Here is a 144179-nt window from a genome sequence, read left to right as displayed (position 1 = left end):
TACGGGAGGTCCGCGGTTCAAACCCCGGGCCTCCTTGACCCGTGTGGAGCTGGCCATGCGCAGTGCTGATGCGCGCAAGGAGTGCCGTGCCACGCAAGGGTGTCCCCCGCGTGGGGGAGCCCCACGCGCAAGGAGTGCACCCGTGAGGAAAGCCGCCCAGCGTGAAAAGAAAGTGCAGCCTGCCCAGGAATGGCGCCGCCCACACTTCCCGTGCCGCTGACGACAACAGAAGCGTACAAAGAAACAAGACACAGCAAACAGACACCAAGAACAGACAACCAGGGGAGGGGGGGAAATTAAATAAATAAATAAATCTTTAAAAAAAAAAAAAAAAAAAAAAAAAAACACATGGCCTTAATCCATTACTGCAAGATCATGCAGAATTTTAAGGTTACTTATCTCGTTTATTATAACCTTTCAGATCCAGTTTCATTTACATTACTTTTGAAAACGTATATTCCAGTATACAAAGTGTATCAAGATCAAGAGCATTCATTTATTTGCAGTGATATTACTCATTACTCTTCCCCTATATTACTTTTGCATGGCAATAGGCTTGAATATGTTTCCTAGTTGTCGTTATATATGAACATTTTTCTTGAAATTCTGGACCTTAGTATGATTCAGGATAGCTTTCTCAACCTCACAAACCTGTCTCTCTCGCTGTTATTTCTCTGCAATGCTAAAACTGTGGAAGCTTGATTCTTTCTATTTTTCAATTTTTCAATAAGCTTTAGATTACATAAATGTTATATAAAAAATACAGGAGATTCCCATATGCCCCACCCCCTCACACACTTTCCCATGTGAACAATACCTTCCATTAGTGTGGTACATTTGTTACACCTGATGAACACATATGGAAGCATTGCTACTAACTGTGACCATAGTTACATTATAGTTTCAAGTTGCCCCACATATTTTTATATGTTCTCACAAAATAGATCATGGGCTTTATCTATCATTGCAGTATCATGCAGGACAGCTCCAGTGTCCCAAAAATGCACCCGTATTACTCCTGTTCTTACCTCTCCCCACCCGCAGAATCTCCAGTGGCCGCGGCGTTTATACCAATGATAAAAGTAATTCCTTTGCTGGAATAATAAGTCCAGTAAAATAATAAGTCTACTTTACTCCTTTGTTTAATCCCCAATACTGAAGATCTGGGGATGCTGATGCGCACTCTGTCGCTAATTCAGTGGGGCTTTAGATCCCATCGGACAGTTGGATGCTAAAACCTACAGGAGATTGCTTCCCTATTTCCTGCTTCCAAATTTCATCCGCTCTTAAGTATGGATCTTCACACTCCTTACCTCCATTCTCTATTTTGTTTTTCCATCTGATTATGGCCCCTTATTTAAACTCTTTTTTTCAAAGGCAACAACTACAATAAATCTAGACATGATCTTAATTTTCATTTATTTTTTACATGCATCTTCTCAATTTATTCAAACAAGAATTTAGAGTGACATTACATTTACCAGGTTCTCACCTTTAGCATATAGTTAATAGCTTGTGACTCTAGGGTAGTGTTCACAGAAAACGTTAAGACTTTTCTTTACATACTAACCCACATAAGGTTGTTTCATTATCCATTTTCAAAATTAAAATCAATGTCTTAATAAAAACAGATCACGTGTGTATGTTTCCTTTCTTTGTCTGTAAAATGAAGGGCTTTTTCTCATTAATTTTTTTTGCCGGGTATTCAAAATTAACCTGATGGTATGAGCTCTCAGGAAGGAATTTCACAGCCAGCTTGACTCTCAAAAGACAGCTATGCCTCCTTCAAAATGAGGCTGCTCTTTAGGAACATCAGGATCCCCATTAGACTTCAAGCAACCCCAAAGAGGCTCTCAAAAATGTCATGTCTTTACAAATTTTCATCAAATATTCTTCTGCATTCTGCAACTTTGGTTTGCATCTATATATGCTAGCCACCAACTTTCAAGTCCCAAGGGAAAAGACTGGACATTATCTTTACATGTGCATGTTTGCAGTATCAATTACCTTGAAAGGTGTTTTCAAGTACATGCCGTCAAATGCATTTTATTTCTTAATTTGGGCTTATGGATATTTATAAGTATTTTACTCTTATGATTATTAAATTTTAGTTTCTTATTGTATTTAAGTACTGTGATTTCATTGATTTTTGTCATTCATAGAGGCATCTGATTGATTTTACTTTTTAAATTTTTATTGCCTTTTTAAAAAAGATAAGTAGGTCACACAAAATATTATGTTAAAAAACATGAGGTTCCCCTTTACCCCAATCTTCAATCCCCCCACACACTTGTCCCACATCAACATCCCCTTTCATCAGTGAAGTACATTCACTGCATTTGGTGAGTACACCCTGGGGCACTGATACACCACATGGACCACAGTTTACCTTGTACTTCACACTCTCCCCCAGTCCACCCAGTGGGTTAAGGCAGGATATATGACGCCCTCCATCGGACCCTGCAATATCGTTCTGGACAACTCCAAGTCCCAAAAAGACCCCCTATCACACCTGTTCCTCCCTCTCGGAGCCCTCAGCCAACTTTCATGGCCAACAACTCCACATCAAAGATACTATTTCCTCCATTGCTACAGTCACAATAGTTCTATAGTAGAATGCCAGCAACTCCACTGCAATCCGTATTATATTCTTCCATCTTCTGGACCCTGGGAACGCAACATTGCACTCTACCTCTAAATAGAGAGGGGGCTTACATCCCACACGGTTGATGGATGGGATTCTCCTGCATGCAGTTGTAGAAACTCTCAGTTCCTGATGTGGTGGTTGAACATTTCCCCTCCCTGTTGGCTGACATGGGTAATAGGGTAAGACCAGGGTAAGTCTAATGAACTGGAAAGTAGGGGCTGCCACTCCACTGAGACTAAGGTTCCAGCTGGCACATGGACAGTCCAGAGATTCAAGTCTCCTGAGTATATACAAACCTGAATGCAAACCGGAAATATACTAAAAGTCATAGAAGAGGCATGTGTAGAAAGGTCACATCTCAATCCAACTCCATCACACTCAGGGGCACAAATTCCATAGTAGGTCCCACTGGCATGGCACTCAACTCCAGGGACACCTGCAATGACTGTGAGTCTCAGTAGGCCTCAGGAGTACCACTACCTGGGCTTGTATCTACTTTGACTGTCTCAGGAATCCTGCAGAGATGGGCATGAGACCCTCTGATGAACGCATAACTCATTCTGAAATCTCTTAGCCTTATAAACTCATTTGTCTTTACCATTTCCACCTTGTATTCAAGGTTTTTTTTCTGGTTGCATCAACAGCTGGTGATTGGCAGTAATACCTAGGCGCCAGGGAGGCTCATCCCCGGGAGTCGTGCCCCATGCTGGGGGAAAGGTTATGTATTTACATACTGAGCCTAACTTAGAGACTTTCCACATTTCAGCAACATGGAAGCTCTTAGGAGGTAACTCTTAGTCACCCTGCAGCTCTAGGCCTAGTTCAAATTTCAAGCACACAGGCTCAAAACCAGAGTCATCAGTATCAAGGGCCTATCGCTGGACCATCCTTCATCACTGGTCTTTACACCTACACTTGGGGGATTGTTGCTGTTCCATAGGGGAATGTGACAGAGTTACGTTGGCAAGGAACACAGCACTCCCTCAGTTTTCATGTGTAACTCAACCTACTATGACAATACCGAACAAATATCCAAACATTTTTATATAACCTATACACAAGCCCTGGAGAACTCCCTCCGAACCATGTGTCCACCATCAATGACACCCCACACGGGTGCTCCTCCCTTGTCATAGTTGAACCCCTCTGTGATCCAAAACTTCTTCAAAAAAGAAGACTAATATATTGCCAAATTCAATTACTAGGAAAATGAAATAGTACTGATAGGTTTTAAGATTAGAAATAGAATACACACTAATTCAGAAAAACTAAAATAAGTTCCACTATTAAAAATGAAAAATATTAAAGTTTTTTTTTACTTTTGCCTTTCATCACCGTAATATGTGTTGAACTGTATGTAGTGGCAAGGCAATCTCTTCCATTCCTCATTGTCTACATCCTCTCTTTTTAATTTTTAATTTTGTCTTCAAAGAAGTTTTATATCAAAGTAAAGTCACATATACAATATGGGGGACGCCTATATACCCAATATCAAACCCTTCTCCCCCTTCCCCAGCAATGACTTTTTATATGTGGATGCTATATTTGCCAAAGCTGATGTACAGATATTGAAACGTACCTACTAACCATGGTTCCATTTTGGTTTACATTATAGTTTATATTTTAGACTGTATACAGTTTAAAATCTTTAGTTTCATTATGCTTTACATTATGGATTACATTTTAGACTATATACTTTTACAAATTTTTGGTAAAATTTAACATGGCATTTGTCCATCATTTCATGATCTTGTTCAACACTTCCACTACCCCAGTTACCCCTCTTCCATCTATTCACCTCTTCTCTCCACCTCCCCTCAGGACCCACAGGGACAACCAAGCTTCACTCCTTGAAGAACCAGATTCCCAGATTCTTGCAACAATCCTGGCGGCTTGAGACACTAGACTGTCCTCCCCAATTGGGAGACACCAATGCTCTCAAGAGACATACTACCCTCTCTTTGAGAATATCAGGACGGCGATACAGCACCTTCCTGCTCATTGTATTGGTCTCCACCCAATGATATAACACTCTAGGACAAGATGAGCACTCACACACTCCCGAGCAGCCTGTCCCACGTGCACCCCGTGCCAGATGCCACCATCAGATTCCTTAAACAAGTAACACTTCCTTATTCTATTTTCTAAAGAGTTTTCTCAACATTATAGTTTCAACCATATACCTGATAATCTCCCATGTTCACCTTCTCCCCCAAAATACTCCCCCCAATTTCGTAGACCATCTGTCCTATCCTCCCAACCCTAGTCTACCTCTACCCTTCAGAGCCCCACCCAATATTACCCTATGACCCCATCTTATCCCTTCTGTGCACAACTACTTACTTTCATTCTATCATAGATTTCGCCCATGTAGATGTCAATTCACAACTGTCCTAGCTCCGCCAATTTCCTGTAAGCCGAACCTCCCATCTCTAACTCTCTGAGACAGCATGATGTGCTTAACTCATATCAGAGAGGTCATGTAGTATTTGTCCTTCAATGCCTGGCTTGCTTCTCTCAAAATAAGGTACACAAGATTCATCTATGTTATCTCACGTATTAGTTCTGTGTTCCTTCTTACAGCTGAGTAGTATTCCATTGTATGGATATATTCACATTTGGCATACACATTTTGTGAATTGTGCATATCACAGGGTCCAAGGACTCATCAGTAACTTTTGCACATACTATATGTCAACACTTTATTTTACAAATAACCTCTACAAAGAAAGAATTGATTTGATTTTGTGCACTGATATCTTAGATTTTTATGAACACAAAAATTCTGCAAGCCACATTATACTGTGATTCTCTTACTAAGCACCTTGAAAAAATGTATACTAGTAATATCTATGTGGATTGAAACCATGAAGATGTTGCTCTCCTACCAATGGGGCAACATTCTAAGATTTCAGAAATGCACATGCAGGCGTCCCTGTACCCTGGGGACATTCTGCTGCTCACTGAGGGAACTGTCAGTTGTGGAAGTCACTGAATCATGTTCACATCATCATCTATACTACCTGCTTGTAGCATCTCTCTTTTTTCTTTTTTTCTTCCTTTCTTTTTTAGTTAGGCCAGGAAAAAGAATTTATATATTGAGAAATAGGGGAAAGGACAGAGCTTGCGGAGAAATGGAGAGATGGATGGAAATAGTCACAAAAATTTGGTGTGAGCTCTTCTAGGCAGAGTAAATGAGTACTGGCTTGTATGACAGTTTTAAAATTATTAATTTTTCCTCCCCTTAGCAATGCTAATAGGAGGGGACGAAGCTGTTCTTGGTTACCCTACCAATAGTGGGGGCCAATGTTGAGTCTGCTCTGGAATATCCAGCACCTCCCCTCAGCCCAGGAAAGAGTCTCAACTGGAACCTCAAGGTCAAGGACTCCATGGGGTTTCATGGCCACGCTGACTGCTGGCCATGTTGTGGCTCATCTTCTCATTTCCCTATACTAAACAGCCTCAACTCCCCCCTCAGAGAGTTCATGTCATTACTCTTAAGGGCTGCTGAGGGGCAAAGGCCATTCTTCTGCAGTTAATTCCTGCTGCTTAGGGTGGCAGTACCTGCCTGACAGGGAATGAACCTACTTGGCAATTTTACTGTGTTTGAGGGAAGATGGGTCCAGCACCCTGGCGGGAACTGGATGAAATCCCCACATGACTAGTATAGCATTGATTACAAAAGAAATAACCTTAATTAGACTTTTGAAGATACATGGTCTGACTAAAAGGATAAACAAGATGGTGGTGAACAGACCCAAAAAGGGGGCCAGTCACGATGTCCTGGAACCCAAGAGTGGGAAAAGCCAGGGGCCTTCAGAGGCCACTCTCTCCCAAAGTTGATGGAAACAGCAATCTTCCTTGACTTCTTTATGCTCCTGGTCAACCCTAGGGGCAGACTGTGGTGAACCTGATGAGTGTGGGTATAAACGGCCAACCCAGGTTCCCACAGTAGTGGTTATGCTTAGGACAGCTAGGAGAGGTGTGAAGATAGGCACTGCCTTAGACATAAACTCACAAAGATAGTATACGCAACAACAAGATAAGCTTATCGCAAACAAAATAAAGGTGACACTTAAGAGAGCCATTTCTTTATCTTTTAGCCACATTCATTCACTCCTTATAAAATGAATTAACTTATCAAGATTTTGAACATGTTCAATACCATTCTGCATAAGATCTAGAAGAGAAATTATCATATTCATCAGGCGTATACGTACAGTACTTAATACTAATCAATGCACTAATCAATGCATAAGTTTCTCTTTGAACTGCAGTGAATACATCTCAGATCCAGTTTTGCAATACCATACATGGTCCCTCTCCACAGGAGCAGGTCATAACGCCAATTGTGGTTTAAGTTCGCCTCACGGTACTCTGGTAATTTTTGCTCTACTTGTTATGTCCTTCACACAGCCAGCATGCTGCAGCACACTTGATCCTAGAGACAGACTAGGAAGGTAAGGCTCCAGGGTTTCATCTGCCTTGTGCATAGAGGCCTTCAGCACTAAGAAACTGAACCAATCTGAAGGCAGTGTTCATTGTACAACTGGCCATATCAAGCCCTCGCCAGCTGCTCCAGGAGTCTGAAACCGCAACGTCCTCTCCATCCACCTCAGGAACGTAACCAGAGATGCGGTAGATCATTTTGAAGAGATCAGTGACCACCTCAGCCAACAACTCAAATGGAGAGGCAACATGCAGGGAATTTCAGCCAGGGTGGGATGCACAAGAGAGTTTAAATGAGATGGACTTCAGTATTGTTAATCTTTATATACTTTCTAAATACTTCAGAGGCAACATATAACATACTAAATGATATTACTTTTGACAAGATTATGTACATTAATGGGTATTATACTTGAGCACTACAGTAGAAAGTAGTTTCTCCAACATTTTGTGAAAACTAAGAGTTCCCAATACAATCAAGATTACCTTCCTTTACCACTACTTTTATTTTTAGATGTATTTTTATTTATTTCGCACATGTGGTAGGCAGACGCCATATCCATTGGGCCGAATCCCCTTCCCTTTACCAATACTTTAATATGCAGATTGACGTGGCCTCTCACAGGATTTCCTGTAATGAAGTTACTTTTTGTTATTAATATCGATTTACATTCTGAATTAATAATGGCTTCTTGGAATTAGCCATTTATATGCTTCAGTTTAGAAGATGCTTTTACAAACTCATAATGAAGCATAACCACATACACTGGATAATTTTCATTGAAATAATTCTATTTTTTGTTATTTTTTATTTTTTTGAAGATTTATTTATTTATTTAATTCCCCCTCTCCCCAGGTTGTCTGTTTTCTGTGTCCATTCACTGCGTCTTGTTTCTTTGTCCGCTTCTGTTCTCGTCAGCGGCACGGGAAGTGTGGGCGGTACCATTCCCAGGCAGGCTGCACTTTCTTTCGCGCTGGGCAGTTCTCCTTACGGGGTGCACTCCTTGCGCGTGGGGCTCCCCTACGCGGGGACACCCCTGCGTGGCAGGGCACTCCTTGCGTGCATCAGCACTGCGCATGGGCCAGCTCCACACGGGTCAAGGAGGCCCGGGGTTTGAACCGCAGACCTCCCATGTGGTAGACGGACGCCCTAACCACTGGGCCAAGTCCGTTTCCCTGAAATAATTTTATTAAATTACAATTAGGGAATGTTTTGCTAAGAAAAAGGCAGAAAGTCTAAATGCGATATAAAAACAGCTTTATTCAATTAAATGACTTTCAGGTTATATCAAATGATTATAATAACTGGGTAATCACAATAGAAAATAATTACTTAGAGGTATAGCAAAGAAACAAAGTATGTATAAACACTCACCAAACTGGGGGAAAATAACATCTGATCCTTCACAAGGCCGGGAAGTCCCTTTAGTGGCCAATCAGAGTCCCAGTTGGAAAAACAGTCCCAGGCAGACCAGCCCCGCCTGGGTGAGACTTGAACCAGAAGCCAAAACATGCCCCACTTTTATACGAGACCAAATCTATGATTTCAAGGTGATCATGCAACTTGTGATTTGTCAGCTCCACCTGGAACCACAACGTACAACTCCAGGGCAATGGCCAGTTCCCCTGAGGAGGGACACTGTGCCCCAAAAAGCCCTGTTCTATACTCGGCACTCTGAGCAGGAACATGAAGATATTCAGCTTTTAGTTTTACAGAGGATACAAACGGGAGGTGCAAACGCCACCTCTGATAACTTGTTCCTGTTAAACATTTGTTTTTTTGCTTACTAGGTATGGGGGTTGTCTGCATAACAGCATTACAACATTCTAAACGACAATGCACAAGTTAATCATTCGCAAGTCTAGGCTAAAACAGAAGACACTATTGATTAGAAAGCTTATGAATTCACAATTATTAATCATTTTCCTATAGTACATCAGGGGAGCAGATATGCCACAAGCAACTGGGCTCCCGCCTACCATATAGGAGGTCCCAGGCTTCATTTCCAGGGCCTCCTGATGAAGACCAGCTGGCCTGCGTATCACAGAGCTCTGTCAGCCGGTGCCAGGGAGAGCTGATGGCCTGAATGGGGCACAGCGGATGGCCCGCGCCACACAGAGCTGGCAGCCCATGCTGTGGGCAGCTGGCGCAGCAAGATGATGCAACAAAGTGAGATGAGGAGGAGAGACGGTGAGAGACGCAGCAGACGGGAGATGAGGCAGCTCATGACTGAGCGTGTCTTTCCCACACCCGAGGTCCAGGGATCAGTACCCAGTGACTCTTGAAGAAAAAAGAAGACACGAGAAGCACATACGAGAGCAAAAACAACAAAGTCTGGGAGGAATAAATAAATAAAACAACTCTTTTAAAAACATTACAATTAGTAACCACTGAAATTTACTTTGTTCCTTGAAGGGAGGGCAGATCTACATTTCCTTCTTTTAACATAGTTTCATTAAACATGAACTTACAACTTTCATCATCTTAAAGATTTAATAAATGTTAATTAATTTACTTGGTATTATATAAACATAAGGAGAGTATACCAAAGTTAAAGAAACTTGAAGCCATTATAGTTTATTCCAGCAATGTTCTTTTTCTTTCCTTGACAAGAGGCTTCTAACATTTTCTTTAATAAAATTGTAAAACTGCGAATCATCTTAACACCACACTGAATGCTAGGTTCTGGAATATATTACAATTCATTTAACTTGTTTTAATTATAATTTGGAAAAGATCTTTCCATAGCTTTCAAGGACATTCCTTTTACTTCATGAAATTTGTTACGAGGATTAATAACCACCCTTATTTTAATGTGTTAAAAGGTTTAAATTGGAAAACACAGGTCAAACCCATTCTTAATTCCCCAGCCTAGAAAACAGTTTTAATCTGCCACAAGAAGCCCCTCCTCAGAGCTCTTGGAAAGAAAGAGAAGGCCCTGGCAGTTGGGTAGATCAAAGGGCTCAGGAAAATCTTTCCCCTTCCCAATTCCCATATGCCCCTCTCTCTCCCCTTCCCACACTTGCCCACATTAATAACATCCCTCATTCGTGTGGTACATTTGTTACAATTGATGAACACATATAGCAAAACTGCCACTAAGTGTGGATTATACTTTATATTTTAAATTCTCATCTAGACAATTCTGTAAGTTATGAGAAGATCTATAATGGCGTGTATCACGCAAGGGAATGCCATGAAAATGCCCCCATATGATACCTCTTTTGCCTTCTCCTTCCTCTCAGAACTTTTGGTGGCCATTGCCAACACATAAATGATCGAACTTATTCCACCACCAGAATCACAATAAGTTTATGGTAGAATAGCAATAAACCTATGCTGGTGGAGCATTCATTCACCAAGCATGAGGATTCTGGGATGGTGATGCCAACTCTGACTCTAATTAAGAGGGGTTAGTTCCCATGGGGCAGATGGATGAGACTATCTTCTTGTAGTTGTAGACTCTCCCTGTTCCTTGGAATGGTAGTTGTCCATGATCATCTCCTTCTCAGTTGTCCTTGGTTCTAACACCTGGAAAGTAGGTGTTGCAACCTGTTGAGATTTAGGGCTCAACTGGGAAATGGAAAGCCCAGAAGTTTAAGTCTCTTGGAAATAAACCTATCAACTCTAGTCCGAACTACAGGTTCAAATAAAATTGGCACAACAGCCTTGTGTAGGGAAACCACAACTGAGTCCCACCTCTGTCACACTGGGGAGCAGAAATTCCAAAGGAGAAAGGAGGGCCCACTGGCAAGGAGTCAAACTCCTGAGTTGACTCCCTCCCTGTAGTGTGTGGATGTCTCCAGAGCCCTCAGGAGACCTGCTAATTGAGGCAATACTTACTGTGGGAGCCAATGAGATCCTGTTGAGACGTGCATAATCATAACCTCTAAAATGACCTCCAGGCTCACTTCGTTTTTTAATTTTTAAATATTTTTTAATTTTTAAAAATTTCTTACGTTTTTAATTTTTCTTTCTTTGATTTTTAATGCTACATTAAAAAAATATGAGGTCCCCATATAAACCACCCCCTTCTCCCGCCATAACAACAACCTCCTCCATCATGAGACATTCATTGCATTTGATGAATACATCTCTGAGCACCTCTGCACCTCATGGTCAGTGGTCCACACCATACCCCACACTCTCCCACAGTCCAACCAGTGGGCCATGGAAGGACATACAATCTCCGGTAACTGCCTGGCTATCACATGGTCAGTCCAGAGATTCAGGTCCCCTGGGTAAATATTAAACCCCAGCATGAACTACAGTTCTGGTAAAAGTAACAGGAGAGGCTTGTGGACAAAGGTCAAATCTGAGTCCAGCTCCATCTATCAGAAACACAAACTCCAAAGTAGGGCCAACTGACATGGCACTGAACTCCATCTGCCATGACCATAGAACCTGTGGGTCTCTGCAGCCCTCAGAAGAACCAATACCTGGGGTTGTATCTACTTTAGCTGTCTCTGGGACTCTGCTGAGGTGTGCGTAAGTGCGACCCGTCTGATGACCTCCCGGCTCTTTTCTGGAGACTCGTAGACATATAAACTCATTTGTCCTTTCCTTTTCCCCCATTTACTCAAGGTCACAATGCATTTTAACTCCTGATATTACATGTAGGCTGAGATCTTCTGCTGGTCTGTGTTGACCCTTTTATTCAAGGTCATTTTCTTATTTTTTTAATTATTTATCTTTTATTACATTCAGAAAATATGAGGTTCCCATATATCCCCCACCCCCTTCACCCCACTTCTCCCCCCATAGCAACAATCTCCTCCATCATCATGAGACATTCATTGCATTTGGTGGATACATCTATGAGCACCGCTGTACCTCATAGTCAGTGACCCACATCATAGCCCACACTCTCCCTCGCTCCATCCAGTGGGCCATGGGAGGACACACAATGTCCGGTAATTCTCCCTGCAGCACCACCCAGAACAAATCCAAGTCCCGAAAACTCCTCCACATCTCATCTATTCCTCCCATTCCCCACACCCAGGAGCCACCATGGCCACTTTCTCCACACCAATGCCACACATTCTTCGATTACTAATCACAATAGTTCATGAATAGAATATCAGTAAGTCCACTCTAATCCATATTCTATTCCTCCATCCTGTGGACCTTAGAATGGTTGTGTCCACTCCACCTCTATACCAAGAGGGGGCTTAGATTCCACATGGATGCTGGATGCAATCCTTCTGCTTTCTATTTTAGCCACTCTTGGTTCCATGGTGTGTGGTTGATTTCTTCAACTCCATGTTGGCTGACTGGGGTAAGTCCAATAAACCACAGTGTAGGAGCTGAAGTCTGTTGAGGCTCAGGGCCTGGCTATCATATGGTCAGTCCAGAGATTCAGATCCTCTCGGTATATATTAAACCCCAGCACCAACTACAGTTCTGGTAACCGTAACGGGAGAGGCTTGTGAAAAAAGATCACATCTGAGTCCAGCTCCATCACACAGAAATACAAACTCCAAAGAAGGGGCAACTGACACGGTGTTGAACTCCATCTGCCATGACCGTAGAACCTGTGGGTCTCTGTAGCCCTCAGAAGAACTGATACCTGGGATTGTATCTACTTTATCTGTCTCTGGGACTCTGCTGAGGTGTGCATAAGGGCGACCCCTCTGATAACCTCCCGGCTCTTTTTTGGAGACTCATAGCCATATAAACTCACTTGTCCTTTCCATTTCCCCCTTGATTCAGGTCAAAAAGTATTTTTAACTCCTGGTATTATATGTAGACTGAGATATTCTGCTGTTTTCGAGTTCAACCTTGTATTCAAAGTCATTTTCTAGTTACATCATCAGCTGGTAGTAGTCCCTCAGCACCAGGGAGGCTCATTCCCGGGAGTCATGTCCCACGCTGGGGGGAAGGGAACGCATTTACATGCTGAGTTTGGCTTCGAGACTGGCCATATTTGAGCAACACGGAGGTTCTCAGGAGGTAACTCCTAGGCACCCTGCAGCTCTAGGTCTTGTTCTTATTTTAGGTGCACAGGCTTACAAACACAGTCATTAGGATAAAGGGCTCATGGTTGGACCTTCCTTCTTTTTCGGTCTTTACCATTGCACCTCGGGGATTATTGCTCTTCCTTTAGGGACTGTGACAGAGCTCCCCTGGCTAGGAACTCAGCACTCCCTCAGTTGTTGTTTTTAATTGTAACCACTATCAAAATACCCAAACATTTGTATGGACCCTGGATATATGCCCTGGGGAGCACCCTGCCAACCATGTGTACCCTGTCAATAGCATCCCACACCAGTATTCCTCTCCTGCCATTGTTGAACCTCTCCGTGATGCAAAACTTCTTCAAAAATAAAGCCCAATATATTCCCAGGTTCCATTAATAGTAAAATGGAATATAGTGATGAGTTTAAAGGTTAGACATAGAATACAATTTTAAAAAGTTAATGTAAAAATAAATTGGGGTATCAAAAAATTTTAAAAAGCAAAAGCTTTGTTTTTGGTGTTTTCCCTTCCATCACTGAAACAAGTGTTGCCCTGTATGCAAGTTAGCAAGGCAACTTCTTCTGTCTTTTCCTCGGTGTCTACATCCTTTCTTTTTCTTTTTCTTTTCCTAATTATTGAGCTCATCTTAACAAAAGTTTTAGATCCCAGTAATTCATATATACAATATACAGTACCCCACATATCCAACATAAAAACCTTTTGCCTCCCAAAGCAATAATCTTTTTACATATTCATATTATATTTACTGAAACTGATGTACAGATATTGAGACAACAGCTTTCAAGCAAGGTAACATTTGGGTTTACATTGTGGTTTATATTTTAGACTATACAATTTTCTAAATTTTTAGTTATCTTATGTTTTACATTATGATTTACATTTTAGCTGATCAGCCACTATATGTTTTTCGTGTACTTTAACATGTCTTATATCTATCCTTGCATACTCTTGTGGAACACTTCTACTACCCACACAGTTACACTGATTCCATCTATTCAATACCTCTCTCCCCCTCCCCTTAGGGCCCACAGTGAAGGTCAATCTTCATTGCTTGAAGGGCCCTGTTCAGAGATACTTGCAATAGGGTTGAGGGCTTGACATGCTCAACTTGCCATAATGCATTGGGAGCCACCATTTCTCTCGAGAGATACAATTCCCTTTCTTTGAGAACATCAGTCCTTCCCAGGATGTGGGCATACTTTCACTGTCATTATATGCGTCTCTATCCAATGATATAACCCCCTATGGCAAAATGAGCACCCACACACTCCCTAGGAGCCTGTCCTGGGTCAGATTATCCCGTTTAGGCATCCTAAACAGGTAACCTTCCTTATTGTATTTTCAAAAAAGTTTCCGCAGCATTATACTCTCAGCCACATACCTGACAATCTCCTAAGTTCATATGTTCAACCACCCTCCCCGCAATTTCTTAGGCAATATTACCCATCCTCCCATCCCTAGCCCTCCTTAAGCCTGCAAAGCGCCACCCAAACATAACCCTATGCCCCCACGTTATCGCTTCCTTGTACAAATACCTCCAGCTTATCATAGATTTCACCCATGTACGTGTCAGCTTACATCCTTCCTCTGCCCCCCCAATTTCCTTTAACCTATCATCCAGTCTCTAGCTGTCTGAGGCAACTTGGTTTACTTATTTCATATCACTGAGGTCACGTAGCATTTGTCCTTCAATGCCAGGCTTGCTTCACTCAACATAAGGTTCTCAAGATTCATCCATGTTATCACATGTGTTTGTAGTGTATTCGTTCTTAAAGATGAGTAGTATTTCATTGTATGTCTATACCACACTTTATTTATCCATTCATCTGTTGACGGGCATTTGGGTTGATTCCAACTTCTGGCAATAGTGAACAATGCTGCTATGAACACTGGTGTGCATATATCGGTTTGTGTCCTTGTTTTCAGTTCTACTGGGTATATGCCCAGCAGTAAAACTGCTGGGTCATATGGTAAATCTATACCTAGTTTTTTGAGAAACCGCCAAACTGTCCTCCAGAATGGCTGGATCCTTCTGCATTCCCACCAGCAGTGGATGAGTGTCCCCATTCCTCCACATGCTCTCCAGCACTTGTAGTCTTCTGTTTTTTTCATAGCTGCCAATCTTATGGGAGTAAGACGGTATCACATTGTAATTCTCATTTGCATTTCACTAATAGCTAGTGCTTTTTAGCCATTTGTATATCTTCTCTGGAGAAGAGTCTCTTTTAAATCTTTTTCACATTTTTTAAATGGGTTGTATGTCTTTTTATTTTCGAGATATACTAGTTCTTTATATATGCACGTTATAAGACTCCTATCGGATATATGGTTACCAAATATTTTCTCCCATTGTGTAGGCTCTCTTTTCACTTTCTTGACAAACTCCTTTGAGATGCAGAAGGCTTCAATTTTGAGGAAGTCCCATTTATCTATTTGTTCTTTTGTTGCTTGTGCTTTTGGTGTGAAGTTCATGGAGCCATTTCCTATTACAAGGTCCTGAAGATGCTTCCCTACACTGCTTTCCTAGGTCTTCAGGGTCTTGACACTTATATTTAGGTCACTGACTCATCTTGAGTTGATCTTTCTATAAGGTGTGAGTTGGTAGTCCTCTTTCATTCTTTTGCATATGGAAATCCAGTTCTCCAGGCACCATTTGTTGAATATGCCATTCTCTTCCAGTTGAGAGGGTTTGGTAGATTTATCGAATATTATATGACTGTATAAATGAGGATCTATATTAGAACTCTCAATTCAGTTCCATTGGTCTGTGTGTCTCTCCTTGTGCTAATACCATGCTGTATTCACTACTGTAGCTTTGTAGTATGTTTTGAAGTCAGGTAGTGTGATTTCTCCAATTTTGCTTTTCTTTTTCAATATATCTTTGGCTATTTGGGGCCTCTTTCCTTTCCAAATAAATTTCACACCTAATTTTTCTAGTTCATTAAAGAATACTGTGTTGATTTTTATTGGGATTGCATTGCATGTGTAGATCAGTTTGGGTAGGATAGACATCTTAATAATATTTAGTCTTCCAATCCGTGAACAGGGAATATTCTTCCATTTATTTAGGTCTTCTTTGATTTCCTTGAACAATCTTGTGTCGTTCTCTGTTTATCAGGTTTTTCCATCTTTAGTTAAATTTATTCCTAGGTATTTGATTTTTTTATTGACTATTGTAAATGGTATTTATTTCTTGATTTCCTCTGGAGCTTTCTCATTATTGGTGTACAGAAATGCTACTGATGTTTTTGCATTGATCTTATAACCTGCGACTATACTAACCTCATGAGTTCTGGAAGCTTTGCTGTAGACCTCTCAGGGCTTTCTATGTACACGATCATGTGATCTGCAAATAATGAAATTTTGACTTCTTCCTTTCCAATTGGAAAATCTTTTATATCTGGTTCTTACCTCAGTGCTCGAGCAAGTACTTCTAAAATAATGTAAATAAAAGAGATGACAGTAGGCATCCTTGTCTTGTTCCTGATCTTAAAGGGACAGATTTTAGAATTTCACCATTGTAAACAAAGTTGACTGTGGGTTTTTCATAAATACTCTTTCTCATGTTCAGAAAATTTCCTTATATTCCAATCTTTTGCAGTGTTTTTATCAAGAAAGGGTGCTGTATTTTTGTCAAATGCTTTTTCTGCATCTATAGATATAATCGTGATTTTTTTTCCCCTTCAATATGTTTATATGGTGTATTATATTGACTGATTTCCTTACGTTGAACCATCCTTGCATACCGGGAATGAATCCCACTGGGTCATGGTGTATAATTCACTAAATGTGTTCTTGAATACGGTTAGCAAGTATTTTGTTGAGGATTTTTGTGACTAGGTTCATTAGAGAAATTGGTCTGCAATTTTCCTTTCTTGTAGTGTCTTTGTTTGCCTTTGGTAATCGGGTAAGGATGGCATCATAGAATGAGTTAGGTAATGTTCCTTCTCTTTCGATGTTTTGAAGGAGTTTCAGCAAGATTGGTGTTAGTTCTTTCCAGAATGTTTTGTAGAATTCACCTGTGAAGCCTTCTGGCCCTGGACTCTTCTTAGTTGGGAGGTTTTAAATGACTGATTCTATCTCTTTACTTGTGATTGGTTTGTTGAGATCATCAATTTCTTCTTTCAATAAAGGCTGCTTATGTGTTTCTAGGAATTTGTCCATTTCCTCTGAATTGTCATTTTTGTTGGAATAGAGTTTTTCAAAGTATCCTCTTAAGATAGTCTTTATTTCTGAGGGGGCCGGGTGATATCTCCTTTCTCATTTCTTATTTTGTGTATTTGCATCTTCCCCCTTTTTTTCTTTCTTAGTCTAGCTGAGGGTTTGTCAAGTTTATTGATCTTCTCAAAGAACCAGTCTTGGTTTTATCTTTTCAAGTGCTTTTTTATTTTCTATTTCATTTACTTCTCTTATTATCTCTGTTATTTCTTTCTTCTTCCTGTCAGGTTACTTTGCTGTTTTTTTACTAATTCCTCCAAGTGTGCAGTTAGTTCTTCAATTTTTGCTCTTTCTTCTTTTTTGATGTATGAATTTATGGCTATAAATTTCCCTCCCAGTACTGCTTTTGCTGCGTCCCATAAGTTTTGGAATGTTGTGTTATCATTTTCATTAGTTTCAAGGTAGTAATTTCTTTTGAGATTTCCTCTTTGACCCACTGTTTTTCAAAGAGTGTGCTGTTTAATTCCCATATCTTGGTGTGAAATCTGGGCCTCTGGCCCTTGAAGATTTCCAGCTTCGCTCCACTGTGATCAGAGATATTATTTTGTATGATTTTGATCTTTCTGAATTCACTGAGCCTTTCTTTGTGGCCTAGCATATGGTCTATCTTCGAGAATGATGCATGTGCACTTGAGAAGAATGTATATCCTGCTGTATTTCGGTGTAATGATCTATATATGTCTATTAGGTCCAGCTCCTCTAATATACTGTTCAAAGATTTTGTTTCTTCATTGATTCTCTTTGGAGATGTTCTGTCCAAAATTGATAGTGGTGTATTAAATACTCCCACTATAATTGTAGAGATACCTATTCTTTCACTTACTTTTTCCAGTGTTTGCCTCACGTATTTGGAGGCACCCTTCTTAGGAATGTAACTATTTATGATTGTTCATCCTTCTTGAAAGATTATCCCTTTCACTAATATGTAGTATGCATCTTTGTCTCTCAAAATTGTTTCACATTTCAAGCCTATTTTGTCTGATAATAATGTAGATACTCCTGCCTGTTTTTTTTTTTGTTTTTTGTTTTTGTTATTGTTTGCATGTAAGATTGTTTTCCAGCCATTCACTTTCAACCTCCTTGAATTCCTGGGTCTAAGATGTGTTTCTTGTAGACAGCACACAGGTGGGTCATATTTCCTTATCCAATCTTCCAGTCTGAATCCTTTGACAGGTGTGTTTAATCCATTTCCATTCAGTGTTATTACTTTGAAGGAATTATTTATGCTAGCCATAATTTGTTTGGACTTGTGTTTGTCATATATTGTTTATTTCCTTCTCTTTCTGTCTTTTTTGTTGCCCTTACACTCTCCTCCAGCTCTGCCTCTCCTGTTTTTTTCTTTCTTCCTGAAGTAGTCCCTTTAGTATTTCATGAAGGGCGGGGTTTTTATTGCCATACTCTTTTAATTTCTGTTTATCTGTGAATATTTTGAACTCACCATCATTTTTGAATGCCAGATTAGCTGAGTAGAGTATTCTTGGTTGGAAATTTTTTTCTTGTAGTACCTTGACTATATCAGACCACTGCCTTCTTGCCTCCATGGTTTAAGATGAGAAATCAGCACTTCATCTTACGAAGTCTCCCTTGTATGCAATGGTTCTCTTTTCTTTTCCTACTTTTAGCATTTTCTCCTTGTCATGAGCATTGGATAATTTGACAAGTATATGTCTTGGGCTCGGCCTGTTGGGATTTATGGTGTTTGGGGTGTGTTGTGCTTCCCGGACATGTCCATCCATCTCTCTCAGTAGTTTTGGGAAGTTTTCAGCCATTATTTCCTCCAACACCCCTTCCAGGCTCACTTTGAACTCTCTTACCATATAAACTCATTTGCATTTACCCTTTCCCCCTTTTCTTCAATGACTTTTTCCAGTTGAACTACTAGGTACTTGGTAGCAATCCCTTGTTACCAGGGAGCCTCATTCCCGGAAGTCATGTCCCATGCCAGGGTGAAGATAGTGCATTTCTATGCTGACATAGCTTAGAGGACACACTTGAGCAACAAGGAGGTTCTCAGGAGATATTCCTTAGGCAGCCCATAATACTAAGCTAAGCTTCAATTTCAAAAGTAAGGACTCCTAAGTATAGTCATCAATATCAAGGGTCCATCAATGGTCCATCCTCCTTCACTAGTCACTGCCCCTGTACTTGGGGGATTCTTGCTACTCATTAGGGAATGTGGCAGAGCTCCCCAGGATGGGAATTCTATATTAAATTGTTTATTGGGTGAATCTCCACACACCTTGACAATACCCCATGAACATTTCACCACATGCAAATGCCTTGTAAGTATGCCCCAGGTGAACTTCTTCCCATATATCCCCCAACACTGACATCCCACACCAATGATCCACCCCTTCCACAGCTGTAACCTGTCTGGGATCCAAAATTTCTTCAACACGAAGTCGACAAAATAACCAAATACATTTAATAAGAAAATGAAATAATCAAACTATTAAAACTAAGAAAATTTAAAAATTTTTAAATTTTGAAATAAAAAATTCAATTTAAAAAATTCCATTATGTCTTTCATCACTATAAGATCTACTGTCCTGTAAGCAAAGTGACATTTTTTTCAATATCCCCCGTTCTTTAATTTTTTTTTTTTAAAGAAGCTTTAGGTTATAATAAAGTCATGCAGAGAATACACGGCATTCCCATATTTCAACATCCTCCCCCTTTTCATGTTTCCCCTATTAATTATATTTTACATGTGGATGGTGAATTTGTTACAAATGAGGTAAAAATATTGAAGCATTTCTGCTAACAATGGTCAATGATTCACATTATGCTTTACAAGTTGGACCATGCACTTCTAAAAATTTTGATGAATTTTTACATATCCTGACCCATCACTGTAAGATAAAGTAGAAATATTCCAATGTCCCATGTTCCATCTATTCCATTCTTGCTCCCCCTTTCCTCAGGAGTCACGGCAACCACCAAGCTTCACTCCTTGAAGAACAAGATTCATAATTACTTATGGTAACATCGAAGGCTTGACATACTGGCCTATCCTCACCCGTTAGGCTCTGTCTTCTCTCTCTAAAGACTCCCACCCTTGTATTTAAGAACATAGCAGCACTCCCTAAGATGGGAGTCCATCACCTTCCCATTCACTGTGGGTCTCCATACACTGAAACAGCCCACTATGACAGGATGAGCATTCTCACACTCCCCACAAGCCTGCCAAGGTGCACCCGCTCCTGCATCGCCCCCTCATCAAACACCCTAAACCAGTACAACTCCACTGCTGCAAAGGCCAAAAGAACATCCCTAATGTTCTAGTTTCTACTGCAAAACCCCAGCGATCATCTACTCCCTCCCCCAAAACTGCCCCCAGTTCCATGGACAGTGCAAACCCCCACCCTACCGCCCTCACAGACCACCACCGCCCAACCCAATACCATCACTGCAACACTGTCACGTCCATCCAGCGCACAACTACACCCTTCTACCTTACCATAGATTTTGCCCATATGGACATTGGCTCACAGCCCTTTATGCCATTTCTGAGAGACACTTAAATTTGACACCCTTGTCTGATTCATTCAAAACTGGGAAAGGATTAAAATAAAGTGGATATTTTTTGACAAAACAGCTGTGTTTCATGGACAGGACACTGACCTTGGAGTTTCCACTCCCAGCTGTGAATCCACCTCTAAGTTATTATTTTCTGAGATCTCAGGGAAGATATTGCACTTTTTTAAAAAAAGATTTACTTATTTATTTATTTAAAAAACCCCTCTTTTTGACATGTTTTTGGCTACCTGTTCTCTGTTTCTATTTGCTGTGCATTTTTGCTATATTTGCTTGTCTCCCTTTGTTGTGTCGTCTTGCTATGTGAGCTCTCCGCGGTGTACAGACCGTCTATTTCTGTGATGGGCAGGCAAAACTCCCTTACCAAGGAGGCCCAGGACTTGAACCCAGGGCCTCCCATATGGCAGGTGGGAGCCCAACTGTTTTGAGCCACAGCCGCTTCCCCGAAAGGCACTTTTTTAAAAAATTGATTTATTGAAATACATCACCCACTCACAAACATACATAAACAATAAGTGTATACTAACAGTTGTGAAAGAAAGGAATAAACATATATAACATCAGACAGGACTCCCATGACTCACCTACCAACAACAACTTATATTCTTGTCAAACCTTTTAAACTAATGATTCAAGAGCTTTGTCAAAATATTACTATTAACCAAAGTGTTTTCCCCCAAGCCTCCCTATTATTATCTTCATGTCATATATATATGAACATACATAAACAATTTGGGCAACATGGAGGTTCTCAGAGGTAACTCTTAGGCACTCTGCAGTTCTATGCCCAGTAGAAATTTCATGCACAGAGGCTTATGATGACAGTCATCAGAATCGAGGGAGCATCACTGGGCAATCCTTCTTTACTAGTGTTTGCCCACCTAGGTCCTACAGTTATGACAGATGGCTCTGGAGTTCAGTGCCTTGCCAGTGGGCCCTACTCTGGACTTGTGCCCCTGAGTGTGATGGAGTTGGACTCAGATGTGATCTCTCTACATATACCTCTTCTGTCACTTTTACTGAACCTGAGGTTGGTGCTGGGATGGGTATATGCTCAGAAGACTTGAATTTCTGGGCTGTCCATGTGCCAGCTGGGCCCAGAGCCTTAGTAGAATTGCAATACCTACTCCTTGGTTCGTTGGACTTACCCAGGTTAATTAACAGGGAGGTGAGGATGGTCAAACACCACACCAGGGAATTGAGAAAGTCTTCAACTGCAAGCAGGAGAATCCCATCCATTGGTCATGGGGGATCTAAGCCCCATCTCGATTTATAGGTGGAATGGACATCGCCATCCCAGGGTTCTCAGCATGGAGGAACAAATTATGGAGGAATAAAATATGGAGTTATTGGTATTCTACTATAAAATTATTGTGACTCTAGCAATGGAAGAAACAATATCATTGATGTGGAGACAGTGGCCATGGGAATTGCTGAAGGCAGGAAGAGGGAAAAAGACGTGTGATATGGGGACATTTTCAGGACATGGAGGTGTCTTGAATGAAATTGCATGAACAGATGCAGGACATTATATATCCTGTCATAACCCAATGAATGGATGGAAAGACAGTGTAAACAATAATGTAAACGATAATCCATGCTGTGTAGCAGCGCTTGAACATATATTCATCAAATGCAATGAATATGACACACTGATGAAAGACGTTGTTATATTGGAGGAGTTGGGGGGTAGGTAGTGGGGTATACGGGAACCTCTTCTATTCTTTAATGTAACATTTTGTCTGATCTCTCAATCTTTAAAAAAAAGATACTAAGAAATAAAAATAACACCCACAACATAACAGAAAGAAAAACAACACAATTAAAAATGGGCAAAGGATATGAATAGGTAAGTCTCCGGAGGATATACCAATTACCAGCGAGGACATGAAAAGGTATTCAAAGACATTATTCATTAGGGAAATTCAAATGAAAACAACTTATATACTACGATAGCCAAAATAAAAACATGAAAGGAAAAGAATAAGTCCTAGAATGTGAATAAATAAGAGCGCTGATACATTGCTTGTTAACCAAGAGCTTCCATACCCTCTAGCCCCTTCCTTGTCCTAGTCAAGTCAAGTTCCCTGAGCAAGGTGACAGTGTCTTTGTCTCCCAGCTGCCTTGGAGGACATGTTAGAGGAGCTTCTGACTGACAGGGTAGATCAAGGGCCATATCTAATGCCAAGATAAAGTCACCTGTTTTTCTATAAAACGGATGTTCCTTTCTTGCGTTCACTCTTTTTCAAATGAGTACAGACATGAAAACACGACCATGTACACTACAGACGCCAGCTGCCATTTTGGGGGAGGAGACATATCGAAGAGGGAACTCCTAATAAAAGACACCTGATAAAAACAGGCAGCCTCAGCTTATAAGGTGTATGGTCGGGAGCCTTTTCCTCTAAAGCAATTTTTCCTCCTTGAACTAAGGCATTTGTAATTGCCACCAAATGGACAGGAACAGCTCATGCAGGTACCCGCTACAATTTTCTTCGGGTCTTTGCATTTACTGCTATTTCAAAACTCACCAAGATCTGAGCAAACACTCTACAGCATGACTCTCACAGAGTTTTATTTTTTCTAATTGCAGGGGGCTTCAAGAGCAAGCTAAGAGAGTACATATTATGGAATCACTCAGCTTTGAGGGGAAAAAGTAGATGATTTCAAAACCACGGTATTTGAGTTGCCTGGAATTGAATCCAATCCACCAAAATGGTTGCTTTGCATCAACTAGAAATTCCTAGAGAACATATGGCAAATGTATGGTCAGCATATGTGGATCCATGTGGTTGAAAAGATCTGGAAGATGTCAAAAGGACAACAGCAATGTTGGAAATTTAGGATAGGCACCACGGGACACTGTCGTTGAATTATTTTAAATAGAAATATAACATACGTACATAAACATATATCAACAATAAATGTATAATAGGGGAAGGGGACTTGGCCCAACGGACAGGGCATCCACCTACCACATGAGAGGTCCACAGTTCAAACCACGGGCCTCCCTGACCCGTGTGGACCTGGCCCATGTGCAGTGCTGATGCGCGCAAGGAGTGCCCTACCACGCAGGGGTGTCCCCGGCGTAGGGGAACCCCACGTGCAAGGAGTGTTCCCTGTAAGGAGAGCCGCCCAGCGCAAAAGAAAGTGCAGCCTAAGAATCGTGCAGCACACATGAACAAATACAAGAAAAAGAAACGCAGATTCCCGCTGCTGCTGCTAAGGATACAAGCCATCACAGAAGAACACACAGTGAATGGACACAGAGAGCAGACAACTGGGGTGGGGAGGGGAGAGAAATAAAAAGAAAAATGTATAACAGTTGCGAACTTAGGAAACAAACATACATAACATCAAATAAACATATATAACATCTCACCCTACCACCAATAACTAGCATTGTTTTTAAACCTTTTTGACTAATGATTAAAGAGCACTGTCAAAGTATTACTACTAAACAAAGTAGTTTTCCCCTAACCATCCGATTACTATCATCTTTATATTATTTATATATGAATATACATAAACAATGTATAGTAAAAGTTGTGAACCTACAAAGCAAACATGCATAACATCGTACAGGGGTACCATACATCAACCCTCCATCATGAGACGTTTGTTACAAAGTATGAAAGAACACTGTCAAAGATCTTACTACTAATCATAGTTCTTATCTTACATTTGGTGTGTTTTTCCTCCAACACACCCTAACATTATTTTTAAAATATGTATATATATTTTTAATAACAAAAGCTGTAACTTATAAGGCAATCATGCACATGCGCAAAACTGCCAAACAACACCCCTCCATCAACACACCACAATGTGGTGTGTCATTTGCTACAGATAAAATAATATCATCTGATTATTGCCATGTCCATAGTGTACATTTGGCTCACATTTTCTATACTGCCTCAGTATCAACACAGTACATCTTCTGCATAAAATCAAGAATATTATACTATTACTACTAATCACAATCCATAGGTGACTCCAGCTGTATTTTTCCCATGCTTCTCCACATTCCCAAGACCCTGCAGTAGTCATATACATTTGTTGGAGCTCACAAAGGACACTCGTGCATCTGTACCATCAACCACAATTCTCACCCACCTCTTGGTTTACTGTGCTATCCAGTTCCTAGATTATTCTCAAGCATTCTGTCAATTTGCATTTACATAATTGGACTACCATTTTCAGTCACATTCCAAATTATAAACTAGCTGTTACTCACTGTGTGTTACCATCGACTCTATACATTTCCACAATGTTACATTAAAGCGAATTAAAACTTCTACATACATCAAACTTCAGTACTCCACTCAGTCCTTCCCTTATCTCATTTAAGAATCCACCACCTACCACCAGGTCTTCAAGATATTTTCCTGTTTTGGGGAAGTGGAGCTTTCAATTCCAGCCTCGGAACAGCTCCTGAGATGGGTTGTGCCACCAGCGGAGGATGGGCACCGGCCTCCTGGGCGTGGAGCCTCTACTTACGAGTCTTCTCTGCAGATGGGCATCTCCTCCTTCCACTCCTTCAAAGACAACGCAGGACACTCTTCTGGCCTCCTGGAGCCTTCCAACAGGTGCTTCATCTCGTTCCAGAGAGCTCTGGGTGTTTGCTAACTGCCCTGTGGCAGGAGCTGACTCTAGGAGCTCCTTACTCTGCCACCATCTTCCTGTATAGTTGCCATTGAATTTTAATACCATTTCTACACTAATTATCACAAGTTAGGTTAGGTTGCCATTAACTACAAAACCAAGCACTCTAATTCACATTTCTTGCCTCCCACTGTCTTTGCTATTCTTCTTATACTAAGATAGATGGCTAAACCAGCAGCTCACACTGAACTTGTTAATCCACAAACTCCAAACACTCTACCCACCTGTCCAAGGCCAAAATATTCCAAGTAATTCATGGTTAAAATGCCAATGTGCTCGGAGATACTCTATGTCCTCCCAGCTCCCAAGGAATAAATGATGGTTGAGGTTCTCAATGACTAAGAAGATGAGGTGGCACCATCTAATGTTCAGGTGGGGATGCTATTCCATTCTACGATATAAATTTTACCTTTTTTACTTCTTTATCTTTCCAGTGATTTCTTATAAAGAGACATAATCATGTACCTGTATTTGAGATAAACAACTTTGTAGGAGAAGAAAGTGTCAAATCGGGTCCTATTCAAATTGACCCCTTTATAAAAAGGGATTCTCAAGAGGCAGCAGCAGATTATTAACTATATGGTAGGGGTCATTACCTCAGCAACACTTTTCCCTCCATCTATTAAGAATTCTGTAATTGCAAAGCAACATGGACTTGAGAGACGTATGTCCGGGCAAAGCCAAGCCTGGCCCTTCCACAGATGTCCTGATACTTCCTTATGGGGCCTTTGACTTAACCACCGTTTCCCACCTATTCTTCTAAAGCACCAAGAGAACACAGGACCTGAGCAAACACTACACAGCATGATCTGATACAGAGTTTTCATTTCTGTAATTGGGCATGACTCTAAAAGCAAGCAAAAACAGTGCATATTCTGGAATCACTCACTTTTGAGGAAAAATCTGTATAAGAAGATAAGAGACTGACTGCTGGCTTTGTCTGAAGAATCATTCTGGTTCCATATGCTAGAAGAAACAAGGATTGGGGTATGGTTAGAGAAACTGATATTCCAGGTAAAGAACTACCGTTCTTATAAGCATCAGTGGTCCCGTAAGCTGGCATGGATTCTGGGTACAGGGACTTGGAACTCTCTATGTGCAAGCCTGTGGGGGTGCTTGTGAATGTGGGGTCAAGGCAGGAGGTGTGAGTGAGAGGGGCAGTGGGGGACATATCCTGGGACACACTTCTAGCCTCCACTCTTCACCCAAATCCAAAATTCCAGGATTAGGAATGAAACTGAACTGGCTCCCATTTGAGAGAAAGTGCTGTCCAGCTGCCCCTCAGCACTGCCCAAGGCCTGGCAGGGTTTCTGGAGGACTTGGGGAAGGGGCGACTGACTGGCCTGTTTCACACCCTGGCTCTCCCCATCTGCTGACCTGCTCTCCTGGAATGAACCAGGCCCACCACAGCGTCTCTGGACCACAGGGCCCAGGGCTCCCTGCTCCTCTCAGCACCCACAGCTCCAGCCAGACAGGGCTGCCCTGTCCCCCAAGCTCTACTCATGCCCCTCCCTGACAACGTTCCTCAGGCCACTGCGGGTTTTCCTGCACTGGGCCACGTGGACACGCATAAATCTTTTCCCCCCTACCTCCCCCAGCTGTCAACACTGTTCCAGAACAAGTCTGATTCTAGAAATTATCCTGTACTAGGGTCAAATAAAGAGATTTGGGAAGTAAAAAGAGATGAAAAGAAAGAAGAGGAAATGTGGAATCAGAAGAAGAGAAGAAGGGAAACAAGTGCACATGGAATCCACAGCTTTCCTAGCTTTCTTTTTGGCATTTCAGGAAATTCAGGAATACTGAAGGGAACACAAGGGTAGCTGCAATTAATGTCTTATGTCACCATGCACGTGAAGTATAGAACTAGCTGATGAAAACAGACACAGGAAGTGAAAGGTGTCCTGAGAACTACACAGGGAACAGAGACCCCTTCCATACAAGCCCCTAGGGTGCTTGGTCATTCACCCAAAGGCTCCTCAATTTGGAGAAGAGGGCTTGTAGCTGTCTGTAGGGTCAACATGGACAGCTTCCTCCTCCATTCCTCTCTCTGCCTTCCCAGATTCCAGAACAAGTGTTTGCACTGCAGATCCTAGTACTGACAGCTACAAAGACCACGCATGAACTGAGGGTCTTAGCTGGAACCTCAGAAGATCTGTTGTTTGGAGACTGAAAGGAGGCATAAAACCAAAGAAATGGAGATGCCTCAGGACTCGACCCCTTATACCCTTTCTCTAATGAGCCAATTCTGTGAAAGTCGGGGTTTTAGTACAATAGATCTAAAGTGAGTTTTAGAAAAAGGCTTTACTTTTAATAGGTATTATATTAAACAATATTTTACCCCAACTAGTTTTTTTCTTAATATTGATCAATAAAACAAACACATATACAGATAAGCACCCTAAAGAGAGACAGAGTTCCCTGGATTATCTGAAGTCTGTCTTCCCGGTGGCTTCCACCAAGGACACTCCCTCTCTCATAGAACCCTCATTGAGTCATAGCTGAACAAGCAACTGTAAATTTAATACTTAGCATCTGTCCTCAGGCCAATGTCTTTCTAAACACTTCCTTTATTGAACTCTGCTCACTCACATGGAAGGGAACAACGGAACATTATGACCCATGACCCATGGACTAAATGTAATACTTGGACTTCCATGCCTTTTATACTTGCACATCAGTTTTCTTGGGTATAAAATTAATGACTCCATTTTCCTTTGACACGATGCACTGTTTTCAAAACGTTGATGATATTCTAATGTTCTTTCAATTATGCCACTTGGTTTTTTCTAAATGCACAAAGGATTTCTATTTTTCTTTAAAGCCCACCTATTTGACTAGAATATATATTGTCATTATAATCATTTTCATTCAGTGCTCTGTTTGAGAGCAGCAAGAGACAAGCAATGCATGTAAGACTAAACACAGATTTCTCATCAGAAACCATGCACGAAAGAACAGAGTGGAATGATGTATTTAAGACACTGTAAGAGAAAAACTTTGAAATTAGAATTTCACATCTGGCAAGACTGTATTTCAAAATTGAGGATGAGTATAGAATATTCACAGATAAACAGAAATTGAGAGAGTTTATAACGAAGAGACTAATTTTGCAGGAAATACTAAAGGGTGTGCTCCTGCTCGAAAAAACAAAAAGAGGAGAGAGAGGCTTGGAAGAGAGTCTACAAATGAAGATTGTAGCAGTAAAAGTAACTGAAGAGTATCAAAAGAGTGGTGAAAATAAAAGATGATAGAAAAAACCTCAATGTTTAGGCATGAACTTAACCAACATTGCAAAGCCCCTGTATACAGAAAACTACAACTCATTGTTAATTTTAAAAAGATCTAAATAATTGGAAGGACTTTCCATGATCGTAGACTGGAAAATTAATATTAAATGCCAGTTCTACTCTAATTGATACACAGGTTCAGTGCAATCTGATTAAAATTCCACCAGCATTTAAAAAAGAAAAGGAAAGCAGGATTATAAAATTTATTTGAAATGGGGAGGGGTCTTCAATAGCCAGACACATCATAAAAACGATAAGCGAACTTGGAGGACTCTCACTTCCATATGCACTCTCACTCTGGATTTTAACTCATATTCCCTACCTGCAGAGGTAAAAACAGCATGGTCCTGGCATACAGAAAGACACACAGACCAATGGAAACAACATGATGGTTTCAGAAACAGACCACCACATCTAGGGTCAAGAGATTTTGGACAAACCTGTCAAACACACCCAGCTCAGGCAGAACTGTCCATTCAACAAATCTACATGGGAGAACTGTAGAGCCGTAGACAAAAGAAAGAAAAAGGACCCTGTAGCACTTTGATATTATTCATACATTTCAAAAGAAATTTTGGATTATGTTTGTAAATTATCTTTTCCTCTGGGTATATGAGATTATACTGGATTCACAGGTTTACTTGATTCAGTAAACTTAACCTACTTGTGTCAGTAGGGCCTTGAGCACCAGCCCCAGGGTGGGTTGGGACTCTCCGATAAAAAGTATGGCAAGGACAGAATTGAGGGTTTTTGATGTTGGAGTTTTGATGCTGGAGTTTGATGCTGAAGTCTTAAGGTGGAGCCACAAGAAGGAAGCACAGAGAGGTAAGAGAAGCAAGCCCCAGGAAGGGAGGAACCCAGGAAGCCTGAACCCTTGCAGATGGCAGCAGCCATCTTGTTCCAACAAGCAAAAACAGACTTTGGTGAGGGAAGCACCTTATACGTCATGGCCTGGCATCTGTAACCTCCCACCCAACCAATTTCTGGTATTTTGCATCAGCACCCCCTTGGCTGACTAATACAGAATTTGTTCCCGAGGTGTGGGGAAGTTCTTTGGCAATTACCAAAATGCTGGAATGGTTTTAAAAAAGGGAAAGGGGTATTTTTTTAAGGAATTGTGAGATACTTGGAAGAAAAGACCTATAGTGCTTTGAAGAGACTGCTGATAGCAATACGGATGCTAAAGAGACTTTTGATGATGCCTTACAAGTAAGCGATGAAACTATCATTGGAAACTGGAGGAAAGGCGATCCATGTTTTAAAATTGCAGAGCACTTAGCAAGATTAACTCCTGGTATTTCATGGAAGGCAGAATTTGAAAATGGCAAGCCTGGGCATTTAGCTGAAGGAATTTCCAAATGAACCTGGAGAATGCAGCTTGGCGTCTGCTTTCAGCTTATAGCAAAATGCTAGATAAGAGAGATACGCTGAGGACTGAACTGTCAGGAATAAAGAAAACAGAAACGGATTCCAGAATTTCCAAGCTTCTGGAGATGAAGATCCCTGATGGAAGTGCCCCATTGGAGGACTTAACTAAACTAGGAACTAGTAAATCAAGATTGAAGATATATTTATCTAGGAAAGATTTGTGGGACGGCTTACTGTCTGAACGCGTGTACCCCTGCTTACTACATGCTAAACCAACAAAGTTTATGAAAGAGCTGTATGAACAAAAAAAACCTGTCAGCCTGTAATAAAAAGGACAGGGAAAGGAGAGATTGAAGGAGAAACAGCTTTAAGAGGAAAACCATGGAAGTTGAGATCTGGAATTAGGACATCACCTTGGGACAAGAGAGGAACCCCACTCATATGGACAGAGGGTGATTTTGCCAGCAGTTGAAGAGGGTGGATGTTCCTGACCGATGTTCTGGGAGAGTTTTGCTGCCCCATGGTACAGAGAGGGTGGAACACATTCCCCAAGGAATAGGGCAGTTAAAGTCAGCACCCCACAGGTCTGAGATGGGTGGACCCATCCCCCAAAGGTTAGGGAAGGCCAGGTCGTCAACTCACTACTCTGTGAGAGGGTTGAGCCTGTATGCCGAAGGTTAAGGAAGGCCAGGTGGTCAACTCATTGCTCTGAGAGAGCTGAGGTTGTATGCCATAGGTTAGGGAGAATGGTGTCTTCACATCACTCTACTAGGGGGGGGTTAAGACTCTAACCCAAATATTGGGTAAGGTGTGGCAATCACCCCAACACACTTGGAGGGAGACACCTAGACCTTGGTCAATGCCACGATGCTTCATGAGGGTAGAAACAAGAAAATAACCATTGGACAAGTCAGTGGTACGGGTGGTTCCACATATGGACCCAAGAAGAAGAAATCATCATCTGAAGAATAACTCGAAGACTGACACTGAATGGAGGATGCCCGGCAGCTTTACTGAAATGTAGAGGACCCATGACTCATGTTTCCCTCCCAATTTCTCCTGATTATAATGAAAATGTTTACCCTTTGTCTGTCCTTTTCTGTACCGGAAGTAGATGAATGGTTTTGTAAGTTTCACAGGTCTATAGAAAACTTTGCTCCAGCACAAACTGCATTTCTTTAAATTGATGGCCATGTGATTTAGTACTTGCACTGTAACTGACTTAAATTTTTTTTTTATTGGGGATGTCTTTTTGGAATTTCGAGGGTGCGGTGTAGCAGTTTGCAATTATTGATGAATTCCAAAAAGAAATATTGGATGGTGTTTGTAAACTGGTCTTTTCCTCTGGACATATGAGATTATACTGCACTCAGTATTCTTGAGTAGTTAATCAAGTAAATCTCTTATGTCACTTGGGCATTGAGTACCTGAACTTGGTGGGTGGGGATTGACAGATAAAAGGCATGGCAAAGGACAGAGTTGAGGGGTTTTGATGTTAGAGTTTTGATGATGGAACTTGATGCTGAAGCCTTATGCTGGAGGCCCAAGAAGTAAGCACACAGAGGTCAGAGAAGCAAGCCCCAATAAGGGAGGAACTCAGGAACCCTGAACCCTCACAGATGTCAGCAGCCGTCTTGATCCAACAACTGAAAACACACTTTTGTGAGGGAAGCAACTTATGCTTGATGCCCTGGTATCCGTAAACTCCTACCACAAATAAATACCCTTTATAGAAACCTAACTCTGGCAGTTTGAGATAATTGATGAATTCCAAAAAGAAATACTGGATTATGCTTCTAATCTGATCTGTATATGGGCGTGATTGAGTTATGATTAGGGCTTTGACTAGGCCACCTCATTAGGGCATTGATTCCCCACACCATGGTGGGTGGGGACTAACAGATAAAAGGCCAAACAAAGGACAGAGTTGGAGCTTTTGATGCGAGGGTTTCTGATGCTGGAGTTCGATGGTCAAGACATAAGCTGGAGCCCTGGAAAGTAAGCTCACAGAGGAAAGAGAAGTCAGCCCCAGGAAGAAAGGAACCTTGAACCCAGAGAAAAGCAAGCCCAAGGAATTAGGACCCAGGAAGCCAGAGCCCTAACGGACATCGGCAGACATTTGCTCCAAATAGACTTAGGTGAGGGAAGTAACTTAAAGCTTCATGGCCTCGTATCTGTAAGCTCCTACCCCAAATAAATACCCTTTATAAAAACCAACCAATTTCTGGCATTTTGCAGCAGCACCTCATTGGCTGACTAATACACCAACCCATTTCTGTTATTTTGCATCAGGACGCATTTGGGTGACTCATACAGACCCCTACCTCACACCTTGTACGAAAATTAACTCAAAATTGAACAAAAACCTAAACATATGAGCAAGAACCGGGAGGCGGACTTGGCCCAGTGGTTAGGGCATCCGTCTACCACATGGGAGGTCCGCGGTTCAAACCCTGGGCCTCCTTGACCTGTGTAGACCTAGCCCATGCGCAGTGCTGATGTGCGCAAGGAGTGCCGTGCCACGCATGGGTGTCCCCCACATAGGGGAGCCCCACACGCAAGGAGTGCGCCCCGTAAGGAGAGCCGCCCAGTGCCAAAGAAAGTGCAGCCTGCCTAAGAATGGCGCCACCCACACGGAGAAATGACACAACAAGATGACGCAGCAAAAAGAAACACAGATTCCCGTGCCGCTGACAACAGAAGCGGACAAAGAAGACGCAGCAAATAGACACAGAACAGACAACCGGGGTGGGGGAGAGAGGAGAGAAATAAATAAATAAATAAACCTTTAAAAAAAAATAGCAAGAACCATAAAGCTTCTAAAAGAAAATGTAGGAAAATATCTTCAAGACTTGTGGTGGGTTGTAGATTCTTAAAGGAGATAAGAGAAGGACTGAGATGGACTACTGATGTTTAATGTAGGTAGAAGTTTTAAGTAACCTTACTGTAAAAAGTGTGGAAATGTATAGAATTGATGGTAACACATTATAGTGAGTAACAGACGGTGTATGAACGGGAATATGGCTGAAAAGTGTACTCTAGGGATGTAAATGTCAGTTAACAGAAAGCTGGAGAATCATCTAGGAACTAAATAGCACAGTAAAACCAGAGGTGGATGAGAACTGTGGCTGACGGTACAGATGCAAGAGTGTCCTTTGTGATGGAGAGCAAATATACATCACTATTGCAGGGTGGTGGGAATGTGGAGAAGCATGGGAAAAATACAACTGGAGTGACCTATGGACTGTGGTTAATGATAATAATGTAATATTCACAATCAATGCCAAAGATGTACTGTGTTGATAATGTGGGAGGATGGAAAAGCGTGCCAACTGTAAGCTATGGCCTTGGTAATAACCTGATGATATTTTAACCTGTAACATATATGCTACCACGTTGTGGAGTGTTGATAGAGGGGTGTTGAATCAGAATTCTGCATATCTGCATGATTGTTTTCTAGGTTTATAACTACCGTCATAAAGATATATTTAAAAAATAAAAACAGCCCAATTGGAGGAAAAACAAACAAATGTAAGATAACGACTATAGTTGGTAGTAAGATTTTGATGATATTCTTTCATAATTTGTAACAAATGTTGCAAAACAATGCAAGGTATTGCAGGAGCATTGATGTATGGGACCCCTGTATGACTGTATGCATGTTTACATTATAAGTTCACACCTTTTACTATACACACTGTTTACCTATGTTCACGTATGAATCCTACAAAATAATACTACTATGGTGGGTTAGGGGAAAAATACACCAAAGGTAAGATGCTTTGGTTAGTAGTAATATTTTGAGGATACTCTTTAATGTTTAGTTAAAAATATTTCACAACCATGTAAGGCACTGCTGGGAGGGTGAGGTATGAGAGCCCTGGATGACGTTAAGTATGTTTGTTTTGTAAGTTCACAACTATTACTATAAATTTATAGTTTATGTATTTTTAGGTATGAGTGATATACTTCAATAAATGAACAAAAGTGAAAAGAAAATCCACAATTCAAAAGTTCCCTGGGGGCGATCAATAAGAAAATGGAGGTAAAACAGGCAAGCGTCAGTGAGATGGAAGTGAGATGAGTAAAATGATTTACTGAGGATCACGGGGGAAAAAAGATTGAACTAAAGTTAATGGAGCCTTACGGACATGTAGGAGAGTTAACATTCATACCAAATGCTCCTAAAAACAAACTAGCAAAACAAGTGAATAAACCAATTCACGGGAGTTAACTACATGACTCAGCGTGGGCAGTGCCAGCTTCTCACAATAAGGTCCCAGGATCAACGTCCACTCCTGCAACCACAAAAAGAAAAACGAAAAATTTACCTACGTCAGCGGAGACAAGACCGGCGATTGGGATCAAAAGAGGAGGAGGATGGGAAGCAGACTTGGCCCAGTGGTTAGGGCGTCCGTCTACCACATGGGAGGTCCGCTGTTCAAACCTCGGGCCTCCCTGACCCGTGCGGAGCTGGTCCATGCAGTGCTGATGCGCACAAGGAGTGCCCTGCCACGCAGGGATGACCCTGCGTAGGGGAGCCCCACACGCAAGGAGCGCGCCCCGTAAGGAGAGCCGCCCAGTGCCATGAAAGTGCAGCCTGCCCAGGAATGGCGCCGCACACCCAGAGAGCTGACACAACGAGATGACGCAACAAAGAGAAACACAGATTCCTGTGCCGCTGACAACAACAGAATTGGACGATGAAGAACACGCAGCAAATAGACACATAGAGCAGACAACGGTGGAGGGGGGGAGAAATAAATAAAATAAACTTTAAAAAAAAAAGAAGAAGAGGAGGAGGAGGAAGCAGGGAAGTCCTGAGGGGGAATTTACACAACAAAGAAATAGCCAGTGACAATAGCAGAAGAGAGTCACTGGCTAACCTCCAAGGGAGGGGGCATGGCAAGCAAACACATGAAAATGGGCAATTATTTAAACAGACATTTCTTCAAAGAAGATATACAAAGGGCCAATAAGCATATGAAAAGATGCTCAAGTCCATTAGCCATCAGGGAAAGGCACATCAAAAGCATGAGGACTTATGACTTCACACCCATTAAAAGGGCTATTATGTTAAAAATTGGAAAAGAGCAAGTGCTAATGAGGAAGCATGTAAATAGCAAACCTTATACATGGGTGGTAGGAATATAAAAATGCACCCAGTGTGGAAAACAGTTTGGCAGTAACTCGAAAAGTTAGACTTAGAATTAACATATGACCTGGCAATTCCACTTCTAGATATATTTCCAAAACAAATGAAGAGGCAGGGATTCAGACAAGTATTTGTATACCAATGGTCACCGCACAGTACACAAAAGGTAGAAGCAAATATCCACCAACAAGGGCTGCCAAGGCTGTAGCTGCGGGAGGGGTGAGCCTCGCTCTCTGGTAGAGGCGTGGGTGGCCGCGGCCTCTGGGCTGGGATGAACCGCGCTCCTGCTGGAGGCAGGACAGCCAAACCCGAGCTAAAGCCAGCACAGCGGTAGCAGCTGGACTGACCATTGCTGCTGCAGGATTTGCAGGCCGTTAGGTTTTGCAAGCCATGAAGCAAATGGAGCCTCAAGTAAAACGAGTTTTTCAAAGTCTCCCAACATCTGCCTTCAGTGGTGGCTATTACAGAGGTGGGTTTCAGCCCAAAACGACAAAACCAGAGGCAGCATTCATACTAGGTGGAAGCCCTACTGCCAATAAAGGAAAACTAAGGGATGCTCATAGACAAATTATGCTCTTACATCACCCAGGCAAGGGAGGATCTCCTTATTTAGCAGCCAAAATCGATGCAGCTAAAGATTTACTACAAGGTCAGGCTAAGAAATGAAGTAAATGTAGGATGAATTTTAAGTTCATATCAATTTATGCATATGATTACCAATTTTTATAATAAAATGCCTCTAAGCCGTAATTTGTAAGAAATGAGTTAGCACAAAGCCTTGTTATAATTGTTTAAACTTGAGAATTTAAAATCATACTATGCACTAGGATATTTGGAGGTTTTTAATGATAAATGTACTTAGACCATTTAAATAAAAATATTATTCATTACTCATTTAGCTAATAATTATCTAACTATGTGTACCAGGCATTCTACAAGGGAAGGTGAGCCACAGAGTTCTCAGACTAATGGCAGGCTGATAAACAGGTAATTAAAACACAGTGTGATGTTCTGATGGAATTCGCACAAACTCTTGTAGTGATTTTTACCTTGTTAGGAGAACACAGAAAACCACTTTGTAAAAGGCAACGGCCCAACTACTTGGAACCCTGTAGCTAAGTGACACAATCTTGATAGAAAAAATTAATCCAACTATGTATATGTAACAACGCACAATTCTTACACTAAAAACTGTAATAATAAGATACAAAGAAAAAAAAGCCAACCAACTGATGAACGGATAAACAAAATGTGGGAAATACATATGACAGAATATTATACAGCTGTAAGAAAGAAAAAAGTCCAGATGCATGTGACAGCATGGATGAACACTGAGGACATTATATTCAGTGAAATAAGCCAGACACAAAAGGAAAATCATCGTATGCTCTCATGGATAGTAACTAATGATAATAAGCAGACTCATACATTTAGACTCCAGACTAATTTACCAAGGGATAGAATGGGGGTAGAGAATGGAGAGCTCATGCTTAAATCGCACAGAATTTCTATTTCGGGTGACTGTAAATGTTTGGAAATAGACAGTGATGGTGGTAGCACACTACTGGGAATGTAGTTAACTGTGCAGAATTATGTTTATAAATGTGGTTGAGAGGAGTTTAAGGTAATATACGTTACAGAAGGAAAGTTAGAAGCCAAAACAGGATTGTTTAACTGAACGCTGTTGTGGATGATGGACTCGGTTAACAGTACAAATACAAGACTGTTCTTTCATGAATCATAGCAAATATATGACTCTATGACATGTTGTTAATAATAGGATGGTATATGGAAAATGAAACCCTCATGTAAACTATGGACTGTAGGTATCAGTAATATCTTATTTTCCTTCATCAGTCCTAACAAAGGTAGCACACCAATGCAAGGTATCAATGGAGGGATACATGAGAACATTGTGTTTTTCACATGACTTTACTATAAATATACAACCTCGCTAATTATTACAAAATTGCACAAATTTAAGAAAGCATTAGGCTAACTGAAAGAAACCAGACATAAAGTACTTCATATTCTATTATTTCATTACTATAAAATGTAAGGATAAATGAACTTATAGAGATGGAAATAGATTAGTTGTTAGTCAAGGCTGGGGAATAACAGAGGGATTGAGAGGTGACTGCTAAGAGCTATGGGGCTTTCCTTCCTGGAGTGAGAAAATGTTCTAAACTTGACTGTGGTGATGAATGCACAACTCTTTGAATATACTAAAAGTCATCGAGGACACTTTGTACAGATTGTCTGGTATGTGAATGTATCTCAAGAAAACTGCTCCTAAAACTTGGTACATACATCGTGGAGGTCCTTTTAGTTCAGTATAAGAACTCTGGATTTTACTGTAACCTGGGAACGTATGGGGTTCAGTAAAGAGTAACAAGGGACAACACCTGCCTTAGGCTTTCACAGGATCATGCTGACTACAAGAGAAGAATGGACCACAGAGGCAAGCAGGCCACAATGCAGACCAGGTAGGAGCTATCACAGTATTCCAGGTAAGAGACATGGTGGATTAGACAGAGCAGGAGCTGTGTAACAAATGGACCACACTAATGAAAGATGTTGTTCCTGAGGGAAAGTGTGCTAGCAGGAAGGGTGGGGTATACGGGAATCCCCTCTATTTCTGATGGAATATGTATGTCATCTAAAGCTACTTTATAAATAAAGAAAAAAAATTTTTTTTTATTTTGACATGGAAGCAGAAGAATCACTGGAGTCTCGGTCAGGCTAGGCAATAGAAATACTGAGGCATCATCAAACCTATTTCATATTTGAAAACATGGAGACGGAATCCTAAGGGAGAGTGCGCTGAATGATCCATAAAAAACAAAAATGACACATCAGTCTTCGACAAACTTTAAAATACCGATCTATAAAACATAAACTATAAAGGCAAACTACTGACCAGAAAAAATATTTGCAAACCTAACTAACACAAAGAAAGAACAGATATCTAGAAAATCTGGAGCTGATATATGGAACAGGTATCTAGAAAATCGGGAGGCTCACGCGGTAGAAAGCCTGTTTCCCATATGGGAGGTTCCAGCTGCAGCGCCGATACCCCTTAAGAAAAAAACAACAACAACAGAGAACTAGCAAAAAAACAAAAGAACAACTCAAGGGAGCCAATTTGGCTCAGGGGTTGAGGGCTGCCTTCCCACTTATGAGATCCCGAGTTCAATGCCTGGACATTGTTCTAGGAAATAAATAAAAACCCTCATATCTGGGATGTATTAAAAGAATTTCCAAAATTCAATCATAAAAACATTATTATTAGAAAGGGCAAAATATATGAACAAACATTTCACTACAGTAGATATATGGATGGGAAATAAGTACATGAGAGATGCGCAATATAATTGGCAATCAAGGAAATGAAAACTACACCATTATGAGGTATAACTACATGTAATTAAGACAAAAATAAAGTGACAACACCAAATGCTGGTTAGAAGGCAGAGAAGCTAGATCTCTCGTATATTGCTCGAAGGGATATAAAGTGGTATAGTCGCTCTGAAAACTAGTTAGCAATTCCTTCTAAAACTAAATATACACTTATCATACAGCCCGGAAAGGGCACTCCTGCACGTTAATCACAGAGAAATGAAAACTAAGCCCAACTAAAGCATGACTTTCTTCTTTGAAAGATTAATCAAACTGATAAACCTCTAGGCTAACCAAACATAAAATAGAGAAGATACAAATTACCATTACCAGGAAAGGAGGAGAGGTCATCCCTCCTGGTTCCACGGACATTAAAAGGATACTCAGGGAAGCAGACTTGGCCCAGTGGTTAGGGTGTCCGCCTACCACACGGGAGGTCCGTGGTTCAAACCCCGGGCCTCCTGACCCTGTGGAGCTGGCCCATGGGCAGCGCTGATGCGCACAAGGAGTGCCCTGCCACGCAGGGGTGTCTCCCGCAAAGGGGAGCACCACGCGCAAGGAGTGTGCCGTGACGAGAGCTGCCCAGGAGTGGCACCGCACACATGGAGAGCTAACGCAGCAAGAGCACACGACAAAAAAGAGACACAGACTCCCGGTGCTGCTGACAAGAATGCAAGTGGACACAGAAGAACACACAGCAAATGGACACACAGAGCAGACACCTGGGGGGTGGGGGAGAGGGGAGAGAAAAAAAAAAAGGATATTCGAACAAGACTACGAACATCCCTACATCCAATACTTTGATAACTTAGATGCAATGGCCCAAAACTCCTTCAGAGATACAAACTATCAAAACTAATACAAGAACAAATGTATAATCAGAATAGACCTATAGCCATTAAAATTCTGAATCGAAAATCAATGACATTTGAAAAAAGAAAGGACCAGGTTCAGATGATTCATACTATCCATCATTTAAGGATAAATGAAAATTCTCCACAATCGCTTTCAGAAAACAAAGGGAACATTTCCTAACTCACTCTAGGAGCCCAACATTACCCTAACGCTAAAACCACATAAAGATATTTTTAAAATGGAAAATTACACACCAATATGTCTCATGAACATAAAAACAAATTTTCTCCCATTCTCGGGGAATGTCCAGCTGACTAGAGGTTCCTGGAAGGAAAATTCACATAACAGGACATACCTATCTTTATTATTATCTATCTTTATTATTACTTTGTATTTGGTGGAAAAGAAACACATGCTCATATTAGTAAAAATCAAATGTTGAGACAAGTACACAACTAAAGGCAAGCCTCCCTCTCATCCAGCCCCTGCTCCTCAGTTCTACCCCCTCCCAGACACCACTTACCAATTCCTCTCATCTTTTTGCATGAACAGGCCAGTCAGGTATAAGCACATATATCTATGGTTCATTGGACATTCTATTTTTTGTGCATTTTAAAATTTTTACCCAAATAATTCAGTTATTCAGATATTAAGTCAACCGTCCTGAAGTAAATTTCTGTAACAGACCTAATAACGGGACAATATAACATAAAGTCACATCAGAATAGTCTTAGTGGAACGGGTGACATGAAAAGGGAGGACAACAGACATAACCCAGGACTGCCCTGGACAGGTGGGAACACACCACGTTAAGGTACAAATCAGGGCTCTGGAGTCCCCTCGGGTCCACAGCAGACACACGCACCACCTCCGGCTCCAGGCGCGGGGACGCTCAGTGGAGTAAAGGAGAGGGAGCTCAGATGAAGGGGGGCCCCCTCAGTGCACAGGACTCACACCTACCACAATCCTCCCAGGTGCAGAGCTCAAGGCGGCCTAGATCTGAGGAGCCACAGCCGTCGCCCAAGGCCTGGCGCTGAAGCCTGGACACCACCAACTGCCAAGGCCTGCAGCCCGGAGCTGAGCATCATGGGAGGAGGGGGCAGCTTCCAGGACCACCCACATGAGGCCCTCCCCAGACCCAGGGACAGCCAGGGCCGAGGGACTGCGATGGCCCTGCCCACCTCCTGGCTCAGGCACCCCAGGGGGCAGACGCTGGACCAGCTGCACCATTCCTCAGCCTGTGCCTTGTTTTTTATCTTTACCATTCTCCATTTAAGACTTTCAGTCCTTTCTACTTTTTTATCCTTCTCTTTAGACTTAAGCATTATCTTGTCACCTTACTTCGTGGAGATTACATTTCAATCTTGAACTCTTTTCCCATTGTCCTTATTTTCTTCTTCTCATTAATTTTTCAGGTTTTATTTAAACTTATGATGTACTGTCATATATTATTTCATTTTCTTAATGCCTTTCATCTTCTTTTCAGAAAATATATTTCAGTACATCATGTAGGTCATGATAAAGAGTTTTCATTCATTTGTGGTGGGATACTCTGCACTTTTCCTTCAGTACTTGAGAATAACATGAATTTTTTGTTGTTATTCGTACAATTTTTAAAAACTATGGACGATAGATTCAAAACAACTTTTCTAATGACAGATCTACTTTTCTTTCTAGATTTTTAACAGAATTTTTTAAAGGATGAAAGCTTTCTTCATTATATTTCTGCACTCTGTACTTCTACCACTCTTATAAACGGGTCCTCACTCTCATTACTTCTACTTCTACCTTATCGATTTTCTTTCTCCCACTGACTACTGAGTATTCCTCTTATATGCACTCCTCTCTTGAAGAGAAACATTAACACATTGCCAAATATAGTCATTTTCAAAACATATTTACACATTTTCAAAATTAATTATCTCTAAGTTATTTCAATGAGTTACACTGGATTTCATGTCTTATTTTTTATGTGTAAATGTACTGTTTCCCTACAATCATTAGATTTTAGTTTCTATTTATGTTATAATGAAATTTTTTGTCTTTATACTTTAAAATTCACTTCATCAACAACTACACACACTGACATGAGGTACCCCCTGATGTGAAGCATCTAAGAAGGACATAATGTTCTTTCTGTGGTAGTACTGACAAAGTGCATACTCTTAAATAAATAAATAAATAAAAACCTCAAAAAGAAAAGAAAGCAAATGAAAATGGTAGCTATTCTGGGCTCATCAAAGTATGCTGAGAAAAACTGAGATAAAATAGGGGGCTTCCTGCAAGCTGTAGGCTGGAGACCTAGCCTGGTCACAGCCTCAAAGGAGGATGTGGACATGATGAAAGACTTCCATTCAGGAACTGTCCTTCTTTGCAGAGTTTCCAGGAATGGATCTGTTTGCTTTCAGGGTTACAGGTTAGGCTGAGGGAGGCTTAAGGGAATCCATGTGAGTCTCTGTGGTGTGACTGTGAGACTATGTGTGAGCTTGTGGGGGTCTCTGTGTGCATTTCCCCGAGGTGAGATGGACTGCTCAGGCTCTGGTGCTCCAAGGGGCAGGGCCTTAATGTGAACCCAGGCGTGTGGCTCCAAAGCTCTGCACTACAGACCTGCAGGCATCACTCAGTCATGGGAACATCAGAAACCACGTAGGGAAGCAGATGTGCCTCAAGAGGTTCAGCTCCTGCCTACCATATGGGAGATTCTTGGTTTGGTTCCAGGAAGCTTGCATGAAAGGCAGGCTTGGGAAACCGACACAACAAGATGATGCGACAAGAGACACAAGAGGAAAAATGTAACGAGAGACACAAAAAAGCAGGGAGAAGACGTTCCCAGTGCCTCCTTAAGATGACAGCAAGCTGGTTCAGTGGGAAGCCACAGCAAGCTGACACAACGAGATGATGCAACAAGAGACATGAACGGAAAAACATAATGACAGAAACAACAACGACCAGAAACAGAGGTGGCTTAAGTGATTAGGCACCTCCCTCTCACATCAGAGGTCCCGAGTTCAGTTCCCAGTGCCTCCTAAAGAAATAAAAGCAGACACAGCAAGTGTATACAATGAGGGGATAGAGAGAAATAGAGCCATGAAAATAAGTCTTTAAAAAAACAACAAAAAGGAAACCAAAAAAACCACCACAAGAACAAAAAAAGAAACCACAAGGGAGTTCCTCCATCTGTGCATGTGCTTACAATTCCCTGAGTCTACAGAGAGACCAAACTGTCCACCTTTATAAGGAGGCCTTCAGATCGCAGGGCCTAGGGAAGCTAGCTGTGCAGACAACCTCACACTCCGGCATTAGTTCCTGACGTCCAAAACTAAAAGAAAGCCCACAAGACTCTGCGTTAGATCACAATCCTGGGAGTTGTGAGGAATCACAGAGAATGACCTGCCAACCTCCACGCTGACGTCACAGCCAGGAGCTCTGCCACAGCGCACAGGCATTGGGAAGGAAAGTTAGTGCACTGGATTACGGCGTTCCCACGGACCCCCTAGATTCTCAAATCTTGGACTCACACAGGAGGGTCTCTGATGAGTAAGAACTCAGATTCCACTTGTTTCTTAACCTGGTGTGCAAAACCTTGGTTGAAATGCAACTAGAGAGCAAGCTTAGAGGGAGTCAGCACTGACCCTCTGCATCCCTCCATAAGGACTGTCCTACTGCCAAGGGCCAAGAATTCAATGAACAAACACACATGGTGAAGAACAGGAAGACTGGACGGAAAAATACACAATAATTAACTGGTCATTTTTAAATGGTAAGATATCAATATTTTCATATCTATAATTATTATATTTACCAAAAAGATTAGTGAATGAATATGAAAGAATGGATTGCCAAGAATGGAACTGATTCCACCAAAAAAAGACTGCCTCCAATCAAGTAGAAATTCCATTAGTATATTTAGTAAATGAAGTGTCAGTTTATGCAGATCCACGGAGGTCAAATTCATTGGAGATGTCAAGAAGGCACCAGTGGGAAATGGACTTGGCCCAGTGCTTAGGGCCTACGCCTACCACATGGGAGGTCTGCGGTTCAAACCCGGGGCCTCCTTGACCTGAGCGGAGCTGGCCCATGTGCAGTGCTGAAGCCCACAAGGAATGCCGTGCCATGCAGGGGTGTCCCCCGTGTAGGGGAGCCCCACGCGCAAGGAGTGCGCCCTGTAATGGCAGCCACCCAGCGTGAAAGAAAGTACAACCTGCCCAGGATGGTGCCGCGCACATGGAGCGCTGACACAACAAGATGATGCAACAAAAAGAAACACAGATTCCTGTGGGGCTGACAACAACAGAAGCAGACAAAGAAGAACACACAGCAAAACAGACACAGAGGACAACTGGGGTGGGGGAGGGGAGGGGAGATAAATAAATGAATAAATAAATAAATAAACCTTTAAAAAAAAGAAGACACCAGTCACGAATTCCAAGAAGAGAGCAGAATACAAAGACATGGGACTCTCTCCTCCTCCAGAAAAGCAGCTGGAGGACAGGCTGAAACAGACTGGAAAAAGAGCTCTAGGCTTTGGGACAGCAGGTGAAGGCTGGACCCCACCCAGAACAGAGACGGACAAAGGAGGGGAATCGCGGCAGAAGAACTGTGACTGGAAAGCAGCAGCTACTGCTCCTGGCACCCTCCCTGACTCTAAGGACTTCACAATACTCAGGCCTCTCAGCCAACTTTAGACAAAGGGGTCTCCAGGGATCCACAGCCCCTGGAAAGCGGACGGAGAGGGACACCATCTAAGGCTGCACATTCTAACCCACACAGCTGGTGTGCTGTGTCCCCACCAGCCTTTCCAGGCCAGGTGGGACCCCTCAATCTCACTCTCTTATAGCCAGGACTGAGTGTGGAGGACTCGCCTCTGCAGCAAAGAGGAGAGAGAGGGACACAGCCTAAGGCTGAAAACTTTGAACCCACAAATTTGGTCTGCGGACTCCCAGGAGCTCTACCGGGCTGGGCAGTACCAGCTCATTGTTTGCCTTGGGAGCCTGCAAAGGACTAAGGAGATCTGACCCTCTCAATCTCCTACTCTACTAACCTGGAATGACTGTGGAGGACACAGAGGGGAGTGGAACCATTTCCTACCCAGGAAAAGAGAGGCGGTTGCTGGAGAAGTCTGACGAATTCTTTCTGAGAAAGTTTAAATTACAAGGCTCTTCATCTCCAGGCAAGAACCTCTACCACACTGTTCCAGTCTGTGTCACAGCAAAAACGCTCCAGCCAGGCACTGACCTGAAAGAGCTGCCAAAGAGTACCTTCCAGGAGCAGAACTAGGTAGAACACATGAGTAAATTAAAAATAAATAGCAGAGGCTTCTGCTAGCCTTTATGGCTTCCCTCCGAAGGCCCCAGGAAGCAAGTCTGCAACCCATTACTGGGCATAGCAGTTTGATATTACTGATGAATTCCAAAAAGAAATATTAGATTATGCTCATAAATTGGTCTTTTCCTCAGGGTATAGTACATTCTCTTGGATTCAGAGGTTTACAGGATTAAATGATGATCAAGGCTTTCATGGGGCCACATCAGCAGGACGTTGCATCCCTGCCCCTTGGTGGGTGGGACGCACAAAGAAAACAACATGACAAAAGAGATGGCTGGAGTTTTTGAGCTGGAGCCCAGGAAGTGAACACACAGGAGATCATCGCCAGAGGAACAGAGAGAGCTCTTTAGACACAGCTGAAGCCCAAGGGAGAGGACAGATATATTTGCCTGATACTCTACAGCTGACCTCGTAGAGAGAGGCAAAGCCTAGAGAGCTTTCTAGTCTAGAGCTGAACTTGTGGTGAACAGACAGGAGCTGGACGTGGAGAGAAATGAACCCCAGGAAGAGAGGAACCCAGAAAGCCTGAACCCTGGCACACATCGGCAGCCATCTTCCTCCAACTTGTGGCAACAGACTTTGGTGAGGGAAGTAACTTGCACTTCAGAGCGTGGTAAATAAGCTTCTACCCCAAATAAACACCTTGTATAAAGGCAACAGATTAATGATATTCTGCATCAGCACCCCTTTGGCTGACACTAGGTGCGGAGCCCTGTTTTGAGCAAAGAACAAGGACAAGACAAACCATCCAGGAGGAACACAGAATCAAAGAGCAGCAATAACACACAGCCTCCCACCACCAAAGCCCAACAAAAAGAAAGAAACTGAGCATCTGAGGAAACTGCATCCTAATCAGATGCCTAGCATCAGCAAAAATTTACAAGCCAGACTAAAAAAATGGCAGACATGACCCAGGAAAAGGAATATAACAAAGCCTCAAAAGAGACACAGGATTTGAGAAAACTAATTAATGAGATGCATACACACTTCCAAAATCAAATTGAAAGAAAAATGAAAGAAAAATATGGCTAAAGAAATGAATGAGATCAAGAAGATACTGAACAAGCACACAAAAAAATGTGAAACCCGAAATAGAAAAGTAACAGAGCTAATGGGAAGGAAAGACACGATAGACATACAGCAAACTCGAAATGAAAGAAGAAAGAATAAGTGATACCAAAGACAGAAGAGCTAAAATTACAGAGAGAAAAGACTGGGAAAAAATGAACATGGGTTCAGAGAGGTTGAATGACAACTCAAAAACCAACAACAAACATGTCATAAGATATCCAGAAGGAGAAGACAGGGGAAGGAGGGGGGGGGGGGGCTAGTATTTGAGGAAATACTAGTTGAAAATTTCCCAACTCCAGGGAAAGAAATTAACCTACATGTCTAAGAAGCCCACTGTATCCCAATCAGAATAAATCCAAATACACCTATTCCAAGACACATACTACTGAGAAAGTCAAACCTCAGAGATAAAGAGAAAATTCTGAGAGCAGTAAGAGAGAAGAGAACCATTACTTACAAGGGACACCCAGTAAGATTTAGTACAGATTCCTCATGAGAAACCATGGAGGCAAGCAGACAGCACTATGATAAAATTAGGAGACCGAAAGAGAAAAACTGCCAGCCGAGAATTCTGCATTCACCAAAATTGTCCTTCAAATACGAAGGCGGGTATATAATATTCACAAGCCAATACAAATAGAGTTCATAATAAAGAATCCATCTTGCAGGATATATTAAGGGAAGCCTTAGAACCTGAAAGAAAAAGGAGAGTGAAGCTTGGAGGAGAGAATAGGAGAATAGAAGGAGAACCAAAAAAGTAAAAAGACAGACCAAAATGTGATATGACATATGATAACCAAAGAAGAAAATGGAGGAAAGAACTAATGCATTTACAGTAATATCACTGAATATGAATAGATTAAACTGACCAATTAAGAAATACAGGCTGACAGGATGTATTTAAAAAAAGCATGAGTCAGTCGTATGCTGCGTACCAGAGACCCACCTTAGACCCACGGATACAAACTGCCTGAAAGTGAAAGGCTGGAAAAAGATACTCCATGCAAATAGCAACCAAAAACAAGCAGGCTTAGCTATACTAATATTGGAGAAAACAGACAGTAAGTGCAAAAAGTTAAGAGAGATACAGAAGGCCATTAAATATTAATAAAAGGGACAAGCAACCAGGAAAGTATAACAGACATAAATATCTATGCACCTAACCAAGGTCTCCCAAATACATGGAACAAACTCTGGGAAAATTGAACAGAGAAACAGGCATCTCTACAATAAACAAGTGGAGATTTTAAAACACCTCTCACAACATTAGACAGAACTAGACAGAAGACCAACAAGGAAAGAGAGACCTGAAACAATATGATCAATAAGTTAGACCTAACACACATATACAGAACACAGCATCCAAACTCAGTGCATTAGACATTCTTTGAACATACCCATGCATCCTTCTCAAGGACAGACCACATATCAGGGCACAATACAGCACTCAATAAATATAAACATAATCAATTTATACAAAGCATCTTCTCAGATCAGAAGGGAATCAAAATCACAATCAATGACAGAGAGAAAAAGTTAAATTCACAAATGCCTATATTAAAAAAGAAGAAAGAGCTAAAATCCAAGAATTAACTGAACAACAGAAGAAACAAGAAAAAGAAAAGCAAACCATCCTCAAAACAAGCAGGAGATAAGAAAGATTAGAATACAATTGAAGGAAATTGAGAAAGAAAAAAAAAAACAGTCAAAACCAAAAGCCAGTTATTTGAGATGGAGATCAGTAAAATTCACAAACCCCTACCAAGATTAACAACGAAAAAAAATCCTAATAAATACAATTGGAAATGAAAGAGGGGAAGTTATGACTGATCCCACAGTACTCGAAAGGATCATAAGAGGATATTCTGAAAAACCATATGCCAACAAACTAAACAACCTAGAGGAAATGAGCAAACGCCAAGAAAAGCACAACCAGCCTGCATTAACACTACAAGAAATACAAGAACTTACCAAACCAATCACATTGAAGGACACTGAAACTGTCTTTAAAAATTGCCCAACAATGGAAAAATCTAGGACCATGTCACTTCACAGGTGAATTCTACCAAACATTTTAAAAAGAATTATCACCAATCCTGTTTAAACTCTTCCAGAAAGTTGAAAAGGAGGGAAAATAACCCACCATTTTTTAGAAAGCCAACATCACTGTAATACCAAACCCAAATAAAGACACAGTAAACAAAAGAAATTACAGACCAATCTCTCTAATGACCATTGAAGCAAAAATTCTTACCAAAATATTTATAAATAGAATCCAGCACCATATCAAAAGTCCTATACATCACAATCAAGTGGGATTTATTCCTGGTGGGCATGCCTGGTTCAACATACGAACATCAATCGTTGTGATACACAACATTAATAAATGGAAGGAAAAAAAGACACATGATCATCTCAATCGAGGCAGAAAAGGCATTTGATTAAAACCAGTATCATTTCTTATAAAAACATTTCAAAACAGAAGAATAGAAGGATTATTCCTGAATGTGATAAAAACCACACATGAAAAACCCACACCTGACATCGCACCAACTGGGGAAAGGTTGAAAGCTTTCCCTCTAATACTGGGAACTAAACAAGGATGCCCACCAGCACCATTGTTATTCAGCATTGTAACAGAAGCTCTAGGTAGAGCAATTAGAGAAGAAAAAATAATTGAAGACGTATAAAGAAGAAAGAGGAAGTCACCTTATATTATATTTAGAAAATTCTGAAATGTCTACAACAAAGCTATTTGAGCTAATAAAAGAGTTCAGCACAATGGCAGGCAGCAGGATCAACACGGAGAAATTAGTAATATTTTTGTACACTAGTATTCCACATTCTGAGGAGAAAAAAAAGGGGAAAATTTCATTTACAATAGCAACAAAAACACTCAAATACCTAGCGATCAATTTAACAAAAGACATACAGGACCTATAGGGAGAACATTACAAAACAATGCTAAAAGAAATTTTAAAAGACCGAAACAATTGGAAAGATATTCCATGTTTGTGAACTGGAAGACGAAACACCATAAAGATGTGAATCCTACCCAAACTGATTTATAGATTCACTGCAAGACCAAGCAAAATTTCAACAGCCTACTTTAGAGAAACAGAAAAGACAATTACCAAACCACTTGGAAGGGAAGTGCATGTGAATAGCCAAAAGTATTCTAAAAAAGAACAACACGGAAGTAATTTCACTGCCTGACCTTGAAACATATTACAAAGCTATGCTGGACAAATTCGCATGATACTGCAATAAAAAGATACAGAGGGAGCGATGTGTGGGATAGAACTGCGAGTGCAGGAATTAACCGTCACCTCTATGGTCAAGTGGTTTTTGACAAGCCCTCCAAGCCTGTGTTAATGGGGAAAAAACAAGACTCTTCAGCAAATGCTGGTGGGAGAACAGGTTATCTATAACCAAAAGAATTAAAGACATCCCCTAGCTCACTCTCTATACAAGAATCAACTCAAGGGAAGCAGATTTGGCTCAACTGATGGAGCATCCACCTACCAGATGGGAGGCCCAGGGTTCAGACCCAGGCTCACCTGACCCATGTGGTGAGCTAGCCAACGCGAAGTGCTGATGCACGCAAAGAGTGCCGTGCCCTGCAGGGGTGTGCCCTCTGTAGGGAAACCCCGTGCCCAAGGAGCACGCCCCCACAAGGACTGCCGCCCTGTGCCCAGGTGTCCATCAGCCGGTGAACAGATAAACTGTGTTGTATTCACACGATGGAAGATCACGCAATGCTAAGAAGAAATAAAGTCATCAACCACAGGACAACGGGAATGCACCTGGAGGACAGGATGGTGAGTGAAGCACATCCCAGGCACCAGCCAATAGATATTCGTATTTTTTTCCCAGTTGTGGCTGTCAGGCACTTGCCCTGATTAAAAAACCGTGATGTATTGACATGACAGAACATTATATGGGCAGTAAAAAGAAATGATGTCATAAAGCATATGACACCGTGGATGAATCTACAGGACATTATATTGAGGGAAGCGAGCCAGACACAAAAGGACAAATACCATATGAGCAAGTTACCATGAACCAAATATATTGTGTAATATATTGTATCATTGAAAAAAAGTGTATATGTATGCAATATATTTTAGAAATGTATGATTTTATCCAACAGGGTTTTCTTTTTAAAATATTCTTTATATATTCAATTATTAAATGTAAAAAATGAAGTGAAAAATAAAGTGAGGTTATACTAAAGACTTGAGCATTGGAGACTTTAAACTTTGTTACTTAAGAAAAAGATGTAACAAACAAGAGAGTGTAATCAAACGTTATTTTTCAGCATAGTAAAACCAAGGGTGGAATATGAATATAGATAAAACTGCATATATGACGGTTTTCTTTGAAATTGAACAAATGTATGTTAACACTACGAAATGTTAATATGTTAATATCACTTATGCTATCTGAAAGAAACCTGACACAAACTACAACCTACTGCATGCTTCTATTTATAGAAAATGTAAATGAGTTTATAAAGATGAAGTTAACATTTGTGGTTATGTAGGGATGGGGAAGGACTGCTAAGGGGCGTGGTTTTTTCTTAAAGTACTAAAAATGTTCTAAAAATTTTTATGGTGATGAATGCACAACATAGTGATTATACTAAAAGTCACTGATTATAAACTTTGGATAGATTGTGTGGTATGTGAATATATCTCAATAAAATTCCTAAATACATAAATATAATTGTGCTTCTATTTCCAGCATGGAAATCCGTTAGAGTTTTGAAGAATTTTCTTATTACTTTATTTTTCTTCTTATTGAAATAATGAAAATATTCTGATGCTGACTGAGGTAACGAAAGCACATCAACGCGATTACACCAAATACCATGGGTTGTACACTTTGAATCAACTGTATGCTTTTCTTAAAATATCAATAAAACACTGATTTCCTAAAAACCTATACATGGATCAAGAAAATCATTAAAAAAAAAACAAAAAAAAAACGGGACTGCCAATCCTCATCCAAAGATTTCATTGCTAAGCTTTTCTTATAAAACGTTCCTGGATTTTCCCACTGAGAGCACACTGTATTCTTCCTCGTCACACTTAGGATCTGCTGAGCGACAGGGCACTAGGAGAACAGCGTGGTCATCTGCATGGAAGTGACAGGGCCCCAGCAGCCCTGCCTGGCTCCCCTTCCAGGAGGCAACCCTGTGAAAACCACCTTCAGAAGTGCAGGGGGAAGTGCAGGGGACAAGAGAAGGGGGTGGGCTGAGAAGGTCCAGCCATCTGTCCTGAGTGAGAGCAGCGGCTCCACAGCCCTGAGCTGCTTCCCTACAACGGGACCAACTCTTCTAAGAGGCCGAGAACAGTAAGCACAGAGGCGTCCTCTGCAGCCAGGCTCTTTTAAGGGCAGCTGGGTGACTGCTCTTGGCAGACAAAGCAGGGCGACAATGGTGTCCCCAAGGCACCCAGGTCACCCCCATGGCAAGGAGAGGCTCCTGGGGCTCCTGGAAATGCTCAGCACACCCCTGGGCTCGCTCAGCAGCCTCGGGCACATGGCCTGACCAGCAGGCGCCCTTTCCCAGGCTGTGCAGAGGGTCCTAGCAGGCACCCAAATGCAGTGGCCCACTGGCCAGCTGCCCTTCTCAGGCCCTAGCAAGCTATCACCTTAGCAAGAGGTATCGAACCGTTTCCACCCGGCATTACTCCAGGAAATCACACTTCTAAGAAAACCTGTCACCACTAACACAAGGAAAGAGTGTCCTGGGACCAAGGGGAGCTCTGAGGGAAACCAAGGCTGAGGCTGTCCTGGGCCGTCTGTGGGGGGGAAAGGATGGCGGGAAGCGGGAGAGGGACCCTGAAGGGGAGCAGGGACCTTGGGGGAGGAAGGAAACTTGGGGTATAGAAGAGACAGTAGGGGAGGAAGTGAGGGCCACGGGGGGACAGAAGAAACTGTGGGGAAAGGAAGAGTGGGCAACGGTGTGATCATAGGGGGGACTGGAGGGAGGAGAAGAGACTTTGGAGGGGCAGGGACGGAGGGGGAGGAGGAGGGACCATGGGGGGTACTGTGGGGGGTGAATGATGGGGGGAGAGACAAGTGGGGAAGTGACTTTGGGGGAGCAGGAGGAACCATGGGGACCGAGGAGGGACCCTGTGCGGGAGGGAGATTAGGGCAGGGAAAGGGACATGCTGAGGCTGGAAGGGCAGTGGGGGTCAGGAGGGACGGGCGGGGGGGGGGCATTAGGAAGGTTGGGGAGGGCAGGGGCCTTGCAGGGGGAGGGACCGAGGGAGCAGGAGAGACTGTGTGGGAGGAGGGGGGGGCTGGAGAAACCTGTGGGGGGGACGGCCAGAGCACAGGAGGGACCTAGAGGGGCAGGAGGGACTGTGAGGGGGCAGTAGGGACCATGAGGGGCAGGAGGGACCAAGGGGGGCAGGAGGGACCATGAGGGGAAGAACGCACCATGGTGGGGAAGACGGTCCGCCCTTCCCGTGAACCCCGGGACCCCTACTACGACACGGCCCCGCAGCCCAGGCCTGCCAGGTGGGCCGAGACACCGACTAAATCTGCCCAGCCCCGACTGCACCCTGTGACCCCACGAACTGCACCCCGAGCCCCCCCCACTGCACCCTGCGACACCTCCGACTGCACCCTGAGACACCCCCCCCATGCACCGCCGCTCCTCGCCCCCTTCTCCGCGCCCCCGGTGGTGCCCGCCGCCTGCCGCGCCCCGACGCCAAATCCATCCCAAACTTACCGCTACCCGAGGTGGGACATGGGCGGGGTCCCTGGGAGCGGGGCCGAGCGCTCCCGCAGCCCCCACGCCTGCCGACCACATGCCCTCCCGCCCTCGGGCTCCCGGGCGGCGCCCCCGGAACACCCAGCAGGGCCTCGTGCGCCCCACATGCCGCCAGCTCTTCTAGGGGCCTTCGGCCCGGGACGGGGCGGGGCTTGAGGGGCGGAGCGTCTGCGTTGGCGCCAGCGCTTGAGCCAATGAGCTTCCGTCCCGCTCCGGGATGCCACGCCCCTACGGGGGCCTGTCCTACCCTTGACGGACAGCCACAGGCACCCAATCACCTACTACCCGGCTTGATCCCCGCACACCTGTGCAAAAACCAAACACCTACACCAATAATGACCAATAGAAGGAGGAAATCAAGAAATAAACCGTCATTTGTAATAATAATATAAAAACATCACATACTTATGAATACATTTAAATAAAGATGTAAATGACGAACACAGAAAACTACACAACACTTTAATCAAAGAAGACGTAAATAAATGGAAAAATAGTCCCTGTCCATCAATACGAAGAATAAACGTCATTACGGTGTCTATACTGCCCGAAATAATCTACAGGTTGAATGCAATCCTAATAAAAATCAACACAGCATTTTTTACTGATTTGGAAATACTCCCTATGAGATGTATTTGGAAGGGCAAGGGACCCTGAACAGTCACAGACATATTGAAAAAGGAAAATGAAATCAAGGAAGAGCACTACCTGACGTTAAAACATATTACAAACCTACAGTGCTCAAAACTGCATTGTATTGTCACAAAGACAGACGTACTAACCAATGGAACTGGACTGAGAGTCGGGATATAGATCCTGACGTATAGAGTCACCTGATGTTCGACAGGGCACCAAGCCCAATCAACTGGGAGAGTATGGCCTCGGCAACAAATGGTCCTTGGAGAACTGCATATCCATATGCAAAGGAATGAGAGATGAACACCTGATATAAAAATCAACATGAGGTGCATCAAAGATCCAAATATAAAAGCCAAGACCATAAAGACCTTGGAAGATAACCTAAGGAAGGATCTACAGGACCTTGTGATAGGAAATGGCTTCATGAACTTCACACTCAAAGCAGGAACAGAAAAAGAAAAAATAGATGAAAGGGACCTCCTCAAAATTAAAACCTTTTGTACCTCAAAGAAGTTTCTCAAGAAAGTGACAAGGCAGCCTCCCTAATGCAAGGAAATATTTGGTAACCATATACCTGAGGGAGCCTAATATCCAGCATATGGAAAGGAATCCTTTTTCTCAAAATAAAGAGACAAACAACCCATTTAAAAAATGGGCAAGAGATTTGAACAGACATTTCTCCAAAGAAGAAATACAAATGGCTAAGAAGCACATGAAAAGATCCTCAACATCAATAATTAGAAGGGAAATGCAAATCAAATCTATAATGATGTACCATCTTACACCCATTACACTGGCTACTATTAAAAACGAAAGGATTTCAAGCGTTGGAGAGGATGTGGAGGAAGAGGAACCCTCATTCCCTGCTGGTGGGAATGTAGAATGGCCAGGCATTGTGGAGGACAGATTGGCACTTCCTCCAAAAACTAACTATAGGTCTGCCACATGACCCAGAAATTTCACTTCTGAGTATATACCCACAACTGAAAACAAGGATGCGAACAGAACTATGCACACCAATATGCATACTGGCATTATTCACTATTGCCAAACGGAATCACCCCAAATGCCCTTCGACAGATGAAGGGATACACAAAATGTGGTATACACATACAATGGAATGCTACTCAGCTGTAAGAAGGAATACAGTGTGAACACACGGGTAACAAGGATGAATATTGAGAACCTTCTGTTGAGTGAGCAAGTCACGAGTTTGCGGACAAACATTACGTGACCTCTCAGATATGAGGTAAGCAAATCGAGCCGACTCAGAGAGCTACAGTCTGGAAGACAGGCTTACAGGAAAGAGAAGGTTGTGAGTAAATACCCACACAGGCAAAATCTATGATAACGTGGAAATGAGTGTTTGCGCAGGGAAGGGATATGGTAGGGGTATAAGATTACCATTGGGTTGAGCAGTGCAAGCGTCACAGGTTCTAGGGTGGGAAGGATGGATCAGATGTCCATGGAACTCAGGGGAATGTTGGGGGAAGGAGCAGATGAACACTGGGGATTCACAGGTATGTGGTTGAAACTACAGTGTTGAGTAAACACTCTGGCAATACGACAAGGAAGGATTACTAGTTTAAGGGGCTGAATAAGAGGCATCTGGCATAGAATGCACCTGGAGCAGGCTTCTAGAGAGTGTGTGAGTGCTCATCATGTCACAGTGTGTTATATTGCTGAGTGGAGAGCCATACAATGAGTGGGAAGGGGTTGTACCCACTTCCTGGGAAGGCCTGATGTTCTCAAACAGAGGGGAGGGTGTCTCTCGAGAGCATGGGTGACAGACACCTAATGGGGGAGGACAGACTAGCGTGTCAAGCCCTCAGCATTGTTGCAAGTTATAGACGAATCTTGTCCTTCAAGTAGTGAAGCTTCGTTGTCACTGTGGTCTCCGAGGGGAGGGGAACAGGGGAATAGGATAGATGGAAGAGGGAAACTGGAGGGGGGAAATGGAAGTATTCTCCATGATCATGAAATTAAGGATACAGGTCATGTTAAATTTCACTAAAAACTTATAAACCTGTACGGTCTGAAATATAAACCAAAATGTAAACTACTGACCATGGTTGGTAGCCATGTTTCAATACTTATACATCAGTATAGCAAATGTAATGTCCACATGTAAAAAGATCATTGGTGGGGAAGGGGTAAAGGGAGGATGTTGGGGTATATGGGAGTCCCTTATGTTCTGTATGTGACTTTAATGCGACCTAAAACTTCTTTGAAGACATAAAGAAGAAAATAAAGAGGTAAGACCCTGAGGTAAAAATGGAAGAGATGGCCTTGACACTGTACAGTCAAGACAACACCTATTACAGTGATGAAAGGAAAAACGTCCAAAAAAATTTTTGTAGTATTTTTCCACTTTCAATACCCCAATTTTTTTAAGTTTTCTTACTTTTTTCTAAACTTATATGTATTTGCATTGTAATTCTTAAACCAATCAGTATTATTTCATTTTCCTCTTAACAAAATCTGGCAATATATTAGGCTTAATTTTTTAAGAAGTTTTGGATAGCAGAGGCAGTCAGCTATGGCAGGGGAGGAGCACTGGTGTGGGTGTCATTGATGGGGATGCATGGGAGGGAGTTCACATTGGCAAGCATATGACTTAGACATATTTGGATGTTCATTGGGTATTGTCCTAGTGGGGAGAGTTTCACACTACAACTGATGGAGGGCTGGGTTCCCATCTGGGGAACTCTGCCACATTCCCCATGGAACAGCAACAATCTCCCAAGTGCAAGGGCAATGACCAGCTAAGAAGGATGGTCCAAGGATGGGCCCTTGATACTGAGGACTATGCTTATGACCCTGTTGCGCTTCAAGTGTCAGCTGGCCTAGTGTTGCAGGCTGCCTAAGAGTTACCTCTGAAATACCTCCACGTTGCTCCAATATGGCCACTCTCTAAATAAACAGTATATAAACGCATTACCTTCCCCCAAGCATAGGACATGACTCTCAGGGACGAGGCTCCCTGGCACCCAGGGATTACAACCAAGCACGAGCTGGTGATGCAGCTGGAAAAAGACCTTGAATTAAAGGGGAATTGGTAAAAACAAATGAGTTTATATGGCTAAGAGACTTCAAAATGAGTCGGGAGGTCATCAGAGGGCTTGTGCTTAAGCACTTCTCAGCAGGATCTCATAGACAGCCAAAGATGACACAACACAACCCCAGGTAGTGGTGCTCCCAGGGGCTATGGGGACACCCTCGTCCTATGGTCATGGCAGATACATGCAGGGTTCAGTGCCTTAAGAGTAGGCCCTAATTAGCAATTTGTCCTCCTGTGATGGAGTTAGACTCAGATATGACTTTCCACAGTGCCTCTTCTGTCCCTTTTTATTGAACTTCTGGTGGGTGCTGGGTTTGCTGTATGCCCAGGAGACTTCAATCTCTGGGCTATCCAGGTTCCACCTGAGCCTCAGTGGTGTTGCTGCACCACCTACACTCCACTTCATTGGACTTACCCAGGTCAGCTGAGAGGGAGATGAGGACGGACAACAACCACACCAGGGAACCAAGACAGTCTACGGCTGTGGGCACAAGAGTCACATCCACCAGCCATGTGGGAAAGAAGCCCCTTCTCAATCGAGAGAAGGAGTGGGCATCGCCATCCCAGGGTCCTAGGGATAGACAAAGAAAATATGGACTAGAGTGGACTTAATGGTATTCAACTACAGGAATTATTTTTACTCTAGCAATAGGAGCAATTGTATCATTGATGTGGACACAGTGGCCTCTGGAGTTGCTAAACGCAGGGAAAGGGAAAAGGAGGTGTGATGCGGAGGCATTTTCAGGACTTAGAGATGAGCTGATTGATATTGCAGGGACAGATGCAGGACATGACATATCCTACCAGAATCCACTGGATGGACTGAAGAGAGTTTAAACTACACTGTAAGTAATAGCCCATGCTGTGTAGCGGTGCTTCAAAATGTATTCATCAAATGCAATGCATGTACCACACTAATGAAAAAGTTCTTGATGTGGGATAAGTGTGGGGTGTGGGGTGGGGCATCGGGACCTCCTACCGCTTTTAATGTCACATTTTGTGTGATCTACGTATCTTTTGAAAGTAAATAAAAATATAGGGAAACGACTTTGGCCCAGTGGTTAGGGCGTCCGTCTACCATATGGGAGGTCCGCGGTTCAAACCCCGGGCCTCCTCGACCCGTGTGGAGCTGGCCATGCGCAGTGCTGATGCGCGCAAGTAGTGCCGTGCCTACGCAAGTGTGTCCCCCGCGTGGGGGAGCCCCATGCGCAAGGAGTGCGCCCGTGAGGAAAGCCGCCCAGCATGAAAAGAAAGTGCAGCCTGCCCAGGAATGGCGCCGCCCACACTTCCCATGCCGCTGACGACAACAGAAGCGGACAAAGAAACAAAAGCAGACAAAGAAACAAGACGCAACAAATAGACACCAAGAACAGACAACCAGGGGAGGGGGGGATATTAAATAAATAAATAAATCTTTAAAAAAAAAAAAAAAATATATATATATATATATATATCTAGGCAAATTATGTCCAGATTGTATTAGTTTTGAAAGGATTGAAAGAAGTCAGTTAACTAAACAAAAAAGATTACCTATATAAAAAAACAATGATGGCGGAGGACTTGGCCCAGTGGTTAGGGCGTCTGTCTACCAGGTGGGAGGTTCGCGATTCAAACCCTGGGCCTCCTTGACTCGTGTGCAGGTGGCCCACGGGCAATGCTGACACGCGCAAGGACTGCCATGTCATGCAGGGGTGTCCCCGCACAGGGAAGCCACACACGCAAGGAGTGCGCCCCGTAAGGAGAGCCGCCCAGCGCGAAAGAAAGTGCAGCCTGCCCAGGAATGGCGCAGCACACACGGAGAGCTGACACAACAAGATGACGCAACAAAAAGAAACACAGATTCCCAGCCGCTGAGAACAACAGAAGCAGACAAAAAGACGCAGCAAATACGTACAGAGAACAGGCAACGGGGGTGGGGAAGAAGGGGAGAGAAATTAATAAATAAATAAATCTTTAATTAAAAAAAATAAAAACAAAAACAATGATAGAATTAAGGAAAATAAATTCTGAAAAGTCATGCAACTAAGAAGAGGGTTACTTGTAATATATAATGTTAAAAAATTCCAAACCTATACAGTCAAATTCTCTGTATGTAGAGAAATTATGCATTAAATCTTAAGAATAAATACTTTCCTAGGGAGAAATAAAGTAGAAAAGCCTCTTCCTAACAACCATGCCCTAAAAGAAACCTTCAAAAATTTGTCCGGGAGAAAGAAAAAGATATAGATCCGAAAATCTCATCTTCTGAATGAAAGTTACAGCATTATTGTTGGAGTAATGAGGTTTAAATAAAATATTTTCTTTTTCTAATCAAAAAAAGTTAACGTGGTCACTCAGACTATGACCATCTGAAGCTAAAGGAACTTCAGCGAGACAAGGCCAGCACCACGGACAGTTCTCCAAGGCTGTGCCTCAAATGCAAAGAAGCCTAAGGCTTAGAGGGAGAACTGCTTGCCGATCCTGGTTCCACCTCTTCCTAGCTGAAGGTCACTACCATGGGCAGGAAATTTAATTTATATCACCATCAGATAGAAATTAAATATGCTCTAGGTAGTTCTCAGTGCATACATACCAAATGATTAGTAAGAGCTGTATCGCAGTTGTACAAATCAAAGATGTTAAAATGGTTTTTATTCACTTTCACTTCTAATGAATGACCTTTCTCTACATAATACTGTAATATATTAATGAAATTGCTAGATTCTTCTCAAGGAGTTACTAAACATCTCAGCAGTTAAATAACCTTATGAAAGAAACGAGAATACAATAAATAGACACTTTATCGGGGAGAGAATGAGGACTTATTGTTGACATTGTAGGTTCAGACAAGGGTTCTTAAATGTGTTATGGTGTCTCATTTTCATAACTCTTCGGTATTACCCACAGAGTAGCAGGGAGTAAGAACATGCCATGCTGTTTCATCAGCCATGTTCCTGAATGGCCTGAAATGAATGGCATCTTGTATGTCAGCCTAGAGTGGTGTCAAAACTCAGACTCATGGCTTTTCCACGAGTAGTCACTTCTCAGGGGTTTCTTGATTTCAGAACATGTGAGTGAAGGACAGATGGAACAGAGAGTGAAAAAGCACACCTCAGCTCTAGAAGAGAACGTATGGACTTCCATGACCAGGAGATGGAGATATAGATGTCCAGAGACCCCTTTGTGCTGAAGGTCTGGCCATGGTGGGGATTCTCTGCAAAGACCCTCAACCCAGTGTCTATTGAAGGAAATGAAAAATGAACTTTGATATCTGTGTGATACCTTAGGCAATGCAGGGGCATATTAGTGAAAAGCATCTAACTTTATACTGAAGGATTTTAAGAGGAATGAAGTCTATGTCATTAACATTTAATTTCCTGTCTCTGAAGCCAAAGTATTTTCCTTCTCATCCCGCTATTCATTCTTAATAGACTTAATTTGAACGTTTACTTCAGAATAGAATACTAAATCTACGTTTTCTACACACATGAATTTTCCATGTGAAAAATGATTTGTATATGTAAGTTAATTAATATAAAATGTCTGATAATGAGAAATGATTTGGTACCAAAGAAATGCCCCCTACATCTTTCCACGTGGTTCATCTTATGTACATATGGATGGAGATAGCTACAAGGAGCTTTATAAAACAACAAGACATAAGATCAGCTTGGCTGACTTTTTTATCAGTTTGATAGATGTCTGCCATTATCTGTTCAATAGCCCACTGAGGAATCGGTTGAAACAGCAGCAATTTTCTACTTCGGTAGCATGTTAGATCCCTTACCAGAAGCAAAGGATTCAGGTATGCGGCAGTTTTCCCTCAGAAGTTTCAAGAGAAAAATGTTATTTACTAGTCATAAAATAATTTATACATTCGAAAGATCAATGTAATGGGCTTGAATTCAGAAGGTGCTAGTTTGAAGACGTCCTTCATGGTAAACTGTTTAAACTCTTAGAGCCTCAGTTTCATCCTCTGAAAATGGACTATTCACGTATGTCATAGCATGATGTGGGATTACATTAGATGATGCTGGTAAAAGGGCATGCTATTTTTACCATGTCTTTTTAAAAGAAACCTAATTTATAAAAATTATCTTTTTTGGCTATTTTCAACAGAAAGTGAGGGAGAAGTTTGGAGGAGGTGAAGGAACCAAGCTAGATGATGACTTCAAAGAAATGGAAAAAGTAAGTGTTGATCTACTCAGAGCTCCTTTTTACAAAAGAGAGAGGGGAGAAATGGAAGAGGAAACTGTTATCCACATGAACCTGAGAATACATTAAGTTATTCTCAAAAATACTATCCTTTTGGTATAAGTTTGAAAACATAAAAGGTAATGTCTCCTGATTTTTCTTGAGCTATCCTGACAACAAAACCTCAATGAATGTGAAATGTTATAATCTACTTTTCCTGTTGGATTTTCTTAACACTCTTCTAAGTAAGGACAAAGGGTAGCTGGTCTGAATTGCTGTAAGGTGGGAAGAAAACAGGAGAATGTGGCTAATGACGTCAAATATTTTCTAAAGCCTTAGACTCTGTCTTGAGAGGGTTTCTCTGTCAAGACGGTACCCCTGGCAGTGATGGGGTGTATTAGGCAGAGTGCGGTTTTGGATCCTCTCAAGCCTTGGCCCAGTGCCACTTCGGACACTTGCTGAACAAGCCAGTTCTTTCCTGAGCTTGCATTTTCTTATAAATACAGAATGGGGTTCCCTATACTTTACTCTACAGATCTTAACGAAGGATCAAAAATAAAACAAATTGGACAGGTTCTGGGAAGCTGGTACCAGAGTAGGAAGGCAGGGCTCAACTCTCTCATGAAAAAACAATAGAGGAAGGGCCAAAAACTGTGTGCGGGACCTTCTCTGCGGTCAGCAGACCAGGACAGTGTTGCACAACGCTAGGGGTACAAGGCACAGAAAGTCAAAGGACCTGAAAAAACAAACATGAGTTACTAAACCTGAATGGAGACCAGGAAGGGCTCCCTCTACCCACCATCAAGACTTTAAACCTGGATAAAACCCCTGCCTCACTGCAGCTGACCTAGAGGGAAACAGATGCCTTCCTCCCTGTCAACTGTCACAAGGGAAGAGGGAGGGTGAGTTGGAGAGCTTCTCTTCAGTGAATTTGCCCAGGAGAGCTTCCTTTAAATCTTGGCACCGTCCAGACTAAACGCACTCAAAGCGGAAGTTGAAAGAACTATTTCACTGATGAGTGCCAACTGCTGGCCGGACTGGAAACTGTGATCCAAAACTTCAAAAGTGAAGACTAATATACTGCCAATAAATAGGAAAATGAAATAGTTACGGCAGGTTTAATGATAAGAAATAGAATACATAATAATTTAGAAAAACTAAAAGTAAAAATAAACTGGGGTATTAAAAAATGAAAAATATCATAAAAAAATGTTTTGACGTTTTGCTTTTCATCACTGGAATAGGTGTTGCCCTGTATGTACAGTGATCTCTGGTCAATTTTGATAACACAAACTAGGCAATTTTCGAGACTTAGAAAAAGCTGAACCAAAAATCAAAGAAGAGCTGTGATAAAAAACGCTAAGTAACAGAAAGAAATTTGCCATCGGCATAAATTCGCAGACATATTCAGATGCCAAGACATCACCAAAAAATTACAAGCCATACTAGGAAACAGGAGGAGATGGGCGAGTCAAAGGAACAAACCAAATATCCTGAGGAAATACAGGATTTGAGGCAATGAATCCATAATAATCACAGAAATCTCCTAAATCAATTCAAGGAGTTAAAGGAAAATATGACTGAAGAATTAAGGATATTAAGAAAACACTGGGTGAGTTTAAAGAACTATCTGACAGCAAGCAAAGAAAAGTAACAGAGCTTATGAGAATTAAAGACATGATGGATGAGATTAAAAACAGATTAGAGGAAGTGGATTTGGCTTAACTGACAGAGCGTCCGCCTACCACATGTGAGGTCCAGGGTCCAAACCCAGGGCATCCTGCCCCTTTGGTGAGCTGACCCATGTGTAGTGATGATGCGCACAAGGAATGCCGTGCCACACAGTGGTGTCCCCCACGTAGGGGGGCCCCACTTCAAGGAGTAGGCCCTGTAAGGAGAGCTGCCCCATGCAAAAAAATGTACAGCCTGCCCCACAAGAGATCCGCACACACACAGAGAGCTAACACAGCAAGATGATGCAACAAAAAGAAACACAGACTCCTGGTGTCGCTGACAAGAACGCAAGCGGACACCGAAGAACACACAGTGAATGGACACAGAGAGCAGACAACTGGGGGGTGGGGAGAAAGGGAGAGAAATAAATGAAAATTGTTAAAAAAAAATAAAAATGAAACACCTGAGAAAACTTCCCCCAGCGTGAGACATGACTCCAGGGATGAGCATCCCTGGCACCGAGGGATTACTACCAAGCACCAACTGGCAATGCAACTGGAGAAAGACTGTGATCAAAGGGGGAAAAGTTAAAGAAAAATGAGTTTATGTGGCTGAACACTTCAAAGTGGGTCAAAGGTCATTCTAGAGGTTATGCTAATGCAAATTTCAGCAGGATCTCACTGACTGCCAAAGTAAATACTACCTCAAGTAGCAGGGCTACTGCTGGCTCTGGAGACAGGCAGACACTAAAGTCAGGGCAGAGAGCTGAGGAATTTGTTGCCTTGACAATGGGCCGTACTTTAGAACTTATGCTCCCCAGTGTGAAAGAGTTGGACTAGGTTGTGGTTTCCCTACACATGGCTTTTCTGACCCTTCTATTTGAACCTATAATTAGTATAGCATATGTCTAAGAGACTTCAATCTTTCTGCTGCCTCTGTATCAGCTGGGTCCTGAATCTCATCAGAGTTGCAACACCTACTCTCTAGTTCATTGGACTCACCTAGGACAACAAAGAAGGAGATGATGATGGACAACAACCATCCCACGGAACTGAGAGTCTACAAATAACTACAAGCAAGAGAGTCCCATCCATCTGCCCTACGGAATCAAAGCCCCCTCTCAATTAGATGTGGAGTGGGCATCACCATCCCAGAATACTCAGGATTGAGGAGTGAACTATGCACTAAAATAGAATTACTGATAATCGACTATAGACTTACTGTGATTCTAGCAATGTAAGAACTTATATGACTGATGTGGAGGCAGGGGTCACAGGAGGTTCTGAGGGCAGGGAGAGGGAAAATCAGGTGTAATACCGGGGTAATTTTGGGACTTGGGCATTGCCTGAATGACATTGCAGTGGTAGATACAGACCACGCAAATGACGGATACTGCTAATATGGGAAAATGTGGGAGGTGTAGGGATTGGGGTATGTGAGAAACCCCTATAATTTTATGTAACATTCACGTAATCAAAGTAACTTTTTAAAAAAGAAAATGAATAAATAAATAAATAAAAATAAAAAAATCTGCACAGTCTGATGACTATGATGCAACTAATACCTGGGTAGGTGCTCTGGTGTTTCCAGTCTTGACAAGCTCCCAGAACTTACCTGAATACTTGAATCAATGCTGGGGCCAAATTAGCACTAAATTTGAATGAAGCTACAACAACAACAATCTCCTCATGATGAAGTTTCACCTCCCATTTCAGATTGCTCTCAGTGAGCTCTATTCCCAATTTTTGATAAACCACTGGGCAGAAGTGAACTCCCTTGATCCCACCCATCCTCAGGTAGAGGAAAATATTGTGGACAAAAGAGCAATTGTGATGGGTTTCCAAAGCTCCACCAGAGTACTGATAGTTATATCCACTCATGGAATCACTAAATCAATGGTTGCATGAAATGCACTAATTAGTTTCCTTAATAGGGAACCTGGAGAATACGTGTACTGTAACAAGGGTAAGATGTTGGCAGAGTAGGGAGTTCCCTTCAGGGCAGTTAAGAATCATCCAGAGCTACCTGGCGATTCAACCTGTTTGTGGGACCCAGGAGGCCTGAAGAGCATTCTACAAGATCCTTGGAAGAACGGGAGGAGGAGACTGCATATCTGCACTGAAGATTCATGAGGAAAGCACTACATGCTGCGGAGCCTGGTGCCCAGTCCCCACTGGCAGGGCAAGATGCCTTGGGAACTAGTTCCTGGATGGAGTTGGAAGCTTCATGTCCCATAAACAGGGGAGGAAGAAATGACTGGGTGCCTACTTCAGTCACTGATGAGTAAATTTGGCTGGATGAAGTACAGCTGAAGATTGGATCCGCACAACTCAGAAAGAGACTGGCAGCCTTCATTTAAACAATGCCTCCAGCGTAAGAGGAAGCAGGGCTACTTTAAATTCACAGTGAAGGTAGGGACAGGCTTCTTTCCACGCAGGTGTGACTGCTGACCTAGACTGGGCTCAAGCCACGACTCCAACATGGAGGAAGCTGGGGACTTGTACCAGACTCTCCAGGCCACTAGAGTCACTTTCAGCCAACAGAGATGAGGAGAGGGCTCTAGTGCTTGTAAGGCCACATGTCCATTCCCAATGCATTCTGGTGAAGTGTGTGCTTGGAACTGTTCAACATCAGTCCTGCAGGACTGATCCCTGCCCTCCCAATCACCTTAAGGTCAACAAGGAGTTTCACCAGTTAAGTACTGAGAGGGGTGGAGAGTTTGGGGTGGCCTTGACTGCCTCAGGGTAAGCTTTCCAGGGGAAAGGTTACATTAACACTCTTCACTTGCTGGGCTGCTCTAACAAATACCACTGCCTCACTGCCTTAAACAACAGGAATTTATGGTCTTGCAGGGTGAGAGGCTAGATGTCCAAAATCGGCATGTCAGCAGGATCACTTTTACGGTCAGCAGCATTCTGGTGGCAGGTTGCCAGCAATGCACAACTGCATCCCTGCCTCCACCACCTGGCCATCTCTTCTCTGTCTCCCACTCCTGAGTGGGTCCCAATTTCCTCTACTCATAAGCACTCCAGTCGTACTGAGTTGAGGTCCACCCTTATGCAGACTGGCTTCACTGTCGTGAATGGGATCTTTGAAGGTCATGTTCATAAATGAGTTCACAGCCATAGTGTAGGAGATTAGGACCTGACATGTCATTGTGGGAGGCCACGATGCAACCCATAATAAAGACAGAGGCACTCTGGGGTGCCCCCCCCATGCAAGCAGGGGAGCTCCTCTGGCCCAGCTTTCTATCTAGTGGGTACTCAGCAGGCGCGACTGGGAGCTGCCCAAGTGCTGAGGGCCCTCTGCCCCAGTGGAGGCCTGTTCAGGGCCCAGGTCACCCCATGGCACCTTGTCCCAAACTGAGGTTACATAAAATTCTGTAATAATATGTATGTAAAATACCAACGAAAACAAAGCCTGAAGGAAAATGTACTTGCAGTGATCACTTGGAATGAGTGAATGGATAAGTTCCTTTTTTTATTTTCTAATATTAAAATTAAAATAAATATAACGGGTTTTATTATATTTTAGAGTATTTTTTATAACTGTTTTAGGTTAAAATTTACTAAAGTAAAAAAATGTATGTTTTTTAAACCAAACAATCTTTTTTTTTTTAATTTAAAGGCAAAGGTAAAGGTTGCTAGTGGCTTTACCAAAAAAAATGGCAGGAAGCAGATGTGTCTCAACTGCTACAGCGTCCCTCTACTTACGGAGGGTTCAGGGTTCAATCACCAGGGCCTCCTGACCCGTGGGGTAAGCTGGCCGACACGCAGTGCCGCCGCGCACAAGGAGTGCTGCGCCACGCACGGGGGCCCCCAGGTAGGGGTGCCCCATACAGAAGGAGCGCGCCCCACAAGGAGAGCCGCCCCACGTGAATAAAGTGCATCCCGCCAAGGATTGGCGCCACACACACAGCTGATGCAGCAAGATGACGCAACAAAAAAAGAGACGCAGTTTCCCAGTGCTGCTAAGAACACACGGGGAACAGACAGGGACAGCAGACAATGGGGCGGGGGGAGGAGGAAGGGAGAGAAAGAAATAAATCAAATCTTTTTTAAAAAAGTTATTAGAGAGAAAAAAAGAAGAGCACCAGGAAGCTGCCATTTCTTGATATGCAGCTGTCGGTACTGGACAGTGTTGAGGGTAGGGGTCATAATGAATCATTAAATCATATAATATCATAAAATCATTATGTCAACCTCTTTCCTTCACAACTCCCGCTCATCACATGTCCCAAGTGTGGTATCACCTCTGCCATCCCAGAGTCCAAGACCCTCCCCTCTCCTCTCCATCAGTGTCACTCTTCAGGGGAAATTTATACCAAGGCTGCTCAGCCAAGCAATACGTAAACACACTGTATGCCAAACCAGAGACCTGAAAGCGAAAGGTCGGAAAAAGATACTCCATCCAAATGGTAACCAAAAAAGAGCAGGGGTAGCTATCCTAATATTGGACAAAACAGACTATAAATGCAAAAAAGTAAGAAGAGATACACACGGCCATGAAATATTAACAAAAGGGACAATCAACAAACAAGAGGTCACAGGCAGGAGTTATGTGAGAGTACACGAGGATGAATATAAAACAGCTAATATTACACCAAAAACATATAGGGGACGACAGACTAATAATGAAAACCATAAGACAAAACATAGGATAACTAAAAAATTTAGAAAACTGTACAACCTAAAGTATGGAACACATAGTAAGCACAAATGTCACCTTGTTTGAAAACTATAGTTTCGGAATCTGTACATCAGTTTCAGGAAATATGATATGAATAAGTTAAAAGATTATTGCTGTGGAAGGGAAAAGGTTTTATGGTGGATCTGGGGAAATACTGTATATTGTATATATGAATTTCGGTGATCTAAGACTCTTCTGAAGCTGACATTATGTTGGGATTCACTTTACGGGAAGTTTTGGATCACAGAGTGGTTCAACAATGGCAGTGGAGGAATACTGATATGGGATGTTATTGACAGGATATATATGGTTGACAGGGAGTTATACAGGGCATTTGCCCAGGGTATATGGTAATGTCTACATATACTCATAGTGGAAACAATTAAAAACAACAGGTGGGGGGGTACTGGGCTCCTGGCCGGGGGGTCACTGTTGTGGGCCCTGGGAGAGCAGCGGCAATCCTCCAGGTGCAACGGCAAGAACCAGGAAGGAAGGACGGCCCAACAGTGGGCTCTTGATACTAATGGCTGCACTTTTGAGCCTATACACCTGCAATAAGAACAAGGCCTAGAGTAGCATTGTGCCTGGGGGTTTCCTCCTGACAGCCTTCATGTTACTCCAATGTGGCCACTCTCACAGCCAAACTCAGCGTGTAGATGCGATGCATTCCCCCCAGCGTGGGACACGACACCCGGGGATGAGCCTCCCTGGCACCGAGGGATCACTACCACATACCAGCTGAAGAAGCAACTAGAAAATGACCTTGAATTAAAGATTCAATGCGGAACAGCAGAATATACCTGTCTACATATAATAACATGACTTCGGGAGGCTGTTTGACCTAATGTAAGGGGGAAATGGAAAGGAGAAATGAGATTATAAGGCTGTGAGCCTCTAAAAAAGAGTCTGGAGGTTGTCAGAAGGAATACCCCTATGTACAACTGAACAGAGTCTAAGAGACAGATAAGGTAGATACAACCCCAGGTATTGGTTCTTTTGAGGGATAAAGAGACCCACGGGTTCTATGGTCATGGCAGAAGGGGTTCACTGCCATGACAGATGGCCCTTCTTTGGAGCTGGTGTTTCTGCGTGATGGAATTGGACTCAGAGGGGATCTCTTTTCACAAGACTTGCATGCTACTTTACTGGAATTGTAGTTGGTGCTGGGTTTAAGATATATGTAGGGGATTTGAATCTCTGGACTGATAATATGACACCCAGGCCCAGAGCCTCAACAGACTTCAGCTCCTACACTTTGATTTACTGGACTTACTCCACTCAGCTAACGTGGAGTTGAAGAAGGTCAACCACCACAACATGGAGCCTAGAGTGTCTACAACTGGAAGCGGGAGGAGTGCATCCAGTGCCCATGTGGAATCTAAGCCCTCACTTGACATAGGTGTGCAATGGACACAACCAATCCAATGTCCACAGAGAAAATGTGGAATGGGTGTGGGAACGGTAGCCATGGTGGCTGCTGGGTGTGGGGAACGGGAGGAAGAGAGGAGATGTGGAGGCGTTTTCGGGACGGGGAGTTGTCCTGGATAGTGCTTCACGGACAATTACGGGACATTGTAGATCCCCCCAGGGCCCACTGGATGGAACGTGAGAGAGTCTGGGCTATGATGTGGCCCATTGACTATGGGGTGCAGTGATGCTCAGAGATGAACTTACCAGGTGCAATGGAGGTGTCATGATGATGGGAGAGAGTGTTGCTGCGGGGGGAGTGGGGAGCGGGGGCGGTGGGGTTGAATGGGACCTCATATTTTTTTTAATGTAATTTAAAAAAATAATAATAAATAAATAATTTTTTTAAAAAAAGATGTCACAGGCATAAATATCTACGCACCTAACCGAGGTCCCCAAAATACATGAAAGAAACTCTGGGAAAACTGAAGGGAGAAACAGACATCTCTACAATAATCATTGGTGACTTCAAAATACCTCTCACATCATTAGATGGAACTAGATGGAAGACCAACGAGGAAAGAGGGAACTGAAACAATACGATCAATGAGTTAGACCTAACAGACATAGACAGAAGGCAGCATTCAAATTCACTGGGATATACATTCTTTACACGTGCCCAAGGATCCTTCTCCAGGATAGACCACATGGTAGGGCATAATGCAGCTCTCAATAAATATAAAAAGACTGAAATTATATAAAGCATCTTCTCAGATCATAGGGGAATGAAATAAAATCAATAACAGACAGGCAAAAGGTAACTTGGCAAATGTGTGCAGGTTAAACAACACACTCTAAGATAATTACTGGGTGAAAGAAGAAAGTGCAAGTGAAATCAGACAAATGAAAATGAGACCACAATTTATCAAAACTAATGGGATACAGCAAAGGCAGTCTTGAGAGGGAAAGTTATAGACCTAAAAGCCTGTATTAAAAAAGAAAAAAGAGCGAAACTCAAAGAATTAAGGGAACAAAATGAGAAATTAGAAAAAGAACAGCAAACCAGTCCTCAAAGAAAAGAGAAGAAATAATAAAGATTAGAGAAGAAATAAATGAAATTGAGAAGAAAAAGAAATAGAGAAAATCAAAACAAAAGCAGATTCTTTGAGAAGATTAGTAAAATTCACAAACTCCTAGCAAGATTAACAAAGGAAAAAAAAAAAAGAAGAACCTAATACATACAATTTGAAATGAAAAGGGGCAACCCAAGAACTAGAAAGGATCATAAGAAGATATTCCCAGACGCTGTATGTCAATAAACTAATCAACCTAGATGAAATGCTCACATTTCTAGAAATGCACAACCTAACCTACATTGACACTACAAGATACATAAGAACTTAACAAACCAATTACAATTAAAGACACTGAATCTGTTTTCAAAAATCTCCCAACAGAGAAAACTCCAGGACCATCTGCCTTCCCAGGTGAATTCTCCTAAACATTTCAAAAAGAATTAACACCAATCCTGCTTAAAATCTTCCAAATATTGAAGAGGAAGAAAAATAACCCAACACATTTTAGGAAGCCAACATCACCGTAATACCAAAGCCAAACAAAGACACTGGAAGGAAAAGAAAATTACAGACCAATCTCTCTAATTAAGATTGATGCAAAAATTCTCAACAAAATATTTATAAATCGAATCCAGCAGCACATCAAAAGACTTATCTATCAAAACCAAATGGGATTTATTCGGTAGGCAAAGCTGGTTCAACATAAGAAAATCAATCAATGAAATACACCACATTAACAAAGTGAACGAAATGAAACCAAATGATCGTCTCAATCAAGGCAGAAAAAGCATTTGACAAAATCCAACACTGTTTCTTATAAAAACATTTCAAAACAGACGAGTAGAAGGGAAATTCCTGAATATGGTAACAGGCACATAAGAAAAAACCCACAGCTAACATCGTACCCAGGGGGAATGGCTGAAAGCTTTTTCTCTGAGACCGGGAACAAGACAAGGATGTCCACTAGCACCATTGTTCTTTGACATTGCAATAGACGCTCTAGGTAGAGCAACTAGAAAAAAAAATAAAGGCATCCAAATAAGAAAAGAGGAAGGAAAACTCTGTTTTCGGAAGGCATGATCTTATATTTAGGAAATTCTGAAATGTCTACACCGAAGCTACTTGAGCTAATAACTGAGTTCAGCACAGTGACAGGCAGCAAGATCGACACGGAGAAATCAGTAATGTTTAGGTACACTAGCGCTGCACAACCTGAGGAGGAAATCAGGGGAAAATTTCATGTACAAGAGCAACAAAAAGACTCCAACATCTAGCAATCGATTTAACAAAAAGCAGCACAGGACCTATAAGGAGAAAATTACAAAACAATGCTAAAAGAAATTTAAAAAGACCGAAACAATTGGAAAGACATTCCGTGTTCATGGACTGGAAGACTAAATATCATAAAGAGGTGAATCGTACCCAGATTGATTGATATATTCACTGCCATACCAATGAGAATTCCAACAGTCTACTTTACAGAAGTAGGAAAGACAATTGCCAAATCATTTGGAAGGGAAAGTGCACACGAGGCGCCAAAAGTATTCTGAAAAAGAAGACCAACGTAGGAAAAATTTCACTGACCTTGAAACATATTACAAAGCTACAGTGGACAAATCAGCATGACACTGCCATAAAAAGAGATACACCAATCAGTGCAATAAGATTGAGAGTACAGAAATATACTCTCACCTCTATGGTCAAGCAGTTTTTGACAAGCCTACCAAGTCTGTGTTAATGGGAAAAAACAGACTCTTCAACAAATTCCTATAGAACAGGTTATAAATAACCAAAAGAATTTTAAAAAGACCCCCATCTCACTCTCCATACAAGAATCAACTCAAAATGGATCAAACACCTAAATGTCAAAGCAAGTACCGGAGAACCAGGAAGATGGCAGAGGAGTAAGGGGCTCCTACAGTCCGCTCCTGCTGCAGGGCAGTTAGCAAACACCCAGAGCTCTCTGAGCCAGCTGAAGCATCATATGGGGGCTCCAGGAGGCCAGAAGAGCTTCCTGCAACATCCTTGGGGGAGTGGAAGGAGGAGATGCCCGTCTGCAGAGAAGACTCATAAGTAGAGGCTCCACACCCTGGGGGCCGGTGCCATCCTCCACTGGAGGTACAAGCCGCCTCAGGAGCAGCTCCGAGGCTGGAATCAAAGCTCCACTTCCCAAAACTGGTGGGAGGCGGCAGACTTGGCCCAGTGGTTAGGGCGTCCGTCTACCACATGGGAGGTCCACAGTTCAAACCCCGGGCCTCCTTGACCCGTGTGGAGCTGGCCCATGTGCAGTGCTGATGTGCGCAAGGAGTGCCGTGCCACGCAGGACACCCACGCGCAGGGTGTGTGCCCCGTAAGGAGAGCGGCCCAGCGCAAAACAAAGTGCAGAGTGCCCAGTAGTGGTGTGGCACACACGGAGAGCTGACACGACAAGATGATGCAACAAAAAGACACACAGATTCCCGGGGTGGGGGAGGAAGGGGAGAGAAATAAATAAATAAATAAGTAAATACAATTTTTAAAAACATGGGTGAGGAAGAGATGGATGGGCACCAACTTCAGCTACTGATGAGGAAATTCAGCGGGCTACAGTATAATCCTGAGAAGAAGTTTGAGCCTGTCCAAGTCAGAAAGAGGCCGGGAGCTGCCATCTTAACTCCACGCCTGTCACGAGGGGAAGCGGGGTGGACTGAGGATCCCAGTGCTGGCGGGGACCGGCTTCTTCCCACCAAGATCACATTGCAGCTCCAGCCTAGGCCCCAGTGCCACCACCAGCCAGCAGGGAGGAAGCTGCGGGGACCTGAGCCAGCTCTCTGGGAAATTACCGGCCAAGCCAGGGAGGCCGGTGATCATCCTACTCTGGCGGCACGAGCCGCCCCAGGAGCTGCTCTGTGACAGGAATTGGAAGATCCACTTCCCAGAAACAGGAGGAGAAGACAGTTGGCTGCCCATTTCGCCTACTGATTGGGAGACTTGGCTGGCTAAGAGATAACCCTGGGAACAGGAAGGGTGAGAACGAGCCAAGCCGAAAGTCAGAAACAGGCCAGCAGACGCCATTCTGACTCCACCCCCAGCCTGAGGGGAAGCCGGGCTGACTGAAACTCTCAGGGTCAGCAGGAACCAGTTTCTTTCCCGCAGATCAGCCTGCAGCCTGCCTAAGTTTCAGCCCTGCCTCTGGCAGGGAGGACACTGAGGAGCCCTGCACCAGCCTGTACAGGTAACTGCAGGGAACTCTGGCTGGCACAGACTGAAAATCAGAAGTCTACCAGCGCCACTGTGGTCATCTTAGGACCCGCACTGCATAGATTGCTGCCCACACCTGCAGCTCCATCCCTGCCCCAGGCAGGGGAGAAAGGGATGTGAGGCTCCATCAGTCTCTCTGGGCAACTACAGTCTAGGCCTGCATGTGGATTATTCCAGTCACAGGGGCTGTGACTCTGTCCCTACCCCTGGCAAAGGAGAAAGTTGGAAGAAGCTTCACTGGTCCCGGCACAATGAAGGGGGCTTGAAACTCCACAGCTCACAGCAACAACTACATGCTTGGCTCCTACTGCACAATCAGCAAGGGAGGAAGGATAGGAAGCCCTAAACTAAAGAGAAAGATTGCACCCAGAATAAATACTCTAGGAAGCCAGATGCAAAGACACCAACAAAAAATTACAATCCACACCAAGAAACAGGAAGCTACGGCCCAGTTAAAAGAACAAGATAAGCCTCCAGATGACATAAAGGAGTTGAGACAACTAATTATACATGTTCAAACAAATCCCCTTAATAAATTCAATGAGATGGCTAAAGAGATTAAGGATATTAAGACGACATTGGAGGAGCACAAAGAAGACTTTGAAAGCAGACATAGAAAAATAGCAGATCTTATGGGAATGAAGAAGGTGCAACTCATGAAATTAAAAAAAACATTGGAATCCTATAATAGCAGGTTTGAGGAGGCAGAAGAAAGGATTGGTGAGCTTGAAGAAATGGCCTCTGAAAGTGAACTTACAAAAGAAGAGTTGAAGAAAAGAATGGAAAAAAATTGTAAAAGGTCTCAGGGAACTAAATGACAGCAAAAGGCATGCAAACATATGTGTCATGGGTGTCCCAGAAGGAGAAGAGAAGGGAAAAGGGGCAGAAGGACTATTTAAAGAAATAATGGTAGAAAAATTCCCAACCCTATTGAAGAAAATAGGTATCGCTGTCCAGGAAGTACAACATACTCCCATCCGAGAAAATCCGAATAGACCGACTCCGACACATACTCATCAGAACGTCAAAGGCCAAAGACAGAGAATTCTGAGAGCAGCAAGAGAAAACCAATGCATAACATATAAGGGATATTCAGTAAGGTTAAGTACGGATTTCTCACCAGAAACCATGGAGGCAAGAAGACAGTGGTCTGATATATTAAAGATATTACAAGAGAAAAACTTCCAGCCAAGAATCTTATATCCAGCAAGACTGCCTTTCAAAAATGAGGGTGAAATTAGAATATTCACAGATAAACAGAAACTGATAGAATTTCTAAGCAAGAGACTAGAATTTCAGGAGATACTAAAGGGTGTGCAAAAGAAAGACAGGAGAGAGAGGCCTGGAAGAGAGTCTAGAAATGAAGATTATATCAAAAAAAGTAACCAAGAGTGTCAAAAAAGTGGGGAAAATAATACGACAGATAAAACTCAAATAGGAATAAACTTAACCAATGATGGAAAGCACTTGTATTCAGAAAACTGCACCTCAGTGTTAAAACAAATTAAAAAAGGCCTAAATAACTGGAAGCACACTCCATGCTCATGGATTAGAAGGCTAAATATCATTAAGATACCAGTTCTACTCAAATTGATATACAGAGTTAATGCAATCCTGATAAAAATTCCACCAGCATTAAAGAAAAAATTGAAAACACAATCATTAAATTTATTTGGAAGGGAAAGGAGTCTTGAATAGCCAGAAACACCATAAAAAGGAAAAGCAAACCCTCATCTCCAGACTTTAAATCATAATACCTACCTATAGTGGTAAAAACAGCGTGGTACTGGCCTAAAGACAGACACAATAGACCAGTGGAACCAAATTTCTGGTTCACAAACAGACCCTCACAGGTATGGTCAAGTGATTGTTGACTAGCCTGTCAAACTCACACAGCTTGGGCAGAACAATCCATTCAACAAACGGTGCTGAAAGAATTGGACATCCATAGCTGAAAGAAGGAAAAGAGGACACCTATCTCACACCTTATCCAAAAATTAACTCAAAATGGATCAAAAAACTAAAAATGAAAACAAGAACCGTAAAACTTCTAGAAGAAATTATTGGAAAATATCTTCAAGACCGAGTGGTAGGGGGTGGATTCTTGAAGGAGAAAAGAGGGGAACTGAGTGGACTACTGATGTTTAATGTATGTAGAAGTTTTAGTTAGCTGTGCTGTAAAATTGGGGAAATGTATAGAGTGGATGGTAACACACAGTGAGTAACAGCTACTTTATAAATGGGGATGTGACTGAAAATCGTAGTCTAGTTATGTAAATGCCAATTGACGGAATGCTTGGGAATGATCTAGGAACTGGATAGCACGGTAAACCAAGAGGTGGGTGAGAATTGTGGTTGATGGCACAGATGCACGAGTGTCCTTTGTGAGCTACAACAAATGTATATTACCAGGGCAGGTGTTGGGAATGTGGAGAAGCATGGGAATAATACAGCTGGAGGGACCTATGGACTGTGGTTAGTAGTCATAATATACTATTCTTGCATCTATGCAAAAGATGTACTGTGTTGATACTGAGGCAGTATGGAAAAGTGAGCCAAATGTACGCTATGGACATGACAATAATCAGATTTCTGCACATGTGCATAATTGTTTGATAAGTTTACAACTTTTGTCATAAAAATATACATATTTAAAAAATAATAGGGCGGTTTGGCCAAAAAACACACCAAATGTAAGATAAGAACTATGATTAGTGGTAAGATTTTGACAGTGTTCTTTCATAGTTTGCAGCAAACGTCCCATGACAATACAAGGTTTTGGTGGAGGGTTGATGTATGGGACCCCTGCATGACGTTATGCATGTTTGCTTTCTAAGTTCGCAACTTTTGCTATAGACTTTTTTATGTATGTTCATATATAAATGATATAAAGATAATAATTGTATTGGTTAGAGGAAAAATACTTTGTTTAGTAGTAATATTTTGACAATGTTCTTTAATCATTAGTTTAAAAGGTTTAAAAACAATACAAGTTACTGGTGGTAGAGTGAGATGTTACATGTTTTTTAAGTTCACAACTATTATACATTTATTGTTTCTGTAAAAAAAAAAAAAAGGACCATAAAACTACTAGTAGAAAATGTAGAGAAATGTCTTAAAGACCTTGTAGTATGTGGTGGTTTCTTGGACCTTACTCCCAAAGCACAAACGACAAAAGAAAAATTAAATAAATGGGACTTTCTGAAAATTAAACACTTTTGCACCTCCCAGGACTTTATCAAACGGGGGAAAAGGCAGCCAATTCAATGGGAGAAAACACTTAGACACCACATGTCCAATTAGGGATTAATGTACAAGATATAGAGAGAGATGTAACAACTCAACAATAAAAAGACAAACGACCCAATAGAAAAATGGGCAAAAGACATGAATAGACATTTGTCCAAAGAAGAAATACAAATGGCAAAAAACACATGAAAAAATATTCAACATCATTAATGATTAGAGAAACGCAAATCAAAATGAGATGTGATTTCACAGCTATCAGAATAGCCACTATGAAAAAGTCAGAGAAGTGCAAGTGTTGGAGAGGATGAGGAAAGACAGGAACACTTATTCACTGTTGGTGGGAATGCAGAAGGCCACAGCCACGGTGGAGGACTGTCGGGCAGTTCCTAAAGAAGCTGAATATAGACTTGCCACGGGACCCTGCAACAGCACTACTGGGCATATTCCCAGGAGAACTGAGAGCACTGACATGTCAGACACCTGCACACCTACCTTCAGAGTGCCGTTATCCCAACTGCCAGAAGCCGGAAACAGCCCGGGTGTCCATCAGCCGGTGACTGGAGAAACACACTGTGCTGTATTCACACGGAGGAACATCGTGCCGGGGTGTGAAGAAGTCAAGTCGTGAACCCGATGACAACATGGATGAACTGGAGGACGGGATGCTGAGTGAAGCAAGCCAGACACAACGGGACAAATACAGGAGGCTTGCACTACTCTCACCTAATTGCACTGTGTAACATAACGTATGATTCCATCTACGTAAGATGTCACTATAAATCAACGTATAGAGGGAAAAAAAGTATTTGTGCAAAAATACCTAGAAATGGGATCTGCGGACAGCAGGGGAAGCACAGAGAGATCAAGAGGTGATGTATTTTACTAGTTGTTTTTTTCATTTATTATTATTATTGAACTAACGAAAATGCTCTAATGATGACTGAGGGGATCAACTCATGACTTTGTGATTGTGCCAAATACCACCGATTGTGCACTGTGGATGAACTGTATGCTTCTTTAAAACAAAGGCAAACAGCACTTAAAAATGGGAGAAATACGAGAATACACATTTACCAAAGGAGAAACGTATGATCCTTTTCATCACTAGGGAAATACATGCTAAAATCTGCTATAGATAATAAAATGGCTAAAATCAAGAGACGTAATGCCAACCGTTAAAGAAAATGTGGAAAAACTGGAATCCTCACACATTTCCGGTGAGAATGCAAAACGGTGCTGCCACTTTGGGAAACATTTTGTCAGTTTCTTAAAAATGTGAACTTACCGTAATTCATCCTGACTCCACTCCAAAAAGTCTTTCCTAAACAAACGAAACTGTATCTGTGCAATGATTCCTAGAGCAACTGTACGGCAGCCAAAACTGGAGGAAAAAAAACACACACGTCTATGAGCTGGAGCATGGATAACAAAAGGCGCTGCATCCATCAACAGACCTGCACCTCTACCAATCTAATCTCAGGCACCTCCCCACCACGCTGCCCTTAGAAGCAGCCCACCAAGGCCTGTCTACAACCTACCTGGAGGACACGCAGGCCTCTACAGGACTAACTTCAGTGCTAATTACAGACATAAATAGAAGGACAGAAGAGCCACGTGTGGGGAAACAACTGGGCCCAAGTCAGTGCACTCGGCGGGACCATAAATTCCAAAGTAGGGACCACTGGCAGGGCACCAAACTCCTGAGCTGTCTGCCTGGCTCCAGCGCCTGGATGTTTCAGAACACTCAGGACACCAGCTCTCTGGGGTAGCATCGACTTTGGCAGTGAGAGACCCTGCTGAGACATGCATAAGCATCAACCCTGGGATAACCTCTGGGCTCACCTCCCTTTGCAGACTCTTAGCACCTCAACTGATTTCTCTTTTATCTTTTCCTCATTTTGGTCGAGGTCTTTTTCCAGTGGCATTGCTAGTTGGTACTTGGTAGTAATCCCTCGGTGCCAGGGAGTCTCATACCCTGGAGTCATATCCCACACTGGGGGACAGACAATGTATTTATAGGCTGAGTTTGGCTTAGAGAGAGGCCGCACGTGAGGAACGAGGAGGCTCCCAGGAGGCAACTCTTAGGCACCCTGTAACAGAAGGCTAAGTTTCAATTTCGAGTGTGAAGGTTCATAAGCACACACAGTCATCAATATCAAGTGTCCATCAGGAGACCATCTTCCTCCACTAGTCATTGTCCCTGTACTCTAGGGGGAATCTTGCTGACGTCTTAGAGAACGTGGCAGAGCTCCCCAGGATGGGAATTTGACATTCCTTCGGTTACCGTCTGAACCTCCATCCACCGAGGCGATGCCCCACGAACGTACATTTATGGGCCTTATATGGACGTGAGGTGGGCTTCCTCCCACGTTATCCCGTCCCTGACATCCCACTCCAGTGATCCTGCCACAGACAGAGAACCACAGTGCTGGAGAGGACGTGGAGACACAGGAACGCTAACTCACTGTGGGTGGGAAAGCACAGTGGTACAGCTCCTGTGGAGGACTGTTTGGCAGTTACTAAAGCAGTTAAAGATAAACTTGCCACATGACACTGCAACATCACTACTGGGTATACAGCCCTGATAGCAGGGACACAAACGGACATCAGCACACCCATGTTCAAAGCAGTATCATTCGCTATCGCCGGAAGTTGGGAACACCCCGGGTGTCCATCCGTTGATGAATGGATAAACGTACTGCGGTGTATTCACATGAAGGAACATTATGCAGCAGTAAAAAGAAATGAAGTCATAAAGCGCATGACACCATGGCTGAATCTAGGGGACATTATGCTGAGGGAAGCAAGCCAGACACAAAAGATCAAATACTATATGGTTGTGTTGACTATGAACCAAACGTATCGTGTAATATAATGTAGGATTGGAAAAAACTTATCAGATACCCAATATATTCAATTTATAATTGTATTGTTTTTATTCAAGTGTTTTCTTTTCTTTAAATTGTTTATATATTCAATTATTAAATGCACAAAAGAAAAAGAAAATAGATGAGGTTACACCGAAGAGTTGAGTTTGGAGACTTTAAAATGTGATCTGTTGCTCAAGAAACAGAGGTAACAAAAGAGATAGAGTAACCAAAAGGTTCTTTCTTAGCATAGGAAAGATCACGTGTGAAATATGAATATGGATAAAACTGCATATATCAGTGTAATTTTTGAAATTGAACAAATGTATGTTAACACTACAAAATATTAATATATCCCTTATGTTAAGGGAAAGAAACCTGACTGTAAGTACTACATACTGCATGATTCCACTGATAGAAAATGTAAATCAGTTTATAAAGATGAAGTTAGGTTAGTGGTTATATAGGGCTGCGGAATGACTGCTAAGGGGCTTGAGATTTTCCATTTAAAGTACTGAAAAAGATTCTAAAAATTTTTATAACGATGAATGCACCACACTGTGATTATACTAAAAGCCACTGATGGCACGCTTTGGACAGTTCATATCGTTGTGAATATATCTCAATAAAACTGCTTAATACATCAATAATTGTGCTGGAGCTGCCAGAAAGGGAAGTTATATCCAGCAGGCAAACAGAGGGTGTGAAGAATTTTCTCATTAGTTTATTTTTCTTATTATTGAAATAATGAAAATATTCTAATGATGACCAAGGTAATGAATGCACATCCATGTAATTATACTAAATACCATGCATTGTACACTTTGAATGACTTGTAGGCTTTCTTAATATCAATAAAACTGAATTGTTAAAACATACATGTATCAATAAAATTAATTTGTTAAAAAAAAACAAAAAGGACTGCTAATCCTCATCTAAAGATTTCATTGCTACGGTTTTCTTATAAAACCACTGAGAGTAGCACTGTATTCTTCCTCGTCACACTTAGGATCTGCTGAGTGACAGGGCACTAGGAGAACAGTGTGGTCATCTGCATGGAAGTGACAGGGCCCCAGCAGCCCTGCCTGGCTCCCCTTCCAGGAGGCAACCCTGTGAAAACCACCTTCAGAAGTGCAGGGGGAAGTGCAGGGGACAAGAGAAGGGGGTGGGCTGAGAAGGTCCAGCCATCTGTCCTGAGTGAGAGCAGCGGCTCCACAGCCCTGAGCTGCTTCCCTACAACGGGACCAACTCTTCTAAGAGGCCGAGAACAGTAAGCACAGAGGCGTCCTCTGCAGCCAGGCTCCTTTAAGGCCAGCTGGGTGACTGCTCCTGGTAGACAAAGCAGGGCGACAGTGGTGTCCCCAAGACACCCAGGTCACCCCCCTGCCAAGGAGAGGCTCCTGGAGCCCCTGGAAATGCTCAGCACACCCCTGGGACCGTCAGCAGCCTCGGGCAGGCGGCCTGGCCAGCAGGCGCCCTTTCCCAGGCTGTGCAGAGGGTCCTAGCAGGCACCCAAATCCAGTGGCCCCCACCGGCCAGCTGCCCTCCTCCGGCCCTAGCAAGCTATCACCTGAGCAAGAGCTCTCCAACCGTTTCCACCCAGCGTTACTCCAGGAAACCACACTTCTAAGAAAACCTGTAACCACCACCAAAAGGAAAGAGTGTCCTGGGACCAGGGGGAGCTCTGAGGGAAGCCAAGGCTGAGGCTGTCCTGGGCCTACAGTGCAGCCACAGCCAGGAGGGGACACAGTGGTGGGGGCCCTAGAACCCAGCCCTCACCTGCCCTGTGGAATCCCAGAAACCAGAAAAGAATGAAACAGGACACACAGACAAGGAAAGGCTCAAGTGACTCACCAGGGCTGTGACCCCAAGAACGCAAATGCCTGAGAGCAGGAGGAGCCGCACCTGCAGACCTCTGGGGCCAGACACACACTTTTAGACGCACACTGTGGTGGTCCCTGCAAAGCTCCCAGGCCGGGCACAAACCTGCACCCAGAGGCCCCTCCCGCGAGGGCCCCACTCACTGTGCTCCCTGCAGGCACACACCGGGGGTCAGTCACGCTCCCCCTGGGCCTCCCAGGAGCCCTTCCCCAGGAGCCCCCAATTCCCCCTCAGCAGTGACCCCTGGAAGAGCCACTGCTGCAGGCCAGTCCCTGAGCCTGGCCTTTCCAGGTGGGAGGAGAAGAGGGAGAAGCAGCCTCCGCCTGGCTCCAGGGGCCATCTGAAGTGTAGGGCCTTGGCAAGGGGGCGCTGAAAGGGGAAGCACCCAGGGACCTGGGAGGGCCAGGAGGGTGCAGGGCAGGGCCAAGGGGTGGACCATGGGGGACCCTGGGCAGTGCAGGGAGGGAGGGGGGACTGTGGAGAGGGAGAAGGGACCATGGAGGGCAGGGGGGACCACAGGGGTGCAGGAGGGATCATGGGGGGCAGGAAGGGCTGTGGGGGGCAGGAGAGACCAAGGGGAGGCAGGAGGGACTGAGGGGGAAGGAGGGAATGTGGGGGTGGGCAGCTGGGACAGTGGGGGGAGAAAGGACCTTGGAGGGGACCATGGGCAGGGAAGACCATAGGCGGGAGGGACCAATGAGGAGGACAAACTTTGAGGGGACACTGAGGGTGGGGAATCATGGGGGGAGAGAGAAAGAGGGACTTTGGGAGGACAGGAGGAACTGTGGGGTGACAGGAGGACCGTGGGAGTGCTGGAAGGAAAGTTGGAGGAAGGGAAGACGGTGGGGGGACAGGAGGGACCATGTGGGGGGACCGGGGTTGGGGAGGATCATGGGAAGGAGGGAACATGGAGGAGGATGGACTTTGGGGGGGACACAGTGGGTGGGGGGACAATCACGGGGAGGAGGGACCGTAGGAGAGGAGGAGGAACTGTGGAAGGGCAGGAGGGACCGTGGGGGGGATGAGGGACCATGTGGGGGAGGAACTGTGGGGAGGCAGAGGCAGGGACCGCGAGGGGAGGTGATACTGTGGGGGGCACGAGGGAGTGTGGAGGTGGTAGGAGGGACCGCGGGGGCGAGGAGGACCATGGGGGTGGGGAAGAACCCTGGGGAGGAGGGAGGAGCCGTGGGAGTGGAGGGAGAATGGCACACCAGGAGGTGCGTGGGGGGAGCAGGAGGGACCATGGAGGAATAAGAGGGACCATGGGGGGATAGGAGGGACCTTGGCGGGGGAGAAGGGACCATGGGGGGATAGGAGGGACCTTGGCGGGGGAGGAGGGATCATGGGGGGGATAGGAGGGACCTTGGCCGGGGAGGAGGGGCCATGGGGGAGGCAGGAAGGGGGGGGCAGGAGGAGCCATGTGGGGGTAGAAAGGATTGTGGGGAGGATGGACTGTGTGTGGGGGTGATTCATGGGAGGGGCAGGATGGCCTGTTTGGGGAGGGACAATGGGGGGACAGTAAGCGGGAAGGAGGGACCATGGGGGGATAGGAGGGACCTGGGGGGGACAGGAGGAACCTTGGCGGGGGAGGAGATACTGTGGGGGGGCAGGAGGGTTCGTGGAGGGAAGTAGAGGCCGTGAGGGGGCTAAAGGGACCTTGGGGGAAGGGACTGTGGGGGAGAAGGGAAGGTAGGGGTGCAGGAGTGACTGTGAAGGGGCAGGAGAGAACTTGAGGGTGAGGGACCTTGGTGAGGTGGGAGTAACCATGAGGATGGAGGGAGCGTGGGGCACCAGGAGGGACCATCAGGAAACAGGAGGTACTGTGCGGGGAAAAAGAGGGACCTGGGAGGGGACAGGAGGGACTGCGGGAGGAGGAGGGAGAGTGGGGGGACAGGAGGAGCCATGGGGGACAGGAGCCTTGGGGGGGCAGAAAACATTGTGTGGGGGAGGGACCGTGGATGGGGGCTGGTTCATGGGGGGGATAAAGGAGGGGACTTTGGAGGGTCAGGGACCAAGGGGGGGCTGGACGGCCTGTTCGGGGAGGGACAACGGGGGGGTGGTCTTGGGGGAAAGGGACAGTAGACGGGGAAGAGGGACTTTGGGGTGAGGGCAGGAAGGACCATGGGAGCCAAGGAGGGACCTGGTGTGGAGAGGGACAGCGGGGGTTAGGAGGGAGAGTGGGGGGGAGGGAGTGGGGGGGGGACAGGCGGGAGTGGGGAGGACAGGAAGCGTTGGGGGGGGTAGGACCTTGCAGGAAGGGGGACTGTGAGGAAAAGGGGGGACTAAGTGGGAGGAGGAAGCGCTGTGGGACTGGAGGAACCCTGGGGGCAACATTCAGGGGCCAGAGGGGCCCTGGGGGGGACACGGGGTACTGTGGGGGTGTTCAGGACCATGGGGGGCGCAGGAGGGGCGGGGGTGAGGGCGGGCCACCCTTCCCGTGAACCCCCGGGACCTTACTGTGCCACGGGCCCGGCACCACAGTCCCGCCGGGCCAGGACCCCGACAGCAACCTGCGCCCCCCCCCCCCCCCGCACCCTGCGCCCCCCCCCCCGACTGCAACCTGCACCACCCCCCGAGTGCACCACGCCCCACCCCGACTGCACCCCGCGCCCCCTCGACTGCACCCCCGCCCCCGGCCCCGCGCCGCCCCGGAAGCAGCGCCCCCGCCAGGCGCCGCCCGGGCCCCACCAGGCCCTGAGGGCGCGCAGGACCGGGGCCCCGCACGACTTCCCGGGACCCGCGCCCCCGACGCCGCCAGCGGGGAGCTCCTCGCCCCCTTCTCCGCGCCCCGGGGGGTCCCCGCCCGCCTGTCCCGCCCCGATGCCAACTCCGTCCCAAACTTACCGCTACCCGGGCGGGACACGGGCGGGGTCCCTGGGCAAGGGCCGAGCGCTCCCGCAGCCCCCACGCCCGCCAACCACACGCTCCCCCGCCCTCGGGCTCCCGGGCGGCGCCCCCGGAACACCCAGCAGGGCCTCGTGCGCCCCACACGCCGCCAGCTCTTCTAGGGGCCGCCGGCCCGGGACGGGGCGGGGCTTCAGGGGCGGAGCGTCTGCGTCGGCGCCAGCGCTTGAGCCAATGAGCTCCCGCCCCGCTCCGGGTCGCCACGCCCCTACGGGGGCCTGTCCTACCCTTGACGGACAGCCACAGGCACCCAATCACCTACTACCCGGATTGATCCCCGCACACCTGTGCAAAAACCAAACACCTACACCAATAATGACCAATAGAAGGAGGAAATCAAGAAATAAACCGTCATTTGTAATAATAATATAAAAACATCACATACTTAGGAATACATTTAAATAAAGATGTAAATGACAAACACAGAAATCTACACAACACTTTAATCAAAGAAGACGTAAACAAATGGAAAAATATTCCCTGTCCATCAATAGCTAGAATAAACGTCATTAAGGTGTCTAAACTGCCCGAAATAATCTACAGGGTGAATGCAATCCTAATAAAAATAAACACAGCATTTTTTACTGATTTGGAAATACTCCCTGTGAAATGTATTTGGAAGGGCAAGGTACCCTGAACAGTCACAGACATATTGAAAAAGGAAAATGAAATCAAGGAAGGGCACTACCTGACGTTAAATCATACTACAAACCTACAGTGGTCAAAACTGCATTATACTGTCACAAGGACAGACATACTAACCAATGGAACTGGACTGAGAGTCGGGATATAGATCCTGACGTATAGAGTCACCTGATATTCGACAGGGCACCAAGCCCAATCAACTGGGAGAGAACGGCCTCTGCAACAAATGAGCCTTGGAGAACTGCATATCCATATGCATAGGAATGAGAGATGAACACCTGATATAAAAATCAACACAAGGTGCATCAAAGATCTAAATAGAAAAGCCAAGACCATAAAGACCTTGTAAGATAACCTAAGGAAGAATCTACAGGACCTTGTGATAGGAAATGGCTTCATGAACTTCACACTCAAAGCAGGAGCAGAAAAAGAAATAATAGATGAAAGGGACCTCCTCAAAATTAAAACCTTTTGTACCTCAAAGAAGTTTCTCAAGAAAGTGACAAGGCAGCCTCCCTAATGCAAGGAAATATTTGGTAACCAGATACCTGAGGGAGCCTAATATCCAGCATATGGAAAGGAATCCTTGATCTCAAAATAAGGAGACAAACAACCCATTTTAAAAAATGGGCACGAGATTTGAACAGACATTTCTCCAAAGAAGAAATACAAATGGCTAAAAAGCACATGAAAAGATGCTCAACATCAATAATTAGAAGGGAAATGCAAATCAAATCTATAGTGAGATACCATCTTATACCCATTAGACTGGCTACTATTAAAAACGAAAGGACTTCAAGTGTTGGAGAGGATGTGGAGGAAGGGGAACCCTCATTCCCTGCTGGTGGGAATGTACAATGGCCAGGCATTGTGGAGGACAGATTGGCACTTCCTCCAAAAACTAACTATAGATCTGCCACATGACCCAGAAATTTCACTACTGAGTGTATACCTACAACTAAAAACAAGGATGCGAACAGATGTATGCACACCAGTATGCATACTGGCATTATGCATACTGGCATTATTCACTATTGCCAAATGGAATCACCCCAAATGCCCTTCAACAGACGAATGGATACACAAAATGTGGGATACACATACAATGGAATGCTACTCAGCTGTAAGAAGGAATACAGTGTGAACATACGGGATACCGTGGATGAATACTGAGAACCTTATGTTGAGTGAAGCAAGTCACGTCTTTAAGGACAAACATTACGTGACCTCTCAGATATGAGTTAAGCAAATCGAGCCGACTCAGAGAGCTACAGTCTGGAAGACAGGTTTACAGGAAAGAGAAGGTTGTGAGCGAATACCCACACAGGCAAAATCTATGATAACGTGGAAATGAGTAGTTGCGCAGGGAAGGGATATGGTAGGGGTATAAGTATACCATTGGGTTGAGCAGTGCAAGCGTCACAACTTCTAGGGTGGGAAGGATGGATCGGATGTCCATGGAACTCAGGGGAATGTTGGGGGAAGGGGCAGATGAACACTGGGGATTCACAGGTATGTGGCTGAAACTACAGTGTTGAGTAAACACTCTGGCAATATGACAAGGAAGGAATACTAGTTTAGGGGGCTGAATAGGAGGCATCTGGCGTAGAATGCACCTGGAGCAGGCTTCTAGGGAGGGTGTGAGTGCTCATCATGTCACAGTGTGTTATACTGCTGAGTGGAGAGCCATACAATGAGTGGGAAGGGGTTGTACCCACTTCCTGGGGAGGCCTGATGTTCTCAAACAGAGGGGAGGGTGTCTCTCGAGAGCATGGGTGACAGACACCTAATGGGGGAGGACAGACTAGCGTGTCAAGCCCTCAGCATTGTTGCAAGTATCGACGAGTCTTGTTCTTCAAGTAGTGAAGCGTCATTGTCACGGTGGTCTCCGAGGGGAGGGGAACAGAGGAATAGGATAGATGGAAGAGGGAAACTGGGGGCAATGGAAGTGTTCTGCATGATCATCAAATGATGGATACGGGTCATGTTAAATTTCACTAAAAACTTATAAACCTGTACGGTCGGAAATATAAACCAAAATGTAAACTACTGACCATGGTTAGTAGCCATGTTTCAATACTTACACATCAGTAGAGCAAATGTAATGTCCACATGGAAAAAGATCATTGGTGGGGAAGGTATAAAGGGAGGATGTTGGGGTATATGGGAGTCCCTTATGTTCTGTATGTGACTTTAATGTGACCTAAAACTTCTTTGAAGACATAAAGAAGAAAATAAAGAGGTAAGACCCTGAGGAAAAAATGGAAGAGATGGCCTTGACACTGTACAGTCAAGACAACACCTATTACAGTGATGAAAGGAAAAACGTCAAAAATTTTTTTGTAGCATTTTTCCTTTTCCAATGCCCCAATTTTTTTAAGTTTTCTTACTTTTTTCTAAATTAATATGTATTTGCATTGTAATGCTTAAACTAATCAGTATTATTTCATTTTCCTCTTAACGAAATCTGGCAATATATTAGGCTTAATTTTTTAAGAAGTTTTGGATAGCAGAGGCAGTCAGCTATGGCAGTGGAGGAGCACTGGTGTGGGTGTCATTGATGGGGATGCATGGGAGGGAGTTCACATTGGCAAGCATATGACTTAGACATATTTGGATGTTCATTGGGTATTGTCCTAGTGGGGAGAGTTTCACACTACAACTGATGGAGGGCTGGGTTCCCATCTGGGGAACTCTGCCACATTCCCCATGGAACAGCAACAATCTCCCAAGTGCAAGGGCAATGACCAGCTAAGAAGGATGGTCCAAGGATGGGCCCTTGATACTGAGGACTATGCTTATGACCCTGTTGCGCTTCAAGTGTCAGCTGGCCTAGTGTTGCAGGCTGCCTAAGAGTTACCTCTGAAATACCTCCACGTTGCTCCAATATGGCCACTCTCTAAATAAACAGTATATAAACGCATTACCTTCCCCCAAGCATAGGACATGACTCTCAGGGACGAGGCTCCCTGGCACCCAGGGATTACAACCAAGCACGAGCTGGTGATGCAGCTGGAAAAAGACCTTGAATTAAAGGGGAATTGGTAAAAACAAATGAGTTTATATGGCTAAGAGACTTCAAAATGAGTCGGGAGGTCATCAGAGGGCTTGTGCTTAAGCACTTCTCAGCAGGATCTCATAGACAGCCGAAGATGACACAACACAACCCCAGGTAGTGGTGCTCCCAGGGGCTATGGGGACACCCTCGTCCTATGGTCATGGCAGATACATGCAGGGTTCAGTGCCTTAAGAGTAGGCCCTAATTAGCAATTTGTCCTCCTGTGATGGAGTTAGACTCAGATATGACTTTCCACAGTGCCTCTTCTGTCCCTTTTTATTGAACTTCTGGTGGGTGCTGGGTTTGCTGTATGCCCAGGAGACTTCAATCTCTGGGCTATCCAGGTTCCACCTGAGCCTCAGTGGTGTTGCTGCACCACCTACACTCCACTTCATTGGACTTACCCAGATCAGCTGAGAGGGAGATGAGGATGGACAACAACCACACCAGGGAACCAAGACAGTCTACGGCTGTGGGCACGAGAGTCACATCCACCAGCCATGTGGGAAAGAAGCCCCTTCTCAATCGAGAGAAGGAGTGGGCATCGCCATCCCAGGGTCCTAGGGATAGACAAAGAAAATATGGACTAGAGTGGACTTAATGGTATTCAACTACAGGAATTATTTTTACTCTAGCAATAGGAGCAATTGTATCATTGATGTGGACACAGTGGCCTCTGGAGTTGCTAAACGCAGGGAAAGGGAAAAGGAGGTGTGATGCGGAGGCATTTTCAGGACTTAGAGATGTGCTGATTGATATTGCAGGGACAGATGCAGGACATGACATATCCTACCAGAATCCACTGGATGGACTGAAGAGAGTTTAAACTACACTGTAAGTAATAGCCCATGCTGTGTAGCGGTGCTTCAAAATGTATTCATCAAATGCAATGCATGTACCACACTAATGAAAAAGTTCTTGATGTGGGATAAGTGTGGGGTGTGGGGTGGGGCATCGGGACCTCCTACCGCTTTTAATGTCACATTTTGTGTGATCTACGTATCTTTTGAAAGTAAATAAAAATATATATCTAGGCAAATTATGTCCAGATTGTATTAGTTTTGAAAGGATTGAAAGAAGTCAGTTAACTAAACAAAAAAGATTACCTATATAAAAAAACAATGATGGCGGAGGACTTGGCCCAGTGGTTAGGGCGTCTGTCTACCAGGTGGGAGGTCCGCGATTCAAACCCTGGGCCTCCTTGACTCGTGTGGAGGTGGCCCACGGGCAATGCTGACACGCGCAAGGACTGCCATGTCATGCAGGGGTGTCCCCGCACAGGGAAGCCACACACGCAAGGAGTGCGCCCCGTAAGGAGAGCCGCCCAGCGCGAAAGAAAGTGCAGCCTGCCCAGGAATGGCGCAGCACACACGGAGAGCTGACACAACAAGATGACGCAACAAAAAGAAACACAGATTCCCAGCCGCTGAGAACAACAGAAGCAGACAAAAAGACGCAGCAAATACGTACAGAGAACAGGCAACGGGGGTGGGGAAGATGGGGAGAGAAATTAATAAATAAATAAATCTTTAATTAAAAAAAATAAAAACAAAAACAATGATAGAATTAAGGAAAATAAATTCTGAAAAGTCATGCAACTAAGAAGAGGGTTACTTGTAATATATAATGTTAAAAAATTCCAAACCTATACAGTCAAATTCTCTGTATGTAGAGAAATTATGCATTAAATCTTAAGAATAAATACTTTCCTAGGGAGAAATAAAGTAGAAAAGCCTCTTCCTAACAACCATGCCCTAAAAGAAACCTTCAAAAATTTGTCCGGGAGAAAGAAAAAGATATAGATCCGAAAATCTCATCTTCTGAATGAAAGTTACAGCATTATTGTTGGAGTAATGAGGTTTAAATAAAATATTTTCTTTTTCTAATCAAAAAAAGTTAACGTGGTCACTCAGACTATGACCATCTGAAGCTAAAGGAACTTCAGCGAGACAAGGCCAGCACCACGGACAGTTCTCCAAGGCTGTGCCTCAAATGCAAAGAAGCCTAAGGCTTAGAGGGAGAACTGCTTGCCGATCCTGGTTCCACCTCTTCCTAGCTGAAGGTCACTACCATGGGCAGGAAATTTAATTTATATCACCATCAGATAGAAATTAAATATGCTCTAGGTAGTTCTCAGTGCATACATACCAAATGATTAGTAAGAGCTGTATCGCAGTTGTACAAATCAAAGATGTTAAAATGGTTTTTATTCACTTTCACTTCTAATGAATGACCTTTCTCTACATAATACTGTAATATATTAATGAAATTGCTAGATTCTTCTCAAGGAGTTACTAAACATCTCAGCAGTTAAATAACCTTATGAAAGAAACGAGAATACAATAAATAGACACTTTATCGGGGAGAGAATGAGGACTTATTGTTGACACTGTAGGTTCAGACAAGGGTTCTTAAATGTGTTATGGTGTCTCATTTTCATAACTCTTCGGTATTACCCACAGAGTAGCAGGGAGTAAGAACACGCCATGCTGTTTCATCAGCCATGTTCCTGAATGGCCTGAAATGAATGGCATCTTGTATGTCAGCCTAGAGTGGTGTCAAAACTCAGACTCATGGCTTTTCCACGAGTAGTCACTTCTCAGGGGTTTCTTGATTTCAGAACATGTGAGTGAAGGACAGATGGAACAGAGAGTGAAAAAGCACACCTCAGCTCTAGAAGAGAACGTATGGACTTCCATGACCAGGAGATGGAGATATAGATGTCCAGAGACCCCTTTGTGCTGAAGGTCTGGCCATGGTGGGGATTCTCTGCAAAGACCCTCAACCCAGTGTCTATTGAAGGAAATGAAAAATGAACTTTGATATCTGTGTGATACCTTAGGCAATGCAGGGGCATATTAGTGAAAAGCATCTAACTTTATACTGAAGGATTTTAAGAGGAATGAAGTCTATGTCATTAACATTTAATTTCCTGTCTCTGAAGCCAAAGTATTTTCCTTCTCATCCCGCTATTCATTCTTAATAGACTTAATTTGAACGTTTACTTCAGAATAGAATACTAAATCTAGGTTTTCTACACACATGAATTTTCCATGTGAAAAATGATTTGTATATGTAAGTTAATTAATATAAAATGTCTGATAATGAGAAATGATTTGGTACCAAAGAAATGCCCCCTACATCTTTCCACGTGGTTCATCTTATGTACATATGGATGGAGATAGCTACAAGGAGCTTTATAAAACAACAAGACATAAGATCAGCTTGGCTGACTTTTTTATCAGTTTGATAGATGTCTGCCATTATCTGTTCAATAGCCCACTGAGGAATCGGTTGAAACAGCAGCAATTTTCTACTTAGGTAGCATGTTAGATCCGTTACCAGAAGCAAAGGATTCATGTATGCGGCAGTTTTCCCTCAGAAGTTTCAAGAGAAAAATGTTATTTACTAGTCATGTAATAATTTATACATTCGAAAGATCAATGTAATGGGATTGAATTCAGAAGGTGCTAGTTTGAATCCGTCCTTCATGGTAAACTGTTTAAACTCATGGAGCCTCAGTTTCATCCTCTGAAAATGGACTATTCACGTATGTCATAGCATGATGTGGGATTACATTAGATGATGCTGGTAAAAGGGCATGCTATTTTTACCATGTCTCTTTAAAAGAAACCTAATTTATAAAAATTATCTTTTTTGGCTATTTTCAACAGAAAGTGAGGGAGAAGTTTGGAGGAGGTGAAGGAACCAAGCTAGATGATGACTTCAAAGAAATGGAAAAAGTAAGTGTTGATCTACTCAGAGCTCCTTTTTACAAAAGAGAGAGGGGAGAAATGGAAGAGGAAACTGTTATCCACATGAACCTGAGAATACATTAAGTTATTCTCAAAAATATTATCCTTTTGGTATAAGTTTGAAAACATAAAAGGTAATGTCTCCTGATTTTTCTTGAGCTATCCTGACAACAAAACCTCAATGAATGTGAAATGTTATAAACTACTTTTCCTGTTGGATTTTCTTAACACTCTTCTAAGAAGGGACAAAGGGTAGCTGGTCTGAATTGCTGTAAGGTGGGAAGAAAACAGGAGAATGTGGCAAATGATGTCAAATATTTTCTAAAGCCTTAGACTCTGTCTTGAGAGGGTTTCTCTGTCAAGACGGTACCCCTGGCAGTGATGGGGTGTATTAGGCAGAGTGCAGTTTTGGATCCTCTCAAGCCTTGGCCCAGTGCCACTTCGGACACTTGCTGAACAAGCCAGTTCTTTCCTGAGCTTGCATTTTCTTATAAATACAGAATGGGGTTCCCTATACTTTACTCTACAGATCTTAACGAAGGATCAAAAATAAAACAAATTGGACAGGTTCTGGGAAGCTGGTACCAGAGTAGGAAGGCAGGGCTCAACTCTCTCATGAAAAAACAATAGAGGAAGGGCCAAAAACTGTGTGCGGGACCTTCTCTGCGGTCAGCAGACCAGGACAGTGTTGCACAACGCTAGGGGTACAAGGCACAGAAAGTCAAAGGACCTGAAAAAACAAACATGAGTTACTAAACCTGAATGGAGACCAGGAAGGGCTCCCTCTACCCACCATCAAGACTTTAAACCTGGATAAAACCCCTGCCTCACTGCAGCTGACCTAGAGGGAAACAGATGCCTTCCTCCCTGTCAACTGTCACAAGGGAAGAGGGAGGGTGAGTTGGAGAGCTTCTCTTCAGTGAATTTGCCCAGGAGAGCTTCCTTTAAATCTTGGCACCGTCCAGACTAAACGCACTCAAAGCGGAAGTTGAAAGAACTATTTCACTGATGAGTGCCAACTGCTGGCCGGACTGGAAACTGTGATCCAAAACTTCAAAAGTGAAGACTAATATACTGCCAATAAATAGGAAAATGAAATAGTTACGACAGGTTTAATGATAAGAAATAGAATACATAATAATTTAGAAAAACTAAAAGTAAAAATAAACTGGGGTATTAAAAAATGAAAAATATCATAAAAAAATGTTTTGACGTTTTGCTTTTCATCACTGGAATAGGTGTTGCCCTGTATGTACAGTGATCTCTGGTCAATTTTGATAACACAAACTAGGCAATTTTCGAGACTTAGAAAAAGCTGAACCAAAAATCAAAGAAGAGCTGTGATAAAAAACGCTAAGTAACAAAAGAAATTTGCCATCGGCATAAATTCGCAGACATATTCAGATGCCAAGACATCACCAAAAAATTACAAGCCATACTAGGAAACAGGAGGAGATGGGCGAGTCAAAGGAACAAACCAAATATCCTGAGGAAATACAGGATTTGAGGCAATGAATCCATAATAATCACAGAAATCTCCTAAATCAATTCAAGGAGTTAAAGGAAAATATGACTGAAGAATTAAGGATATTAAGAAAACACTGGGTGAGTTTAAAGAACTATCTGACAGCAAGCAAAGAAAAGTAACAGAGCTTATGAGAATTAAAGACATGATGGATGAGATTAAAAACAGATTAGAGGAAGTGGATTTGGCTTAACTGACAGAGCGTCCGCCTACCACATGTGAGGTCCAGGGTCCAAACCCAGGGCATCCTGCCCCTTTGGTGAGCTGACCCATGTGTAGTGATGATGCGCACAAGGAATGCCGTGCCACACGGTGGTGTCCCCCACGTAGGGGGGCCCCACTTCAAGGAGTATGCCCTGTAAGGAGAGCTGCCCCATGCAAAAAAATGTACAGCCTGCCCCAGAAGAGAGCCGCACACACTCAGAGAGCTAACACAGCAAGATGATGCAACAAAAAGAAACACAGACTCCTGGTGTCGCTGACAAGAACGCAAGCGGACACCGAAGAACACACAGTGAATGGACACAGAGAGCAGACAACTGGGGGGTGGGGAGAAAGGGAGAGATATAAATGAAAATTGTTAAAAAAAAATAAAAATGAAACACCTGAGAAAACTTCCCCCAGCGTGAGACATGACTCCAGGGATGAGCATCCCTGGCACCGAGGGATTACTACCAAGCACCAACTGGCAATGCAACTGGAGAAAGACTGTGATCAAAGGGGGAAAAGTTAAAGAAAAATGAGTTTATGTGGCTGAACACTTCAAAGTGAATCAAAGGTCATTCTAGAGGTTATGCTAATGCAAATTTCAGCAGGATCTCACTGACTGCCAAAGTAAATACTACCTCAAGTAGCAGGGCTACTGCTGGCTCTGGAGACATGCAGACACTAAAGTCAGGGCAGAGAGCTGAGGAATTTGTTGCCTTGACAATGGGCCGTACTTTAGAACTTATGCTCCCCAGTGTGAAAGAGTTGGACTAGGTTGTGGTTTCCCTACACATGGCTTTTCTGACCCTTCTATTTGAACCTATAATTAGTATAGCATATGTCTAAGAGACTTCAATCTTTCTGCTGCCTCTGTATCAGCTGGGTCCTGAATCTCATCAGAGTTGCAACACCTACTCTCTAGTTCATTGGACTCACCTAGGACAACAAAGAAGGAGATGATGATGGACAACAACCATCCCACGGAACTGAGAGTCTACAAATAACTACAAGCAAGAGAGTCCCATCCATCTGCCCTATGGAATCAAAGCCCCCTCTCAATTAGATGTGGAGTGGGCATCACCATCCCAGAATACTCAGGATTGAGGAGTGAACTATGCACTAAAATAGAATTACTGATAATCGACTATAGACTTACTGTGATTCTAGCAATGTAAGAACTTATATGACTGATGTGGAGGCAGGGGTCACAGGAGGTTCTGAGGGCAGGGAGAGGGAAAATCAGGTGTAATACCGGGGTAATTTTGGGACTTCGGCATTGCCTGCATGACATTGCAGTGATAGATACAGACCATGCAAATGACGGATACTGCTAATATGGGAAAATGTGGGAGGTGTAGGGATTGGGGTATGTGAGAAACCCCTATAATTTTATGTAACATTCACGTAATCAAAGTAACTTTTTAAAAAGAAAATGAATAAATAAATAAATAAAAATTAAAAAATCTGCACAGTCTGATGACTATGATGCAACTAATATCTGGGTAGGTGTTCTGGTGTTTCCAGTCTTGACAAGCTCCCAGAACTTAGCTGAATACTTGAATCAATGCTGGGGCCAAATTAGCACTAAATTTGAATGAAGCTACAACAACAACAATCTCCTCATGATGAAGTTTCACCTCCCATTTCAGATTGCTCTCAGTGAGCTCTATTCCCAATTTTTGATACACCACTGGGCAGAAGTGAACTCCCTTGATCCCACCCATCCTCAGGTAGAGGAAAATATTGTGGACAAAAGAGCAATTGTGATGGTTTCCAAAGCTCCACCAGAGTACTGATAGTTATATCCACTCATGGAATCACTAAATCAATGGTTGCATGAAATGCACTAATTAGTTTCCTTAATAGGGAACCTGGAGAATACGTGTACTGTAACAAGGGTAAGATGTTGGCAGAGTAGGGAGTTCCCTTCAGGGCAGTTAAGAATCATCCAGAGCTACCTGGCAATTCAACCTGTTTGTGGGACCCAGGAGGCCTGAAGAGCATTCTACAAGATCCTTGGAAGAACGGGAGGAGGAGACTGCATATCTGCACTGAAGATTCATGAGGAAAGCACTACATGCTGCGGAGCCTGGTGCCCAGTTCCCACTGGCAGGGCAAGATGCCTTGGGAACTAGTTCCTGGATGGAGTTGGAAGCTTCATTTCCCATAAACAGGGGAGGAAGAAATGACTGGGTGCCTACTTCAGTCACTGATGAGTAAATTTGGCTGGATGAAGTACAGCTGAAGATTGGACCCGCACAACTCAGAAAGAGACTGGCAGCCTTCATTTAAACAATGCCTCCAGCGTAAGAGGAAGCAGGGCTACTTTAAATTCACAGTGAAGGTAGGGACAGGCTTCTTTCCACGCAGGTGTGACTGCTGACCTAGACTGGGCTCAAGCCACGACTCCAACATGGAGGAAGCTGGGGACTTGTACCAGACTCTCCAGGCCACTAGAGTCACTTTCAGCCAACAGAGACAAGGAGAGGGCTCTACTGTAAGGCCACATGTCCATTCCCAATGCATTCTGGTGAAGTGTGTGCTTGGAACTGTTCAACATCAGTCCTGCAGGACTGATCCCTGCCCTCCCAATCACCTTAAGGTCAACAAGGAGTTTCACCAGTTAAGTACTGAGAGGGGTGGAGAGTTTGGGGTGGCCTTGACTGCCTCAGGGTAAGCTTTCCAGGGGAAAGGTTACATTAACACTCTTCACTTGCTGGGCTGCTCTAACAAATACCACTGCCTCACTGCCTTAAACAACAGGAATTTATGGTCTTGCAGGGTGAGAGGCTAGATGTCCAAAATCGGCATGTCAGCAGGATCACTTTTACGGTCAGCAGCATTCTTGTGGCAGGTTGCCAGCAATGCACAACTGCATCCCTGCCTCCACCACCTGGCCATCTCTTCTCTGTCTCCCACTCCTGAGTGGGTCCCAATTTCCTCTACTCATAAGCACTCCAGTCGTACTGAGTTGAGGTCCACCCTTATGCAGACTGGCTTCACTGTCGTGAATGGGATCTTTGAAGGTCATGTTCATAAATGAGTTCACAGCCATAGTGTAGGAGATTAGGACCTGACATGTCATTGTGGGAGGCCACGATGCAACCCATAATAAAGACAGAGGCACTCTGGGGTGCCCCCCCATGCAAGCAGGGGAGCACCTCTGGCCCAGCTTTCTATCTAGTGGGTACTCAGCAGGCGCGACTGGGAGCTGCCCAAGTGCTGAGGGCCCTCTGCCCCAGTGGAGGCCTGTTCAGGGCCCAGGTCACCCCATGGCACCTTGTCCCAAACTGAGGTTACATAAAATTCTGTAATAATATGTATGTAAAATACCAACGAAAACAAAGCCTGAAGGAAAATGTACTTGCAGTGATCACTTGGAATGAGTGAATGGATAAGTTCCTTTTTTTATTTTCTAATATTAAAATTAAAATAAATATAACGGGTTTTATTATATTTTAGAGTATTTTTTATAACTGTTTTAGGTTAAAATTTACTAAAGTAAAAAAATGTATGTTTTTTAAACCAAACAATCTTTTTTTTTTTAATTTAAAGGCAAAGGTAAAGGTTGCTAGTGGCTTTACCAAAAAAAATGGCAGGAAGCAGATGTGTCTCAACTGCTACAGCGTCCCTCTACTTACGGAGGGTTCAGGGTTCAATCACCAGGGCCTCCTGACCCGTGGGGTAAGCTGGCCGACACGCAGTGCCGCCGCGCACAAGGAGTGCTGCGCCACGCACGGGGGCCCCCAGGTAGGGGTGCCCCATACAGAAGGAGCGCGCCCCACAAGGAGAGCCGCCCCACGTGAATAAAGTGCATCCCGCCAAGGATTGGCGCCACACACACAGCTGATGCAGCAAGATGACGCAACAAAAAAAGAGACGCAGTTTCCCAGTGCTGCTAAGAACACACGGGGAACAGACAGGGACAGCAGACAATGGGGCGGGGGGAGGAGGAAGGGAGAGAAAGAAATAAATCAAATCTTTTTAAAAAAGTTATTAGAGAGAAAAAAAGAAGAGCACCAGGAAGCTGCCATTTCTTGATATGCAGCTGTCGGTACTGGACAGTGTTGAGGGTAGGGGTCATAATGAATCATTAAATCATATAATATCATAAAATCATTATGTCAACCTCTTTCCTTCACAACTCCCGCTCATCACATGTCCCAAGTGTGGTATCACCTCTGCCATCCCAGAGTCCAAGACCCTCCCCTCTCCTCTCCATCAGTGTCACTCTTCAGGGGAAATTTATACCAAGGCTGCTCAGCCAAGCAATACGTAAACACACTGTATGCCAAACCAGAGACCTGAAAGCGAAAGGTCGGAAAAAGATACTCCATCCAAATGGTAACCAAAAAAGAGCAGGGGTAGCTATCCTAATATTGGACAAAACAGACTATAAATGCAAAAAAGTAAGAAGAGATACACACGGCCATGAAATATTAACAAAAGGGACAATCAACAAACAAGAGGTCACAGGCAGGAGTTATGTGAGAGTACACGAGGATGAATATAAAACAGCTAATATTACACCAAAAACATATAGGGGACGACAGACTAATAATGAAAACCATAAGACAAAACATAGGATAACTAAAAAATTTAGAAAACTGTACAACCTAAAGTATGGAACACATAGTAAGCACAAATGTCACCTTGTTTGAAAACTATAGTTTCGGAATCTGTACATCAGTTTCAGGAAATATGATATGAATAAGTTAAAAGATTATTGCTGTGGAAGGGAAAAGGTTTTATGGTGGATCTGGGGAAATACTGTATATTGTATATATGAATTTCGGTGATCTAAGACTCTTCTGAAGCTGACATTATGTTGGGATTCACTTTACGGGAAGTTTTGGATCACAGAGTGGTTCAACAATGGCAGTGGAGGAATACTGATATGGGATGTTATTGACAGGATATATATGGTTGACAGGGAGTTATACAGGGCATTTGCCCAGGGTATATGGTAATGTCTACATATACTCATAGTGGAAACAATTAAAAACAACAGGTGGGGGGGTACTGGGCTCCTGGCCGGGGGGTCACTGTTGTGGGCCCTGGGAGAGCAGCGGCAATCCTCCAGGTGCAACGGCAAGAACCAGGAAGGAAGGACGGCCCAACAGTGGGCTCTTGATACTAATGGCTGCACTTTTGAGCCTATACACCTGCAATAAGAACAAGGCCTAGAGTAGCATTGTGCCTGGGGGTTTCCTCCTGACAGCCTTCATGTTACTCCAATGTGGCCACTCTCACAGCCAAACTCAGCGTGTAGATGCGATGCATTCCCCCCAGCGTGGGACACGACACCCGGGGATGAGCCTCCCTGGCACCGAGGGATCACTACCACATACCAGCTGAAGAAGCAACTAGAAAATGACCTTGAATTAAAGATTCAATGCGGAACAGCAGAATATACCTGTCTACATATAATAACATGACTTCGGGAGGCTGTTTGACCTAATGTAAGGGGGAAATGGAAAGGAGAAATGAGATTATAAGGCTGTGAGCCTCTAAAAAAGAGTCTGGAGGTTGTCAGAAGGAATACCCCTATGTACAACTGAACAGAGTCTAAGAGACAGATAAGGTAGATACAACCCCAGGTATTGGTTCTTTTGAGGGATAAAGAGACCCACGGGTTCTATGGTCATGGCAGAAGGGGTTCACTGCCATGACAGATGGCCCTTCTTTGGAGCTGGTGTTTCTGCGTGATGGAATTGGACTCAGAGGGGATCTCTTTTCACAAGACTTGCATGCTACTTTACTGGAATTGTAGTTGGTGCTGGGTTTAAGATATATGTAGGGGATTTGAATCTCTGGACTGATAATATGACACCCAGGCCCAGAGCCTCAACAGACTTCAGCTCCTACACTTTGATTTACTGGACTTACTCCACTCAGCTAACGTGGAGTTGAAGAAGGTCAACCACCACAACATGGAGCCTAGAGTGTCTACAACTGGAAGCGGGAGGAGTGCATCCAGTGCCCATGTGGAATCTAAGCCCTCACTTGACATAGGTGTGCAATGGACACAACCAATCCAATGTCCACAGAGAAAATGTGGAATGGGTGTGGGAACGGTAGCCATGGTGGCTGCTGGGTGTGGGGAACGGGAGGAAGAGAGGAGATGTGGAGGCGTTTTCGGGACGGGGAGTTGTCCTGGATAGTGCTTCACGGACAATTACGGGACATTGTAGATCCCCCCAGGGCCCACTGGATGGAACGTGAGAGAGTCTGGGCTATGATGTGGACCATTGACTATGGGGTGCAGTGATGCTCAGAGATGAACTTACCAGGTGCAATGGATGTGTCATGATGATGGGAGAGAGTGTTGCTGCGGGGGGAGTGGGGGGCGGGGGCGGTGGGGTTGAATGGGACCTCATATTTTTTTTAATGTAATTTAAAAAAATAATAATAAATAAATAATTTTTTTAAAAAAAGATGTCACAGGCATAAATATCTACGCACCTAACCGAGGTCCCCAAAATACATGAAAGAAACTCTGGGAAAACTGAAGGGAGAAACAGACATCTCTACAATAATCATTGGTGACTTCAAAATACCTCTCACATCATTAGATGGAACTAGATGGAAGACCAACGAGGAAAGAGGGAACTGAAACAATACGATCAATGAGTTAGACCTAACAGACATAGACAGAAGGCAGCATTCAAATTCACTGGGATATACATTCTTTACACGTGCCCAAGGATCCTTCTCCAGGATAGACCACATGGTAGGGCATAATGCAGCTCTCAATAAATATAAAAAGACTGAAATTATATAAAGCATCTTCTCAGATCATAGGGGAATGAAATAAAATCAATAACAGACAGGCAAAAGGTAACTTGGCAAATGTGTGCAGGTTAAACAACACACTCTAAGATAATTACTGGGTGAAAGAAGAAAGTGCAAGTGAAATCAGACAAATGAAAATGAGACCACAATTTATCAAAACTAATGGGATACAGCAAAGGCAGTCTTGAGAGGGAAAGTTATAGACCTAAAAGCCTGTATTAAAAAAGAAAAAAGAGCGAAACTCAAAGAATTAAGGGAACAAAATGAGAAATTAGAAAAAGAACAGCAAACCAGTCCTCAAAAAAAAGAGAAGAAATAATAAAGATTAGAGAAGAAATAAATGAAATTGAGAAGAAAAAGAAATAGAGAAAATCAAAACAAAAGCAGATTCTTTGAGAAGATTAGTAAAATTCACAAACTCCTAGCAAGATTAACAAAGGAAAAAAAAAAAAGAAGAACCTAATACATACAATTTGAAATGAAAAGGGGCAACCCAAGAACTAGAAAGGATCATAAGAAGATATTCCCAGACGCTGTATGTCAATAAACTAATCAACCTAGATGAAATGCTCACATTTCTAGAAATGCACAACCTAACCTACATTGACACTACAAGATACATAAGAACTTAACAAACCAATTACAATTAAAGACACTGAATCTGTTTTCAAAAATCTCCCAACAGAGAAAACTCCAGGACCATCTGCCTTCCCAGGTGAATTCTCCTAAACATTTCAAAAAGAATTAACACCAATCCTGCTTAAAATCTTCCAAATATTGAAGAGGAAGAAAAATAACCCAACACATTTTAGGAAGCCAACATCACCGTAATACCAAAGCCAAACAAAGACACTGGAAGGAAAAGAAAATTACAGACCAATCTCTCTAATTAAGATTGATGCAAAAATTCTCAACAAAATATTTATAAATCGAATCCAGCAGCACATCAAAAGACTTATCTATCAAAACCAAATGGGATTTATTCGGTAGGCAAAGCTGGTTCAACATAAGAAAATCAATCAATGAAATACACCACATTAACAAAGTGAACGAAATGAAACCAAATGATCGTCTCAATCAAGGCAGAAAAAGCATTTGACAAAATCCAACACTGTTTCTTATAAAAACATTTCAAAACAGACGAGTAGAAGGGAAATTCCTGAATATGGTAACAGGCACATAAGAAAAAACCCACAGCTAACATCGTACCCAGGGGGAATGGCTGAAAGCTTTTTCTCTGAGACCGGGAACAAGACAAGGATGTCCACTAGCACCATTGTTCTTTGACATTGCAATAGACGCTCTAGGTAGAGCAACTAGAAAAAAAAATAAAGGCATCCAAATAAGAAAAGAGGAAGGAAAACTCTGTTTTCGGAAGGCATGATCTTATATTTAGGAAATTCTGAAATGTCTACACCGAAGCTACTTGAGCTAATAACTGAGTTCAGCACAGTGACAGGCAGCAAGATCGACACGGAGAAATCAGTAATGTTTAGGTACACTAGCGCTGCACAACCTGAGGAGGAAATCAGGGGAAAATTTCATGTACAAGAGCAACAAAAAGACTCCAACATCTAGCAATCGATTTAACAAAAAGCAGCACAGGACCTATAAGGAGAAAATTACAAAACAATGCTAAAAGAAATTTAAAAAGACCGAAACAATTGGAAAGACATTCCGTGTTCATGGACTGGAAGACTAAATATCATAAAGAGGTGAATCGTACCCAGATTGATTGATATATTCACTGCCATACCAATGAGAATTCCAACAGTCTACTTTACAGAAATAGGAAAGACAATTGCCAAATCATTTGGAAGGGAAAGTGCACACGAGGCGCCAAAAGTATTCTGAAAAAGAAGACCAACGTAGGAAAAATTTCACTGACCTTGAAACATATTACAAAGCTACAGTGGACAAATCAGCATGACACTGCCATAAAAAGAGATACACCAATCAGTGCAATAAGATTGAGAGTACAGAAATATACTCTCACCTCTATGGTCAAGCAGTTTTTGACAAGCCTACCAAGTCTGTGTTAATGGGAAAAAACAGACTCTTCAACAAATTCCTATAGAACAGGTTATAAATAACCAAAAGAATTTTAAAAAGACCCCCATCTCACTCTCCATACAAGAATCAACTCAAAATGGATCAAACACCTAAATGTCAAAGCAAGTACCGGAGAACCAGGAAGATGGCAGAGGAGTAAGGGGCTCCTACAGTCCGCTCCTGCTGCAGGGCAGTTAGCAAACACCCAGAGCTCTCTGAGCCAGCTGAAGCATCATATGGGGGCTCCAGGAGGCCAGAAGAGCTTCCTGCAACATCCTTGGGGGAGTGGAAGGAGGAGATGCCCGTCTGCAGAGAAGACTCATAAGTAGAGGCTCCACACCCTGGGGGCCGGTGCCATCCTCCACTGGAGGTACAAGCCGCCTCAGGAGCAGCTCCGAGGCTGGAATCAAAGCTCCACTTCCCAAAACTGGTGGGAGGCGGCAGACTTGGCCCAGTGGTTAGGGCGTCCGTCTACCACATGGGAGGTCCACAGTTCAAACCCCGGGCCTCCTTGACCCGTGTGGAGCTGGCCCATGTGCAGTGCTGATGCGCGCAAGGAGTGCCGTGCCACGCAGGACACCCACGCGCAGGGTGTGTGCCCCGTAAGGAGAGCGGCCCAGCGCAAAACAAAGTGCAGAGTGCCCAGTAGTGGTGTGGCACACACGGAGAGCTGACACGACAAGATGATGCAACAAAAAGACACACAGATTCCCGGGGTGGGGGAGGAAGGGGAGAGAAATAAATAAATAAATAAGTAAATACAATTTTTAAAAACATGGGTGAGGAAGAGATGGATGGGCACCAACTTCAGCTACTGATGAGGAAATTCAGCGGGCTACAGTATAATCCTGAGAAGAAGTTTGAGCCTGTCCAAGTCAGAAAGAGGCCGGGAGCTGCCATCTTAACTCCACGCCTGTCACGAGGGGAAGCGGGGTGGACTGAGGATCCCAGTGCTGGCGGGGACCGGCTTCTTCCCACCAAGATCACATTGCAGCTCCAGCCTAGGCCCCAGTGCCACCACCAGCCAGCAGGGAGGAAGCTGCGGGGACCTGAGCCAGCTCTCTGGGAAATTACCGGCCAAGCCAGGGAGGCCGGTGATCATCCTACTCTGGCGGCACGAGCCGCCCCAGGAGCTGCTCTGTGACAGGAATTGGAAGATCCACTTCCCAGAAACAGGAGGAGAAGACAGTTGGCTGCCCATTTCGCCTACTGATTGGGAGACTTGGCTGGCTAAGAGATAACCCTGGGAACAGGAAGGGTGAGAACGAGCCAAGCCGAAAGTCAGAAACAGGCCAGCAGACGCCATTCTGACTCCACCCCCAGCCTGAGGGGAAGCCGGGCTGACTGAAACTCTCAGGGTCAGCAGGAACCAGTTTCTTTCCCGCAGATCAGCCTGCAGCCTGCCTAAGTTTCAGCCCTGCCTCTGGCAGGGAGGACACTGAGGAGCCCTGCACCAGCCTGTACAGGTAACTGCAGGGAACTCTGGCTGGCACAGACTGAAAATCAGAAGTCTACCAGCGCCACTGTGGTCATCTTAGGACCCGCACTGCATAGATTGCTGCCCACACCTGCAGCTCCATCCCTGCCCCAGGCAGGGGAGAAAGGGATGTGAGGCTCCATCAGTCTCTCTGGGCAACTACAGTCTAGGCCTGCATGTGGATTATTCCAGTCACAGGGGCTGTGACTCTGTCCCTACCCCTGGCAAAGGAGAAAGTTGGAAGAAGCTTCACTGGTCCCGGCACAATGAAGGGGGCTTGAAACTCCACAGCTCACAGCAACAACTACATGCTTGGCTCCTACTGCACAATCAGCAAGGGAGGAAGGATAGGAAGCCCTAAACTAAAGAGAAAGATTGCACCCAGAATAAATACTCTAGGAAGCCAGATGCAAAGACACCAACAAAAAATTACAATCCACACCAAGAAACAGGAAGCTACGGCCCAGTTAAAAGAACAAGATAAGCCTCCAGATGACATAAAGGAGTTGAGACAACTAATTATACATGTTCAAACAAATCCCCTTAATAAATTCAATGAGATGGCTAAAGAGATTAAGGATATTAAGACGACATTGGAGGAGCACAAAGAAGACTTTGAAAGCAGACATAGAAAAATAGCAGATCTTATGGGAATGAAGAAGGTGCAACTCATGAAATTAAAAAAAACATTGGAATCCTATAATAGCAGGTTTGAGGAGGCAGAAGAAAGGATTGGTGAGCTTGAAGAAATGGCCTCTGAAAGTGAACTTACAAAAGAAGAGTTGAAGAAAAGAATGGAAAAAAATTGTAAAAGGTCTCAGGGAACTAAATGACAGCAAAAGGCATGCAAACATATGTGTCATGGGTGTCCCAGAAGGAGAAGAGAAGGGAAAAGGGGCAGAAGGACTATTTAAAGAAATAATGGTAGAAAAATTCCCAACCCTATTGAAGAAAATAGGTATCGCTGTCCAGGAAGTACAACATACTCCCATCCGAGAAAATCCGAATAGACCGACTCCGACACATACTCATCAGAACGTCAAAGGCCAAAGACAGAGAATTCTGAGAGCAGCAAGAGAAAACCAATGCATAACATATAAGGGATATTCAGTAAGGTTAAGTACGGATTTCTCACCAGAAACCATGGAGGCAAGAAGACAGTGGTCTGATATATTAAAGATATTACAAGAGAAAAACTTCCAGCCAAGAATCTTATATCCAGCAAGACTGCCTTTCAAAAATGAGGGTGAAATTAGAATATTCACAGATAAACAGAAACTGATAGAATTTCTAAGCAAGAGACTAGAATTTCAGGAGATACTAAAGGGTGTGCAAAAGAAAGACAGGAGAGAGAGGCCTGGAAGAGAGTCTAGAAATGAAGATTATATCAAAAAAAGTAACCAAGAGTGTCAAAAAAGTGGGGAAAATAATACGACAGATAAAACTCAAATAGGAATAAACTTAACCAATGATGGAAAGCACTTGTATTCAGAAAACTGCACCTCAGTGTTAAAACAAATTAAAAAAGGCCTAAATAACTGGAAGCACACTCCATGCTCATGGATTAGAAGGCTAAATATCATTAAGATACCAGTTCTACTCAAATTGATATACAGAGTTAATGCAATCCTGATAAAAATTCCACCAGCATTAAAGAAAAAATTGAAAACACAATCATTAAATTTATTTGGAAGGGAAAGGAGTCTTGAATAGCCAGAAACACCATAAAAAGGAAAAGCAAACCCTCATCTCCAGACTTTAAATCATAATACCTACCTATAGTGGTAAAAACAGCGTGGTACTGGCCTAAAGACAGACACAATAGACCAGTGGAACCAAATTTCTGGTTCACAAACAGACCCTCACAGGTATGGTCAAGTGATTGTTGACTAGCCTGTCAAACTCACACAGCTTGGGCAGAACAATCCATTCAACAAACGGTGCTGAAAGAATTGGACATCCATAGCTGAAAGAAGGAAAAGAGGACACCTATCTCACACCTTATCCAAAAATTAACTCAAAATGGATCAAAAAACTAAAAATGAAAACAAGAACCGTAAAACTTCTAGAAGAAATTATTGGAAAATATCTTCAAGACCGAGTGGTAGGGGGTGGATTCTTGAAGGAGAAAAGAGGGGAACTGAGTGGACTACTGATGTTTAATGTATGTAGAAGTTTTAGTTAGCTGTGCTGTAAAATTGGGGAAATGTATAGAGTGGATGGTAACACACAGTGAGTAACAGCTACTTTATAAATGGGGATGTGACTGAAAATCGTAGTCTAGTTATGTAAATGCCAATTGACGGAATGCTTGGGAATGATCTAGGAACTGGATAGCACGGTAAACCAAGAGGTGGGTGAGAATTGTGGTTGATGGCACAGATGCACGAGTGTCCTTTGTGAGCTACAACAAATGTATATTACCAGGGCAGGTGTTGGGAATGTGGAGAAGCATGGGAATAATACAGCTGGAGGGACCTATGGACTGTGGTTAGTAGTCATAATATACTATTCTTGCATCTATGCAAAAGATGTACTGTGTTGATACTGAGGCAGTATGGAAAAGTGAGCCAAATGTACGCTATGGACATGACAATAATCAGATTTCTGCACATGTGCATAATTGTTTGATAAGTTTACAACTTTTGTCATAAAAATATACATATTTAAAAAATAATAGGGCGGTTTGGCCAAAAAACACACCAAATGTAAGATAAGAACTATGATTAGTGGTAAGATTTTGACAGTGTTCTTTCATAGTTTGCAGCAAACGTCCCATGACAATACAAGGTTTTGGTGGAGGGTTGATGTATGGGACCCCTGCATGACGTTATGCATGTTTGCTTTGTAAGTTCGCAACTTTTGCTATAGACTTTTTTATGTATGTTCATATATAAATGATATAAAGATAATAATTGTATTGGTTAGAGGAAAAATACTTTGTTTAGTAGTAATATTTTGACAATGTTCTTTAATCATTAGTTTAAAAGGTTTAAAAACAATACAAGTTACTGGTGGTAGAGTGAGATGTTACATGTTTTTTAAGTTCACAACTATTATACATTTATTGTTTCTGTAAAAAAAAAAAAAAGGACCATAAAACTACTAGTAGAAAATGTAGAGAAATGTCTTAAAGACCTTGTAGTATGTGGTGGTTTCTTGGACCTTACTCCCAAAGCACAAACGACAAAAGAAAAATTAAATAAATGGGACTTTCTGAAAATTAAACACTTTTGCACCTCCCAGGACTTTATCAAACGGGGGAAAAGGCAGCCAATTCAATGGGAGAAAACACTTAGACACCACATGTCCAATTAGGGATTAATGTACAAGATATAGAGAGAGATGTAACAACTCAACAATAAAAAGACAAACGACCCAATAGAAAAATGGGCAAAAGACATGAATAGACATTTGTCCAAAGAAGAAATACAAATGGCAAAAAACACATGAAAAAATATTCAACATCATTAATGATTAGAGAAACGCAAATCAAAATGAGATGTGATTTCACAGCTATCAGAATAGCCACTATGAAAAAGTCAGAGAAGTGCAAGTGTTGGAGAGGATGAGGAAAGACAGGAACACTTATTCACTGTTGGTGGGAATGCAGAAGGCCACAGCCACGGTGGAGGACTGTCGGGCAGTTCCTAAAGAAGCTGAATATAGACTTGCCACGGGACCCTGCAACAGCACTACTGGGCATATTCCCAGGAGAACTGAGAGCACTGACATGTCAGACACCTGCACACCTACCTTCAGAGTGCCGTTATCCCAACTGCCAGAAGCCGGAAACAGCCCGGGTGTCCATCAGCCGGTGACTGGAGAAACACACTGTGCTGTATTCACACGGAGGAACATCGTGCCGGGGTGTGAAGAAGTCAAGTCGTGAACCCGATGACAACATGGATGAACTGGAGGACGGGATGCTGAGTGAAGCAAGCCAGACACAACGGGACAAATACAGGAGGCTTGCACTACTCTCACCTAATTGCACTGTGTAACATAACGTATGATTCCATCTACGTAAGATGTCACTATAAATCAACGTATAGAAGGAAAAATGTATTTGTGCAAAAATACCTAGAAATGGGATCTGCGGACAGCAGGGGAAGCACAGAGAGATCAAGAGGTGATGTATTTTACTAGTTGTTTTTTTCATTTATTATTATTATTGAACTAACGAAAATGCTCTAATGATGACTGAGGGGATCAACTCATGACTTTGTGATTGTGCCAAATACCACCGATTGTGCACTGTGGATGAACTGTATGCTTCTTTAAAACAAAGGCAAACAGCACTTAAAAATGGGAGAAATACGAGAATACACATTTACCAAAGGAGAAACGTATGATCCTTTTCATCACTAGGGAAATGCATGCTAAAATCTGCTATAGATAATAAAATGGCTAAAATCAAGAGACGTAATACCAACCGTTAAAGAAAATGTGGAAAAACTGGAATCCTCACACATTTCCGGTGAGAATGCAAAACGGTGCTGCCACTTTGGGAAACATTTTGTCAGTTTCTTAAAAATGTGAACTTACCGTAATTCATCCTGACTCCACTCCAAAAAGTCTTTCCTAAACAAACGAAACTGTATCCGTGCAATGATTCCTAGAGCAACTGTACGGCAGCCAAAACTGGAGGAAAAAAAACACACACGTCTATGAGCTGGAGCATGCATAACAAAAGGCGGTGCATCCATCAACAGATCTGCACCTCTACCTATCTAATCTCAGGCACCTCCCCACCACGCTGCCCTTGGAAGCAGCCCACCAAGGCCTGTCTACAACCTACCTGGAGGACACGCAGGCCTCTACAGGACTAACTTCAGTGCTAATTACAGACATAAATAGAAGGACAGAAGAGCCACGTGTGGGGAAGCAACTGGGCCCAAGTCAGTGCACTCGGCGGGACCATAAATTCCAAAGTAGGGACCACTGGCAGGGCACCAAACTCCTGAGCTGTCTGCCTGGCTCCAGCGCCTGGATGTTTCAGAACACTCAGGACACCAGCTCTCTGGGGTAGCATCGACTTTGGCAGTGAGAGACCCTGCTGAGACATGCATAAGCATCAACCCTGGGATAACCTCTGGGCTCACCTCCCTTTGCAGACTCTTAGCACCTCAACTGATTTCTCTTTTATCTTTTCCTCATTTTGGTCGAGGTCTTTTTCCAGTGGCATTGCTAGTTGGTACTTGGTAGTAATCCCTCGGTGCCAGGGAGTCTCATACCCTGGAGTCATATCCCACACTGGGGGACAGACAATGTATTTATAGGCTGAGTTTGGCTTAGAGAGAGGCCGCACGTGAGGAACGAGGAGGCTCCCAGGAGGCAACTCTTAGGCACCCTGTAACAGAAGGCTAAGTTTCAATTTCGAGTGTGAAGGTTCATAAGCACACACAGTCATCAATATCAAGTGTCCATCAGGAGACCATCTTCCTCCACTAGTCATTGTCCCTGTACTCTAGGGGGAATCTTGCTGACGTCTTAGAGAACGTGGCAGAGCTCCCCAGGATGGGAATTTGACATTCCTTCGGTTACCGTCTGAACCTCCATCCACCGAGGCGATGCCCCACGAACGTACATTTATGGGCCTTATATGGACGCGAGGTGGGCTTCCTCCCACGTTATCCCGTCCCTGACATCCCACTCCAGTGATCCTGCCACAGACAGAGAACCACAGTGCTGGAGAGGACGTGGAGACACAGGAACGCTAACTCACTGTGGGTGGGAAAGCAGAGTGGTACAGCTCCTGTGGAGGACTGTTTGGCAGTTACTAAAGAAGTTAAAGATAAACTTGCCACATGACACTGCAACATCACTACTGGGTATACAGCCCTGATAGCAGGGACACAAACGGACATCAGCACACCCATGTTCAAAGCAGTATCATTCGCTAGATCAAGAAGATACGAAACAAGCACACAAAAAAATGTGAAACCCGAAATAGAAAAGTAACAGAGCTAATGGGAAGGAAAGACACGGTAGATAAGATTAAAAACACATTAAAGACACACAGCAAACTCGAAATGAAAGAAGAAAGAATAAGTGATATCAAAGACAGAAGAGCTAAAATTATAGAGAGAAAGGAGTAGGAAAAAATGAACATGGGTTCACAGAGGTTGAATGACAACTCAAAAACCAACAACAAACATGTCATAAGAGATCCAGAAGGAGAAGAGAGGGGAGTGGGGGGGGGGGAAGTATTTGAGGAAATAATAGTTGAAAATTTCCCAACTCCGAGGAAAGAAATTAAGCTACAAGTCTAAGAGGCCCACTGTATCCCAATCAGAATAAATCCAAATAGACCTATTCCAAGACACATACTACTGAGAAAATCAAACGTCAGAGATAAAGAGAAAATTCTGAGAGCAGTAAGAGAGAAGAGAACCATTACTTACAAGGGACACCCAGTAAGATTTAGTACAGATTCCTCATGAGAAACCATGGAGGCAAGCACACAGCACTATGATAAAATTAGGAGACCAAAAGAGAAAAACTGCCAGCCAAGAATTCTGCATTCAGCAAAATTGTCCTTCAAATATGAAGGTGGGTATACAATATTCACAAGCCAATGCAAATATAGTTCATAATAAAGAATCCATCTTGCAGGATATATTAAGGGAAGCCTTAGAACCTGAAAGAAAAAGGAGAGTGAAGCTTGGAGGAGAGAATAGAAGAATAGAAGGAGAACCAAAAAAGTAAAAAGACAGACCAAAATGTGTATGACATATGATAACTAAAGAAGAAAATGGTGGAAAGAAATAACCCATTTGCAGTAATATCACTGAATAAGAATAGATTAAACTCACCAATTAAGAAATATAGGCTGAAAGGATGTATTAAAAAAAAGCATGAGTCAGTCGTATGCTGCGTACGAGAGACCCACCTTAGACCCACGGATACAAACTGCCTGAAAGTGAAAGGCTGGAAAAAGATACTCCATGCAAATAGTAACCAAAGACAAGCAGGCTTACCTATACTATACTGGAGAAAACTGACTGTAAGTGCAAAAAGTTAAGAGACATACAGAAGGCCATTAAATATTAATAAAAGGGACAAGCAACCAGGAAGATATAACAGACATAAATATCTATGCACCAAACCAAGGTCTCCCAAATACATGGAACAAACTCTGGGAAAATTGAACAGAGAAACAGCCCTCTCTACAATAATCAGTGGAGACTTTAACACACCTCTCACAACATTAGATAGAACTAGACAGAAGACCAACAAGGAAATAGAGACCTGAAACAATCTGATCAGTCAGTTAGACCTAACACACATATACAGAACACAGCATCCAAACTCAGTGCATTAGACATTCTTTGAACGTACCCCTGAATCCTTCTCAAGGACAGACCACATATCAGGGCACAATACAGCACTCAATAAATATAAACATCATCAATTTCTACAAAGCATCTTCTCAGACCAGAAGGGAATCAAAATCAAAATCAATGTCAGAGAGAAAAAGGTAAATTCACAAATGTATGTAGTCTGAACAACACACTCCTAAGTAATCAGCGGGTCAAATAAGAAATTGCAAGTGAGATCAGTAAAGGTATTCAGACAAATGAAAGCGAGATCACAACTTATCAAAACTTACAGGATACAGGAAATGCAGTCCTGAGAGGGAAATTTAAAGACTTAAAAAAAAAAGCCTATATTAAAAAAGAAGAAAGAGCTAAAATCCAAGAATTAACTGAACAACAGAAGAAACAAGAAAAAGAACAGCAAACCATCCTCAAAGCAAGCAGAAGAGGTAAGAAAGATTAGAATAGAATTGAAGGAAATTGAGAAAGAAAAAAAAAAACAGACAAAACCAAAAGCCAGTTATTTGAGATGGAGATCGGTAAAATTCACAAACCCCTGCCAAGATTAACAATGAAAAATAAAGATCCTAATAAATACAATTGGAAATGAAAGAGGGGAAGTTATGACTGATCCCACAGAACTAAAAAGGATCATAAGAGGATATTCTGAGAAACTGTATGCCAACACACTAAACAACCTAGATGAAATGAGCAAATGCCAAGAAAAGCACAACCAGCCTACATTAACACTACAAGAAATACAAGAACTTACCAAACCAATCACATTGAAGGACACTGAAACTGTCTTTAAAAATCGCCCAACAATGGAAAAATCTAGAACCATGTCACTTCACAGGTGAATTCTACCAAACATTTTAAAAAGAATTATCACCAATCCTGTTTAAACTCTTCCAGAAAGTTGAAAAGGAGGGAAAATAACCCACCATTTTTTAGAAAGCCAACATCACTGTAATACCAAACCCAAATAAAGACACAGTAAAGAAAAGAAATTACAGACCAATCTCTCTAATGAACATTGAAGCAAAAATTCTTACCAAAATATTTATAAATCGAATCCAGCACCATATCAAAAGTCCTATACATCACAATCAAGTGGGATTTATTCCTGGTGGGCCTGCGCAGTAGTGGTGCCATGCACACGGAGAGCTGACACAGCAAGACGACACAACAAAAAGAGACACAGATTCCCGGTTCCAATGACAAGAATGCAAGCAAACTCAGAAGAACACACAATGAATGGACACAGAGAACAGACAATGGGTATGGGGGAAGGGAAGGGAAGAGAAGTATATTTAAAAGCTTTCTAAAAAATTAATAAATAAATAAATGATAATAACATAAAAAAAAAAGAATCAACTCAAAATGGATACAAAGACCTAAATATAAAAGCAAGTACCAATAAACTACTAGAAGAAAATGTAGGGAAGCATCTTAAAAACCTTGTGTTATGTGGTGGTTTCTTGGACCTTACACCCAAAGCACAAACATCAAAAGAGAAATTACATAAATTGGACCTCCTTAAAACTAAACACTTTTGCACCTCCCAGGACTTTGTCAAAAGAAGGAAAAGGCAGCCAATTCAATGGAAGAAAATACTTAGTAATCACATGTCGGATAAGGGTTTAATATCCCAGATATAGAGAGAGATGTTACAACTCAACAATAAAAAGACAAATGACGCAAAAGACATGAATAGACATTTGTTGAAAGAAGAAATACAAATGCAAAAAAGCACATGAAAAAATATTCAACATCATTAATGATTACGGAAATGCAAATCACGACGAGATATCATTTCACAGCTATCAGAAGGGCCACTATTAAAAAGTCAGAGAACTACAAGTGTTGGGGAGGATGTGGAAAGACAGGAACATTTATTCACTATTGGTAGGAATGCAGAATGCTACGGCCACTGTGCACGACTGTTTGGCAGTTCCTAGAGAAGTGGAATATAGATTCACCACGTGATCCTGCACCACCACTACTGGGTACATTCCCGGAAGAACTGAGAACAGTGATATCAACAGAAATCTGCACACCTACCTTCATAGTGGCGTTATTCACAATTGCCAAAACCTGGAAACAGCCCACGTGTCCAACAGCTGATGAACAGATAAACTGTGTTGTATTCACAGGACGGAAGATCATGCAGTGCTAAGAAGAAATAAAGTCATCAACCACAGGACAACAGGAATGCACCTGGAGGACAGGATGGTGAGTGAAGCACATCCCAGGCAACAGCAAAAAGATATTTGTATTTTTTTTCCAGTTGTGGCTGTCAGGCACTTGCCCTGATAAAAAAAACTGTGGTGTATTGACATGACAGAACATTATGCGGGCAGTAAGAAGAAATGACGTCATAAAGCATATGACAACGTGGATGAATCTAGAGGACGTTATGTTGAGGGAAGCCAGCCGGACACAAAAGGACAAATACTATATGAGCAAGTTACCATTGACCAAATATATTCTGTAATATATTGTATGATTGAAAAAAAGTGTATATGTATGCAATATATTTTAGAAATGTATGATTTTATCCAACAGGGTTTTCTTTTTAAAATATTCTTTATATATTCTATTATGAAATGTAAAAAATGAAGTAAAAAATAAAGTGAGGTTACACTAAAGAGTTGAGCATTGGAGACTTTAAACTTTGTTACTTAAGAAAAAGATGTAACAAACAAGAGAGAGTATTCAAACGTTATTTTTCAGCATAGTAAAACCAAGTGTGAAATATGACTATGGATAAAACTGCAGGTATGACTGTTCTCTTTGAAATTGAACAAATGTATGTTAACACTACAAAATGCTAATATTTTATTATCACTTATGCTATCTGAAAGAAACCTGACACAAATTACTACCTACTGCATGTTCCTATTTATATAAAATGTAAATCAGTTTATAAAGATGAAATTACATTTGTGGTTATGTAGGGATGGGGAAGGACTGCTAAGGGGCGTGGTTTTTTTAAAAGTACTAAAAATGCTCTAAAAATTTTTATGGTGATGAATGCACAACATTGTGATTATACTAAAAGTCACTGATTATAAACTTTGGATAGATTGTGTGGTATATGAATATATCTCAATAAAATTCCTAAATACATAAATATAATTGTGCTTCTATTTCCAGCATGGAAATCCATTAGAGTTTTGAAGAATTTTCTTATTACTTTATTTTTCTTCTTATTGAAATAATGAAAATATTCTGATGCTGACTGAGGTAACGATTCACATCAACGCGATTACACCAAATACCATGGGTTGTACACTTTGAATCAACTGTATGCTTCTCTTAAAACATCAATAAAACACTGATTTCCTAAAAACCTATACATGGATCAATAAAAGCAATTTATTAAAAAAGAAAAGAAAAGAAAAGAAAAGGACTGCTAATCCTCATCCAAAGATTTCACTGCTAAGGTTTTCTTATAAAACCTTTCTGGATTTTCCCACTGAGAGCACATTGTATTCTTCCTCGTCACACTTAGGATCTGCTCAGTGACAGGGCACTAGGAGAACAGCATGGTCATCTGCATGGAAGTGACAGGGCCCCAGCAGCCCTGCCTGGCTCCCCTTCCAGGAGGCAACCCTGTGAAAACCACCTTCAGAAGTGCAGGGGGAAGAGCAGGGGACAAGAGAAGGGGGTAGGGGTGAGAAGGTCCAGCCATCTGTCCTGAGTGAGAGCAGCGGCTCCACAGCCCTGAGCTGCTTCCCTAGAAGGGGACCAACTCTTCTAAGAGGCTGAGTACAGTAAGCACAGAGGAAGTGCAAATCTGTCCTCCACAATGCCTGGCCATTGTACATTCCCACCAACAGGGAATGAGGGTTCCCCTTCCTCCACATCCTCTCCAACACTTGAAGTCCTTTCGTTTTTAATAGTAGCCAGTCTAATGGGTGTAAGATGGTATCTCACTATAGATTTGATTTGCATTTCCCTTCTAATTATTGATGTTGAGCATCTTTTCATGTGCTTTTTAGCCATTTGTATTTCTTCTTTGGAGAAATGTCTGTTCAAATCTCGTGCCCATTTTTTAAAATGGGTTGTTTGTCTCCTTATTTTGAGATCAAGGATTCCTTTCCATATGCTGGATATTAGGCTCCCTCAGGTATCTGGTTACCAAATATTTCCTTGCATTAGGGAGGCTGCCTTGTCACTTTCTTGAGAAACTTCTTTGAGGTACAAAAGGTTTTAATTTTGAGGAGGTCCCTTTCATCTATTATTTCTTTTTCTGCTCCTGCTTTGAGTGTGAAGTTCATGAAGCCATTTCCTATCACAAGGTCCTGTAGATCCTTCCTTAGGTTATCTTCCAAGGTCTTTATGGTCTTGGCTTTTCTATTTAGATCTTTGATGCACCTTGTGTTGATTTTTATATCAGGTGTTCATCTCTCATTCCTATGCATATGGATATGCAGTTCTCCAAGGCTCATTTGTTGCAGAGGCCGTTCTCTCCCAGTTGATTGGGCTTGGTGCCCTGTCGAATATCAGGTGACTCTATACGTCAGGATCTATATCCCGACTCTCAGTCCAGTTCCATTGGTTAGTATGTCTGTCCTTGTGACAGTATAATGCAGTTTTGACCACTGTAGGTTTGTAGTATGTTTTAACGTCAGGTAGTGCCCTTCCTTGATTTCATTTTCCTTTTTCAATATGTCTGTGACTGTTCAGGGTACCTTGCCCTTCCAAATACATTTCACAGGGAGTATTTCCAAATCAGTAAAAAATGCTGTGTTTATTTTTATTAGGATTGCATTCACCCTGTAGATTATTTCGGGCAGTTTAGACACCTTAATGACGTTTATTCTTCCTATTGATGGACAGGGAATATTTTTCCATTTGTTTACGTCTTCTTTGATTAAAGTGTTGTGTAGATTTCTGTGTTTGTCATTTACATCTTTATTTAAATGTATTCCTAAGTATGTGATGTTTTTATATTATTATTACAAATGACGGTTTATTTCTTGATTTCCTCCTTCTATTGGTCATTATTGGTGTAGGTGTTTGGTTTTTGCACAGGTGTGCGGGGATCAAGCCGGGTAGTAGGTGATTGGGTGCCTGTGGCTGTCCGTCAAGGGTAGGACAGGCCCCCGTAGGGGCGTGGCGTCCCGGAGCGGGGCGGGAGCTCATTGGCTCAAGCGCTGGCGCCGACGCAGACGCTCCGCCCCTCAAGCCCCGCCCCATCCCGGGCCGGCGGCCCCTAGAAGAGCTGGCGGCGTGTGGGGCGCACGAGGCCCTGCTGGGTGTTCCGGGGGCGCCGCCCGGGAGCCCGAGGGCGGGGGAGCGTGTGGTCGGCGGGCGTGGGGGCTGCGGGAGCGCTCGGCCCTTGCCCAGGGACCCCGCCCGTGTCCCGCCCGGGTAGCGGTAAGTTTGGGACGGAGTTGGCATCGGGGCGGGACAGGCGGGCGGGGACCCCCCGGGGCGCGGAGAAGGGGGCGAGGAGCTCCCCGCTGGCGGCGTCGGGGGCGCGGGTCCCGGGAAGTCGTGCGGGGCCCCGGTCCTGCGCGCCCTCAGGGCCTGGTGGGGCCCGGGCGGGGCCTGGCGGGGGCGCTGCTTCCGGGGCGGCGCGGGGCCGGGGGCGGGGGTGCAGTCGAGGGGGCGCGGGGTGCAGTCGGGGTGGGGCGTGGTGCACTCGGGGGGTGGTGCAGGTTGCAGTCGGGGGGGGGGGGCGCAGGGTGCGGGGGGGGGGGGGCGCAGGTTGCTGTCGGGGTCCTGGCCCGGCGGGACTGTGGTGCCGGGCCCGTGGCACAGTAAGGTCCCGGGGGTTCACGGGAAGGGTGGCCCGCCCTCACCCCCGCCCCTCCTGCGCCCCCCATGGTCCTGAACACCCCCACCGTCCCCCGTGTCCCCCCCAGGGCCCCTCTGGCCCCTGAATGTTGCCCCCAGGGTTCCTCCAGTCCCACAGCGCTTCCTCCTCCCACTTAGTCCCCCCTTTTCCTCACAGTCCCCCTTCCTGCAATGTCCTACCCCCCCAACGCTCCCTGTCCCCCCCACTCCCGCCTGTCCCCCCCCACTCCCTCCCCCCCACTCTCCCTCCTAACCCCCGCTGTCCCTCTCCACACCAGGTCCCTCCTTGGCTCCCATGGTCCTTCCTGCCCTCACCCCAAAGTCCCTCTTTCCCGTCTACTGTCTCTTTCCCTCAAGACCACCACCCCGTTGTCCCTCCCCGAACAGGCCGTCCAGCCCCCCCTTGGTCCCTGACCCTCCAAAGTCCCCTCCTTTATCCCCCCCATGAACCAGCCCCCATCCACTGTCCCTCCCCCACACAATGTTTTCTGCCCCCCCAAGGCTCCTGTCCCCCATGGCTCCTCCTGTCCCCCCACTCTCCCTCCTCCCCCCGCAGTCCCTCCTGTCCCCTCCCAGGTCCCTCTTCTTCCCCGCACAGTACCTCCTGTTTCCTGATGGTCCCTCCTGGTGCCCCACGCTCCCTCCATCCTCATGGTTACTCCCACCTCACCAAGTTCCCTCACCCTCAAGTTCTCTCCTGCCCCTTCACAGTCACTCCTGCACCCCTACCTTCCCTTCTCCCCCACAGTCCCTTCCCCCAAGGTCCCTTTAGCCCCCTCACGGCCTCTACTTCCCTCCACGAACCCTCCTGCCCCCCCACAGTATCTCCTCCCCCACCAAGGTTCCTCCTGTCCCCCCCAGGTCCCTCCTATCCCCCCATGGTCCCTCCTTCCCGCTTACTGTCCCCCCATTGTCCCTCCCCAAACAGGCCATCCTGCCCCTCCCATGAATCACCCCCACACACAGTCCATCCTCCCCACAATCCTTTCTACCCCCACATGGCTCCTCCTGCCCCCCCCTTCCTGCCTCCCCCATGGCCCCTCCTCCCCGGCCAAGGTCCCTCCTATCCCCCCCATGATCCCTCCTCCCCCGCCAAGGTCCCTCCTATCCCCCCATGGTCCCTTCTCCCCCGCCAAGGTCCCTCCTATCCCCCCATGGTCCCTCTTATTCCTCCATGGTCCCTCCTGCTCCCCCCACGCACCTCCTGGTGTGCCATTCTCCCTCCACTCCCACGGCTCCTCCCTCCTCCCCAGGGTTCTTCCCCACCCCCATGGTCCTCCTCGCCCCCGCAGTCCCTCCTACCACCTCCACACTCCCTCGTGCCCCCCACAGTATCACCTCCCCTCGCGGTCCCTGCCTCTGCCTCCCCACAGTTCCTCCCCCACATGGTCCCTCATCCCCCCCACAGTCCCTCCTGCCCTTCCACAGTTCCTCCTCCTCTCCTACGGTCCCTCCTCCCCGTGATTGTCCCCCCACCCACTGTGTCCCCCCCAAAGTCCATCCTCCTCCATGTTCCCTCCTTCCCATGATCCTCCCCAACCCCGGTCCCCCCACATGGTCCCTCCTGTCCCCCCACCGTCTTCCCTTCCTCCAACTTTCCTTCCAGCACTCCCACGGTCCTCCTGTCACCCCACAGTTCCTCCTGTCCTCCCAAAGTCCTTCTTTCTCTCTCCCCCCATGATTCCCCACCCTCAGTGTCCCCTCAAAGTTTGTCCTCCTCATTGGTCCCTCCCGCCTATGGTCTTCCCTGCCCATGGTCCCCTCCAAGGTCCTTTCTCCCCCCACTGTCCCAGCTGCCCACCCCCACATTCCCTCCTTCCCCCTCAGTCCCTCCTGCCTCCCCTTGGTCTCTCCTGCCCCCCACAGCCCTTCCTGCCCCCCATGATCCCTCCTGCACCCCTGTGGTCCCCCCTCCCCTCCATGGTCCCTTCTCCCTCTCCACAGTCCCCCCTCCCTCCCTGCACTGCCCAGGGTCCCCCATGGTCCACCCCTTGGCCCTGCCCTGCACCCTCCTGGCCCTCCCAGGTCCCTGGGTGCTTCCCCTTTCAGCGCCCCCTTGCCAAGGCCCTACACTTCAGATGGCCCCTGGAGCCAGGCGGAGGCTGCTTCTCCCTCTTCTCCTCCCACCTGGAAAGGCCAGGCTCAGGGACTGGCCTGCAGCAGTGGCTCTTCCAGGGGTCACTGCTGAGGGGGAATTGGGGGCTCCTGGGGAAGGGCTCCTGGGAGGCCCAGGGGGAGCGTGACTGACCCCCGGTGTGTGCCTGCAGGGAGCACAGTGAGTGGGGCCCTCGCGGGAGGGGCCTCTGGGTGCAGGTTTGTGCCCGGCCTGGGAGCTTTGCAGGGACCACCACAGTTTGCGTCTAAAAGTGTGTGTCTGGCCCCAGAGGTCTGCAGGTGCGGCTCCTCCTGCTCTCAGGCATTTGCGTTCTTGGGGTCACAGCCCTGGTGAGTCACTTGAGCCTTTCCTTGTCTGTGTGTCCTGTTTCATTCTTTTCTGGTTTCTGGGATTCCACAGGGCAGGTGAGGGCTGGGTTCTAGGGCCCCCACCACTGTGTCCCCTCCTGGCTGTGGCTGCACTGTAGGCCCAGGACAGCCTCAGCCTTGGCTTCCCTCAGAGCTCCCCCTGGTCCCAGGACACTCTTTCCTTTTGGTGGTGGTGACAGGTTTTCTTAGAAGTGTGGTTTCCTGGAGTAACGCTGGGTGGAAATGGTTGGAGAGCTCTTGCTCAGGTGATAGCTTGCTAGGGCCGGAGGAGAGCAGCTGGCCGGTGGGGGCCACTGAGTTTGGGTGCCTGCTAGGACCCTCTGCACAGCCTGGGAAAGGGCGCCTGCTGGTCAGACCGCCTGCCCGAGGCTGCTGACGGTCCCAGGGGTGTGCTGAGCATTTCCAGGAGCTCCAGGAGCCTCTCCTTGGCAGGGGGGTGACCTGGGTGTCTTGGGGACACCACTGTCGCCTGCTTTGTCTACCAGGAGCAGTCACCCAGCTGGCCTTAAAGGAGCCTGGCTGCAGAGGACGCCTCTGTGCTTACTGTTCTCGGCCTCTTAGAAGAGTTGGTCCCGTTGTAGGGAAGCAGCTCAGGGCTGTGGAGCCGCTGCTCTCACTCAGGACAGATGGCTGGACCTTCTCAGCCCACCCCCCTTCTCTTGTCCCCTGCACTTCCCCCTGCACTTCTGAAGGTGGTTTTCACAGGGTTGCCTCCTGGAAGGGGAGCCAGGCAGGGCTGCTGGGGCCCTGTCACTTCCATGCAGATGACCACGCTGTTCTCCTAGTGCCCTGTCGCTCAGCAGATGCTAAGTGTGACGAGGAAGAATACAGTGCTACTCTCAGTGGTTTTATAAGAAAACCGTAGCAATGAAATCTTTAGATGAGGATTAGCAGTCCTTTTTGTTTTTTTTTAACAAATTAATTTTATTGATACATGTATGTTTTAACAATTCAGTTTTATTGATATTAAGAAAGCATACAAGTCATTCAAAGTGTACAATGCATGGTATTTAGTATAATTACATGGATGTGCATTCATTACCTTGGTCATCATTAGAATATTTTCATTATTTCAATAATAAGAAAAATAAACTAATGAGAAAATTCTTCACACCCTCTGTTTGCCTGCTGGATATAACTTCCCTTTCTGGCAGCTCCAGCACAATTATTGATGTATTAAGCAGTTTTATTGAGATATATTCACAACGATATGAACTGTCCAAAGCGTGCCATCAGTGGCTTTTAGTATAATCACAGTGTGGTGCATTCATCGTTATAAAAATTTTTAGAATCTTTTTCAGTACTTTAAAAGGAAAATCTCAAGCCCCTTAGCAGTCATTCCCCAGCCCTATATAACCACTAACCTAACTTCATCTTTATAAACTGATTTACATTTTATATCAGTGGAATCATGCAGTATGTAGTACTTAGAGTCAGGTTTCTTTCCCTTAACATAAGGGATATATTAATATTTTGTAGTGTTAACGTACATTTGTTCAATTTCAAAAATTACACTGATATATGCAGTTTTATCCATATTCATATTTCACACGTGATCTTTCCTATGCTAAGAAAGAACCTTTTGGTTACTCTATCTCTTTTGTTACCTCTGTTTCTTGAGAACAGATCACATTTTAAAGTCTCCAAACTCAACTCTTCGGTGTAACCTCATCTATTTTCTTTTTCTTTTGTGCATTTAATAATTGAATATATAAACAATTTAAAGAAAAGAAAACACTTGAATAAAAACAATACAATTATAAATTGAATATATTGGGTATCTGATAAGTTTTTTCCAATCCTACATTATATTACACGATACGTTTGGTTCATAGTCAACACAACCATATAGTATTTGATCTTTTGTGTCTGGCTTGCTTCCCTCAGCATAATGTCCCCTAGATTCAGCCATGGTGTCATGCGCTTTATGACTTCATTTCTTTTTACTGCTGCATAATGTTCCTTCATGTGAATACACCGCAGTACGTTTATCCATTCATCAACGGATGGACACCCGGGGTGTTCCCAACTTCCGGCGATAGCGAATGATACTGCTTTGAACATGGGTGTGCTGATGTCCGTTTGTGTCCCTGCTATCAGGGCTGTATACCCAGTAGTGATGTTGCAGTGTCATGTGGCAAGTTTATCTTTAACTGCTTTAGTAACTGCCAAACAGTCCTCCACAGGAGCTGTACCACTGTGCTTTCCCACCCACAGTGAGTTAGCGTTCCTGTGTCTCCACGTCCTCTCCAGCACTGTGGTTCTCTGTCTGTGGCAGGATCACTGGAGTGGGATGTCAGGGACGGGATAACGTGGGAGGAAGCCCACCTCGCGTCCATATAAGGCCCATAAATGTACGTTCGTGGGGCATCGCCTCGGTGGATGGAGGTTCAGACGGTAACCGAAGGAATGTCAAATTCCCATCCTGGGGAGCTCTGCCACGTTCTCTAAGACATCAGCAAGATTCCCCCTAGAGTACAGGGACAATGACTAGTGGAGGAAGATGGTCTCCTGATGGACACTTGATATTGATGACTGTGTGTGCTTATGAACCTTCACACTCGAAATTGAAACTTAGCCTTCTGTTACAGGGTGCCTAAGAGTTGCCTCCTGGGAGCCTCCTCGTTCCTCACGTGCGGCCTCTCTCTAAGCCAAACTCAGCCTATAAATACATTGTCTGTCCCCCAGTGTGGGATATGACTCCAGGGTATGAGACTCCCTGGCACCGAGGGATTACTACCAAGTACCAACTAGCAATGCCACTGGAAAATGACCTCGACCAAAATGAGGAAAAGATAAAAGAGAAATCAGTTGAGGTGCTAAGAGTCTGCAAAGGGAGGTGAGCCCAGAGGTTATCCCAGGGTTGATGCTTATGCATGTCTCAGCAGGGTCTCTCACTGCCAAAGTCGATGCTACCCCAGAGAGCTGGTGTCCTGAGTGTTCTGAAACATCCAGGCACTGGAGCCAGGCAGACAGCTCAGGAGTTTGGTGCCCTGCCAGTGGTCCCTACTTTGGAATTTATGGTCCCGCCGAGTGCACTGACTTGGGCCCAGTTGTTTCCCCACACGTGGCTCTTCTGTCCTTCTATTTATGTCTGTAATTAGCACTGAAGTTAGTCCTGTAGAGGCCTGCGTGTCCTCCAGGTAGGTTGTAGACAGGCCTTGGTGGGCTGCTTCCAAGGGCAGCGTGGTGGGGAGGTGCCTGAGATTAGATAGGTAGAGGTGCAGGTCTGTTGATGGATGCAGCGCCTTTTGTTATCCATGCTCCAGCTCATAGACGTGTGTGTTTTTTTTCCTCCAGTTTTGGCTGCCGTACAGTTGCTCTAGGAATCATTGCACGGATACAGTTTCGTTTGTTTAGGAAAGACTTTTTGGAGTGGAGTCAGGATGAATTACGGTAAGTTCACATTTTTAAGAAACTGACAAAATGTTTCCCAAAGTGGCAGCACCATTTTGCATTCTCACCGGAAATGTGTGAGGATTCCAGTTTTTCCACATTTTCTTTAACGGTTGGCATTACGTCTCTTGATTTTAGCCATTTTATTATCTATAGCAGATTTTAGCATGTATTTCCCTAGTGATGAAAAGGATCATACGTTTCTCCTTTGGTAAATGTGTATTCTCGTATTTCTCCCATTTTTAAGTGCTGTTTGCCTTTGTTTTAAAGAAGCATACAGTTCATCCACAGTGCACAATCGGTGGTATTTGGCACAATCACAAAGTCATGAGTTGATCCCCTCAGTCATCATTAGAGCATTTTCGTTAGTTCAATAATAATAATAAATGAAAAAAACAACTAGTAAAATACATCACCTCTTGATCTCTCTGTGCTTCCCCTGCTGTCCGCAGATCCCATTTCTAGGTATTTTTGCACAAATACTTTTTTTCCCTCTATACGTTGATTTATAGTGACATCTTACGTAGATGGAATCATACGTTATGTTACACAGTGCAATTAGGTGAGAGTAGTGCAAGCCTCCTGTATTTGTCCCGTTGTGTCTGGCTTGCTTCACTCAGCATCCCGTCCTCCAGTTCATCCATGTTGTCATCGGGTTCACGACTTGACTTCTTCACACCCCGGCACGATGTTCCTCCGTGTGAATACAGCACAGTGTGTTTCTCCAGTCACCGGCTGATGGACACCCGGGCTGTTTCCGGCTTCTGGCAGTTGGGATAACGGCACTCTGAAGGTAGGTGTGCAGGTGTCTGACATGTCAGTGCTCTCAGTTCTCCTGGGAATATGCCCAGTAGTGCTGTTGCAGGGTCCCGTGGCAAGTCTATATTCAGCTTCTTTAGGAACTGCCCGACAGTCCTCCACCGTGGCTGTGGCCTTCTGCATTCCCACCAACAGTGAATAAGTGTTCCTGTCTTTCCTCATCCTCTCCAACACTTGCACTTCTCTGACTTTTTCATAGTGGCTATTCTGATAGCTGTGAAATCACATCTCATTTTGATTTGCGTTTCTCTAATCATTAATGATGTTGAATATTTTTTCATGTGTTTTTTGCCATTTGTATTTCTTCTTTGGACAAATGTCTATTCATGTCTTTTGCCCATTTTTCTATTGGGTCGTTTGTCTTTTTATTGTTGAGTTGTTACATCTCTCTCTATATCTTGTACATTAATCCCTAATTGGACATGTGGTGTCTAAGTGTTTTCTCCCATTGAATTGGCTGCCTTTTCCCCCGTTTGATAAAGTCCTGGGAGGTGCAAAAGTGTTTAATTTTCAGAAAGTCCCATTTATTTAATTTTTCTTTTGTCGTTTGTGCTTTGGGAGTAAGGTCCAAGAAACCACCACATACTACAAGGTCTTTAAGACATTTCTCTACATTTTCTACTAGTAGTTTTATGGTCCTTTTTTTTTTTTTTACAGAAACAATAAATGTATAATAGTTGTGAACTTAAAAAACATGTAACATCTCACTCTACCACCAGTAACTTGTATTGTTTTTAAACCTTTTAAACTAATGATTAAAGAACATTGTCAAAATATTACTACTAAACAAAGTATTTTTCCTCTAACCAATACAATTATTATCTTTATATCATTTATATATGAACATACATAAAAAAGTCTATAGCAAAAGTTGCGAACTTAGAAAGCAAACATGCATAACGTCATGCAGGGGTCCCATACATCAACCCTCCACCAAAACCTTGTATTGTCATGGGACGTTTGCTGCAAACTATGAAAGAACACTGTCAAAATCTTACCACTAATCATAGTTCTTATCTTACATTTGGTGTGTTTTTTGGCCAAACCGCCCTATTATTTTTTAAATATGTATATTTTTATGACAAAAGTTGTAAACTTATCAAACAATTATGCACATGTGCAGAAATCTGATTATTGTCATGTCCATAGCGTACATTTGGCTCACTTTTCCATACTGCCTCAGTATCAACACAGTACATCTTTTGCATAGATGCAAGAATAGTATATTATGACTACTAACCACAGTCCATAGGTCCCTCCAGCTGTATTATTCCCATGCTTCTCCACATTCCCAACACCTGCCCTGGTAATATACATTTGTTGTAGCTCACAAAGGACACTCGTGCATCTGTGCCATCAACCACAATTCTCACCCACCTCTTGGTTTACCGTGCTATCCAGTTCCTAGATCATTCCCAAGCATTCCGTCAATTGGCATTTACATAACTAGACTACGATTTTCAGTCACATCCCCATTTATAAAGTAGCTGTTACTCACTGTGTGTTACCATCCACTCTATACATTTCCCCAATTTTACAGCACAGCTAACTAAAACTTCTACATACATTAAACATCAGTAGTCCACTCAGTTCCCCTCTTTTCTCCTTCAAGAATCCACCCCCTACCACTCGGTCTTGAAGATATTTTCCAATAATTTCTTCTAGAAGTTTTACGGTTCTTGTTTTCATTTTTAGTTTTTTGATCCATTTTGAGTTAATTTTTGGATAAGGTGTGAGATAGGTGTCCTCTTTTCCTTCTTTCAGCTATGGATGTCCAATTCTTTCAGCACCGTTTGTTGAATGGATTGTTCTGCCCAAGCTGTGTGAGTTTGACAGGCTAGTCAACAATCACTTGACCATACCTGTGAGGGTCTGTTTGTGAACCAGAAATTTGGTTCCACTGGTCTATTGTGTCTGTCTTTAGGCCAGTACCACGCTGTTTTTACCACTATAGGTAGGTATTATGATTTAAAGTCTGGAGATGAGGGTTTGCTTTTCCTTTTTATGGTGTTTCTGGCTATTCAAGACTCCTTTCCCTTCCAAATAAATTTAATGATTGTGTTTTCAATTTTTTCTTTAATGCTGGTGGAATTTTTATCAGGATTGCATTAACTCTGTATATCAATTTGAGTAGAACTGGTATCTTAATGATATTTAGCCTTCTAATCCATGAGCATGGAGTGTGCTTCCAGTTATTTAGGCCTTTTTTAATTTGTTTTAACACTGAGGTGCAGTTTTCTGAATACAAGTGCTTTCCATCATTGGTTAAGTTTATTCCTATTTGAGTTTTATCTGTCGTATTATTTTCCCCACTTTTTTGACACTCTTGGTTACTTTTTTTGATATAATCTTCATTTCTAGACTCTCTTCCAGGCCTCTCTCTCCTGTCTTTCTTTTGCACACCCTTTAGTATCTCCTGAAATTCTAGTCTCTTGCTTAGAAATTCTATCAGTTTCTGTTTATCTGTGAATATTCTAATTTCACCCTCATTTTTGAAAGGCAGTCTTGCTGGATATAAGATTCTTGGCTGGAAGTTTTTCTCTTGTAATATCTTTAATATATCAGACCACTGTCTTCTTGCCTCCATGGTTTCTGGTGAGAAATCCGTACTTAACCTTACTGAATATCCCTTATATGTTATGCATTGGTTTTCTCTTGCTGCTCTCAGAATTCTCTGTCTTTGGCCTTTGACGTTCTGATGAGTATGTGTCGGAGTCGGTCTATTCGGATTTTCTCGGATGGGAGTATGTTGTACTTCCTGGACAGCGATACCTATTTTCTTCAACAGGGTTGGGAACTTTTCTACCATTATTTCTTTAAATAGTCCTTCTGCCCCTTTTCCCTTCTCTTCTCCTTCTGGGACACCCATGACACATATGTTTGCATGCCTTTTGCTGTCATTTAGTTCCCTGAGACCTTTTACAATTTTTTTCCATTCTTTTCTTCAACTCTTCTTTTGTAAGTTCACTTTCAGAGGCCATTTCTTCAAGCTCACCAATCCTTTCTTCTGCCTCCTCAAACCTGCTATTATATGATTCCAGTGTTTTTTTTAATTTCATGAGTTGCACCTTCTTCATTCCCATAAGATCTGCTATTTTTCTATGTCTGCTTTCAAAGTCTTCTTTGTGCTCCTCCAATGTCGTCTTAATATCCTTAATCTCTTTAGCCATCTCATTGAATTTATTAAGGGGATTTGTTTGAACATGTATAATTAGTTGTCTCAACTCCTTTATGTCATCTGGAGGCTTATCTTGTTCTTTTAACTGGGCCGTAGCTTCCTGTTTCTTGGTGTGGATTGTAATTTTTTGTTGGTGTCTTTGCATCTGGCTTCCTAGAGTATTTATTCTGGGTGCAATCTTTCTCTTTAGTTTAGGGCTTCCTATCCTTCCTCCCTTGCTGATTGTGCAGTAGGAGCCAAGCATGTAGTTGTTGCTGTGAGCTGTGGAGTTTCAAGCCCCCTTCATTGTGCCGGGACCAGTGAAGCTTCTTCCAACTTTCTCCTTTGCCAGGGGTAGGGACAGAGTCACAGCCCCTGTGACTGGAATAATCCACATGCAGGCCTAGACTGTAGTTGCCCAGAGAGACTGATGGAGCCTCACATCCCTTTCTCCCCTGCCTGGGGCAGGGATGGAGCTGCAGGTGTGGGCAGCAATCTATGCAGTGCGGGTCCTAAGATGACCACAGTGGCGCTGGTAGACTTCTGATTTTCAGTCTGTGCCAGCCAGAGTTCCCTGCAGTTACCTGTACAGGCTGGTGCAGGGCTCCTCAGTGTCCTCCCTGCCAGAGGCAGGGCTGAAACTTAGGCAGGCTGCAGGCTGATCTGCGGGAAAGAAACTGGTTCCTGCTGACCCTGAGAGTTTCAGTCAGCCCGGCTTCCCCTCAGGCTGGGGGTGGAGTCAGAATGGCGTCTGCTGGCCTGTTTCTGACTTTCGGCTTGGCTCGTTCTCACCCTTCCTGTTCCCAGGGTTATCTCTTAGCCAGCCAAGTCTCCCAATCAGTAGGCGAAATGGGCAGCCAACTGTCTTCTCCTCCTGTTTCTGGGAAGTGGATCTTCCAATTCCTGTCACAGAGCAGCTCCTGGGGCGGCTCGTGCCGCCAGAGTAGGATGATCACGGGCCTCCCTGGCTTGGCCGGTAATTTCCCAGAGAGGCTGGCTCAGGTCCCCGCAGCTTCCTCCCTGCTGGCTGGTGGTGGCACTGGGGCCTAGGCTGGAGCTGCAATGTGATCTTGGTGGGAAGAAGCCGGTCCCCGCCAGCACTGGGATCCTCAGTCCACCCCGCTTCCCCTCGTGACAGGCGTGGAGTTAAGATGGCAGCTCCCGGCCTCTTTCTGACTTGGACAGGCTCAAACTTCTTCTCAGGATTATACTGTAGCCCGCTGAATTTCCTCATCAGTAGCTGAAGTTGGTGCCCATCCATCTCTTCCTCACCCATGTTTTTAAAAATTGTATTTACTTATTTATTTATTTATTTCTCTCCCCTTCCTCCCCCACCCCGGGAATCTGTGTGTCTTTTTGTTGCATCATCTTGTCGTGTCAGCTCTCCGTGTGTGCCACACCACTACTGGGCACTCTGCACTTTGTTTTGCGCTGGGCCGCTCTCCTTACGGGGCACACACCCTGCGCGTGGGTGTCCTGCGTGGCACGGCACTCCTTGCGCGCATCAGCACTGCACATGGGCCAGCTCCACACGGGTCAAGGAGGCCCGGGGTTTGAACTGTGGACCTCCCATGTGGTAGACGGACGCCCTAACCACTGGGCCAAGTCTGCCGCCTCTCACCAGTTTTGGGAAGTGGAGCTTTGATTCCAGCCTCGGAGCTGCTCCTGAGGCGGCTTGTACCTCCAGTGGAGGATGGCACCGGCCCCCAGGGTGTGGAGCCTCTACTTACGAGTCTTCTCTGCAGACGGGCATCTCCTCCTTCCACTCCCCCAAGGATGTTGCAGGAAGCTCTTCTGGCCTCCTGGAGCCCCCAGATGATGCTTCAGCTGGCTCAGAGAGCTCTGGGTGTTTGCTAACTGCCCTGCAGCAGGAGCGGACTGTAGGAGCCCCTTACTCCTCTGCCATCTTCCTGGTTCTCCGGTACTTGCTTTGACATTTAGGTGTTTGATCCATTTTGAGTTGATTCTTGTATGGAGAGTGAGATGGGGGTCTTTTTTAAATTCTTTTGGTTATTTATAACCTGTTCTATAGGAATTTGTTGAAGAGTCTGTTTTTTCCCATTAACACAGACTTGGTAGGCTTGTCAAAAACTGTTTGACCATAGAGGTGAGAGTATATTTCTGTACTCTCAATCTTATTGCACTGATTGGTGTATCTCTTTTTATGGCAGTGTCATGCTGATTTGTCTACTGTAGCTTTGTAATATGTTTCAAGGTCAGTGAAATTTTTCCTACGTTGGTCTTCTTTTTCAGAATACTTTTGGCGCCTCGTGTGCACTTTCCCTTCCAAATGATTTGGCAATTGTCTTTCCTATTTCTGTAAAGTAGACTGTTGGAATTCTCATTGGTATGGCAGTGAATATATCAATCAATCTGGGTACGATTCACCTCTTTATGATATTTAGTCTTCCAGTCCATGAACACGGAATGTCTTTCCAATTGTTTCGGTCTTTTTAAATTTCTTTTAGCATTGTTTTGTAATTTTCTCCTTATAGGTCCTGTGCTGCTTTTGTTAAATCGATTGCTAGATGTTGGAGTCTTTTTGTTGCTCTTGTACATGAAATTTTCCCCTGATTTCCTCCTCAGGTTGTGCAGCGCTAGTGTACCTAAACATTGCTGATTTCTCCGTGTCGATCTTGCTGCCTGTCACTGTGCTGAACTCAGTTATTAGCTCAAGTAGCTTCGGTGTAGACATTTCAGAATTTCCTAAATATAAGATCATGCCTTCCGAAAACAGAGTTTTCCTTCCTCTTTTCTTATTTGGATGCCTTTATTTTTTTTTCTAGTTGCTCTACCTAGAGCGTCTATTGCAATGTCAAAGAACAATGGTGCTAGTGGACATCCTTGTCTTGTTCCCGGTCTCAGAGAAAAAGCTTTCAGCCATTCCCCCTGGGTACGATGTTAGCTGTGGGTTTTTTCTTATGTGCCTGTTACCATATTCAGGAATTTCCCTTCTACTCGTCTGTTTTGAAATGTTTTTATAAGAAACAGTGTTGGATTTTGTCAAATGCTTTTTCTGCCTTGATTGAGACGATCATTTGGTTTCATTTCGTTCACTTTGTTAATGTGGTGTATTTCATTGATTGATTTTCTTATGTTGCACCAGCTTTGCCTACCGAATAAATCCCATTTGGTTTTGATAGATAAGTCTTTTGATGTGCTGCTGGATTCGATTTATAAATATTTTGTTGAGAATTTTTGCATCAATCTTAATTAGAGAGATTGGTCTGTAATTTTCTTTTCCTTCCAGTGTCTTTGTTTGGCTTTGGTATTACGGTGATGTTGGCTTCCTAAAATGTGTTGGGTTATTTTTCTTCCTCTTCAATATTTGGAAGAGTTTAAGCAGGATTGGTGTTAATTCTTTTTGAAATGTTTAGGAGAATTCACCTGGGAAGGCAGATGGTCCTGGAGTTTTCTCTGTTGGGAGATTTTTGAAAACAGATTCAGTGTCTTTAATTGTAATTGGTTTGTTAAGTTCTTATGTATCTTGTAGTGTCAATGTAGGTTAGGTTGTGCATTTCTAGAAATGTGAGCATTTCATCTAGGTTGATTAGTTTATTGACATACAGCGTCTGGGAATATCTTCTTATGATCCTTTCTAGTTCTTGGGTTGCCCCTTTTCATTTCAAATTGTATGTATTAGGTTCTTCTTTTTTTTTTTTCCTTTGTTAATCTTGCTAGGAGTTTGTGAATTTTACTAATCTTCTCAAAGAATCTGCTTTTGTTTTGATTTTCTCTATTTCTTTTTCTTCTCAATTTCATTTATTTCTTCTCTAATCTTTATTATTTCTTCTCTTTTTTTTGAGGACTGGTTTGCTGTTCTTTTTCTAATTTCTCATTTTGTTCCCTTAATTCTTTGAGTTTCGCTCTTTTTTCTTTTTTAATACAGGCTTTTAGGTCTATAACTTTCCCTCTCAAGACTGCCTTTGCTGTATCCCATTAGTTTTGATAAATTGTGGTCTCATTTTCATTTGTCTGATTTCACTTGCACTTTCTTCTTTCACCCAGTAATTATCTTAGAGTGTGTTGTTTAACCTGCACACATTTGCCAAGTTACCTTTTGCCTGTCTGTTATTGATTTTATTTCATTCCCCTATGATCTGAGAAGATGCTTTATATAATTTCAGTCTTTTTATATTTATTGAGAGCTGCATTATGCCCTACCATGTGGTCTATCCTGGAGAAGGATCCTTGGGCACGTGTAAAGAATGTATATCCCAGTGAATTTGAATGCTGCCTTCTGTCTATGTCTGTTAGGTCTAACTCATTGATCGTATTGTTTCAGTTCCCTCTTTCCTCGTTGGTCTTCCATCTAGTTCCATCTAATGATGTGAGAGGTATTTTGAAGTCACCAATGATTATTGTAGAGATGTCTGTTTCTCCCTTCAGTTTTCCCAGAGTTTCTTTCATGTATTTTGGGGACCTCGGTTAGGTGCGTAGATATTTATGCCTGTGACATCTTTTTTTAAAAAAATTATTTATTTATTATTATTTTTTTAAATTACATTAAAAAAAATATGAGGTCCCATTCAACCCCACCGCCCCCGCCCCCCACTCCCCCCGCAGCAACACTCTCTCCCATCATCATGACACATCCATTGCACCTGGTAAGTTCATCTCTGAGCATCACTGCACCCCATAGTCAATGGTCCACATCATAGCCCAGACTCTCTCACGTTCCATCCAGTGGGCCCTGGGGGGATCTACAATGTCCCGTAATTGTCCGTGAAGCACTATCCAGGACAACTCCCCGTCCCGAAAACGCCTCCACATCTCCTCTCTTCCTCCCGTTCCCCACACCCAGCAGCCACCATGGCTACCGTTCCCACACCCATTCCACATTTTCTCTGTGGACATTGGATTGGTTGTGTCCATTGCACACCTATGTCAAGTGAGGGCTTAGATTCCACATGGGCACTGGATGCACTCCTCCCGCTTCCAGTTGTAGACACTCTAGGCTCCATGTTGTGGTGGTTGACCTTCTTCAACTCCACGTTAGCTGAGTGGAGTAAGTCCAGTAAATCAAAGTGTAGGAGCTGAAGTCTGTTGAGGCTCTGGGCCTGGGTGTCATATTATCAGTCCAGAGATTCAAATCCCCTACATATATCTTAAACCCAGCACCAACTACAATTCCAGTAAAGTAGCATGCAAGTCTTGTGAAAAGAGATCCCCTCTGAGTCCAATTCCATCACGCAGAAACACCAGCTCCAAAGAAGGGCCATCTGTCATGGCAGTGAACCCCTTCTGCCATGACCATAGAACCCGTGGGTCTCTTTATCCCTCAAAAGAACCAATACCTGGGGTTGTATCTACCTTATCTGTCTCTTAGACTCTGTTCAGTTGTACATAGGGGTATTCCTTCTGACAACCTCCAGACTCTTTTTTAGAGGCTCACAGCCTTATAATCTCATTTCTCCTTTCCATTTCCCCCTTACATTAGGTCAAACAGCCTCCCGAAGTCATGTTATTATATGTAGACAGGTATATTCTGCTGTTCCGCATTGAATCTTTAATTCAAGGTCATTTTCTAGTTGCTTCTTCAGCTGGTATGTGGTAGTGATCCCTCGGTGCCAGGGAGGCTCATCCCCGGGTGTCGTGTCCCACGCTGGGGGGAATGCATCGCATCTACACGCTGAGTTTGGCTGTGAGAGTGGCCACATTGGAGTAACATGAAGGCTGTCAGGAGGAAACCCCCAGGCACAATGCTACTCTAGGCCTTGTTCTTATTGCAGGTGTATAGGCTCAAAAGTGTAGCCATTAGTATCAAGAGCCCACTGTTGGGCCGTCCTTCCTTCCTGGTTCTTGCCGTTGCACCTGGAGGATTGCCGCTGCTCTCCCAGGTACCCACAACAGTGACCCCCCGGCCAGGAGCCCAGTACCCCCCGACCTGTTGTTTTTAATTGTTTCCACTATGAGTATATGTAGACATTACCATATAGCCTGGGCATATGCCCTGTATAACTCCCTGTCAACCATATATATCCTGTCAATAACATCCCATATCAGTATTCCTCCACTGCCATTGTTGAACCACTCTGTGATCCAAAACTTCCCGTAAAATGAATCCCAACATAATGTCAGCTTCAGAAGAGTCTTAGATCACTGAAATTCATATATACAATATACAGTATTTCCCCAGATCCACCATAAAACCTTTTCCCTTCCACAGCAATAATCTTTTAACTTATTCATATCATATTTCCTGAAACTGATGTACAGATTCCGAAACTATAGTTTTCAAACAAGGTGACATTTGTGCTTACTGTGTGTTCCATACTTTAGGTTGTACAGTTTTCTAAATTTTTTAGTTATCCTATGTTTTGTCTTATGGTTTTCATTATTAGTCTGTCGTCCCCTATATGTTTTTGGTGTAATATTAGCTGTTTTATATTCATCCTCGTGTACTCTCACATAGCTCCTGCCTGTGACCTCTTGTTTGTTGATTGTCCCTTTTGTTAATATTTCATGGCCGTGTGTATCTCTTCTTACTTTTTTGCATTTATAGTCTGTTTTGTCCAATATTAGGATAGCTACCCCTGCTCTTTTTTGGTTACCATTTGGATGGAGTATCTTTTTCCGACCTTTCGCTTTCAGGTCTCTGGTTTGGCATACAGTGTGTTTACGTATTGCTTGGCTGAGCAGCCTTGGTATAAATTTCCCCTGAAGAGTGACACTGATGGAGAGGAGAGGGGAGGGTCTTGGACTCTGGGATGGCAGAGGTGATACCACACTTGGGACATGTGATGAGCGGGAGTTGTGAAGGAAAGAGGTTGACATAATGATTTTATGATATTATATGATTTAATGATTCATTATGACCCCTACCCTCAACACTGTCCAGTACCGACAGCTGCATATCAAGAAATGGCAGCTTCCTGGTGCTCTTCTTTTTTTCTCTCTAATAACTTTTTTAAAAAAGATTTGATTTATTTCTTTCTCTCCCTTCCTCCTCCCCCCGCCCCATTGTCTGCTGTCCCTGTCTGTTCCCCGTGTGTTCTTAGCAGCACTGGGAAACTGCGTCTCTTTTTTTGTTGCGTCATCTTGCTGCATCAGCTGTGTGTGTGGCGCCAATCCTTGGCGGGATGCACTTTATTCACGTGGGGCGGCTCTCCTTGTGGGGCGCGCTCCTTCTGTATGGGGCACCCCTACCTGGGGGCCCCCGTGCGTGGCGCAGCACTCCTTGTGCGCGGCGGCACTGCGTGTCGGCCAGCTTACCCCACGGGTCAGGAGGCCCTGGTGATTGAACCCTGAACCCTCCGTAAGTAGAGGGACGCTGTAGCAGTTGAGACACATCTGCTTCCTGCCAGTTTTTTTGGTAAAGCCACTAGCAACCTTTACCTTTGCCTTTAAATTAAAAAAAAAAAGATTGTTTGGTTTAAAAAGCATACATTTTTTTACTTTAGTAAATTTTAACCTAAAACAGTTATAAAAAATACTCTAAAATATAATAAAACCCGTTATATTTATTTTAATTTTAATATTAGAAAATAAAAAAAGGAACTTATCCATTCACTCATTCCAAGTGATCACTGCAAGTACATTTTCCTTCAGGCTTTGTTTTCGTTGGTATTTTACATACATATTATTACAGAATTTTATGTAACCTCAGTTTGGGACAAGGTGCCATGGGGTGACCTGGGCCCTGAACAGGCCTCCACTGGGGCAGAGGGCCCTCAGCACTTGGGCAGCTCCCAGTCGCGCCTGCTGAGTACCCACTAGATAGAAAGCTGGGCCAGAGGTGCTCCCCTGCTTGCATGGGGGGGCACCCCAGAGTGCCTCTGTCTTTATTATGGGTTGCATCGTGGCCTCCCACAATGACATGTCAGGTCCTAATCTCCTACACTATGGCTGTGAACTCATTTATGAACATGACCTTCAAAGATCCCATTCACGACAGTGAAGCCAGTCTGCATAAGGGTGGACCTCAACTCAGTACGACTGGAGTGCTTATGAGTAGAGGAAATTGGGACCCACTCAGGAGTGGGAGACAGAGAAGAGATGGCCAGGTGGTGGAGGCAGGGATGCAGTTGTGCGTTGCTGGCAACCTGCCACAAGAATGCTGCTGACCGTAAAAGTGATCCTGCTGACATGCCGATTTTGGACATCTAGCCTCTCACCCTGCAAGACCATAAATTCCTGTTGTTTAAGGCAGTGAGGCAGTGGTATTTGTTAGAGCAGCCCAGCAAGTGAAGAGTGTTAATGTAACCTTTCCCCTGGAAAGCTTACCCTGAGGCAGTCAAGGCCACCCCAAACTCTCCACCCCTCTCAGTACTTAACTGGTGAAACTCCTTGTTGACCTTAAGGTGATTGGGAGGGCAGGGATCAGTCCTGCAGGACTGATGTTGAACAGTTCCAAGCACACACTTCACCAGAATGCATTGGGAATGGACATGTGGCCTTACAGTAGAGCCCTCTCCTCGTCTCTGTTGGCTGAAAGTGACTCTAGTGGCCTGGAGAGTCTGGTACAAGTCCCCAGCTTCCTCCATGTTGGAGTCGTGGCTTGAGCCCAGTCTAGGTCAGCAGTCACACCTGCGTGGAAAGAAGCCTGTCCCTACCTTCACTGTGAATTTAAAGTAGCCCTGCTTCCTCTTACGCTGGAGGCATTGTTTAAATGAAGGCTGCCAGTCTCTTTCTGAGTTGTGCGGGTCCAATCTTCAGCTGTACTTCATCCAGCCAAATTTACTCATCAGTGACTGAAGTAGGCACCCAGTCATTTCTTCCTCCCCTGTTTATGGGAAATGAAGCTTCCAACTCCATCCAGGAACTAGTTCCCAAGGCATCTTGCCCTGCCAGTGGGAACTGGGCACCAGGCTCCGCAGCATGTAGTGCTTTCCTCATGAATCTTCAGTGCAGATATGCAGTCTCCTCCTCCCGTTCTTCCAAGGATCTTGTAGAATGCTCTTCAGGCCTCCTGGGTCCCACAAACAGGTTGAATTGCCAGGTAGCTCTGGATGATTCTTAACTGCCCTGAAGGGAACTCCCTACTCTGCCAACATCTTACCCTTGTTACAGTACACGTATTCTCCAGGTTCCCTATTAAGGAAACTAATTAGTGCATTTCATGCAACCATTGATTTAGTGATTCCATGAGTGGATATAACTATCAGTACTCTGGTGGAGCTTTGGAAACCATCACAATTGCTCTTTTGTCCACAATATTTTCCTCTACCTGAGGATGGGTGGGATCAAGGGAGTTCACTTCTGCCCAGTGGTGTATCAAAAATTGGGAATAGAGCTCACTGAGAGCAATCTGAAATGGGAGGTGAAACTTCATCATGAGGAGATTGTTGTTGTTGTAGCTTCATTCAAATTTAGTGCTAATTTGGCCCCAGCATTGATTCAAGTATTCAGCTAAGTTCTGGGAGCTTGTCAAGACTGGAAACACCAGAGCACCTACCCAGATATTAGTTGCATCATAGTCATCAGACTGTGCAGATTTTTTAATTTTTATTTATTTATTTATTCATTTTCTTTTTAAAAAGTTACTTTGATTACGTGAATGTTACATAAAATTATAGGGGTTTCTCACATACCCCAATCCCTACACCTCCCACATTTTCCCATATTAGCAGTATCCGTCATTTGCATGGTCTGTATCTATCACTGCAATGTCATGCAGGCAATGCCGAAGTCCCAAAATTACCCCGGTATTACACCTGATTTTCCCTCTCCCTGCCCTCAGAACCTCCTGTGACCCCTGCCTCCACATCAGTCATATAAGTTCTTACATTGCTAGAATCACAGTAAGTCTATAGTCGATTATCAGTAATTCTATTTTAGTGCATAGTTCACTCCTCAATCCTGAGTATTCTGGGATGGTGATGCCCACTCCACATCTAATTGAGAGGGGGCTTTGATTCCGTAGGGCAGATGGATGGGACTCTCTTGCTTGTAGTTATTTGTAGACTCTCAGTTCCGTGGGATGGTTGTTGTCCATCATCATCTCCTTCTTTGTTGTCCTAGGTGAGTCCAATGAACTAGAGAGTAGGTGTTGCAACTCTGATGAGATTCAGGACCCAGCTGATACAGAGGCAGCAGAAAGATTGAAGTCTCTTAGACATATGCTATACTAATTATAGGTTCAAATAGAAGGGTCAGAAAAGCCATGTGTAGGGAAACCACAACCTAGTCCAACTCTTTCACACTGGGGAGCATAAGTTCTAAAGTACGGCCCATTGTCAAGGCAACAAATTCCTCAGCTCTCTGCCCTGACTTTAGTGTCTGCATGTCTCCAGAGCCAGCAGTAGCCCTGCTACTTGAGGTAGTATTTACTTTGGCAGTCAGTGAGATCCTGCTGAAATTTGCATTAGCATAACCTCTAGAATGACCTTTGACCCACTTTGAAGTGTTCAGCCACATAAACTCATTTTTCTTTAACTTTTCCCCCTTTGATCACAGTCTTTCTCCAGTTGCATTGCCAGTTGGTGCTTGGTAGTAATCCCTCGGTGCCAGGGATGCTCATCCCTGGAGTCATGTCTCACGCTGGGGGAAGTTTTCTCAGGTGTTTCATTTTTATTTTTTTTTAACAATTTTCATTTATATCTCTCCCTTTCTCCCCACCCCCCAGTTGTCTGCTCTCTGTGTCCATTCACTGTGTGTTCTTCGGTGTCCGCTTGCGTTCTTGTCAGCGACACCAGGAGTCTGTGTTTCTTTTTGTTGCATCATCTTGCTGTGTTAGCTCTCTGAGTGTGTGCGGCTCTCTTCTGGGGCAGGCTGTACATTTTTTTGCATGGGGCAGCTCTCCTTACAGGGCATACTCCTTGAAGTGGGGCCCCCCTACGTGGGGGACACCACCGTGTGGCACGGCATTCCTTGTGCGCATCATCACTACACATGGGTCAGCTCACCAAAGGGGCAGGATGCCCTGGGTTTGGACCCTGGACCTCACATGTGGTAGGCGGACGCTCTGTCAGTTAAGCCAAATCCACTTCCTCTAATCTGTTTTTAATCTCATCCATCATGTCTTTAATTCTCATAAGCTCTGTTACTTTTCTTTGCTTGCTGTTAGATAGTTCTTTAAACTCACCCAGTGTTTTCTTAATATCCTTAATTCTTCAGTCATATTTTCCTTTAACTCCTTGAATTGATTTAGGAGATTTCTGTGATTATTATGGATTCATTGCCTCAAATCCTGTATTTCCTCAGGATATTTGGTTTGTTCCTTTGACTCGCCCATCTCCTCCTGTTTCCTAGTATGGCTTGTAATTTTTTGGTGATGTCTTGGCATCTGAATATGTCTGCGAATTTATGCCGATGGCAAATTTCTTTTGTTACTTAGCGTTTTTTATCACAGCTCTTCTTTGATTTTTGGTTCAGCTTTTTCTAAGTCTCGAAAATTGCCTAGTTTGTGTTATCAAAATTGACCAGAGATCACTGTACATACAGGGCAACACCTATTCCAGTGATGAAAAGCAAAACGTCAAAACATTTTTTTATGATATTTTTCATTTTTTAATACCCCAGTTTATTTTTACTTTTAGTTTTTCTAAATTATTATGTATTCTATTTCTTATCATTAAACCTGTCGTAACTATTTCATTTTCCTATTTATTGGCAGTATATTAGTCTTCACTTTTGAAGTTTTGGATCACAGTTTCCAGTCCGGCCAGCAGTTGGCACTCATCAGTGAAATAGTTCTTTCAACTTCCGCTTTGAGTGCGTTTAGTCTGGACGGTGCCAAGATTTAAAGGAAGCTCTCCTGGGCAAATTCACTGAAGAGAAGCTCTCCAACTCACCCTCCCTCTTCCCTTGTGACAGTTGACAGGGAGGAAGGCATCTGTTTCCCTCTAGGTCAGCTGCAGTGAGGCAGGGGTTTTATCCAGGTTTAAAGTCTCGATGGTGGGTAGAGGGAGCCCTTCCTGGTCTCCATTCAGGTTTAGTAACTCATGTTTGTTTTTTCAGGTCCTTTGACTTTCTGTGCCTTGTACCCCTAGCGTTGTGCAACACTGTCCTGGTCTGCTGACCGCAGAGAAGGTCCCGCACACAGTTTTTGGCCCTTCCTCTATTGTTTTTTCATGAGAGAGTTGAGCCCTGCCTTCCTACTCTGGTACCAGCTTCCCAGAACCTGTCCAATTTGTTTTATTTTTGATCCTTCGTTAAGATCTGTAGAGTAAAGTATAGGGAACCCCATTCTGTATTTATAAGAAAATGCAAGCTCAGGAAAGAACTGGCTTGTTCAGCAAGTGTCCGAAGTGGCACTGGGCCAAGGCTTGAGAGGATCCAAAACTGCACTCTGCCTAATACACCCCATCACTGCCAGGGGTACCGTCTTGACAGAGAAACCCTCTCAAGACAGAGTCTAAGGCTTTAGAAAATATTTGACATCATTTGCCACATTCTCCTGTTTTCTTCCCACCTTACAGCAATTCAGACCAGCTACCCTTTGTCCCTTCTTAGAAGAGTGTTAAGAAAATCCAACAGGAAAAGTAGTTTATAACATTTCACATTCATTGAGGTTTTGTTGTCAGGATAGCTCAAGAAAAATCAGGAGACATTACCTTTTATGTTTTCAAACTTATACCAAAAGGATAATATTTTTGAGAATAACTTAATGTATTCTCAGGTTCATGTGGATAACAGTTTCCTCTTCCATTTCTCCCCTCTCTCTTTTGTAAAAAGGAGCTCTGAGTAGATCAACACTTACTTTTTCCATTTCTTTGAAGTCATCATCTAGCTTGGTTCCTTCACCTCCTCCAAACTTCTCCCTCACTTTCTGTTGAAAATAGCCAAAAAAGATAATTTTTATAAATTAGGTTTCTTTTAAAGAGACATGGTAAAAATAGCATGCCCTTTTACCAGCATCATCTAATGTAATCCCACATCATGCTATGACATACGTGAATAGTCCATTTTCAGAGGATGAAACTGAGGCTCCATGAGTTTAAACAGTTTACCATGAAGGACGGATTCAAACTAGCACCTTCTGAATTCAATCCCATTACATTGATCTTTCGAATGTATAAATTATTACATGACTAGTAAATAACATTTTTCTCTTGAAACTTCTGAGGGAAAACTGCCGCATACATGAATCCTTTGCTTCTGGTAACGGATCTAACATGCTACCTAAGTAGAAAATTGCTGCTGTTTCAACCGATTCCTCAGTGGGCTATTGAACAGATAATGGCAGACATCTATCAAACTGATAAAAAAGTCAGCCAAGCTGATCTTATGTCTTGTTGTTTTATAAAGCTCCTTGTAGCTATCTCCATCCATATGTACATAAGATGAACCACGTGGAAAGATGTAGGGGGCATTTCTTTGGTACCAAATCATTTCTCATTATCAGACATTTTATATTAATTAACTTACATATACAAATCATTTTTCACATGGAAAATTCATGTGTGTAGAAAACCTAGAATTAGTATTCTATTCTGAAGTAAACGTTCAAATTAAGTCTATTAAGAATGAATAGCGGGACGAGAAGGAAAATACTTTGGCTTCAGAGACAGGAAATTAAATGTTAATGACATAGACTTCATTCCTCTTAAAATCCTTCAGTATAAAGTTAGATGCTTTTCACTAATATGCCCCTGCATTGCCTGAGGTATCACACAGATATCAAAGTTCATTTTTCATTTCCTTCAGTAGACACTGGGTTGAGGGTCTTTGCAGAGAATCCCCACCATGGCCAGACCTTCAGCACAAAGGGGTCTCTGGACATCTATATCTCCATCTCCTGGTCATGGAAGTCCATACGTTCTCTTCTAGAGCTGAGGTGTGCTTTTTCACTCTCTGTTCCATCTGTCCTTCACTCACATGTTCTGAAATCAAGAAACCCCTGAGAAGTGACTACTCGTGGAAAAGCCATGAGTCTGAGTTTTGACACCACTCTAGGCTGACATACAAGATGCCATTCATTTCAGGCCATTCAGGAACATGGCTGATGAAACAGCATGGCGTGTTCTTACTCCCTGCTACTCTGTGGGTAATACCGAAGAGTTATGAAAATGAGACACCATAACACATTTAAGAACCCTTGTCTGAACCTACAGTGTCAACAATAAGTCCTCATTCTCTCCCCGATAAAGTGTCTATTTATTGTATTCTCGTTTCTTTCATAAGGTTATTTAACTGCTGAGATGTTTAGTAACTCCTTGAGAAGAATCTAGCAATTTCATTAATATATTACAGTATTATGTAGAGAAAGGTCATTCATTAGAAGTGAAAGTGAATAAAAACCATTTTAACATCTTTGATTTGTACAACTGCGATACAGCTCTTACTAATCATTTGGTATGTATGCACTGAGAACTACCTAGAGCATATTTAATTTCTATCTGATGGTGATATAAATTAAATTTCCTGCCCATGGTAGTGACCTTCAGCTAGGAAGAGGTGGAACCAGGATCCGCAAGCAGTTCTCCCTCTAAGCCTTAGGCTTCTTTGCATTTGAGGCACAGCCTTGGAGAACTGTCCGTGGTGCTGGCCTTGTCTCGCTGAAGTTCCTTTAGCTTCAGATGGTCATAGTCTGAGTGACCACGTTAACTTTTTTTGATTAGAAAAAGAAAATATTTTATTTAAACCTCATTACTCCAACAATAATGCTGTAACTTTCATTCAGAAGATGAGATTTTCGGATCTATATCTTTTTCTTTCTCCCGGACAAATTTTTGAAGGTTTCTTTTAGGGCATGGTTGTTAGGAAGAGGCTTTTCTACTTTATTTCTCCCTAGGAAAGTATTTATTCTTAAGATTTAATGCATAATTTCTCTACATACAGAGAATTTGACTGTATAGGTTTGGAATTTTTTAACATTATATATTACAAGTAACCCTCTTCTTAGTTGCATGACTTTTCAGAATTTATTTTCCTTAATTCTATCATTGTTTTTGTTTTTATTTTTTTTAATTAAAGATTTATTTATTTATTAATTTCTCTCCCCATCTTCCCCACCCCCGTTGCCTGTTCTCTGTACGTATTTGCTGCGTCTTTTTGTCTGCTTCTGTTGTTCTCAGCGGCTGGGAATCTGTGTTTCTTTTTGTTGCGTCATCTTGTTGTGTCAGCTCTCCGTGTGTGCTGCGCCATTCCTGGGCAGGCTGCACTTTCTTTCGCGCTGGGCGGCTCTCCTTACGGGGCGCACTCCTTGCGTGTGTGGCTTCCCTGTGCGGGGACACCCCTGCATGACATGGCAGTCCTTGCGCGTGTCAGCATTGCCCGTGGGCCACCTCCACACGAGTCAAGGAGGCCCAGGGTTTGAATCGCGGACCTCCCACCTGGTAGACAGACGCCCTAACCACTGGGCCAAGTCCTCCGCCATCATTGTTTTTTTATATAGGTAATCTTTTTTGTTTAGTTAACTGACTTCTTTCAATCCTTTCAAAACTAATACAATCTGGACATAATTTGCCTAGATATATATTTTTATTTACTTTCAAAAGATACGTAGATCACACAAAATGTGACATTAAAAGCGGTAGGAGGTCCCGATGCCCCACCCCACACCCCACACTTATCCCACATCAAGAACTTTTTCATTAGTGTGGTACATGCATTGCATTTGATGAATACATTTTGAAGCACCGCTACACAGCATGGGCTATTACTTACAGTGTAGTTTAAACTCTCTTCAGTCCATCCAGTGGATTCTGGTAGGATATGTCATGTCCTGCATCTGTCCCTGCAATATCAATCAGCACATCTCTAAGTCCTGAAAATGCCTCCGCATCACACCTCCTTTTCCCTTTCCCTGCGTTTAGCAACTCCAGAGGCCACTGTGTCCACATCAATGATACAATTGCTCCTATTGCTAGAGTAAAAATAATTCCTGTAGTTGAATACCATTAAGTCCACTCTAGTCCATATTTTCTTTGTCTATCCCTAGGACCCTGGGATGGCGATGCCCACTCCTTCTCTCGATTGAGAAGGGGCTTCTTTCCCACATGGCTGGTGGATGTGACTCTCGTGCCCACAGCCGTAGACTGTCTTGGTTCCCTGGTGTGGTTGTTGTCCATCCTCATCTCCCTCTCAGCTGATCTGGGTAAGTCCAATGAAGTGGAGTGTAGGTGGTGCAGCAACACCACTGAGGCTCAGGTGGAACCTGGATAGCCCAGAGATTGAAGTCTCCTGGGCATACAGCAAACCCAGCACCCACCAGAAGTTCAATAAAAAGGGACAGAAGAGGCACTGTGGAAAGTCATATCTGAGTCTAACTCCATCACAGGAGGACAAATTGCTAATTAGGGCCTACTCTTAAGGCACTGAACCCTGCATGTATCTGCCATGACCATAGGACGAGGGTGTCCCCATAGCCCCTGGGAGCACCACTACCTGGGGTTGTGTTGTGTCATCTTCGGCTGTCTATGAGATCCTGCTGAGAAGTGCTTAAGCACAAGCCCTCTGATGACCTCCCGACTCATTTTGAAGTCTCTTAGCCATATAAACTCATTTGTTTTTACCAATTCCCCTTTAATTCAAGGTCTTTTTCCAGCTGCATCACCAGCTCGTGCTTGGTTGTAATCCCTGGGTGCCAGGGAGCCTCGTCCCTGAGAGTCATGTCCTATGCTTGGGGGAAGGTAATGCGTTTATATACTGTTTATTTAGAGAGTGGCCATATTGGAGCAACGTGGAGGTATTTCAGAGGTAACTCTTAGGCAGCCTGCAACACTAGGCCAGCTGACACTTGAAGCGCAACAGGGTCATAAGCATAGTCCTCAGTATCAAGGGCCCATCCTTGGACCATGCTTCTTAGCTGGTCATTGCCCTTGCACTTGGGAGATTGTTGCTGTTCCATGGGGAATGTGGCAGAGTTCCCCAGATGGGAACCCAGCCCTCCATCAGTTGTAGTGTGAAACTCTCCCCACTAGGACAATACCCAATGAACATCCAAATATGTCTAAGTCATATGCTTGCCAATGTGAACTCCCTCCCATGCATCCCCATCAATGACACCCACACCAGTGCTCCTCCACTGCCATAGCTGACTGCCTCTGCTATCCAAAACTTCTTAAAAAATTAAGCCTAATATATTGCCAGATTTCGTTAAGAGGAAAATGAAATAATACTGATTAGTTTAAGCATTACAATGCAAATACATATTAATTTAGAAAAAAGTAAGAAAACTTAAAAAAATTGGGGTATTGGAAAAGGAAAAATGCTACAAAAAATTTTTTGACGTTTTTCCTTTCATCACTGTAATAGGTGTTGTCTTGACTGTACAGTGTCAAGGCCATCTCTTCCATTTTTTCCTCAGGGTCTTACCTCTTTATTTTCTTCTTTATGTCTTCAAAGAAGTTTTAGGTCACATTAAAGTCACATACAGAACATAAGGGACTCCCATATACCCCAACATCCTCCCTTTATACCTTCCCCACCAATGATCTTTTTCCATGTGGACATTACATTTGCTCTACTGATGTGTAAGTATTGAAACATGGCTACTAACCATGGTCAGTAGTTTACATTTTGGTTTATATTTCCGACCGTACAGGTTTATAAGTTTTTAGTGAAATTTAACATGACCCGTATCCATCATTTGATGATCATGCAGAACACTTCCATTGCCCCCAGTTTCCCTCTTCCATCTATCCTATTCCTCTGTTCCCCTCCCCTCGGAGACCACCGTGACAATGACGCTTCACTACTTGAAGAACAAGACTCGTCGATACTTGCAACAATGCTGAGGGCTTGACACGCTAGTCTGTCCTCCCCCATTAGGTGTCTGTCACCCATGCTCTCGAGAGACACCCTCCCCTCTGTTTGAGAACATCAGGCCTCCCCAGGAAGTGGGTACAACCCCTTCCCACTCATTGTATGGCTCTCCACTCAGCAGTATAACACACTGTGACATGATGAGCACTCACACCCTCCCTAGAAGCCTGCTCCAGGTGCATTCTACGCCAGATGCCTCCTATTCAGCCCCCTAAACTAGTATTCCTTCCTTGTCATATTGCCAGAGTGTTTACTCAACACTGTAGTTTCAGCCACATACCTGTGAATCCCCAGTGTTCATCTGCCCCTTCCCCCAACATTCCCCTGAGTTCCATGGACATCCGATCCATCCTTCCCACCCTAGAAGTTGTGACGCTTGCACTGCTCAACCCAATGGTATACTTATACCCCTACCATATCC

At 43.6% G+C, this 144179-nt stretch overlaps 3 long non-coding RNA genes across 3 annotated transcripts; 1 reads left to right on the top strand and 2 right to left on the bottom strand.

Annotated features, from left to right (window-relative positions):
* Positions 1–26304: 26304 nt before the first annotated feature.
* Positions 26305–78020, bottom strand: LOC131277414 (uncharacterized). Its single transcript, XR_009184583.2, has 4 exons — positions 77794–78020; positions 77237–77332; positions 76444–76616; positions 26305–26462 (listed from the first exon to the last, which is right to left on the bottom strand). It is a non-coding gene; the product is annotated as an uncharacterized lncRNA (long non-coding RNA).
* Positions 78021–106878: 28858 nt separating this feature from the next.
* Positions 106879–108449, bottom strand: LOC139438476 (uncharacterized). The gene is made up of 3 exons (XR_011648147.1): positions 108223–108449; positions 107666–107761; positions 106879–107046 (listed from the first exon to the last, which is right to left on the bottom strand). It is a non-coding gene; the product is annotated as an uncharacterized lncRNA (long non-coding RNA).
* Positions 108450–121507: 13058 nt separating this feature from the next.
* On the top strand, positions 121508–122918 carry LOC131277412 (uncharacterized). The gene is made up of 3 exons (XR_009184581.2): positions 121508–121573; positions 122035–122130; positions 122751–122918. It is a non-coding gene; the product is annotated as an uncharacterized lncRNA (long non-coding RNA).
* Positions 122919–144179: the final 21261 nt, after the last annotated feature.

Source organism: Dasypus novemcinctus (genome assembly GCF_030445035.2).
Source record: "Dasypus novemcinctus isolate mDasNov1 chromosome 12 unlocalized genomic scaffold, mDasNov1.1.hap2 SUPER_12_unloc_3, whole genome shotgun sequence".
NCBI classification, from domain to species: Eukaryota; Metazoa; Chordata; class Mammalia; order Cingulata; family Dasypodidae; genus Dasypus; species Dasypus novemcinctus.
This window is presented reverse-complemented; position numbering and strand designations above follow the sequence as displayed.